Genomic DNA, 144,179 nt, shown 5'->3' on the forward strand with positions numbered 1-144,179 from the left:
AAATACTCTCAGGACACACTAGGTTTCACTTTCAGGTCAGCATCTCTACAGACAGGATTTGGGAGAATGCTGCATCACTCGAGGTCTTCAATGTAATTCCTAATTTGTTTACCAAGAATGTGACGTTTCGACTGCAATGAGTCTTTGTCAAGCAGAGTGGATTCAAAAAGACTCATTGCTATCAAAAATGTCGCATTCTTGGTGAAGAAATTAGGAATTGCATTGAAAACATGGTGTGCTGCAGTATTCCTCCATAATCCTTCATTATTAAGGCCTAAAACTTCTGGCACCATCACTTCATGAACTGTCCAATTTGGACCTAACGGTAGTGCTGTCTAATTTTGGATATTTTCCCTACAAAGAGCCCAAATCAGCAGTTCTTACAAGAGGACTGAGGATTGCTAACAGTGCCTCCTCGTTTAAAGGAACAAGAAACACAGAAAATGCACACACAAAAAATATCCCTTCATCTCTTACCTTCCCTTGGTTCTACAGTATATTGTCTCACATTATAGTTAAAACCAAGAAATAAAGAAAGAAAATTTATCTCCATGTCCTGGGAGGTCAGCCATGTTCCTCCTCCTACTTGCCGGACTGTGAGAAGCTGGCTGGAGCAGGAGCCTCCCTGCTGTGCCCTATTTGCAGTAGGACAAGAAGATCACTAAGCCAATCCTATTTGGCTTGGTCCGTCTCCAGTTGAAGATGGAGGAGATCATCAGGAGATTAACCCTTTTGTTCTACACAAAGATTTCTATTTGACTGCTTGTTTCAGGAACTCACAGAAAGTGCTTAGGCCTCTTTCACACGGGCGTTGCGGGAAAATGTGCGGGTGCATTGCGGGAACACCCGCGATTTTTCAGCGCGAGTGCAAAACATTGTAATGCGTTTTGCACTCGCGTGAGAAAAATCGCACATGTTTGGTACCCAAACCCGAACTTCTTCACAGAAGTTCGGGCTTGGGATCGGTGTCTTGTAGATTGTATTATTTCCCCTTATAACATGGTTATAAGGGAAAATAATAGCATTCTGAATACAGAATGCATAGTAAAACAGCGCTGGAGGGGTTAAAAAAAATCATTTAACTCACCTTAGTCCAACTGATCGCAGCCCGGCATCTCCTTCTGTCCCCTTTACTGAATAGGACCTGTGGTGAGCATTAATTATAGGTAAAGGACCTTTGATGACGTCACTCCGGTCATCACATGGTACGTCACATGATCCTTTACCATGGTGATTCACCATGGTAAAAGATCATGTGACGTACCATGTGATGACCAGAGTGACGTCATCAAAGGTCCTTGACCTATAATTAATGCTCACTACAGGTCCTATTCAGTAAAGGGGACAGAAGGAGATGCCGGCATCGCGATCAAGTGGATTAAGGTGAGTTAAAGGATTTTATTTTATTTTTTTAACCCCTCATGTATTCAGAATGCTATTATTTTCCCTTATAACCATGTTATAAAATAATAATGATTGGGTCTCCATCCCGATCGTCTCCTAGCAACCATGCGTGAAAATCGCACCCCATCCGCACTTGCTTGCGGATGCTTGCGATTTTCACGCAACCCCATTCATTTCTATGGGGCTTGCGTTACGTGAAAAACGCACAAAGAGGAGCATGCTGCGATTTTCACGCAACGCACAAGTGATGCGTGAAAATCACCGCTCATGTGAACAGCCCCATAGAAATGAATGGGTCAGGTTTCTGTGCGGATGCAATGCGTTCACCTCCTGCAACGCATCCGCGCGGAAAACTCGCTTGTGTGAAAGGGGCCTTAGTGTTCCTTTTAACTCTTTACAACGATCGTATGAATTCTTGATTTTTGTCTATATTTATCTCCTGACAGGTGAGTATCTACATACAGTATGGAGAACCTGGATTTCAGTGATAGTTCAGTTGTCTCAAAACCTTGTTAACATTTGTAATAAGAGACGAACTGTGTTTCCATATGGTCGTGTCTCTTATGAGAGATGTCTGTGGGAGATCTGGCTGCTTTGGTGACCGGCCGTGGTGAAGGCTTACGATATTATCGGGAACAATAACACTTTTCTTATAAGCTCTTAATACAGAGTGAACTGACACCTGAATGACTTCTCGTGGGTTGATTATCATCTTATGGTTGTTGAAGATATTTGGAATTTCTGGCTCATAGTATATCAGCTGAAGAATGTTGATTCCTGGTACATTTTGGGGGAAAGCCGTCTGGAAATTAGGAGTTGTGATGTTCTTTGGATAGAAGTAGTTTTTTACCAGGTATACAGCCGTATCTGGATAGGCTTTCTCCAACGTCTCCATCATTTCATCCCATGTTGTGCTATGTCTCGGCAGAATGATTTCGTCCACATCATTGAGGGTGACATATCGACTTTTGTACATGTTTCTGTACATACAATCATTCAGTGCTGAGAGCTGCCCATAATAACCAATTTGGCTTTCAGGGTTCATACTTTGATGCCAGTCAGCAGATGTTCTTAAAAATGTGTCTATTGGCCAAGGTACAATCTCTAGAAATCCTTCTGAGACATAGAAATCAAGCACTCGTCCCATGGCCTTACTGCAGCCATTCTTGTAGATGACCACCTTCTGGGCTCCTAGAAGACGATACATCTCTATGGCCTGGATATGCTGCAATATATTGTCCTGGTTTCCGAACATGGTAGAGATACACACTGTGAAGTTTGCAGAGAAAGGCTGGGGATTGCTGTTCTTTATCTCAAACACAGGAACATTATTTGTGTTTCTTATGTTGGACCAATGGATGGAGATATGTTGAGAAGAGCAGTTCAGAGGTTCAGGGCAGACCACATCTGCTGGCCCATAAGAAAACCCAAACCATTGGTTGTGGATCTCTATTGTTGCTTTTACGGAAACATATCCAGGGTCATTCATACAGTAAAACCAACAATATAGCTCCTTCACATCTTCTTTGTTGATAATAGTCAACACACGCACTTGGCTGGACTCTCTGCCATCATAATAAGCTGCTATGATGAAGGTTTTATTGTTCTCTAGAGGGGTGATCGTGTCCCTGGAAATGACAAAGGTTTTATTGTTATCTTAAGGAGTAATTGGAAATTACATTGTTTTATTGTTTTCTACATGGATGATTGTATACCTGGAAATGTCCGGGCCTTTTCCTCCGGCTCTTTCTTTAGTTAAAGCGTGATAATAAGAAATTAGGAAAATGATGTTTAGTATAAAGATCGCAAAACACAACTTCATAGTGACTGTGGACGAATGGCCAAAAATATTAAGAACGGTGGATATCTGCAAACAAAAGTGTACACTTTTAATATGGGAGAGCGGTGAGTGTGAAAAACTATTGGAAAGAAAAACTGGAGAAGTTGTTCATCTAATCACAGAGTAGCTTGGCCTCGGCCTGGTCGGGTTAGAAAAATAATTATTGACACATAGAATCATAGAAACATGACTGCAGTCAAAGACCAGGTGGTCCATTTAGTCTGTCCTTATGTTACTTCCATTCCATACAGTTTTTCCAAACAAATCTGCTCGAAGTTTGTGCCAAGAAAATACTGGTCTTTTATTAAAATAATACTGTCTGACATTGCTTTATGTCGCCCTTTCCCTTCTTTCCTTAAAGGGAACCTGTCACCGGGATTTTGTGTATAGAGCTGAGGACATGGGTTGCTAGATGGCCGCTAGCACATCCGCAATACCCAGTCCCTATAGCTCTGTGTGCTTTTATTGTGTCAAAAAAAGATTTGATACATATGCAAATTAACCTGAGATGAGTCCTGTCCCTGACTCATCTCACGTACAGGACTCATCTCAGGTTTATTTGCATATGTATCAAATCGGGTTTTTTTACACAATAAAAGCACAAAGAGCTATGGGGACTGGGTATTGCGGATGTGCTAGCGGCCATCTAGCAACCCATGTCCTCAGCTCTATACACAAAATCCCGGTGACAGGTTCCCTTTAAGGTTATATAAATTAACCACTTCCCATCTGGGCCATTTGCCCCCTTCCTGACCAGGCCTAATTTTGCAAATCTGACATATCTCACTTTATGTGGTAATAACTTTGGAACGCCTTTACTTATCCAAGTCATTCAGAGATTGTTTTCTCGTGACACATTGTACTTCATGATAGTCATAAATTTTAGTCAATATATTTCACCTTTATTTATGAAAAAATCCCAAATTTACCAAAAATTCGGAAAAATTCTCAATTTTCTAAATTTCAATTTCTCTGCTTTTAAAACAGAAAGTGATACCTCATAAAATATTTATTACTCAACATTCAACCATTTGTCTACTTTATGTTGGCATCATTTTGGAAATGTCATTTTATTTTTTTAGGACGTTAGAAGGCTTAGAATTTTAGAAGCAATTCTTAAAATTTTTAAGAAAATTGCCAAAACCCACTTTTTAAGGACCAGTTCAGGTCTGAAGTCACTTTGTGGGGCCTACATAGTGGATACCCCCATAAATGACCCCATTGTAGAAACTACACCCCTCAAGGTACTTAAAACCGATTTTACAAACTTTGTTAACCCTTTAGGCATTCCACAAGAATTAAAGGAAAATGGAGATCAAATTTTTTAATTTCACTTTTTTGGCAGATTTTCCAAATTAATCCAATTTTTTCTTTAACACATCGATGGTTAACAGCCAAACAAAACTCAATATTTATTACCCAGATTCTGCGGTTTACAGAAACACCCCACATGTGGTCATAAACTGCTGTATGGGCACACGGCAGGGCGCAGAAGAAAAGGAACTCCACATGGTTTTTAGATGCCATGTCCCATTTGAAGCCCCCTGATGCCCCCTTACAGTAGAAACTCCCAAGAAGTGACCCCATTTTGGAAACTAGGGGATAAGGTGCCAGTTTTATTAGTACTATTTTTGGGTACATAGGATTTTTTGATCATTCATTATAACACTTTATGGGGCAAGGTGACCAAAAAATTGGTTGTTTTAGCACAGTTTTTATTTATTTATTTTTACAGCGTTCACCTGAGGGGTTCAGTCAAGTGACATTTTTATAGAGCAGATTGTTACGGATGTGGCGATACCTAATATGTATACTTTTTCTTATTTATTTAAGTTTTACACAATAATAGCATTTTTGAAACAAAAAATATATGTTTTAATGTGTCCATGTTCTGAGAGCTATATTCTTTTTTATTTTTTGAGAGATTCTTTTATGTAGGGGCTCATTTTTTGCAGGATGAGGTGACGGTTTTATTGGTCCAATTTTGTGGGACATACGCCTTTTTGATCACTTGGTGTCGCCTTCATCCAACACTTTACATAGTTAAATAAGTCCAATAAGGTTTGATAGAGAAGATCTGCCTTCACTGAAACCATGCTGTTTTGGCTCCAACAAGTTGTTGGTTGTTAGGTGGTCCTCATTTTCAGGAGAGTTTCCCCAATTTTTACTACTAGAGATGTCAAACTAACTGGCCTGCAGTTACTGGCTTCTTCTCAAACTAACCTTATTATGGATATAAATACTATCATCAGGAAGATCATTTGCTGGAAGGGATTGGTTGACCAGATCAGTGATTGTTCTTTAACTGCTTCCGGACCACCTGTTGACTATAGACGTCAGGGCAGTCCAAGCTTATCTCTGCAAGGATGTTCCTGAACGTCCTTGCAGAGATCACAGCTGCATGCTAATCATGCAAGATCGGGTGTCCATTGTCAGTGACAGCTAGGTTCTCCAGAGAGAAGACAGGTACTTTTTTTTTACTGTAGTTGCCACTCAATCAGCCCTGTATATACAGATTAAAAAGCAGTAATGCAGCTGCTTCCTACTCTGGTCCTACCAATCTTGTGATCGCCACGGGTCGGATGTATGCACGAACTGCTGGGTCTTAGCAGACCCAGATCAGCTTTGCAAAGCCATTGGGGCTCCATTCCACTTGTAACTAGGACTAATATGTCAGTCACAGTTACAAGAGAGGTATCAGCAATAAAAAAAATGTAATGTTAAGATTGCAGTCGGGACACAAAGGTGGAGAGTTATCAAGATTTATCTCCCCTGCACTGCTGGAGGATACACCACACTTTTGACGAGTCGCAGGCATCGTCATAAATTAGGCTCATCCTCCTGCAGTCCATGCTCCTAAACAGAAATCTACAACAGCTCAGCCGTAGACTTTTTAATGCAACTTTTCTGGTGCAAGGGAGATGATAAATCTCCCCAAAATGTAAAACAAAACAAAAAAAACCAACGAGAAAGCCACCACTCACTACCCCACAGCTTCTAGCCCTGCCCCCATTGACATAACACATACAGTACATTCCCTCTATAAAAACAACTGTCTTGGGAAGGGGACATAATATAAAAATTGTGCTTTAGTTGCATTTTGTGCTAGTAAATTTTTTTTAAAGCAGACTGTTTCTATTTTTTTTTTACATTTTTACGGGTATAAAAAATAACAGAACAAAAAAATATACTAAAATAAAAATGACATAAATGCCCCATGTGCCATAATCGAATGGCAAAAAAGTTATGGCTTTAACAGACGAATAACATTATAAATAGGCTTGAGTGAATCAAGCTTCGGATCATAGATACGAATTTGATTCGTTAAAAAACGTTGTTTGTCATGCTGTTTCCATACAGCATCAAAATGTATGGGCTCCGTGTTGCAAAACTTTGTCCCGGCCGAAGTTGCGCGAGACTTCGATGAATGACTTTGGTATTCCTATCTGCGTATTTAAAAACATGTTAAAATAGGACTCGGAAGCCAGTACCAAAACTGACTTCGTATGAATTCTCGTTAGCGATGATCTGGCAGTGTAATACTGCCGCCGATTACCTGATGAACGAGCAAACGCTTGTTCATCTGGTAATTGGAGTCTTTCAACAAGTTTAAAAATAATCATTTGCTGGCGGCAGATCGTGCTGTGTAATCAGCAACCTCCTGCCGGTAAATTATGAGTCAGTATGGGGAAGAGCGATGGCATTAGCGATCGCTCATCCCCATACTGAGGAGGAGATTGCTGCTTGTAATAGCAGCGGTCACCTCCGCTAGCGAGCAGACAATTGCTGGGAAGGAACACTTCCCTCGTGACGATCACCTGCTTCGTCTGCCAGTGTTTTTGACCGCTTAGTAATTTAGAGATAAGATTTATTTGATGACCAGCACAAAGTGAAAGTACGATTCACACAGCTAGAAAAACAGTTAACCCTTTGTGACAGAGCGGCTCAGTATTTTTAATAAAGACCAACTGAAAAAAAGATTTTTAGCCCAAAATGAATAATAGGCAATCATAAAAATTGCCTCCAAAGGTGTACATAGCCTTTAAAACATGCAACTTCACCTAAAACATCAGCCTCCAAAAACACTAGAGAAGAGCCGTTATACCTGGGCCCATTTGTCACATATTGCTAGGATATGCCATGAATGTCAGATTTTTCTTTGGCCAAAACCCGACGCTCATGCCGTAAACCGGTCGGATCTCATTATAGTCAGTGGGTTTTGACGGTGAGTGCACTATCCAGTTAGGCCAGATGCGGTGAAATATGGTAGGCTGTTCCTTTGCCAGAACAGCCTGCCAAATACCTTTACCGCAGGTCCAATCAACACCAGGCATGTTGGAATAACCTATAATTATATATGATTTCCTTTGATTGCAAATTGAGTTCAACCAGCAGGTTATCATAATCCTTAATTTGCCCTGGAAGCTTATAAATCCAATTCTAATCCCTGTCCTTTCTTTAGTTTGCATGAAAACGCTGAGTTTCTTGCTCTTTGTGTGTATTGTGAATTACTGTCAGTTTCAGACTAACATCATCCACTACGTTTACCATTCCAGCAACTACCTCATTGTGGCAAAAATAATTTATAGAACCAGACGTAGGTCTAAGTAGAACATCTTCCAGTTTATTAGTTCCACAATTAAAATCCAGGAATACAGCCCATGACCCTTGGTCTGCACACTTTCGGACTATAAATAGTACTTTCTCATGACCCTGGACTAGGTATAGTCCAAAACCCGTAGGCCAACTGCTGATTATCTCTTGGGGTTCCTTGTTGTATCACTGTCTTTTAATTGTGAAACTAATCGGAAGAAGTTTTACTGAGACCAAAGCCTGTTGCTGGATAATATTTTATTTACCACTATTGGATTGCCTACTGAATCGTCCAAGCACAGAACAAGGTCCACACATTGCAGGAGCGGTGAGCTGATCATTGACTGTTGATACAACAGTATCTACCATCCTAACATCTATATCATCAACTACATCTAAAGTCCTAAGTTCCCAACAACATCATCAACTGTATCTACCATCCCAGCATTATCAACTGCATCTACCACCCCAACTATATCTACCATCCCAACATCTAAAGAAACTGCATCTACCATCCCAACTGTATTAAACGGGACCTTTCACCGCTTCTGACATGCCTGTTTTAATAGCTTCTTGCATTCCCCATGTAATAACAATTTAACTATATCTACTATCCGTAAAGCTACATTATTAATTGCCTCTACCACTGCAATTACATCAGCTACATCTACCATCCCAACAGTATTATCAACTGTATCTACCATCCCAACATCTACATCATCAACTGTATGTACCATCCCAACATTTACATCATCAACTGTATCTACCATCCCAACATCTACATCATCAACTGTATCTACCATCCCAACATCTACATCAGCAACTGTATCTACCATCCCAACATCTACATCAGCAACTGTATCTACCATCCCAACATCTACATCAGCAACTGTATCTACCATCCCAACATCTACATCATCAACTGTATCTACCATCCCAACATCTACATCATTAACTGTATCTACCATCCCAACATCTACATCATCAACTGTATCTACCATCCCAACATCTACATCAGCAACTGTATCTACCATCCCAACATCTACATCAGCAACTGTATCTACCATCCCAACATCTACATCAGCAACTGTATCTACCATCCCAACATCTACATCATCAACTGTATTTATCATCCGCACAACTACATTATCAATTGCATCTACCATTCCAATTACATCATCTACCATCCTAATAGCATTATCAACTGTATCTATCACCCCAACTACATCTAACATCCCAACATCTACAGTAACTCCATCTACCATCCCAACAGTATTATCAACTGCCTCACAAACTGTATCTACCATCCCAACAGTATTATCAACTGCCTCACAAACTGTATCTACCATCCCAACATCAACTGCATCTATCATCCCAAATACATTATCAAATGCATCTTCTATCCCAAAAAACGACTGCACCTCATCAACTGCATCTACTATTCGAACATCTACATCATCAACTCTAACTACCAACCCAACAATATCATATCATAACTGCATCTACCATAGCAGCAACATCATAAACTACAGCTACCCTTCCAACATCTACCATTCCAAGTACATTATCAACTGCATCTACCATACCAACAACTATATGATCAACTGCATCTATCATGTCAACAGCACACCTCTTTGTTCTAAGAGGTTAGGAACAGAAATCCTCCATAACATACATTTCTGCTCCCTTTATCTAATTTAAATACAGTATCTGTCTAGAAAACTTCGGAATTCCATACCAAGGACTTCTGTGCCACTAAGATACAAGGTGCCTTGTTTTTCTAATTATAGACAGGCAAAACCTCTGAAAAAGAGAATCAGTTACCGTATATTGCCAAGCTCCTGGCTGAAATTTTGGAAAGTACAGCTAGCTGCTCCAGTTTTTAAAACTACACTCTCATGAAGCGGGGCGTTCACAAGCAGTAAACTTACCAGAGATGCGGACAAGCTTTAATTATTTCCACGAGCTCTTTGTGTTTTTTAAATTGTACACTATTTAATCCACACCCTCCCTAATTTGTTCCTCAGCAGATTAGTTGACCCTAGTTTATGATGTTGGAGGTAACTACTAGTTAATTCATTCGCCCAGAAGCTGTTATTCCCAAGATTTCACGCTGTTTAATAAAACTAGTAAATTAAAATACAAAGCACACTAAAAAAACCTTCCCCCCAAAAAAGGAAAAAATTTTAATAGCTGGAGTGCAGTGATATAGTTATGTATGGGTTCCAAAAGTGTGTCGTTCCAGCTTCTTTTGGTCTTAGTTGTCAGGTGTTAACTGAGGAATAATTGATATGAACCTATGAATGCTTTGATTGTCTCCGAAACCAGTTCCTGACCACCCATCGACTACAAACGTCCTGGCAGTCGGGACTTATCTCTGAAACGTCCATTCAGAGGTCACAGCTGCACCCCAGCTGCACGTCCATTTAGAGGTCAATGACAGCATGGCACCCCATAGAGAAGGCAGGGACCGGTCCACAGTGTCCCTGCCCTCTGGATTGCTGTATACACAGCGCTAAACAAGTGCTATGTATACAGATCAGGAAGCGCTATGACTGCTGGGGCCGGGAGACTGCAGGAGCTGCTGGGTCTTACTTAGACCTTTCTCCATAGTGCCCCCATGTGTGCCAGTACATAAGATAGGGCTCCAGTAGATGCCCCCATGAGTGCCAGATAGGGCCCCTAGCAAAGTGTAAATTAAAAAAAATAAACACATATACTTATTACTTACCTCTTTGCTGCTTTCAGCGATGTGATGCAGGCCTCTTTCGGCCTGTGTCCCGCGCTGTACGGCTCATACAGCGCGATGATGTCATTGCACCGGCCTCTGATAGGTTATAGGCACTAGGCCTGCAACCTATGAGAGGACTGGGACACCTCTCCCCTGCCCCGCCGCAGCCCTTTAAGGCCTATTGCACACGACCATACGTATTTTACGGAACGCAAAAAACAGATCCGCAAAAAATACGGATGACATCCGTGTACATTTCGTATTTTGCAGAACGGAACAGCTGGCCCCTAACAGAACAGTCCTATCCTTGTCTGTAATGCGGACAATAATAGGACAAGTTCTATCTTTTAGCAGAAAGGATATACGGAAATACAGAAACGGAATTCACACGGAGTTGAAATGAATGGTTCCGTATAAGGTCCGCAAAAAAAAGGAACAGAAACGGAATGAAAATACGTTTGTGTGCAAGAGGCCTAAGACTGTACATTATTTGATTGCTACGTTTATGCGACATGTGGAAGAACGGGCCAATTTTCACTTTTGCGTTTTCATTTTTCCTCTCCACCTTCCAAGAGCCATAACTTTTTTTACCTTTCCATTCATAGTATAAGAGCTTTTTGTTTGCCAGGCAAGTTGTATCTTTAATGGCACCATTTAACTTACCTCATCTTGCACTGAAAAATTTGATAAAAATTCTTTCTGGGGTGAAAAAAACAAAACAAGAAAACATGGCATGACGACGATACCAAACATAGATAGGTTTTATTATATTTTATTACATTCACAAAAAATAAAAACTTAAAAAAAAATTTTTAAAACTTATTTTTCCATCGCTATATTCTGACGTCAATAACTTTTATAGATTTTTGTCTACAGAACTGTGTAGTGCTTGTTCTTTGTAGGGCGACTGATCATTTTTATTGGTACCTTTTTTTGTGTACAAACAACTTTTTTTTCCATTTTTTTTAAGGGCGCAAGGTGACCAAGGCGATGAGACCATTTTGATTTTCTTTTTAGCTACTATGTTCACCTTGCATGATGAACTATATTTTAATAGTGATGAAATTTTTGGATGCAGTGACACCAATTATGTTTATTTTTTTTATTGCTTATTTATTTTAATATGTGATATTGGAAAAGTGTGGGGGGGTAGCAGAGTGGCTCAGTGGTTAGTATTGGTGCCCTGCAGCGCAGGGTCTCTAGGTTTGAATCCAACCAAAAACAACATCGGCATGGAGTTTGTTTGTCCTCCCTCGGCCTGTGTTGGTTTTCTTCAGGTATTCGAATTTCCTCTCACAACACTCCAAAGATGTACTGATAGGGAACTTACATTGTGACAATGGGTGGGATAGATCAAAATTGGTTTAAAGGATTAAGGCGGTGGTTAAACTGGTTTAAACAGATATCAGATCAGATCCCACTATTTTTCAGAGCTCCTGTTGAAAATAGAAGGTGCGATCTAATTGGTATGTAAGTAAAATAAATAAATAAATAAAAAATTAATTATATATATATATACAGTACATACCCAAAGTTTGGACACACCTTCTCATTCAAAGAGTTTTCTTTATTTTCATGACTATGAAAATTGTAGATTCACACTGAAGGCATCAAAACTATGAATTTACACATGTGGAATTATATACATAACAAACAAGTGTGAAACAACTGAAAATATTTCATATTCTAGGTTCTTCAAAGTAGCCACCTTTTGCTTTAATTACTGCTTTGCACACTCTTGGCATTCTCTTGATGAGCTTCAAGAGGTAGACCCCTGAAATGGTTTTCACTTCACAGGTGTGCCCTGTCAGGTTTAATAAGTGGGATTTCTTGCCTTATAAATGGGGTTGGGACCATCAGTTGCGTTGAGGAGAAGACAGGTGGATACACAGCTGATAGTCCTACTGAATAGACTGTTAGAATTTGTATTATGGCAAGAAAAAAGCAGCTAAGTAAAGAAAAACAAGTGGCCATCATTACTTTAAGAAATGATGGTCAGTCAGTCAGCCGAAAAATTGGGAAAACTTTGAAAGTAAGGGCTATTTGACCATGAAGGAGAGTGATGGGGTGCTGCGCCAGATGACCTGGCCTCCACAGTCACCGGACCTGAACCCAATCGAGATGGTTTGGGGTGAGCTGGACCGCAGAGTGAAGGCAAAAGGGCCATCAAGTGCTAAGCATCTCTGGGAACTCCTTCAAGACTGTTGGAAGACCATTTCAGGGGACTACCTCTTGAAGCTCATCAAGAGAATGCCAAGAGTGTGCAAAGTAGTAATCAAAGCAAAAGGTGGCTACTTTGAAGAACCTAGCATATGACATATTTTCAGTTGTTTCACACTTGTTTGTTATGTATATAATTCCACATGTGTTCATTTATAGTTTTGATGCCTTCATAGTCATGAAAATAAAGAAAACTCTTTGAATGAGAAGGTGTGTTCAAATTTTTGGTCTGTACTGTATATATATATATATATATATATATATATATATATGGTAACAGTATTACAGTTTTTTGCAGAATCAAGCGTACCTGAGAAAACTACTGAAGAGATACTGCCGGTCATTCCAATACACACACTGCCCGATAACCTGCATCTCGGATCGCTCTATCTAAAGATTGAACAGCACGCCGCTGCTCCCGCCCACATGGGACGCCACGCAGCGGGCAGGTAGAGCTCAGCCGACAAGCATCCCATCTTCCCAACATCGGGACTGGTAACGTAACCAACAATCAGTTATCTGCACAAGCTATTTGCTCCGATTTATTAAATATATCTCCTTGCTCTTGGAGCGGCATACCACCTTTAATGTGGACATTAGATTTTTAACATACACGATAGCGCAAGTAACAACTTATCTAGTATAATACAACTGCAAGATAAAGAGCGCTTCTAACGTGGTATCGCCACCTAACAACAAGATAAATCGGTACATTTTCCATTTCTTCCCCGTTATAGGGAAATATATATAGTCACCATCCGGTTCAAAATAACCTTTCACAACTGAAAGTAGGCTCTCTGTTGTACTAAATATACACAGAGCCGCCGATACACCACAGGGGAGACTTTTACAACTTTACAACTGTGCATTGCCTCCTACTATTTATGAATGAATGAATCTGAATTACTAATAAATTTGATGTGATTGCTCTCCCTACTGGACACTAACAAGAACTATTCCTTGGATACTTTACCAACAGTGACCAATCTATATATTGTGACCTTATTATTTTTTATTTATTATTTATTAATTCTATTACCATTTTTTTTAACCCTTTTCTTCCTTTTTAGTACCATTTTTACACTTTTTTTGTGAATTTTAGCAGATCAACTTTAACATTTTTTAATCTTTTTTAAATATTTTCTATTAATTTTTTCATTAATAGAATCAATAAATTGGTAACAGTACTACATATATTGTGGTTATTATACACAACCCTAGGTAATTATGAGTGCCTCCCACATTTATAGAGAGGTAGAGCACCTAGCAATAGGTTTCCCAGTTTGGTGCAGCCACTGACCCAGCTTCATATATATATTTCTGTATATAAATATATATACTGTGGGGATTTGCTCTGGTAGTTAAGATAAGCGGGCGCAGTACAGAGGCGAAATACAAGTTCGCAATTCAAACTTTAGTGTTTATTCACACATGATGCCAAAAACAAAACATCACTTTTGCAGTGTTGGTGTTACTTCACACCCAATTACAAGTTAATATAACAAAGGTCACCTTGGTGGCAGTTCTGCCTCAGAAAGTTCAAATAGAGGCTTTAGACGGCCTGTTCCCTGACACACGGGTCTCCGCTCTCCAGCCCAGCACAGGCCTTAGATCCCAGTACACAGACCTCCTGAGCTCCACTGTCAGACGGAGGTAATCCTCTCCACCTGGCAGTGCTGGCTGGTTTTATGCCTGGCAAAACCTGGCCTGGAACATGGGGAGTAGTCACCCACCCAGCACTTTGACTAAGAGCCGTCCCGGATCAGCTATACAGCCATACTAAGTACCAAGGTGTCAAACAGCAACCGCTGCTGACACATAAAAACCGGCTCTTACCCCACCGAGGCCAGGAACCTCGGTGACACGTACCTATCATCCACGATGATTCCTTGTAATTTCTTACAATATATATATATATAGTGGGGATTCGCTCTATGAGATCCATAGTGATCCACTCGAATGGAACCTCAATAATCGGGAGAGGGACCAGGGGACTACTGAAATGTGGCTGGGGGCTGGTTATCTGGCAGATTGGGCAAGACTTGCAATACTCTTACACCTCGCTGAAAACACTGGGCCAGTAAAACCGCTGTAGAATCCGGTCCTAAATTTTCTGCTGGCCCAGGTGTCCCCCAAGAATATGTTGGTGGGTTAACTCTAACACAAGCTTGAGATACACCTTTGGCACCACCAACTGTTCAATATGCTCACCCTGTAGTTGATTTACCTGGTACAGCATCTCCTGTTGAACCACAAAACGGGGGAACATAGACTCGGCCCCCTGTTTTTGCGGCTCATCCTCAACTACTGCCACATTTTCCCAGGCCCGAGATAGAGTCGGGTTCTGGTGCTGTGCTGTACCAAAATGGTCTCCAGAGACGTTGAGGTCTGCCAACTCCGGGCCCGGCGGCAAATCCTCCACGTCTCCCACCATTACATTCAGTGGGCTTGGCTCCCCCCCTTCCACCACAGTGGCAGCCACCCCTACTGCTGGCCCTTCCGCCTCAGGTTCCCAGGGTTCCGGTTTCCCCCCTTAGCAAAGCCATTCTATTGGGGCTACTCCTGCCCCATGGGTATTGGTGACTCACGCCTCAGGTCACAGTGACGGGAAACCGGGGAAGTCTCTCCCAATTATTAGTTCATAATGTAACTTTGTGGCGACGGCCACCTCATGAGTCCACCTGCCGGCCACCGTGGATAGAGACACCAGGGCGGTGGGATAGTCCTTTAAGTCTCCATGGATGCACACGACACCGACTTTTCGGCCAGTATACTCGGTGGGCCGCACTAGGGCAGCTCTTACCAGGGACACCAGGCTCCCTGAGTCCAGCAGCGCCACCGCCAGGGTATCTCCCACTTGCACCTGGCAAAGGTTAATATTGTCTATTGTCTCGGGGGTACCGGTTGTACACAGCCTTATGGCATACATTGAGGGACAGTAGCCATAGTTAGTGTCCATGGGTTTATGTGACCAGTCTCTTGACACTGCCAACAGACCATCGGAGCTGGGACTGTAGGGAGTATATCCTGAGCAGGTTTTTCTGGCACTGGCCGCCTGGTCAAGGGTGTAGATTTCCGGGGTTTAACTGGCCTCCTCCCAAAAGAACCCTGTGGCTTCATAGCGCTCTACCAGGCATCTCTAGGGTATTACCAGGGGACACCTGGCCGATCCATTGCTGGAGAGGGTACGGCAAAGCCCTTCAGAACACATCAGCTAACAGACGGTCCAGCATAGCAGTGGGACTCAGTACGTCAGGCTGCAGCCATTTTTGCAACAGATGTAGCAGATCATAATACTGCGGTCTGGCGGGTTCAGCCGGGTTAAATTCCCACTGATACACCCGCTGGGCCCGGACCAATACATTCACTCCAAGTCTTGCCAGAATCTCACCCTTTACGGTCGGGTAGTCAGCCGCTTTACCAGCTGGTAAGTCGAAAAACACCTGCTGGGGTCCAGACGCAAGGAACGGAGCGACAACCTCAGCCTATTGGTCTCGGGGTAACTTCTCCCTCACGGCCACCTTTTTGAATACCGCCAGATACAGATACACAGTCACTGATAGCTGGACCCCTGCTGTATCGGCCGGCGCATTAACCCTCACACTGCTGCGGTCAACTCTGATCGCGGCACGTGCGGTATCCTACCGGATGCGGGATGGCCATCGGGTCCCCGCGCTGCTGTGATGGGGACCTGATGGCAGGGAAGGCAGCCCGATGCCTTCCTTAGGCATCGTGGCTGCCTTCCGTGACAGCCTGTGATGTCCAGCCCCCTTGATCTCACAGGAAGCAGGCTGTAAGTGTATTACAGTGTGTAATACACTTACAGCCAATGCATTACAATACAGAAGTATTGTGATGCATTGTAAATGGGATCAGACCCCCAACAGTTGAAATCACAGAGTGGGACAAAAAACGAATTGTAAAAAATAGGGAAAAAAATAAAAGTAGACACATTAGGTATCGTTGCGTCCGTATCGAAGTGGCTCTATAATATCACATGACCTAACCCCTCAGACGAACACCGTAAAAAAAAAAAATACTAAAATAACAATTTTTTTGTCACCTTACATCACTAAATGTGCAACCTCAAGCGCTCAAAAAGGTGCATGCCCCCCAAAATAGTATCAATCTAACCGTCACTACATCTCGCAAAAAATAAGCCCCTACCTAGACAATCGCCCAAAAAAAATAAAATATGGCTCTCAGACTATGAAGACACTAAAACATGATTTTTTTTGTTTCAAAAATGCTTTTATTGTGTTACATATAATTTTTTTTTTAAAAGTTGACATATTAGGTATCGCCACATCCATAACAACCTGCTCTAAATAAATACCACATGACCTAACCCCTCAAGTGAACACCGTAAAAAAGATAAAATAAAAATGGTGTCAAAAAATCCATTTTTTGTCACCTTACATCACAAAAAGTGTAATAGCAAGCGATCAAAAAGTCATATACACCCCAAAATAGTGCCAATTAAACCGTCATCTCATAACGAAAAAAAATGAGCCTTTACATTAGACAGTCGCCCAAAAAAAAAAAATATGGCTTTCAGAATATGGAGAATTTTTGTGTAAAACTGAAACAGCAACCAAAAAATATTTATATAGAAACATAGAAACATAGAATGTGTCGGCAGATAAGAACCATTTGGCCCATCTAGTCTGCCCAATATATCTGAATCCTATGAATAGCCCCCGGCCCTTATCTTATATGACGGACGGCCTTATGCCTATCCCATGCATGCTTAAACTCCTTCACTGTATTTGCAGCTACCACTTCTGCAGGAAGTCTATTCCATGCATCCACTACTCTCTCAGTAAAGTAATACTTCCTTATATTACTTTTAAACCTTTGCCCCTCTAATTTAAAACTGTGTCCTCTTGTGGTAGTTTTTCTTCTTTTAATATGCTCTCCTCCTTTACCGAGTTGATTCCCTTTATGTATTTAAAAGTTTCTATCATATTTGGTATTCTCGCGTCAGTCACAACCTGCTCTGTAAAAATACCACATGATATAACATGTCAGATAAACATTGTAAATAACATAAAATAAAAAGGTGCCAAAACAGCTATTTTTTGTTACCTTGCCTCACATAAAGTCTAATTGCTACAGGTAATGGGGAGGGGAAAACACCAGATAACACAGAGAAGGAAATAGACAGGAGTCTAGGCCTCAAAGCTAAGGGAGATGGATGGTGACCTCCTAGGAATCCCTAGACCTCTTCCTGACTCCTGACAATATGAGTAGACCCTGAAGGTGGAAATACTCATACACTGTAACCTTACCCCTGGAAACCCTGTAAAGCCCTAGGAGTGGTGGCAGGGAATGAGACTACTGGTTTCCAAGATGTCAGCAAAAAGTAAAGCACATCAGGGACCTGGACACTGTTGAAGTGGGAGATTGGAGAGGTAAGTATAATCTTGCTTAATTTTTTTTTTATTATTTGATGGTCATCTTATTTTGCACTGGAATACCCTTTCAAAAGCTGAGGGTGCAGTGTGTTGGTTATATCAGTGAACAACATCTAGCAGACTGATGAGGAGGGTGACGCTGGAGGTGTACCTTCACACATCAACAGTGGAAATACACCCTCTTACTGGGTCTGCTTTGAGGTTGGATGCAATAAATGAGACGCAAGAATGAACGTATTAAAAAAAGATATATTGTATCGTGTGGAAAATTGATATTACAGTATAATTTTTTTTTAATTTTTATAAATCTTTATTTAAGCAGCATATTCATAATGACAAGCACATAAAAGGAGAAAAAAAGGAGAGAGGAGGCAGCGCCTCGTGTGTAGAACCTTACAGTACTTGGTTTTAGAGAATACACTGATTATGCTTACCGAATGGGGTTGTGACGGGTCACAACACCTCCGAATCGTTTTGCTGGATAATTACCCGTCCAGCTCACGGGAGGAAAGACTGCGTCTGCTGCAACTGGTCTGTGTCCCTTGCCGTAACAACGGTTATCAGGATAGAGTGCATACAATAAAACAGAAAAATTCTAACCATTCTAGGTGGCGCTGATGCAGAAGAAGCTCATTACTCCAATAGAACCAATAAAAGGTAATCTTTTATTCAAGAAGGTCTACGCGTTTCAGGGGCAAAACATCCCCCTTCATCAGGACAATAATAAGGTAATCATTTTTATTGTCCTGATGAAGGGGGATGTTTTGCCCCTGAAACGCGTAGACCTTCTTGAATAAAAGATTACCTTTTAGTGGTACTATTGGAGTAATGAGCTTCTTCTGCATCAGCGCCACCTAGAATGGTTTGAATATTTCTGTTTTATTGTATGCATAATGACGAGCATGAACATATAATCATATATGAGAAACGTAATGAAACATTGAATAACAAAGAACAATGTCACGTGAAAATGAGGCATGGATACAAAGCGTACAAGTAAAGAGCATGTACATAAACTTGGATCCTATGAGACCATGTAGCATATTTCGCCAATGATCACTGGAGTGGTCCTGTATGCAAAATAATGTAAGGTTAAGAGTGAGTTTGATGTTGAGTCTTATCTGCCAGACAAATACGAAATCAGTGTGAGTAAGACGAGTACCACTTCAACCAAGGTGATAACAGAGAGGAATTTATCATGTGATAAGATTAATGGGGTTGGCCACTCTTTAAATACTCTCCACTACAGTGTGGCAGGCAGGGAAAAAATGAAGTCCCTAATATACTTCATTAAGCACATCTGCCTGCTTCTCTTCCCCTCAGCCCAGCTCTACCTTGCAGCTGAGTTCGTCCATGGCTGCACGCGACATGGAGGAGCTTGAGAGGAAGCTCGCCCATGCGCATGTGCAGTCTGCTCCTGTCAGTGGTCGGCTCCCTGCTGCCCGCTCCAACTGTGACAGGAATCAGCTGCTTGTTCCCTCTCTACAAACAGCTGATTCCTGTCAGAAGCTGGCTGTGATAAAGACCTTCAGAGTCCCTACTGCAGAAGCTACTTAGTCAATCCCCCCCCGCTGCACCACACAGCCGACCCGCTGCACGACACCCACCGGTTCCATTAGGCCACGCCCCCTGCAACCAACAGGGAAAGCAGGACATCTAGCCAGGAACTATGATTTTGTGTGTGTGTATATACATACACCGTCCACATGGGTGAATAATCTTTTTTCTATTTTCATCTAATGAGTGCTGTTGTTTTGCTTTATATATATATATACAGTACAGACCAAAAGTTTGGACACACCTTCTCATTCATAGAGTTTTCTTTATTTTCATAACTATTAAAATTGTAGATTCACACTGAAGGCATCAAAACTATGAATTAACACATGTGGAATTATATACATAACAAACAAGTGTGAAACAACTGAAAATATATCATATTCTAGGTTCTTCAAAGTAGCCACCTTTTGCTTTGATTACTACTTTGCACACTCTTGGCATTCTCTTGATGAGCTTCAAGAGGTAGTCCCCTGAAATGGTTTTCACTTCACAGGTGTGCCCTGTCAGGTTTAATAAGTGGGATTTCTTGCCTTATAAATGGGGTTGGGACCATCAGTGGCGTTGAGGAGAAGTCAGGTGGATACACAGCTGATAGTCCTACTGAATAGACTGTTAGAATTTGTATTATGGCAAGAAAAAAGCAGCTAAGTAAAGAAAAACGAGTGGCCATCATTACTTTAAGAAATGAAGGTCAGTCAGTCAGCCGAAAAATTGGGAAAACTTTGAAAGTAAGGGCTATTTGACCATGAAGGAGAGGGATGGGGTGCTGTGCCAGATGACCTGGCCTCCACAGTCACCGGACCTGAACCCAATCGAGATGGTTTGGGGTGAGCTGGACCGCAGAGTGAAGGCAAAAGGGCCAACAAGTGCTAAGCATCTCTGGGAACTCCTTCAAGACTGTTGGAAGACCATTTCAGGGGACTACCTCTTGAAGCTCATCAAGAAAATGCCAAGAGTGTGCAAAGCAGTAATCAAAGCAAAAGGTGGCTACTTTGAAGAACCTAGAATATGACATATTTTCAGTTGTTTCACACTTGTTTGTTATGTATATAATTCCACATGTGTTAATTCATAGTTTTGATGCCTTCATAGTCATGAAAATAAAGAAAACTCTTTGAATGAGAAGGTGTGTCCAAACTTTTGGTCTGTACTGTATATATATATATATATATATATATACAGGGCTTTTTTTTCTGGCGGAACGCACCGGAACGGCGTTCCGCCACCTTTTGACATCACAGCCTGCGATGTATCAGCGGGGAGGGACTGGGAGGAGGAGCTGGGGGCCGGTACGTTCAATGTGCTCCGGCCCCGCAGCTCCAGTAGAGACTTATAAAATGTGCAATTAAATGAATAATGATTCATGCTGCCCCCTTAGTAGTATAACTTTCAATATATTGTACTCACAGGGCTACTGTTATCGTAATGCAGGCCAGCCGGGCAGACGAGCGGCAGCGTCACTGACTGACGTCACGTGCCTGCGCCGCCTACTTCATTCATAAAGTAGGCGGTGCAGGCACGTGACGTCAGTCAGTGACGCTGCCGCTCGTCTGCCCGGCCGGCCTGCATTGCGATAACAGTAGCCCTGTGAGTACAATATATTGAAAGTTATACTACTGATGGGGCAGCATGAATCATTATTCATTTAATTACACATTTTATAACTGTACTGGAGCGGCAATGGGGGGTCTGTGGATGACACTGTTATGGGGTGGGGGGCTCTGTGGATGGCACTGTTATGGGGTGGGGGGGTCTGTGGATGGCACTGTTATGGGGTGGGGGGGTCTGTGGATAGCACTGTTATGGGGTGGGGGGGGGCTGTGGATGGCACTGTTATGGGGTGGGGGGGTCTGTGGATGGCACTGTTATGGGGTGGGGGGGTCTGTGGATGGCACTGTTATGGGGTGGGGGGGTCTGTGGATGGCACTGTTATGGGGTGGGGGGGTCTGTGGATGGCACTGTTATGGGGTGGGGGGGTCTGTGGATGGCACTGTTATGGGGTGGAGGGGGGTCTGTGGATGGCACTGTTATGGGGTGGGGGGTCTGTGGATGGCACTGTTATGAGGTGGGGGGGTCTGTGGATGGCACTGTTATGGGGTGGGGGGTCTGTGAATGGCACTGTTATAGGATGGGGGGGTCTGTGGATGGCACTGTTATGGGGTGAGGGGGTCTCTGGATGGCACTGTTATGGGGTGGGGGGGTCTGTGGATGGCACTGTTAAAGGATGGGGGATCTGTGGATGCCATCCCCAGATCCTCCATTAACAGTGCCATCCCCAGATCCCCCATTAACAGTGCCATCCCCATCTGGGGGGTTTCTTTGCTGGGCTGGACTTTTATAGCCCCCCCCCCCCCAAAATTTTACTTGCATCCCTGTTCTCTAAAGGGGTGGTTTTAGGGGTGTACTTAGGGGCGGGTAGGGCGGTCCTAGGGTTGAATAAGGGCGTGGCCAGGGGAGGAGGGGTGAGTTCCACCACCTTTTCTCTGAGAAAAAAAGCCCTGTATATATATATATATATATATATATATATATACACATACATATTTATTTATACACAAAATATAACACACGTGTTTAATATATTTATATGTGTATATACATTGCGGTCCGCAATGCATGGGCACTGACCGTATGTGTATATATATATGTATATATGTGTGTATGTATCTACAGTACAGACCAAAAGTTTGGACACACCTTCTCATTCAAAGAGTTTTCTTTATTTTCATGACTATGAAGGCATCAAAACTATGAATTAACACATGTGGAATTATATACATAACAAACAAGTGTGAAACAACTGAAAATATGTCATATTCTAGGTTCTTCAAAGTAGCCACCTTTTGCTTTGATTACTGCTTTGCACACTCTTGGCATTCTCTTGATGAGCTTCAAGAGGTAGTCCCCTGAAATGGTCTTCCAACAGTCTTGAAGGAGTTCCCAGAGATGCTTAGCACTTGTTGGCCCTTTTGCCTTCACTCTGCGGTCCAGCTCACCCCAAACCATCTCGATTGGGTTCAGGTCCGGTGACTGTGGAGGCCAGGTCATCTGGCGCAGCACCCCATCACTCTCCTTCATGGTCAAATAGCCCTTACTTTCAAAGTTTTCCCAATTTTTCGGCTGACTGACTGACCTTCATTTCTTAAAGTAATGATGGCCACTCGTTTTTCTTTACTTAGCTGCTTTTTTCTTGCCATAATACAAATTCTAACAGTCTATTCAGTAGGACTATCAGCTGTGTATCCACCTGACTTCTCCTCAACGCAACTGATGGTCCCAACCCCATTTATAAGGCAAGAAATCCCACTTATTAAACCTGACAGGGCACACCTGTGAAGTGAAAACCATTTCAGGGGACTACCTCTTGAAGCTCATTAAGAGAATGCCAAGAGTGTGCAAAGCAGTAATCAAAGCAAAATTTGGCTACTTTGAAGAACCTAGAATATGATATCTTTTCAGTTGTTTCACACTTGTTTGTTATGTATATAATTCCACATGTGTTAATTCATAGTTTTGATGCCTTCATAGTCATGAAAATAAAGAAAACTCTTTGAATGAGAAGGTGTGTCCAAACTTTGGGTCTGTACTGTATATGTATGTGTGTGTACGTATTTATGTCTAAGGGTCCATTCACGCATCCGTGTGTGTTTTGCGGATCCACGGACAGCGGCAATGTGCGTTCCGCATTTTGCGGACCGCACATTACCGGCACTAAGAGAATATGCCTATTCTTGGTCGCTAGTGCGGGTCCGCAATTCCGGATCGGGGCCGCACGTCGTGCGGCCCCATAGAAATGTATGGGTCCGCAATTCCGTTCCGCAAAATGCAGAATGGAATTGCGGATGTGTGAATGGAGCCTAAGTATGTGTACATATAAATATACACTCACCTAAAGAATTATTAGGAACACCATACTAATACGGTGTTGGACCCCCTTTTGCCTTCAGAACTGCCTTAATTCTACGTGGCATTGATTCAACAAGGTGCTGATAGCATTCTTTAGAAATGTTGGCCCATATTGATAGGAGAGCATCTTGCAGTTGATGGAGATTTGAGGGATGCACATCCAGGGCACGAAGCTCCCGTTCCACTACATCCCAAAGATGCTCTATTGGGTTGAGATCTGGTGACTGTGGGGGCCATTTTAGTACAGTGAACTCATTGTCATGTTCAAGAAACCAATTTGAAATGATTCGAGCTTTGTGACATGGTGCATTATCCTGCTGGAAGTAGCCATCAGAGGATGGGTACATGGTGGTCATGAAGGGATGGACATGGTCAGAAACAATGCTCAGGTAGCCCGTGGCATTTAAACGATGGCCAATTGGCACTAAGGGGCCTAAAGTGTGCCCAGAAAACATCCCCCCACACCATTACACCACCACCACCAGCCTGCACAGTGGTAACGAGGCATGATGGATACATGTTCTCATTCTGTTTACGCCAAATTCGGACTCTACCATTTGAATGTCTCAACAGAAATCGAGACTCATCAGACCAGGCAACATTTTTCCAGTCTTCAACAGTCCAATTTTGGTGAGCTCGTGCCAATTGTAGCCTCTTTTTCCTATTTGTAGTGGAGATGAGTGGTACCCGGTGGGGTCTTCTGCTGTTGTAGCCCATCCGCCTCAAGGTTGTGCGTGTTGTGGCTTCACAAATGCTTTGCTGCATACCTCGGTTGTAACGAGTGGTTATTTCAGTCAACGTTGCTCTTCTATCAGCTTGAATCAGTCGGCCCATTCTCCTCTGACCTCTAGCATCCACAAGGCATTTTCGCCCACAGGACGGCCGCATACTGGATGTTTTCCCCTTTTCACACCATTCTTTGTAAACCCTAGAAATCGTTGTGCGTGAATATCCCAGTAACTGAGCAGATTGTGAAATACTCAGACCGGCCCGTCTGGCACCAACAACCATGCCACGCTCAAAATTGCTTAAATCACCTTTCTTTCCCATTCTGACATTCAGTTTGGAGTTCAGGAGATTGTCTTGACCAGGAGCACCCCCCTAAATGCATTGAAGCAACTGCCATGTGATTGGTTGACTAGATAATTGCATTAATGAGAAATAGAACAGGTGTTCCTAATAATTCTTTAGGGGAGTGTACGAAGAGAGTCCCAAACAGATGGGAGATCCTCCGGTGCCCTAACAGTCAGCCTTTTGTTGCCATGGTTGATGAGGAGTACAAAAGGGAATAGCCACCTATATGGGATCCCCTCCGTTCTTAGCTTATCTGTAAGAGGCTTTAGGAGTCTCCTTTTCTGCAGAGTGGATGGTGCTAAATCTTGAAAAACTTGCACATTTGAGCCATCAAATTGGGTTTCACCAAGCTCTCTTGCTTTGCCTAATATGTCTGCAGTGTCGCAGAATGGCAAGAGGCCACAAATTATGTCCCTGGGTCACTCAGTGGGTGGAGGTTTAGAGCGCTGGACTCTATGAGCTCTTTTAATAATAATGTTAATAAGCTGAGGTGGCTCACTCGTAATTAGCTCTGGTATGGTGCACAAGCTCAAATAAAGGGGAACACCCAACCCTCTGTTTGAAAGTAATAAATATAGAAAAGATGAGCAAGCACTCGTGCATTTGGTCTCAAATTGAAGTATGCAGAAAATGTATTTAACAATACCTATGCATATACCCATAAACTATCAAAATAGCATATAATAGCATAAAAGGTTTGCTGTTAAAATGATTACCGTATATTAGCACAACCTATATTTAGTAACCTATATTTGGTATGCCACCGTTTCAAATTTGCTGTTGAAACTACATATAAAAGTTTCCTCTGTAGCTCTATCCAAGGATGGAAGATGAAATGTCACTTCAGGTGCACACGTTGCACTTATCACAAAATCGCAATATACTCATATATTATCCAATAAATTCGGGTAACACTGTACCTAAAGTCTCTCTTTAAATTTCCCTTTTGCCAATATACAAGTGAGATCTTTAATCGGTATTTGGCTTACCGTATAGTCCAGATATCTCCCGATCGCTTGGTACGGAGCTCAGAGTATTTGCCGGCGTGCTCGTTGCTCTCCTTGAGCCAAGCAAGTTCAAATCTCGCGGGAGTAGCTCAAAGGATTGCGGGAGCTCACACGCTCTACACCGCGAATATCTTTGAGTCCAAGAATCGGAAGAGGGTATATTTGTTCCTTTTTTCTTCAAGATTCTTTCTGTATGGCCATACAGTTTACAGGAGGACTTTTGTTGCAGGTACGTCCACTTGTTGCACCAGACGTTGTATATTTATATGTGAATAGTACATGTAAAATAGTATTATTGCTGTGTATGGAAACCTATGTAGCCACCATTATTATGAAAGAATTGGTGTTTCTGACCAGAAGCAACCATATATAACGTTTTTATGACATACAGTAGTATACTACATTGAGTGGAATGGTCAGGCAAAAAAAACACATATACTCCAAAAAAAAAAAAAAAACGCTGAAAAAACGCAAGGAGGATTATGAAGAAAAACGCACAGTAGGATTATCCCTTTACTAACTGAAAAAAGCTTGAACAGCAGGTGCCTGCGATTTCGATTTAATTAAAGAGAATATAAAAATGGAGGACAGGCGGGTAAACACTTGACCACTGAGGAAGGGAGAGTGAATCATCCCGAAACGCGTCTAGTGCAACAAGTGGACGTACCCGCAACAAAAGTCCTCCTGTAAACTGTATGGCCATACAGAAAGAATCTTGAAGAAAAAGGAAAAGGAACAAATATACCCTCTTCCGATTCTTGGACTCAAAGATATTCGCGGTGTAGAGCGTGTGAGCTCCCGTGATCGTTTGAGCTACTCCCGCGAGATTTGAACTTGCTTGGCTCGAGGAGAGCAACGAGCACGCCGGCAAATACTCTGAGCTCCGTACCAAGCGATCGGGAGATATCTGGACTATACGGTAAGCCAAATACCGATTAAAGATCTCACTTGTATATTGGTAAAAAAGAAATTTAAAGAGAGACTTTAGGTACAGTGTTACCCGAATTTATTGGATAATATATGAGTATATTGCGATTTTGTGATAAGTGCAACGTGTGCACCTGAAGGGACATTTCATCTTCCATCCTTGGATAGAGCTACAGAGGAAACTTTTATATGTAGTTTCAACAGCAAATTTGAAACGGTGGCATACCAAATATAGGTTACTAAATATAGGTTGTGCTAATATAATCATTTGAACAGCAAACCTTTTATGCTATTATATGCTATTTTGATAGTTTTATTGTTTTAGATATTTTATGGGTATATGCAGGGCTTTTTTTCTCAGAGAAAAGGTGGTGGAACTCACCCCCCCTTCCCTGGCCATGCCCCTACCCACCCCTAGGACCGCCCCCTAAAACCGCCCCTTTAGAGAACAGGGATGCAAGTAAAATTGCCAGTGACGGTCGTGACAGCCAGGCTGCCAGTGCCCGCGGCAGTGGCGACTCTAGGAACAATATATAGGGGGGGCACAAAGATACCACAGTCAAAAATGGGGGGGCAAAAACAAAATAAGTATATATAAATAAGATTACAAAATACGAGAGAATTGCGGTCTGCAGGGACACAGTTATAATGAAACAATTTACTTACAAAAGAAGCTATTCAGTCGTCTGCTGTGCCGTCCTCTGCTTGCTTCCGCGGATTCTTTCCCCTTCTTTCTGTCTCTCGTCAGTGCGCAGGCGTACTGTTATGGTGGATCTGTGGAAGACTCACTGTGGATGACACATTATGCCTCTCATTAGCCCTCATTATGCCTCTCATCACTCCCATATCAGCCCCCATGCCTCTCATTAGCCCCCATATCAGCCCTTATGCCTCATTAGCCCCCATTATAAGCAATTATGCCTCATTAGCCCACATTATGCCTCTTATTAGCCCCCATTATAAGCCATTATGCCTCATTAGCCCCCATTATGCCTTTTATTAGCCCCATTATAAGCCATTATGCCTCATTAGCCCACATTATGCCTCTTATTAGCCCCCATTATAAGTCATTATGCCTCATTAGCCCACATTATGCCTCTTATTAGTCCCCATATGCCTAATTAGCCCCCATTATGTCTCTAATTAGCCCCCATTATGCCTCATTAGCCCCCATATGCCTTATTAGCTCCCATATGCCTCATTAGCCCCCATATGCCTCTAATAGTCTAATTAGCCCCCATTGTATCTCTAATTAGCCCCATGATGCCTCTCATTAGCATCCATATGCCTCAGTAGCCCAAATATGCCTCCAGTTAGCCCCAATATGCCTCCAATTAGCCCCCATATGCCTCCAATTAGCCCCATAGCCCCCATATGCCTCCAATTATCCCCCATATGCCTCCAATTAGCCCCCATAGGCCTCCAATTAGCCCTCATATGCCTCCAATTAGCCCCCATAGCCCCCATATGCCTCCAATTAGCCCCCATATGCCTCAAATTAGCCCCCATAGCCCCCATATGCCTCCAATTAGCCCTCATATGCCTCCAATTAGCCCCATTATGCCCCCAGCAGCCACATTTTTTATAAAATAAAAAACCACTTACCTCTCCTGCTCCTAGACGGACGCCACCTGCAATTTTCTTTCTCCTCAGTCGACTGTGCTCTGATCTGGCGCGCACAGCGTGAGGTCACAGAGCGCCCTCATGCTGTGCGCAGCCTTGCACAGCTGACAGCCGAGGACCAGGAAGTGGTAAGTATAGAGCGTTCACCACTTCCTGGTCCTTCGGTACACTAATGAGCGCTAGTATTCACCTGGGAGAATCAGCGGGGGGGGCACCCAGGGGGGCAAAGAACAATTTAGCCCCCCTGGGTGCCCCCCCTCGCCCCCTCTAGCGACGCCACTAGCAGCGGGCCGGCTGGGCCCAGTAACTAAAGGGGGGCGGGGCGAGTCAGCAAAAATAGGTGGCGGAACGCCGTTCCGGCGCATTCCGCCAGAAAAAAAGGCGTGGGTCTGTATAGGTATTGTTAAATAAATTTTCTGCATACTTCAATTTGAGACCAAATGCACGAGTGCTCGCTCATCTTTTCTATATTTAATAATAATGGCGTCTGCTCTTTCTCCCCTTAATAATCCAGCGAATAATCGCCGCGCCACTGCAGCTGAGTCTTCTTTATCAGAGGCCTCAGGTATACCGCAGATTCTGACGTTTTTTCTGCGGCTTCTGTTCTCCTGGTCCTCTAATAGGAGCATGGATTCGTTGATGCGGGGTGAGTGTGCTTCTTAGATTATGTCACGGGAAGTACAGGGAAGGAAAGACAACCAAATGGAACCACAACTAAACAACAACAGACTAGGCCCCAAACCTAGGGTACGAAGAGGCCACCTCCTAGCAATCCCTGATACTCTCCCTAAGCTGATAACAACATGTGCAAATCTCAAAGGAAGAAATGCACATGCACAGGAACCTGATACTGCTGCAACACTGCACCAAACCCTCAGCTTAGGGAACAGGGAAAGAGGAAACCGGCTCCTTACAAACTGAAGGAGCTAGTGTCTCCCTGAGGCCTAGTCAGAACAGACACACCAAGAAAAGGGAAAAGGACTTAGCTTGAGGTGTAACTGGAACAGGAGAACCACCACACAAGCAGAGCACTCCATAGAAGAACTATCAGCCGGAGGCCAACAAGTGAGAGGCGGAACATATAAAGAGCCACCTGACTGATAATGAGCAGCATCTGCGAAGGGGTGGAAACCTGTCAGCAACAATGAAAACAAGAGAGATGTGTCAGATAGACTCCTGAGTCTTCCGTCTATCTGGACTTCTAAGATCTCTCCCAGGGCCGGCGGTGACACTTTAACTGCTATATCAAAGGCCACTAGGGCGTGATGAAAGTTTTCCAGGGTTTCAACCCTATCCCCCTTTCTACTGTCATAAATGCAGTGTAGGCCTCAAATGTACATTTTAGCGCAAAAGATGAGCATTTGTCACCCAACAATGTGAAATGTATTTCCCTGTCCACAATGTAGAGCAGGGGGATATCACTGGCAAAAATTGGTGAATTTCACCCGACAATGTAACAGACAAATTAGCGAAATGACTTAAAATAACATAAGATACTTAAAAATTAAAAATAATTATCTTGATCTAGGAGGTGGAGGTCTATATGGAGTAGGAGGCGGTGTATGTAGCGTTGTATGTGGAAGCGGCAGGGGAGGAGGACAAGGTAGCCAACACTGTTTTTTTATTTTAATTAATTTTTATTTTTTTTGTATAACCCCTTAAGGACATAGGACGTACCGGTACGTCCTGACTTAAAATCTGTACTCCGGCGCCCGAGGGGTTAAACGGAACGGGATTTCGGCTGAAATCCTTCAGCCGGCATCCTGTGACAACGCCAGGGGGGGTCATGTGACCCCCCCGTGTCGGCGATCGCAGCAAACCGCAGGTCAATTCAGACCTGCGGTTTGCTGCGCTTTTTGCAGTTTCTGATCCCCGCGGTCCCTGACCGCGGCGATCAGAAACTTTAGAGTGCATAAAATCTATATTTTTCACCCCCCCCTGCACCCCTGCATGATTTGATGCCGGCGGGTGGTGCGGGGGGGGTGTCGCATGCGGTGGGGGCGTTGCGGGAGGCGGGCGGTGCGGCAGGCGGGATCGCGATCCCCCGCCCGCCTCCCCATGAATGATCGTTGGTGTCTAGTGGGGATACCAGGGTGCCAGCACATTGCTGGCACCCTGGTATAAACGGCTGACATCTGTGCAGATGTCAGCCGTTTAACCCTTTCCATACCGCGGTCCGTACGGACCGCTGTATGGAAAAAGTTAACTGTCATCGTTTAGGGAGCTCCCTCCCTCTCCATCGGGGGGCTGCTGTGCCTTTGCAGCCCCCCGATGGAGAGGGAGAGAGCCCCCAGAGAGCCCCCCTTAGCCCCGTGCTTACCCTTCCCCGTCTGCGAAGTTCTGAGCAGACGGGGAGGGTTCCCATGGCAACAGGACGCCTGCTCAGGCGTCCTGCTGTCCATGGTGCTGAACAGATCTATGCTAAAAGCATAGATCTGTTCAGTGTAAGTAAAATACAGTACAGAACAATATATATTGTTCTGTACTGTATTATACAGACATCAGACCCACTGGATCTTCAAGAACCAAGTGGGTCTGGGTCAAAAAAATGTAAAAAAAAAGTGAAAAAAGTTAAGATAAAAAAAAAAAACATTTATCACTGAATAAAAATTAAAAAAATAAAATAAACTACACATATTAGGTATCGCCGCGTCCGTAACGACCTGATCTATAAAATGGTCATGTTACTTTCCCCGCACGGTGAACGCCATAAAAATAAAAAAATAAAAACTATGAGAAAATTGAAATTTTGCCCACCTTACTTCCCAAAAAAGGTAATAAAAGTGATCAAAAAAGTCGCATGTACGCCAAAATAGTACCAATCAAACCGTCATCTCATCCCGCAAAAAATGAGACCCTACTCAAGATAATCGCCCAAAAGCTGAAAAAACTATGGCTCTTAGACTATGGAAACACTAAAACATGATTTTTTTTTGTTTCAAAAATGAAATCATTGTGTAAAACTTACATAAATAAAAAAAAAGTATACATATTAGGTATCGCCGCGTCCGTATCGACCGGCTCTATAAAAATATCACATGACCTAACCCCTCAGATGACCACCGTAAAAAAATAAAAATAAAAACAGTGTAAAAAAAGCCATTTTTTGCCATCTTACATCACAAAAAGTTTAATAGCAAGCGATCAAAAAGTCATATGCACCCCAAAATAGTGCCAATCAAACCGTCATCTCATCCCGCAAAAAATGAGACCCTACTCAAGATAATCGCCCAAAAACTGAAAAAACTATGGCTCTTAGACTATGGAGACACTAAAACATTTTTTTTGTTTTAAAAATGAAGTTATTGTATAAAACTTACATAAATAAAAAAAATGGATACATATTAGGTATCGCCGCGTCCGTGACAACCTGCTCTATAAAATTACCACATGATCTAACCTGTCAGATGAATGTTGTAAATAACAAAAAAAAAAACGTGCCAAAAAAGCTATTTCTTGTTACCTTGCTGCACAAAAAGTGTAATATAGAGCAACCAAAAATCATATGTACCCTAAACTAGTACCAACAAAACTGCCACCCTATCCCGTAGTTTCACTTTTTTGGAGTTTCTACTCTAGGGGTGCATCAGGGGGGCTTCAAATGGGACATGGTGTCAAAAAAAACAGTCCAGCAAAATCTGCCTTCCAAAAACCGTATGGCATTCCTTTCCTTCTGCGGCCTGCCGTGTGCCCGTACAGCAGTTTACGACCACATATGGGGTGTTTCTGTAAACTACAGAATCAGGGCCATAAATATTGAGTTTTGTTTGGCTGTTAACCCTTGCTTTGTAACTGGAAAAAAAATATTAAAATGGAAAATCTGCCAAAAATTTGAATTTTTTAAATTGTGTCTCTATTTTCCATTAAATCTTGTGCAACACCTAAAGGGTTAACAACGTTTGTAAAATCAGTTTTGAATACCTTGAGGGGTGTAGTTTCTTAGATGGGGTCACTTTTATGGAATTTCTAATCTAGGGGTGCATCAGGGGGGCTTCAAATGGGACATGGTGTCAAAAAAACAGTCCAGCAAAACCTGCCTTCCAAAAACCAAACGGCGCACCTTTCACTCTACGCCCCGCTGTGTGGCCGTACAGTAGTTTACGGCCACATATGGGGTGTTTCTGTAAACGGCAGAGTCAGGGCAATAAAGATACAGTCTTGTTTGGCTGTTAACCCTTGCTTTGTTAGTGGAAAAAATGGGTTAAAATTGAAAATTAGGCAAAAAAATGAAATTCTCAAATTTCATCCCCATTTGCCAATAACTCTTGTGCAACACCTAAAGGGTTAACGACGTATGTAAAATCAGTTTTGAATACCTTGAGGGGTGTAGTTTCTTAGATGGGATCACTTTTATGGAGTTTCTCCTCTAGGCGTGCATCAGGGGGGCTTCAAATGGGACATGGTGTCAAAAAACCAGTCCATAAAAATCGGCCTTCCAAAAACCATACGGCGCACCTTTCCCTCTACGCCCCGCTGTGTGGCCGTACAGTAGTTTACGGCCACATATTGGGTGTTTCTGTAAACGGCAGAGTCAGGGCAATAAAGATACAGTCTTGTTTGGCTGTTAACCCTTGCTTTGTTAGTGGAAAAAATGGGTTAAAATGAAAAATTTGACAAAAAAATTAAATTCTCAAATTTCCTCCCCATTTGCCAATAACTCTTGTGCAACACCTAAAGGGTTAATAATGTATGCAAAATCAGTTTTGAATACCTTGAGGGGTGTAGTTTCTTAGATGGGATCATTTTTGGGTGGTTTCTATTATGTAAGCCTCGCAAATCTACTTCAGACCTGAACTGGTCCCTAAAAATTGAGTTTTTGTAAATTTCTGAAAAATTTCAAGATTTGCTTCTAAACTTCTAAGCCTTATAACATCCCCAAAAAATAAAATATCATTCCCAAAACAATTCAAACATGAAGTAGACATATGGGGAATGTAAAGTCATCACAATTTTTTGGGGTATTACTATGTATTACAGAAGTAGAGAAACTGAAACTTTGAAATTTGCTAATTTTTTAGGTATTTTTTTGTGCAAAAAAAATAATTTTTTTGACTTCATTTTACCAGTGTCATGAAGTACAATATGTGACGAAAAAACAATCTCAGAATGGCCTGGATAAGTCAAAGCGTTTTAAAGTTATGAGCACTTAAAGTGACACTGGTCAGATTTGCAAAAAATGGCCTGGTCCTTAAGGTGAAAATGAGCCCGGTCCTTAAGGGGTTAAAATAGGGTACACCCCAAAACATTGGGAAATATAAAAAATACAACAATGACAAAGTGCGCTGCAGTATAACAATGGCTGGGTAGTGCTGGTATACATGTCTATTCTGCACAAGGTACGGACAAGTCCTGTGGGATCCATTCCTGGTTCATTTTAATGAACGTGAGCTTGTCCACATTGGCTGTGGACAGGCGGCTGTGCTTGTCTGAGATGACGCCCCTGCCGTGCTAAACACACGTTCAGACAATACACCTCCAAGGCGTAAAGGGCAAGCTCAGGCCATGTGCCCAATTTGGAGACCCAGAAGTTGAAGGGGGCAGACCCGTCATTTAGTACGTGTAGGCGTGTGCACACATACTGCTCCACCATGTTGGTGAAATGCTGCCTCCTGCTAAGACATTTCATATCAGCTGTGGTGCTGGTTGTTGTGGCGTGCTGACAAAGCTTTTCCACATTTCGGCCATGCTAACCCTGCCTTCTGAGGTGCTGGCGGTGCCCCAGCTGTGTTGGCAACCTCTTCCTCCTCCTCTGCCTTCGGCTTGTGCTTCCACTGTGCTCCCGCTGTCAGATGGGAATGCCATCAGCAGCGCGTCTACTGAACTTGTACTAGCGCATCTTACAATCACGCTCCAGTGACGTAATTAAGGACGGTACATTGTCCTTGTAACGGGAATCCAGCAGCGTGGCCACCCAGTAATCAGCACAAGTTAGAATGTGGCCAACTCGGCGGTCTTTGCGGAGACACTGCAGCATGTAATCGCTCATGTGTGCCAGGTTGCCCAGAGGCAACGACAAGCTGTCCTCTGTGGGAGGTGTATCGTCTGTGTCCTCTGTATCCCCCCAGCCACGCACCAGTGATGCCCATGAGCTGGTTTGGGTGCCACCCTGCTGTGAACACGGTTCCTCCTCCTCCTCCTCCTCCTCCTCCACCTTGTCATCCTCCAGAACTGTTGCAATGAGCACAGGACCGTGGTACGGTTACACTGATGCCAAATTATGCAGTGGGCCAGGATATAGGTATAATAGTCTATAGTTTTGTTTGTGACGCCAATTGCAGCGTGCGCAGGGTACTGTGACAGGGCCCTTTAAAGGTGTTATAATGCATGTCCCAGTTTAGGAATGCCAGAGTGGTGTAATGTCTCTGTATGGTGGTGATAATGGTGTCAACGGTGTCTCCTACCTGGGTATGGCTGGACTCCTGGATCCTGGCTCACTTGCAATAAATTTAGCCAGTCTTAGGTCCCAGCAGGTATTGGCAATGGTTGGCAGGAATTTAACTTCTTCTCTATCAACCTGGAGCTTGCAGGAAAGGACGTCTGCTTTGTAGCTCTATACTGTGGCAGGAATTTGGCTTCTGCACTTTCTATCGTCTGCTGTATGGGGACTGACTAGCTGAGGAGGAATATGGCTTCTCCTGGGTCTCTGGACTTTACTCACAGTTATCGTCTCAGGGAATGCTTTCTTCCTGGAATTGGAGTTGTCTGCTTGCTTCATCCAGCCGAGGCTGTAGGGCTTAAGCTGGGGATGATGATCAAGGTCTCAGCCGAGACAAGATCCTGGTTTGGTTCCCTATATCTGGGAGCTCCTAACATGCACACCCTACCCCTATCAGGGGGTGCACTACACTACTCTAACTTCCTTCTCTCCCCATGCTGCAGGACGTGGGCACAGCCCACTCTGCTCACAGAGGGGGAGCTAAGCTGGAACGAACTATTCCAGCTTAGATGTAATAAACTGAACCTAAGTCCTTGGTGAACATGGAAATTACAGTAATATACATTTAGCATGGTTTATAATGCACAGTTGTGAGGATATAATGTAAAATTACATCAGATGACAAGGTTAAGGCTCTTAGGAAATTGTAGTGGGGTAAAAGAGTTTAGTAACACAACTCTGGGGTGTTACACTGTGCCCTGGCTGGACAATTGTGTATCTGGCGTATGTTGGTGCAGGAACTTACCCTCTGAGCCACTTGTGAATGATGGCCTGATTCCTCTTCCTTCTCCTCCTGTGCCACATCCTCTTCCATCATACCTCAAAGCGTTTTTTCAAGGAGGCATAGAAGTGGGATAGTAACGCTGAGAACGGAGTCATCGGCACTGGCCATGTTGGTGGAGTACTCGAAACAGCGCAACAAGGCACACAGGTCTCGCATGGAGGCCCACTCATTGGTGGTGAAGTGGTGCTGTTCCGCAAAGCGACTCACCTGTGCGTGCTGCAGCTGAAACTCCACTATCGCCTGCTGCTGCTCGCACAGTCTGGCCAGCATGTGCAAGGTGGAGTTCCACCTTGTGGGCACGTCGCATATGAGTCGGTGAGCGGGAAGGCCGAAGTTACGCTGCAGTGCTGACAGGCAAGCAGCAGCAGGGTGAGAACGTCAAAAGCGCAGACGGCCCGCACTTTCTGCAGCAGCTCTGACATATTGGGGTAATTTTTAAGGAATTTCTGCACCACCAAATTCAGCACATGCGCTAGGCAAGGAATGTGCGTCAAACCAGCTAGGCCCAGAGCTGCTACGACATTTCGCCCATTATCGCACACCACCAGGCCGAGCTTGAGGCTCACTGGCACCAACCACTCATCGGTCTGTTGTTCCATGCCCATCCACAGCTCCTGCGCGGTGTGGGGTTTGTCTCCAAACAGATAAGTTTTAAAACTGCCTGCTGTAGTTTACCCCTGGTTGTGCTGAAGTTGGTGGGGAAGGTGTTACACTGACCGGATGAAGAGGCGGTAGAGGATGAGGAAGCGGAGTAGGAGGAGGAAGCAACAGGAGGCAAAGAGAAACTCCCTGCAATCCTCGGTGGTGGAAGGAGATGCGCCAAACTGCTATCCGCCTCAGGCCCAGCCGCCACTGCATTTACCCAGTGTGCAGTTAGGGAGATATAACGCCCCTGACCATGCTTACTGGTCCATGTATCCGTAGTTAGGTGGACCTTGCCACAGATGACGTTGCGCAGTGCACACCTGATTTTGTCCCCCACTTGGTTGTGCAGGTGCAATGAGCAAGACCATGGTACGGTTACACGGATGCCAAATTATGCAGTGGGTCAGGATATGGGTATAATAGTCTATAGTTTTGTTCATGACGCCAATTGCAGTGTGCGCAGGGTACTGTCACAGGGCCCTCCAAGGTGTTATAACTCACGCCCCAGGTTAGGAATGCCAGAGTAGTGTAATGTCTCTGTATGGTGGTGATAATGGTGTCAACGGTGTCTCCTACCTGGGTACGGCTGGACTCCTGGATCCTGGCTCACATTGCAATAAATTGAGTGTAGTGCTAGTAGGAGTAATACAGGGATTTGCAGCAGTAATTGAGATCCAGACCTTTGGTAAAGTTCAAACTTGTCTTTACTGATGGTAACCTTCATCCAAGCAAGATACAGCTTTAGTCTTAGGTCCCAGCAGGTATTGGCAATGTTTGGCAGGAATTTATCTTCTGCTCTTTCATTTACCTGAAGCTTGCAGGAAAGACGTCTGCTTTGTAGCTCTATGCTGTGGCAGGAATTTGGCTTCTGCACTCTCTATCTTCTGCTGTCTGGGGACTGACTAGCTGAGGAGGAATATGGCTTCTCCTGGGTCTCTGGACTTTACTCACAGTTATCTTCCCAGGGTATGCTTTCTTCCTGGAATTCTGGAGTTGGCTGCTTGCTTCTACCAGCTGAGACTGCAGGGCTCAGGCTGGGGATGATGATCAATCTCTCAGCTGAGACAAGATCCTGGCTTGATTCCCTATATCTGGGAGCTCCTACACGCACAGCCTTCCCTAGCAGGGGTGGCTGGCACACTAACTCTAACTTCCTTCCCTCCCCATGCTGAAGGATATGGGCACAGCCCACTCTGCTCACAGAGGGGGGAGCTAAACTGGAATGAACTATTCCAGCCTAGATGTACTAAACTGAACTTAAAGGGAACCTGTCTCCTCTACTATGCTACCCTCACTGAGCGTTTCTAAATGCTCATTGTGTTACCCTAAACATATAAATGACACTTTTAATTTCATTTGCAGACGAATTCAATAAGTATTATGCATTTTTGTACTTCCCGCCTTTTATGCAAATTAACATAAAAGAGTCATATCTTACTTGTGTGACCAGAGAAGAGTCATATTTTCAAGCTCTGACTCATCTCAGGTTTATTTGCATATTTATGAAATAGTTTTTTTTACACAATAAAAGCACACAGAGCTATGGGGACTGGGTATTGAGGATGTGCTAGCGGCCATCTGCCAGAACATTGCTGCCACCTGCTGGTGAACATGGAAATTACAGCAATAAACATTTAATATGGTTTACAATGCACAGTTGTGGGGATATAATGTAAAATTACATTAGATGACAATGTTAATGCTCTTAGGAGATTGTAGCGGGGTAAAAGAGTTTAGTAACACAACTCTGGGGTGTTACACAGGGAAGCGATGGCTCGTCTGGAAAAGTAGTGGCGGCTTGGAACGACGTACTGTGGGACAGCCACCGCCATAAGGCTTTTAAAACTCTCTGTCTCCACCAGACGGAATGACAGCATTTGAAAGGCCAGTAATTTTGAAATGCTGGCATTCAGGGCCAGGGATCGCGGGTGGGTAAGGGGGGTACTTCCTCTTTCGCTCCAGTGTTTGGGAGATAGACAGCTGAACGCTTCCATGGGACATTGTGGAGATGATTGGTGACCCAAGTGGTGGCGTTGCTGGCACATCCTCTGTTTGCAGGGTGGCAGGTGCCACTGTCACTCCAGAGGGGGATGAAGAGGCCGAGACTGCAGCAGAAGAGGAAGCAGGAGGAGCCAGAGACCTTTCTTGGTTTTTGAGGTGTCTTCTCCACTGCAGCTCGTGCTTTGCACTTAAATGCCTGGTCATGCAGGTTGTGCTCAGGTTGAGAACGTTTATGCCTCACTTTAGGCTCTGATTGCACAGCGTGCAAACCACTTGTGTCTTGTCGTCAGCACATTGTCTGAAGAACTGCCATGCCAGGGAACTCCTTGGAGCTGGCTTTGGTGTGCTCGGTCCCTTGCTGCGGTGGGCAATAGCAGACGTACTGTCTAGGGGACGGCCGCTCCGCTTTTGCACCCTGCTCCCTCTTTTGCTGTACTGGCTGCTCTGTGCAACCACCGCCTCTTCCTCCGAACTAGATAGGTCACTCGCATGACCTTCATTCCATGTGGGGTTGAGGACCTCATCATCCCCCACATCATCTTCCACCCAGTCTTCACCCCTGCCCTCCTTGTCGGTCTGCACACTGCAGAAAGCCACAGCAGTTGTGTTTCGTCATCATCCGAGATGTGCTGCGGTGGTACTCGCATGTACTCATCCTGGAACATAAGTAGTTGGGTATCGGTGCACTCAATCTTTCCACTTCTGGGGCAGGGCTATGTGGATGGCCCTGGGAAACCCTGCTAGCAGAGTCATCAAAAAGCATAAGAGACTACTGCATGACTTGGGGCTCAGACTGCTTGGCTGATTTGCAAGGGCGTGAGGTGAAAGCAGGGCAGTTTCTAGGGAAATTTACCAACAGGGTGAACATCAAAAAAGTGTTACTGATACGAAGCAAATGAACAGTGGCACTCACCCATATGCGATCAAAAGCGGCAGCTTTATTCAAAGTGAAGTAAGGCAGGGGGCGGACAATTCAAGAGCACGCATCAAACAGCGGCGGCCGTTTCGCGCTACATGCGCTTCATCAGGCTGTGCGTCAATGCGTGCTTGCACCAGCACTCCTTTTAACCTCTGGTGCGGGCTGTCGTCATGGAAATAGACAAATCAGACCGCACCCGTGCCAAAGGAGGTGTGTTCAACATATAAAAACAATGAACAAGCAACCCATTAGGGACAAGTACAGATACAAAACACACATAAATAAACATGATTCTAGAAATCTATCACAGGAACGGGCTGAGGTCATTTCTGTCGTTTAATCCCAGCTCTCCTAGGACTTGTGAACGTGCAATCCACCTGGCTTCCCTCTGCAGGAGGAGGCGATGTCTATCCCCCCCCCTGCAGAGGAGCAGGCACGATTTCTAAACCGGAGAATGAAACACATTTGATGTCGCCACCGTGAACCTCTCTGACATGCTGAATAAATCTCGGACATCCCTTCCCTGTTCTGACCGAGTTCAAGTGCTCCCTAAATCTTTCAAAAAGACACCTTATGGTCTTACCGATATAGAATCGTATACCACATATGTGCTCCTGCAGTTGATAAAGGTGTTGACCCTATGCTGGATCCCTGCAAATTCAATGCATTTTTTAAGGGAGTTATGATGGCAAAATGAGCAACTACCACATCTAAAATTTCCTTTGGGTAAATTACTGTTGAGCCAGTTTTTGGCTGGGCTGAAACCTACTTCTGACAAGTCTGTCTTTTACGGTGTGGGCCCTCCTAAAGGAAATCAGTGGTTTCTGCTCAGTAAGCTCATTCAGGGTCGCATCCCTCCTCAATACGTCCCAATTCTTGAAAATAACAGAGCGAATGCGCTCTGCCATGGGACTGTATTTGAATGAGAATGCAAACCTGGTGGGTTTAACATCTACGTGACCCTGTTTATTCCTGCCGCTGCCACTCCTAAGTAAATTCTCCTGGGAGAAATCCTCTTCTACTCTCCTCATGTCTTCATTCAATGGTCCCTCAGGGTACCCCCTCTCCATTAGGCGTTTTTTTAGATCTTGGGCCTGGCTCCGATAGCTGCTATTTTTACTATTAATACGCCTCAATCTGATGAATTGTCCGTGGGGTACGGCTCTTTTGACGCTATGTGGGTGGAAGCTGTCGTGGTGGAGCAAGGAGTTGGTCGCCGTGGGCTTACGGAAGCCCTCTGTGACCAACCCGTCGCCTTCCACCACGACAGCCACATCCAGAAACTCCAATCTAGAGCCTCCAAAATTGAGGGTGAACGTCATACCCATGTCGTTTTTATTGAGGAATTTCACAAACTCGCTACATTCACTCTCAGTACCCTCCCAGACTATGAACACATCGTCCACAAAACGTAGATATGTTTTCAACTTGGACACATAAGGGTTCATAGTGGAATAAATGTTTTTATCCTCAAATCTGGCGAGGTACATATTGGCGAATGTACAGGAGACGGGGGGGTCCCCATGGCCGTACCCAGCCTTTGCTTGTACCAATCATCCCCAAACTGAAACACATTGTTGGTTAAGATGAACTCCAGTGCTTCACCAATGAAATTGCAATACATCTGACTTTTTCCCATATTGGCCACGATGTCAAGGACCGCCTCCACACCCGCATCATGTGGGATGCGGGTGTAGAGGCTTTCCACATCGAGGGATACCAATTGGTAGCCATCCTGCCAATGTAACTCTTTACGGGCTAACAGAAAATCATTGGTGTCCTTAAGATAGGCTGGGGCACTGGTAAGGGTAGGTCTCAGGAGCCACATATTTGGACAAGGGCTCTGTCACTGAGCCAATCCCCGTGACGATGGGACGTCCCGGGGGATGGCTCAGCGACTTATGCACTTTCGGAAGAAAGTACCAAGATGGTCTAGCTGGGGATGATGGGACAAGCTTGTCCAACATATTCCTGGGGAGGAAACCAGCCTCCACATATTTGGTGATAAAGGACTTAACCACCTCAGCCCCCATGGCTTAAACACCCTGAATGACCAGGCCACTTTTTACACTTCTGACCTACACTACTTTCACCGTTTATTGCTCGGTCATGCAACTTACCACCCAAATTAATTTTACCTCCTTTTCTTCTCACTAATAGAGCTTTCATTTGGTGGTATTTCATTGCTGCTGACATTTTTACTTTTTTTGTTATTAATCGAAATTTAACGATTTTTTTGCAAAAAAATGACATTTTTCACTTTCAGTTGTAAAATTTTGCAAAAAAAACGAGATCCATATATAAATTTTGCTCTAAATTTATTGTTCTACATGTCTTTGATAAAAAAAAAATGTTTGGGTAAAAAAAAAAAATGGTTTGGGTAAAAGTTATAGCATTTACATACTATGGTACAAAAATGTGAATTTCCGCTTTTTGAAGCAGCTCTGACTTTCTGAGCACCTGTCATGTTTCCTGAGGTTCTCCAATGGCCAGACAGTACAAACACCCCACAAATGACCCCATTTCGGAAAGTAGACACCCTAAGGTATTCGCTGATGGGCATAGTGAGTTCATAGAACTTTTTATTTTTTGTCACAAGTTAGCGGAAAATTATAATTTTTTTTTTTTTTTTTCTTACAAAGTCTCATATTCCACTAACTTGTGACAAAAAATAAAAAGTTCTATGAACTCACTATGCCCATCAGCGAATACCTTGGGGTCTCTTCTTTCCAAAATGGGGTCACTTGTGGGGTAGTTATACTGCCCTGGCATTCTAGGGGCCCAAATGTGTGGTAAGGAGTTTGAAATCAAATTCTGTAAAAAATGACCAGTGAAATCCGAAAGGTGCTCTTTGGAATATGGGCCCCTTTGCCCACATAGGCTGCAAAAAAGTGTCACACATCTGGTATCTCCGTATTCAGGAGAAGTTGGGGAATGTGTTTTGGGGTGTCTTTTTACATATACCCATGCTGGGTGAGATAAATATCTTGGTCAAATGCCAACTTTGTATAAAAAAATGGGAAAAGTTGTCTTTTGCCAAGATATTTCTCTCACCCAGCATGGGTATATGTAAAATGACACCCCAAAACACATTGCCCAACTTCTCCTGAATACGGAGATACCAGATGTGTGACACTTTTTTGGAGCCTAGGTGGGCAAAGGGGCCCATATTCCAAAGAGCACCTTTCGGATTTCACTGGTCATTTTTTACAGAATTTGATTTCAAACTCCTTACCACACATTTGGGCCCCTAGAATGCCAGGGCAGTCTAACTACCCCACAAGTGACCCCATTTTGGAAAGATGACACCCCAAGGTATTCGCTGATGGGCATAGTGAGTTCATGGAAGTTTTTATTTTTTGTCACAAGTTAGTGGAATATGAGACTTTGTATGAAAAAAAAAAAAAAAAAATCATCATTTTCCACTAACTTGTGACAAAAAATAAAAAATTCTAGGAACTTGCCATGCCCCTCACGGAATACCTTGGGGTGTCTTCGTTCCAAAATGGGGTCACTTGTGGGGTAGTTATACTGCCCTGGCATTTTCCAGGGGCCCTAATGTGTGGTAAGTAGGTAAATGACCTGTGAAATCCGAAAGGTGCTCTTTGGAATGTGGGCCCCTTTGCCCACCTAGGCTGCAAAAAAGTGTCACACATGTGGTATCTCCATATTCAGGAGAAGTTGGGGAATGTGTTTTACATATACCCATGCTGGGTGAGAGAAATATCTTGGCATAAGACAACTTTTCCCATTTTTTTATACAAAGTTGGCATTTGACCAAGATATTTATCTCACCCAGCATGGGTATATGTAAAATGACACCCCAAAACACATTCCCCAACTTCTCCTGAATACGGAGATACCACATGTGTGACACTTTTTTGCAGCCTAGGTGGGCAAAGGTGCCCAAATTCCTTTTAGGAGGGCATTTTTAGACATTTGGATACCAGACTTCTTCTCACGCTTTGGGGCCCCTAAAATGCCAGGGCAGTATAAATACCCCACATGTGACCCCATTTTGGAAAGAAGACACCCCAAGGAATTCAATGAGGAGCATGGCGAGTTCATAGAAAAAAAAATAATTTGCCACAAGTTAGCGGAAATTGATTTTTTTTATTTTTTTCTCACAAAGTCTCCCTTTCCGCTAACTTGGGACAAAAATTTTAATCTTTCATGGACTCAATATGCCCCTCAGCGAATACCTTGGGGTGTCTTCTTTCCAAAATGGTGTTATTTGTGGGGTGTTTGTACTGCCCTGGCATTTGAGGGTCTCCGCAATCATTACATGTATGCCCAGCATTAGGCGTTTCTGCTATTCTCCTTATATTGAGCATACGGGTAATGAGATTTTTTTTTCCGTTCAGCCTCTGGGCTGAAAGAAAAAAATGAACGGCACAGATTTCTTCATTCGCATCGATCAATGTGGATGAAAAAATCTCTGCCAAAAAAAGAATAAGGAGGGGAAAGGCGTCTGCCAGGACATAGGAGCTCCGCCCAACATCCATACCCACTTAGCTCGTATGCCCTGGCAAACCAGATTTCTCCATTCACATCAATCGATGTGGATGAATAAATCATTGCCGGGATTTTTTTTTTTATATATACAAAGTGTTTGCCAAAGTATATGAACACCGCCACCTCCTCAGCTCATATGCCTCGGCAAACGTATCTTTTACTGCAGAGGAGAAATCTCGTCTTGCAGCGCCGCATACAACGACTTGCATGTAATCTGACAGCAGCGCAATGCTTCTGTCAGAATGCACATCAGTGCTGCAGCTAGTCGATCGGTTGGTCCACCTGGAAGGTAAAAAAAACAAAACAAAAAAGAAAAAACCAGGCCGCAACGCAATCAATTTATTAACTTTTGAACAGAACATATAAACTTTTTTAACTTTTTTAACTGAACGTTAACTTTTTTACTTACCGGTATTTTTTTTTTGTTTAGTTTTTTTTACCTTTATAGAACAAACCTCTCCTTCCCCATGGGACAATGTGCAAAGCGCAAATCGCCCAAAGATGTGGCGAAGTACGTTATGCACTTTATCCCAGGTGAAAGGAGAGGTTTGCAGCAGCTGTGAGTAAAAGGGCCCTAATAGCCCTGTGTGCCTGTCCTGTGAGATGCAATCCCTATGCTAGGTGTACTTGTGTGTGGTACTTCCGGAAACACTCACCAAAGCATAGGGCAGGGTGGTCAGGACAGAAATAGCGGGTGTCACGCCTTATTCCACTCCTGCTACAGACACGACATCTTTTTCGGGGTGACAGTTGGGTTGAGGTACCAGGAACGACACTGGGGAAATGTCGCTCGTGTAGACGGCTAACTACACTGGTGGATGGGGCCACGGAACCTCCTGGATACAGGAGGTTCTCGATGATCTCTTCCTGGAATTTGAGGAAGGATCCTGTTCTCCCAGCCTTACTGTAGAGAACAAAACTATTATACAGCGCCAATTGAATTAAATATACAGACACCTTCTTATACCAGCGTCTGGTTCTGCGGGAAACTAAATACGGAGACAACATCTGGTCATTGAAGTCCACCCCTCCCATGAGCGCATTATAGTCGTGGACACAGAGGGGCTTTTCAATGACACGGGTTGCTCGCTCAATTTGTATTGTCGTGTCTGCGTGAATGGAGGAGAGCATGTAAACGTCACGCTTGTCTCTCCATTTCACCGCGAGCAGTTCTTCGTTACACAAGGCAGCCCTCTCCCCCCTTGCAAGACGGGTGGTAACGAGCCGTTGGGGGAAGCCCACGCGACTAGTTCGCGCGGTGCCACAGGCGCAAATCCGTTCTAGAAACAAATGCCTAAAGAGGGCCACACTTGTGTAGAAATTGTCCACATAAAGATGGTACCCCTTGCCGAATAAGGGTGACACCAAGTCCCAGACTGTCTTCCCACTGCTCCCCAGGTAGTCAGGGAAACCGACCGGCTCCAGGGTCTGATCTTTTCCCTCATAGATCCGAAATTTGTGGGTATAGCCTGTGGCCCTTTCACAGAGCTTATACAATTTGACCCCATACCGGGCACGCTTGCTTGGGATGTATTGTTTGAAGCCAAGGCGCCCGGTAAAATGTATTAGGGACTCGTCTACGCAGATGTTTTGCTCTGGGGTATACAAATCTGCAAATTTCTGGTTGAAGTGGTCTATGAGGGGCCGAATTTTGTGGAGCCGGTTAAAAGCTGGGTGGCCTCTGGGACGGGAGGTGGTGTTGTCGCTAAAATGCAGGAAACGGAGGATGGCCTCAAATCGTGCCCTGGACATAGCAGCAGAGAACATGGGCATGTGATGAATCGGGTTCGTGGACCAATATGACCGCAATTCATGCTTTTTAGTTAGACCCATGTTGAGGAGAAGGCCCAAAAAAAGCTTCCCGGGTTGGCGGATATAAATTGTGTGGCATACCGGTTTGTCTCTGCCACGACTAAGTCCAAGAGCTCCGCAGTCAAGAACAGCTCAAAAAATCCCAGGGCCGAACCGATTTGAGCCGTCTCAACCCGAACTCCAGACTGGGCGGTGAAAGGGGGAACTAATGGTGCGGCTGAAGTTGGTGACTGCCAATCAGGGTTTGCCAGCACCTCAGGGATTCTAGGGGCTCTACGGGCCTGTCTGTGCGGTGGCTGCGACGGGGTAACTACTGCATGTGCCACCGTACCAGCTTCAACTGCCCTTCTGGTGCTCGCCACGTCACCATGTTGTACGGCAGTGCTGGTACTAGGTCCAGGGAGGGCTGCGCTGCTGGTGTATGCCTCACCACGTGATCCGGCAGCGACAGCCCCACTCTGCTGCTCTTGAAGCGGATCCTGCACAACCTGTGGTCTAGCGACACGGGGCCGGGTACGCATGGTTCTATCAGGGACCTCCTCGTCCGAACTTTGGGTCAGAGAGCCACTGCTTTCCACAGGTTCATATTCTGACCCGCTAGATTCGTCAGATGAGGGTTCCCACTCCTCATCCGACTGGGTCAGAATCCTGTAGGCCTCTTCAGAAGAATACCCCCTGTTTGACATTTTGGACTACTAAATTTAGGGGTATTCCCTGAGACTACCCAAGAAAAAAAGCAAACCTGTCTTACAAAGGGGAGGCTAGCGAAGTACCGGAGGCTGCTGCGGTTGATAAAAAATATTAAAACTGATTTTTTTATCGCCGCAGTGCGTGTAAAATGAATGTGCAGTGATCAAAAAAATATATATTTTTTGTCACTGCGGTGGGGCGGGCGTGGGTGAACGCACGTGTGGGCGACTGATCAGGCCTGATCGGGCAAACACTGCGTTTTGGGTGGAGGGCGAGCTAAGGTGACACTAATACTATTATAGATCTGACCGTGATCAGTTTTGATCACTTACAGATACTATAAAAGTACAAATGCTGATTAGCGATACGCTAAACAGCGAATAAGTGACTGCGGTGCGGTGGGCTGGGCGCTAACTCGCGCTAAACTACCTAACCAAGGGGCCTAAACTATCCCTAAAACCTAACAGCCAATACTAGTGAAAAAAAAAAAGTGACAGTTTACACTGATCACTTTTTTTCCTTTCACTAGTAATTGACAGGGGCGATCAAAGGGTTAATTGGGGTGCAGGGGGGTGATCTGGGGCTACAGTGAAGTGTTTGGTGCTACTCACAGTTCAGTCTGCTCCTCTGCTGGATCCAACCGACGAAAAGGACCAGCAGAGGAGCAGAGAAGCCATATAACAGATCATATTTACTAATATGATCTGTTATATGGCTTGTGATTGGATTTTTTGAAAATCGCCAGCCTGCCAGCCAATGATCGTTGCTGGCAGGCTGGTGACGAACTTGTTCTTTAACTTTTGCCGGCCCGCGATGCGCATGCGCGGGCCGGCTTTGAGCGAAATCTCGCGTCTCGCGAGATGACGCGTATATGCGTGACTGTGCGCAGCGCTGCCACCTCCGGAACGCGAATCTGCGTTAGGCGGTCCGGAGGTGGTTAAGCAACTGCTGGATATTGGCCACGGGGTCCCCCCGTATCCTCTCATACACCTGGGAGTCTCCCAGTTGTCTGAGAGCTTCATTTAAATAATACTCCCTAGACATGAGAACTATGTTACCCCCCTTGTCCGCCGGTTTCACGACAATATTATCCTGGGAGTGGAGCCAAGACAAGGCTCTCTGTTCTTCCTGAGTAATATTAAGTTCAGCTGTTTAATATATAACTGCCCTGATATCTTTCATAACCTGGTGTTGAAATATATCGATACTACTACCAGCGGGCATGGGGGGACAAAAGGTGGATTTGACTCCACCTCTGAATGGATCCACGGAGGTATCAAAGGAGGACTCCTCAGTTGTATCCAATCCGGTGAGTAAATCGATACACTCTAATTCCTCTTTACTGAATTTTGTGGATATCTGGAAAGCTGCGGGATCAGGATGAAGTGGGGACTCTCCCTGTGTGGTCGCCAATTTAGTGGGAACATCTCTAAACATTTTGTGTAAATGCAGCTTGCGGGTAGCGCAAAAGTGTTCCCCCGATTGTGGGCGGATCTCTGCCGTACCCCATTGTATTTTTTTGGGGCGGCAGGCTTTCAGTCTGCAGTGCCGGATCCAGTGAATTCCGGCAGGCTGTTCTCAGCTGGAACAGCCTGCCAGAATACAGTAGCCTAATACAGTGATACATCCAGTGATGTCTCCTTTGATGTAGATGTTCTCTTTCTTTATCTTCTCCATTCAGACCGGACCGCCATGATGATTTCTTTCAGCCATCTCTTCTCTCTACAGAGTTTGACAGACATCTTAGTTTGCTACTTTTCCATCATCCTCCCACCTTCTCAGCATCCCATCATGCACCCCCAAAACTATACTGTATAAACTGATAAACCCCCTGAAAATACTACCGTAGTTACACACAGTTAGCGCCCCCTTCAATAATTATTGGAACACAATGCTCTAAAAAAAAAAATGCACACAGCAAATAGTGTCCCTGACACTAATAGTGTAACCATAATGTCCCCCAAAAATATCTGTGCTAAGCTGATACTGTGCCAGGGTGCCCCCACAGTAATGGTGCTCCCAAAAATCCCAACAATAGTGATAATTCTGTGCCAGAGTGCACTTAGTAGTAATAGTGCTCCTACAGTGCCCCCAACAGTAATTGTGTCCCAGAAGTACGGTAATAATGCTCCCATAGTCCCCCAGTTGTAATAAAGCACACCATAATGCCCCTGGTAGTAATAATTCTATTTATAGTGTGCGCCAGTGCAAAAAATGCCCAGTTGTGTGTCAGTAAACAAAGACAAAAAAACAACAACATCTTAGTGCCCCCCAGTAGAGCCAATGTCCCCAGAATGCCCTCATGTGTTCCAATGACCCGTACTGTGTGCCACTATCAAAAACACTTCGTAGCCCTAGTTGAGCTTAGGTGCCCATAGTGCCACTATAAATTGTGACAATATAAAATACTCCTATATAGTGCCCCCAGAAGATGCCCCACAGTGCTCCTCCCCTGTCCCCATAGTGTCCTCCATAATGTGCCAGTATAAAATGCCCCTACTGACTACCCCACATAGATGCCCCCATAATGCTCCTCTCCCCCTTCCCCATAGTGGCACCAAAATGGTTGCCAGTATTAAATGCCACAATATAATGCCCCCATAGTGCTCTTCTCCCCCACTTCTCCATAGTGCCCCCCATAATGCGTACCAGTAAATAGGGCCCCCAGTAAATGCCACCATAGTGCTCCTTTACCCCCACTTCTCCATAGAGCCCCCCATAATGAGTGCCAGTATATAGGGCCCCCAGTAGATGCGTCCCCTCTTCTCCATAGTGCCCCCCCCATATTGTGCCAGTATATTGGGCCCCCATAGTGCTTCACCTCTTCTCCATAGTGCCCCCCCATATTGTGCCAGTATATTGGCCCCCATAGTGCTTCCCCTTTTCTCCACAGTTCCCCCCCATATTGTGCCAGTATATAGGGCCCCCATAGTGCTTCCCCTCTTCTCCATAGTGCCCCCCCCATATTGTGCCAGTATATAGGGCCCCCATAGTGCTTCCCCTCTTCTCCATAGTGCCCCCCCATATTGTGCCAGTATATAGGGCCCCCAATAGTGCTTCCCCTCTTCTCCATAGTGCCCCCTCCATATTATGCCAGTATATAGAGCCCCATAGTGCTTTCCCTCTTCTCCATAGTGCCCCTCCATATTGTGCCAGTATATAGGGCCCCCAGAAGTGCTTCCCCTCTTCTCCATAGTGCCCCCCATATTGTGCCAGTATATAGGGCCCCCAGAAGTGCTTCCCCTCTTCTCCATAGTGCCCCCTCCATATTATGCCAGTATATAGAGCCCCATAGTGCTTCCCCTCTTCTCCATAGTGCCCCCCCATATTCTGCCAGTATATAGGGCCCCCAGAAGTGCTTCCCCTCTTCTCCATAGTGCCCCCCCATATTGTGCCAGTATATAGGGCCCCCAGAAGTGCTTCCCCTCTTCTCCATAGTGCCCCCTCCATATTATGCTAGTATATAGGGCCCCCAGAAGTGCTTCCCCTCTTCTCCATAGTGCCCCCTCCATATTATGCTAGTATATAGAGCCCCCATAGTGCTTCCCCTCTTCTCCATAGTGCCCCTCCATATTGTGCCAGTATATAGGGCCCCTTCTCCTCACCTACTCGCACCTGAGGAAGGTGTTTCACTTGTGCGTGTTCTGGCACAGATCAACCACGTAATGCCCAGGGCATTGTGGTTGATGGACCTGATGTACCAGATTTTATGATTATTTAAGGCGTGTCATTCAAGATTTTATTGCGATTATGATAAGAGAGTTTCGTTAATTCAGCTTTACGGGCCTTCGCTATGTACTCTAAACTTTGATTACGTAGGAAGGTTGCTTTGAGAAAAGGCTACTATCCGGTGGGACTCAGGTGTGCCGGTTGTGTCAAAGAAGACGCATACCTGGCAGCGCGACCACCTTTTGTATAAAGACTGATTCATTGTGATTTTACCTGCATCACACGGAGGTCAGTGAAGCCGATTTGACATCAAGAAACACAGTGGTGAACTTTTTATTTTTATTTTTGATTAATTACTTTTTATTTCTTCTTTTATTTTATTTTCTTTTTATTTTCTTTATATATTTTTTGATTGTAACAGCAATATTGACTGGTTGCATTGGACTGTCAGAAATGCAGCAAAGGTTGCAAATGTAGTATCTTGAACAAAATGGGTGTTTTTTTTAAAACCAGAATATAACAGCAGTATTTAACGCTTGTATTGGACTGTCACAAATGCAGCAAAGGCCCCAAATGTAGTATCTAGGACAAAATGGGTGTTTTTTTAATACCAGAAAATAACAGCAGTATTTAACGCTTGTATTGGACTGTCAGAAATGCAGCAAAGGCCCCAAATGTAGTATCTAGATCAAAATGGGTGTTTTTTTAATACCAGAATATTACAGCAGTATTTAATGCTTGTATTGGACTGTCAGAAGTGCTTGTTAACTCGGCGATCTACCTAGATTTAGTTTTGTGGGTGCAGTGCACAATCTTTTTACCCTACCCTGAACCCAGTGACCCCGAAAATTAACTTTTATCCGTCTGTTAGTTAGCTGGGCGGCGTCCATTTTATGCAAGTTCTGTGCAACAGCACAGCATATGTGCATTTGTGACAGTCAAATAGAAGCTTGAACTACTGCAATTATATTCTGGGTTTAAAAAAAAACACCCATTTTTAGCAAGACCCTACATCTGTGGCCTTTGCAGCATTTGTCAGTGTGCAATTTAAGCTAGAAATACAGCAATAATTCTCTGGGTTTTAAAAAACACCCTTTTTGGGCAAAATACTAAATTTTACAGCCCTTGCTGCATCTGTCAGTATGAAATTCAAGCGTTATATACTAATGTCATATTCTGTTAGTAAAAAAACACCCATTTTGGGCAAAGTACTTAATATTGCAGCCTATGCTGCATCTGTGATTGTTAAAAACAAGCTTGAAATACTTCAATAACTTTTGGGTTTTAACCACCTCCCGACCGCCTAACGCAGGGATGCGTCCTGCAGGCGGCCGGGTTATTCCTCCTAGACGCATCGGCGCGTCATCTCGCGAGACGCGAGATTTCCTGTGAACGCGCGCACACAGGAGCGCGAGTTCACAGGATCAGAAGGTGATCTACAGCCTGCCAGCGGCGATCATTCGCTGGCAGGCTGTAGATGCGATTTTTTTAACCCCTGAAAGGTATATCAGACGCTGTTTTGTTAACAGCGTCTGATATACCTGCTATCTGGTCCTCTGGTGGTCCCTTTTGCTTGGATCGACCACCGGAGGACACAGGCAGCTCAGTAAAGTAGCACCAATCACCACACTACACTACACCCCCCCGTGACTTATTAACCCCTGATCACCCCATATAGACTCCTGATCACCCCCCTGTCATTGATCACCCCCCTGTAAGGCTCCATTCAGATGTCCGTATGTGTTTTACGGATCCGCAAAACACGGACACCGGCAATGTGCTTTCCGCATTTTGCGGATGCGCACATTGCCAGAACTATATAGAAAATGCCTTTTCTTGTCCGCAATTGCGGACAAGAATAGGACATGATCTATAGGCTCTACAAAAAACGCAGTGTTCGCCCAATCAGGCCTGATCTTGTGAGCACACTTGCGTTCAGTCTGCCCCACCGCAGTGACATACATTTTTTTTTTCTGATCACTGCAAAAACACCGTAAAATCGCTGCGGCGCTATAAAGATCACTTTTGAGGGGCATGGCGAGTTCATAGAAGATTTATTTTTTTTTGTCACAAGTTAGCGGAAATTTTTTATTTTTTTTTGTTTTTTCTTACAAAGTCTCATATTCCACTAACTTGTGACAAAAAATAAAATCTCACATGAACTCACCATACCCCTCACGGAATCCAAATGCGTAAAAAAAATTTGACATTTATATTCCAGACTTCTTCTCACGCTTTAGGGCGTCACAAGTTAGTGGAATATGAGACTTTGTAAGAGAAAAAAAATAAATAAATAATAATTTTCCGCTAACTTGTGCCAAAAAAAAAATATTCTAGGAACTCTCCATGCCCCTCACGGAATACCTTGGGGTGTCTTCTTTCCAAAATGGGGTCACTTGTGGGTATTTATACTGCCCTGGCATTTTAGGGGACCTAAAGCGTGAGAAGTAGTTTGGAATCCAAATGCGTAAAAAATGCCCTGTGAAATCGTAAAGATTCTCATTGGAATTTGGGCCCCTTTGTGCACCTAGGCTGCAAAAAAGTGTCACACATGTGACATCACCGTACTCAGGAGAAGTAGGGCAATGTGTTTTGGTGTGTATTTTTACATATACCCATACTGTGTGAGATAAATATCTCTGTAAAAGGCAACTTTTCCCATTTTTTTTATACAAAGTTGTCATTTTACAGAGATATTTTCACCCAGTGCAGGCCACAAAGGTACTTTCTGGCAAAAAAAAAAAAACAACATGATTTTTTCACCCACAGTGAAAGAGATGGATTTACTGATTCTATTTCACTATCAGATTAGCAGTGGAGGCCGCAAAGGTACTTTATGGAAAAAAATATATGATTTTTTCACCCACAATTAACCCCTTAACACAGAACGCCGTGCATGTACGGCGGGGGATGCATTGCCAGAATGCATTCTGCCGTACATGCACGGCGGGATGATCGGGCGGGCACCAGAGCGGTGCATGCCCGATCACTGCAGGGGTCCGGCAGTCCCTGGTAGCCGGGCCCCTGCTGTATCCGCCTGGCATCGCTGTTTACATCAATGCCGGCGGATTAACCCCTTCTATGTCGTGCTATTTGGTATTGTCGCGTCCGTGACAACCTGCTCTATAAAAATACCACATGATCTAACCTGTCAGATGAATGTTGTAAATAACAAAAAATAAAAACTGTGCCAAAACAGCTATTTCTTGTTACCTTGTTTCAGAGAAAGTGTAATATAGAGCAACCAAAAATTATATGTTCCCTAAAATAGTACCAACAAAACTGTCACCCTATCCCGTAGATTCTAAAATGGGGTCACTTTTTTGGAGTTTCTACTCTAGGGGTGCATCAGGGGGGCTTCAAATGGGACATGGTGTCAAAAAAACAGTCCAGCAAAATCTGCCTTCCAAAAACCGTATGGCATTCCTTTCCTTCTGCGCTCTGCCGTGTGCCCGTACAGCAGTTTACGACCACATATGGGGTGTTTCTGTAAACTACAGAATCAGAGCCATAAATATAGAGTTTTGTTTGGCTGTTAACCCCAGCTTTGTAACTGGAAAAAATGGATTCAAATGGAAAATCTGCCAAAAAAGTGAAATTGTTAAATTTTATCTCTATATTCTATTAATTCTTGTGGAACACCTAAAGGGTTAACAAAGTTTGTAAAATCAGTTTTGAATACCTTGAGGGGTGTAGTTTGTAAAATGGGGTCATTTTTGGGTGGTTTCTATTATGTAAGCCTCGCAAAGTGACTTCAGACCTGAACTGGTCCTGAAAAAGATTTGCTTCTAAACTTCTAAGCCTTGTAACGTCCCCAAAAAATTAAATGGCATTCACAAAATGATCCAAACATGAAGTAAACATATGGGGAATGTAAATTAATAACTATTTTTGGAGTTATTACTATGTATTATAGAAGTAGAGAAATTGAAACTTGGAAATTAGCACATTTTTCTAAATTTTTGGTAAATTAGTTTTTTTTTTATAAATAAAAATTAAGTTTTTTTAATCCATTTTACCAGTGTCATGAAGTAAAATATGTGACGAAAAAAAAATCTCAGAATGGCCTGGATAAGTAAAAGTGTTTTCAAGTTATTCACACATAAAGTGACATTGGTCAGATTTGAAAAAAATGGCCTGGTCCTTAAGGTGAAAATGAGCCCGGTCCTTAAGGGGTTAAACAGATGAATTTAACAGATATTCTTTCACTATCACAAATGCAGTGCAGGGCGCAAATGTACTTTTTAGCAAAAAAAAATTAATTATTTGTCCCCACAGAATCTAACAGATGGATTTAGGCCTCATGCACACGACCGTTCCGTTTTTTTGCGGTCCGCAAACCGCGGATCCGCAAAAAACGGAAGCCGCCCGTGTGCCTTCCGCAATTTGCGGAACAGGCGGCCCATTGTAGAAATGCCTATTCTTGTCCGCAAAACGGACAAGAATAGGACATGTTATATTTTTTTTGCGGGGCTACGGAACGGAGCAACGGATGCGGACAGCACACGGAGTGCTGTTCGGAACTTTTGTGGCCCCATTGAAGTGAAGTGAATGGGTCCGCATCCGAGCCGCAAAAACTGCGGCTCGGATGCATGAGGCCTTACTTGGATTGTACTTTACAGAAAAAAATGTGAATATGTCACCCCCTGGGTCCCTGAACTCACAGACGGATTCCCTATATTATTTTCCTTTCTCCTGGCACATATGCAGGTGCACCTAAAAAATGGGAATATATTGCCCACTGAACTAAAAGAACAGGGTTAAATTAGGTTAAATTATTGTCCCTGGCACATATGCAGTGCTGGTGATGTGATATCAGATAGATTATTTTCTATTCTCTCCCTCACAGCAGCAGCATCCTATCCCTACACTAGTAAGAGCAGAGTTACGTGCAGCGCTACGTGACTCCAGCTTATATAGAGCCTGGGTCACATGCTGCACTGGCCAATCACAGCCATGCCATTAGTAGGCATGGCTGTGATGGCTTCTAAGGGCACACAAGTTAAACCCTTGTTGATTGGCTACCCTGCACCGAACCTAACACCGAACTCAAACCCGAAATTTTACTGAAATGTTCGGGTTCGGGTCCAGGGTCCAAAAATCCTAAAGTTTAGAACGAACCCGAACTTTATAGTTCGGATTCGCTCAACCCTATCCCCTAGCCATTCCCGAAGCAGCGGGGTTACCCTTGTAGTTGCTGGACCTGCCTGGGACTTACCACTTGTCTTACTTGTGCACCATGAGTAGGCCATTAGTATTCAGCGACCGCAGAGGAAGTCCGTTTAAAGAGAACAGAGCTGCAGGCGTGACCGGGCCTGGCACTCCAGGAGGCCTGGCCGCCTGTGGACCCCTGGCCCCTGCAGTAGTGCTGTACCCAAGGCAGCTGGGGCCCGCAGCCCCACCGCAAATGATTTTAAAAGTTTTAATAGTATATGGCCGGTCGGGCCCCGGCCTCTGTGCCTGGCCGGCGGTGCAGCACTGCGCACTCGCAGTTAGTACCTTACGCGGCGGCCCCTCCTCCACCCATCCAGGGCTGCTGCCAGTGCCTTGCTCCAGACCCGTGACCCTCACGCCAGGTCTCGCGGGATCACGCTGGTTGACGGGATGACGTGGCTGACGCACGCCAGAAGACGGGATTATGAACAAGACGGCGGGAGCAGAGCAGGTTCAGAGTAGGTAAGTTTTTTTTTTTTTGTATGTGGGAGCAGGGAGCATCTGTCAGTGCGGCAAATCATTCATAGGGGCCCGACCCGGGGGCAAATTTAATGAAATATTTGGCAAAATGCAAAAAATGACAAAAATTTAATATATACAGAGGGGGTAAAAAATGGAATACATACACAGTGGACAAATGGAATATATACAGAGGGGGCAAAATGGATAAATATATATATATATATATATATATATATATATATATACAGTACAGACCAAAAGTTTGGACACACCTTCTCATTCAAAGAGTTTTCTTTATTTTCATGACTATGAAAATTGTAGATTCACACTGAAGGCATCAAAACTATGAATTGACACATGTGGAATTATATACATAACAAACAAGTGTGAAACAATTGAAAATATGTCATATTCTAGGTTCTTCAAAGTAGCCACCTCTTGCTTTGATTACTGCTTTGCACACTCTTGGCATTCTCTTGATGAGCTTCAAGAGGTAGTCCCCTGAAATGGTTTTCACTTCACAGGTGTGCCCTGTCAGGTTTAATAAGTGGGATTTCTTGCCTTATAAATGGGGTTGGGACCATCATTGGCGTTGAGGAGAAGTCAGGTGGATACACAGCTGATAGTCCTACTAAATAGACTGTTAGAATTTGTATTATGGCAAGAAAAAAGCAGCTAAGTAAAGAAAAACAAGTGGCCATCATTACTTTAAGAAACGAAGGTCAGTCAGTCAGTCGAAAAATTGGGAAAACTTTGAAAGTAAGGGCTATTTGACCATGAAGGAGAGTGATGGGGTGCTGCGCCAGATGACCTGGCCTCCACAGTCACCGGACCTGAACCCAATCAAGATGGTTTGGGGTGAGCTGGACCGCAGAGTGAAGGCAAAAGGGCCAACAAGTGCTAAGCATCTCTGGGAACTCCTTGAAGTCTGTTGGAAGACCATTTCAGGGGACTACCTCTTGAAGCTCATCAAGAGAATGCCAAGAGTGTGCAAAGCAGTAATCATAGCAAAAGGTGGCTACTTTGAAGAACCTAGAATATGACATATTTTCAGTTGTTTCACACTTGTTTGTTATGTATATAATTCCACATGTGTTAATTCATAGTTTTGATGCCTTCATAGTCATGAAAATAAAGAAAACTCTTTGAATGAGAAGGTGTGTCCAAACTTTTGGTCTGTACTGTATATATATTTACACAGGGCCCCTGTATATATATCCATGTTGCCCCCTTTGTATATATTCCATTTTTTGCCTCCACTGTATATATATTCCATTTTGCCCCCTGTCCTAGGGGGACACATATCTAGCCATAACTACAGTGAGGGGGCACATATCTGGACATAACTACCGTAAGGGGGACACATATCTGGCCATAACTACTGTAAGGGGGGCACATATCTGGGCATAACTACTGTGAGGGGGACACATATCTGGGTATTACTACTGTGAGGGGTATACATCTGGCTATAACTACTGTAAGGGGGGCATATATCTGGCCATAACTACTGTGAGGGGCCACAAGGAGGACATAACTATTTTGAAGGGACCACAAGGTGGGCTTATTTACTGTGAGGGGCCACAAGGTGGGCATTAGTGTAGTGTCCCACTAGGTGAATGTGGGCACTACACAAGGGTCAATTGGGCCACGTCGTACTCCACCCCCTCTGGAACAGTGGCATTGTATTTCACAGTACATTTTAATGCATTTTAATATGTATTTATGTGTATTTTCCTGTGATATGTGTAGCAGGCCTTTGAGGGTGTAGTTCATCATCCTAGGCACTAGCGGAAGCTAGGGAACACCTAGTATATATATCTAGATCCAGACAGGGAGGAGTCAGTCTGTATTCTGTGAAGTCAGGATTCTGTGTAGAGACAGAAGAGAGTGTGCACCTTAGCCAGAGAGAAGCTGAGGGCCACATCCTGACATGCAGCTAGACAGCCCAGGCTTCTAGTTGACACCAGGAGGCTAGTGAGTGTGGATCAGCCTGCCTGAGGATATTGAGCCAGAGTTAGCTCAGAAGATTCGTCGCCAGGGGAAGAGTTGCCTCCTGAGAAGCCAAGTTCCCACAAGCAGAGCAGAGCCAGTGTTCCAGCTAGACAAGTAAGCTGAAGGGCAGAAGGATTTATACTTAAAGCAAGGATATATACGAGAGGAAGTTTTCTACCAAGGATAAAGCCAGCATTAGGGCATCCGGGACTTGGGATAAAGACAGACAGGAGTTCTGAGGAACAGTGTACAGTATTTCTGAGGAGAAGGTACAGCCTGATCTGTGATTGGGTTTAACCCTCTGAGTATCTTGCAAAGAACATTGTTGCCTGCCATTGATGTAAAAGCCTGCTTGTGATGTGACACTGCTATATGGAACTGAACTTACAAAAGTCTGTACAAAGTTAATTGTTTTCCAGTAAAGAAAGTTTGGTTCACCACAACAACGTGTTCCCTACTTATTACTACCACCAATCGATGTGCCACCGTTACAGGCACTGGCGTCACAAACCTTAAAGGGACCTTGCCCAAGGCACATTAAACATCGGCAACACCCAGGGCACCTCATCTACCATCCGGCCTGGTCCCTAAATACAGAGAGTGCCCCAGACTACTGTGCCAGCCTCTCCATCACTGCTGTACGCTGCCCAGGGTCATCCTACAAACTGTGAGTAACCCATAGCAACCCTCGTTTGCCTAAGTAACTGTGACCTCACATCGCAATACCCTGCAGGTCTGCGTACTGCATTAGTACTGTGTAGTAGCACTTAGGAGAAATGTATGCTATACATTGGCATGGCTCAGTGTTACAGGTCAGCACAGCGCCCCCTGATGGTGATTTGACAGGGTCCGTTATGTTTCCGCTCAAATTATGATTTTTAAGAGGAGACAAAAGTTGTGCATGCAGGACTTTTGTCTCCGGTTAAAAATCATCTTCTGAGCGGAAACATAACGGACCCCATTATAGTCTATGGGGTCCTAAGGGCTCCGTTTGACTCAGTTTGGCGTCAGTTATGTGCCTTTTCCGTCCTTTCCGTTCTCCTGCTCCTAAACGGAGCAGGAGAACGGAAAGGCTGAACAGTGATGTGAACGAAGCCTTAAGTGCAGTTTCACAAACAGTCTATAAATTCATATTGCGGCACCTAGAAAAGAATACAAACAATGGGCATATGATACTTGAACGTTGCTAAACCTGTAAACTTGAGTGCAAAAACATAGTGCAAAAATATCACAATAGAGATCACAAAGAGCTCAGGTACACGTTTGAGTCTTTTCTTTGGGTGCTGGCTTGTAACGTTGCATAACCTGTAAACATGTTGGGAAAAACAGTGCAAAAATATTATGCATGTATTAGTGCATTCAATATTCAATAATACGGTCAAATATGACTTGAGTCCTTTTTCTTTGAAGTGCTTTAAGATTGGAATCCTCTGGACAGAAGCAAAAGTCACTTGTAATCCACGGGAAACAATAGAGTTAATTGTAATCCAATAGGAGGTATATATGTAGTCCAAGGAGCAGTATAAAACAGTAGATAAAAGCACGTAAAATAGCAGTAAAAGTGAGAATCATAGTTCCATGAGGCTCTCAAGTAACCTGAGAAAGGGGATAAAACAATACGGAAACTTGGCACAAACTGGGGCGTAAATAGCTGTTGAAGATGATGGGAGTCCTGACAAACGTGGCCATCCAGCTGAGGCTGTAACTAACGGCAACGGAGTAAAACAAAATTGGCCAACAGTCTCTCAGTTTTCAGGACCAGTCCACACTGTGGCTCCCAGTAGTTCTTCTATTAAGAATAATGAGGCATTTAGAGAAGGACTTGCAGGTCCTCCTCACTGCTTGAGCTGCTGAAGCTCATTAGAGGGCGCTCCTGCCTTTGGTAACTCAGCTTTGCGGCTGTAGTGGTGCGCCACTGCCCTCTTGTGGTGTATTTTGGAATTGGCTGAGCAGTCAGCCTGGTGAACGCTGTTGTGACCTGCTGCAAGCCGGAATCCCTAGCCGGTGCAGAGGTGGGCAAAATTTCTGGCTGAAGAGGCTCTGGAAGGCAAACTGAGGGTAACTTTGGGAGCTTCCAGGGTTGTACATAGGTTTGTACTCTGGGGTTAAAAGTTAGTACTCAGTTATTTATCTGACCCACCCGTAATGTTGTGGGTGCTGCAAGGTCAGGGATGAGGGGCTCTGGCTCAGGTTGTGCCCGTTCCCTGAAACACAATTGGCCATCTGGGGTCTCTTGTAAGCATCAAACTCTCCCTGCAGAGCCTGAGTCTTTCTGCCAGGTCTCTGGGTTAGAATCAGGGGTTAATGGTTTGGCCAGAAGGGTCACTCCTGCCGCGAAGGGGCCTTGTACGGACCGCATCTGGGTGAATTCCACCTGATCTGCAACATATAAGTTGTGGCGGTCCTGCGAATACTTCGACTCCCGAATAATTATCCTGAAGGAAGACCACTCCCCTCTCCACTGAGAACCACAGCACTGTTCCGATGCGCCGGGCGAGTTTAGAATCGTCGGGCCAGGGGTCATCCAAGACTTGCTTAACCCACTCTTCAACTTTGCTTTGTGTCAATGTGATGCCAATGTTCCAGATTTGTTATTTCCCGAATTTTCTCAACTCCGTTGGCGACAAAGATATGGAATCTTCGAGCTTCGTTGTTTATGTATCCTAGGACAACTTGTGAGTCTGTCCAAAAATATTCTTCATCTATTTTCAATTCCAATTATTCTCTCAGAAGCTTGCTTACTGATGCTGAAACTACGGCTGCTGTCAGTTCAAGTCTTGGTATTGTCTGAATACTGGTAGGTGCAACTCTGGCCTTCCCCATAACCAGGGCACAGTGTATCTTTTCTTCTCCTATTACTCTGATGTAGGAGCACTGACCATATCCATAACTACTGGCATCTGAAAACTGATAAAGTTCTATTTTCTTGTACTTTCCGAAATCATGAAGGTATTCGAACTTCTCTCAAGTTTTGCAAGTGTCTTATCCAACTCTCCTACCTTTGCCTCAAATTTTCAGGTATGGGCTCATCCCATCCCAACTTCTGTCTGCATAATTATTGCAGTATTTATTTTGCTCTGAGGATTACTGGGGCCAAGAATCCCAATGGATGAAATATAGAGGCCACTGGGGAAAGAATGGTTTGTCTAGTTGCAACTTTCTCATCAATAGCTACTTCAAAGAAGAACTTTTCGTTCTCTAAATTCCATCCCAATCCAAGTACATTCTGAACTAGAAGATGATCATAATTGAGATCTACATTCTTCATTGTTGCTGCACGTTCAGAGTCAATGATGGATTCCAGTACCTCTCTGCTGTTTGAGATGAATTTGTGAAGGCGCAGGTTTCCTCTTGCGCATAACCCTTGGCTTTCTTTCACTAATTTGATTGCAGATTCTATAGACTCTAGACTTATGAGACCATCATCTACATAAAAGTTTTTTTTTCAGAAAATTTGCTGCTGATGGGCAATCCTTTTTATTCTGATTAGCCAGGTACTTCAAACCATAATTGGCGCAACCTGGAGATGATGCTGCTCCAAACAAGTGTACTTTCATTCTGTATTCTGCTGGCTCTGTATCTGTATCTCCGTCCTCCCACCATAGAAACCTCAGGAAGTCTCTATCTTCATTTTTCACATGAAACTGGTGGAACATCTTTTCAACGTCACACATGACCACTACGGGATACTTTCTGAATCTACAGAGTACTCCAGGCAGAGTGTTTGTAAGATCTGGTCCTGTTAGTAGATGATCAACACCATTGTACTTTTCTGAGCAATCAAATACCACTCTAATCTTATCTGATTTCTTTGAGTGGTAAACACCTTGATGTGGGATGTACAACACTTCTCCTTATTTAGGTTGGTTATTAACTTTCTCTGCATGTCCTTCTTCAAGGATGCCTTCCATGAATTTTAAATAATCCTGCTTGAATTTGGGATCTCTTCCCATCTTTATCTTTAAACATTTCAATCTTGCTAGGGCAAGATTTCTGTTATTTGGCAGACGAGGTCATTCTCTAAAAGGTAAGGGCATTTCAAGATGACATGGTTGATTCTGCTGAATATTTTCGGATTCAAGGATCTTGATTACTTTTTCTGGACTTACAGTTGGTAACTCTTGGACAGATATTCGATGACACAATCCTGTCACCTGTCTTGAGTTTGCGATCTACTGTTTTCCTCCAACAACACCCCATCCTAGATCAGTTTGAACAGCATAGGGTTCACCCTTTCCTCCTGTGATTACCTTTTGTGGTACCAAGGCTTCGGGACAATCGTAGCTTATCAACAGTCCAACACCAAACTCCAGCGGGGACATTTCATGAGATATGACAGATAGGTGCTCCCATTCATTGGCTGTTTCACAGGTAGGTATATGTCGATCTAGAGGTATATCATCTTTTGTATAAGCTGGAAGTAGATCTAATGTGCAGTTTGAATAAAGTACTCTAACTCTCAATACTTTCACCCTTTGACTGTTCACTAATGTGTCTCTCCCCGTCATTGTGGTGAGTTTGAGCTTCACTGGTTCTGTAGCCACTTATAATTTCTTGCAGATTTCTTGATCAATGAAGGTGACATCACTTTGGGCATCAAGTAGCGCATAGGCGTATACCTTCTTGTTCCTCCTTTTAGGATTTAATATGCACACTGGTACAACCATTGATTTTCCATTGCTTTCTCCTTCCCTCACTCTGCAAGAGAATACAGATACATTCTTTTCTTCCTCAGTATCTTTAAGTATTGAAGATTTATCTTTCTTTGGACGTTCTTCATGTAGTGGTGTAGGATGGCGTCCTTTGCAAACGCTGCATGTGGCCTTTTTCTTACACTCCTTAGTAACATGGCCTTTTCTTAGGCATCCGAAACACAGTTGGTTATCTAGTACAAATTTTTTATTTTCTTCTGGGGACTTCTCCTTCAATTGTTGGCACTTGAAGTGGTTCTCTCCACAGAACATACACTTTAAGGTAGTCTGAAGATTTGTTGGTTCTGTCTCTCTATTGTAGTGACTTTGAACTTGCTCTCGTAGGTATCTGGACTTTTAGCTACTGTGTTGTTTACAAAGCTAGTTGCTCTTGCACGTCTTATCTCTCTTGCAGGCCTTTCTTCTAAGGATTTTAAGACATAAGATGATGTTAATGGATTACATGCTATCTGTGCTTTCTCATTGACAAACTCAGAGAACTCTTTAAAACTTGGGAAGTTCTTACCTAGATCTAACTGTTTAGTCACATAGCTATTCCATCTAGAAGCCACTTCTTCAGGTAGCTTAGTTAGCATCCTGTGGTTTTCTAGAAAGTCGTTCAGTACTTCCAGTCCTTGAACATGTGGGATGGCATTGCTGCATGCTTGCAGGAAGTCACCATACTTTTGGAGTCTAAAGTGTTCTTTAGGACCTATTTTAGGCCAGTTATTCAGTTTCTCTCTAAAGGCTCTTTGTACTAAGAAAGGATGACCATATCTTGCATTTTATTTTTCCCAAGCTTGCTTGTAGGCTTCTTTGTCTTTTCTATAGAAGTTACCTTTAAGAACTTCCTTGGCTTCTCCACCAACATATCTCTGAAGGTAGAATAACTTGTCAACTGGACTGAAGCAATGATGCTCAATGATCATTTCAAAACTTGCCTTCCACTCTATGAACTTCAGTACGTCTCCTGAAAATACAGTGGGTTCCGGAACGGGAAGTCTAGCTAGGACTGTTCTCTGTGGTCTTGCTAGGACAATGGTTGTAACACTCTCCTGAGCATTACCGTGACATCTAGGAATAGAATCACCCGGTTCTATTTTCTCACTTAGTTTTGAATTAGGTAAGTCCTTTTCTTCATCTTTTCCGATAGAGATAGAGGGTAAATTCACACACCTTTTTCCTAAAACGGGACTAGGCCTCTCTTTGTTTTTATGTGCAGGGATGGAAGGATAATGACTTATTTCTTCACTACATGCTGGAGATTTCCTTCCATTCTCCTGGGCATATGAAGGAAAGTAGGAGTCTTTTTCTTCACTTAGTACAGATTTGAACCTATGACTACTCTGACTCATATCCTCCTCATGTACTCTGAGTCTGGCTTCTATGATCTTAACTTCTTTCTGCCATTCCAGACTTTTCAATTCAGCTTCCATTTGATGGTTCTGGGCCTCCATTTCAGATTTCATCTGATGGAGCTGTGACTCCATTTCAGCTTCCCTCTGATGGTGTTGTGCATCTATTTCAGCTTCCATCTGATGGTATTGTGCATCCTTTTCAGCTTGCTTTTCAGCCATCAGTTGACGCTGCGCTTCGATGGCAGCTTCCATCTCAATTTCTGCTTTCTTGACAGCAAGTTGTTCAGCTAATTCCTTTCTTTTGGCTGAAGTATTTGAGGACTCTGATATGTGGGTGGCACTTCTGCTAGCGAAGGAAGTCACACTTGAGATTGTGGTTCCCCCTAAGGACCTAGCATAGTCTCTCATAAAAAGCTTGTTCATTCTACTTCTTGCTTTAACTTCATCATAGTTTGCTGCAGATGATAGTTCTCTCATGAGCTTTACTAAATCTTTAGTGACCGCAGTACATGTGTCCATGTTCCTTAGTAATCCTTACAATATCCTAGGTTGACATATGCTGCCATAAGCTCTGATTCAGATTCTTCTACCGTCTCTACCATATCACTCAAGTTCCCTTTTATACTTTTTTGCTTTAGCTCTCTACGAATGTCTTTAATGTATGATTTCCACCTATCATACATCCTGGCGAACTTTTTTCCTTTTAATGCTGCCTCTTGCTCCAAATTTTCCAGCAACTTTGGGGTCGGTTTTCTGGCACGTGATAAACGTCTTAGTTCATCTGTTTGGGCTATATTTGTTTGAGGCAAGACTAATGCTGCATCAGACTCTTCTACCTCAGACAGGTTCTGTTGCTCTGCCCCCTTTACTCTATCTATCTTTGTATCCTCTAACAGTGGCATGGTAATACTAGGTTCAGACATTTTACTTTAAATGCTATAACAATCAATACGAATATTAAGAGTCCTTTCACCTTAAATGCAATACGGACAAATGCAGAAATAAATTACTTTCACTTTAAATACAACAGCGATAAATTCAGGCAATAAATGACTTTCACTTTAAATGCTTTAGATTCCGTGTACTACAAACTGTCCTTTGTTTTATTTAAAGTCTCTTATTTCTGAACACAAAAAATGTTTCTTTATGCCAAAGCCTATATGCAATGATAAGTAATAAAAGGAAAGCTCTGACCTTATTTTGAAAAGCAGGAATAAATGTCAATCTTAAGGGAGATGTGTCTTTTCTTGATATTATGCGATGCTTGCACTGACTTGCGATGCTCTGTGATAACTTGCGATGCTCTGTGCAGACTTGCAATGCTTTGTGCAGACTTGCAATGCTTTGTGCAGACTTGCAATGCTCTGTGATGACTTGCGATGCTCTGTGCAGACTTTCGATGCGCTGGCTTGGATACGCTCCTGCAGGCTTTGGGCCTAGTGGCAGGAAACTAGCTGGCTGCAGTACGTGGTCTCTCCGTGGATAGCAGTGCAGGCACTTTAGCTCTGCACTTTGACCTCCCACCATGCGTCTCTTTCTCTCTCTAAGGATCGCAGGAGGGTTGGCGCTCATTCTCTGACTATTTTGCCTTTGCTGTTCTGCCACTTTAAGACTCAGCTGCAGTTTGACTAATGCACACGTTCTATGGCCTTTATGGTAGCTCTGCTGAGATGTCTTTGCTTGTTCACTCAGGGAACAGTTGCTGCATGGCGGTATAAGCTGGCGCTCTACTGCTCTAATGCGCTCTTTACTGTGCAAGTTGAGGAGCGCTATTACTTTGCCTTCTGAGGGTTATAGTTCCACTGTGGCAGGCGCAGCACTATAAAGTGCCTTTTGCGCTGTAGCATTAGATACATTTTGATATCTCTGTCTATTACTCTGTAATTCCTCTAGCGCCATTCTATGGAAACAGTAGGTTTAAAGAGCACACCAAATGCTTCAAATAACTTCTTTATTAACTTCAACTTTTCTTCATATATAACACTGCCGCCTCCGCAGCAGATAGTCCATGTACAATACACGTGTTGAAAAGATATCACAAAATGGCGGTATGCATAAGATGGTGGTTCAACTGTTCAATCTTGTCATTCAACATAAAATGGTGGATATATTTTCTCTCTTCAGTATCTGTACTGTCACTTTAAGTTATTTAAGCACTTTATGATCTCTCTGAGAGGTACATCTGAGATTTAACAGTTCTACTGGCTAAACTTGGTCGTAATTTGCATCATGAAGTTAGCAGTAACTATTTTCAAATTGGTTGAGTATGATCTAGTATGGTTGTATGCAATTTGGATTGCAATATAGAATTTGAATTGTAAACTTTGTAGTTTGCAATTGTATGCAATTTGCAATTGTATGCTTGCAGTTTGAATTTGCAATTGAATTTGGTGGAACTGTAAGTAAACACACATATAACTGGTTCAGTATACAGTTCTGATCACAATACTAACAATATGAACATTATATAACTGTTCTAAATACCTATATTGACCTCTTGTTCTCATAAAACTCAGCTCTCAATGGAGTGAATGCCTCTTCAGCTCCTGTCTCTGGTGAATAATGATTCTAGCAGCAGATGCTGGGGGAATTCCCAGACAGGCTGTGTGTGAGGCTGGCTGTGATTTGTGAAAACTCTTGCTGTGTGAGAAGCTGGCTGTGATTGGTCTAGACTTCTCGCCAGCAACAACAGATTAACACTATACTTTATGTTGTTTCTGCTGTGTCACTGAGCTTACCTTACATTACAGAATGACTTTTAAAGGCATATTATCTTTTTCTGCTTCTGTGAGCACAAAATATAAAAGTTATATGACATCCAAAACATGATGTCACAATAAAAAACTCTGCTTTTGTCTTTAACACATAAATATAGGAACTGTATTAAGGCTATTGGCAGGTCTAGCTGTATACACATTTAAGCTATACTAGCAACCTAGGACAGGTCTTAGCTAGCCAGCTACACAGCTCTCCTTACAAGCTGGGAGACCCGGATCTCTGGTGGTTGAGTCGCATTGACTGGTTCTCCTCGCACAGACATTTGATCCCAATTGGGCTTTGGGAGCGCCATCTTCCTTGGCTCCTCAGTCAGGATGAATGCAGGAATCGAGGGTGGAGCCCATGGGGAGGAGTCTTCACTCCCTCGGCTCACATTGCAACGTTCTTGGTGGGCAGGTTTTAGTTTTCCCGCTTCTAGGAGGGCGTAGTCATCATTTTCACGCTCTTGAAGGCCATGAAGACACTGCACCATTAGGGAAAAATGGCAGATTAACCCTTGGAGTGCTGATGCGCACAATGTAGAGTTTTCTGGTCCTGCAACAAAAGTGATAAAGTCTATTTTTCGGGATTTTAACACAATTCTTGTAGGCCTTGTAGTAGTGTTAGACACACAATTCGATCCTGTTGTAGCAGTGATAGGCACACAATCCGATCCTGTTCGTGACACCACTTTATGCAATGGCCAGGATGCGGGTTGTTAATGTTCTGTATTTGTCGTGACGCCAATTGCAGCGTGCGCAGGGTACCACCCCAGGGCCCTTCCAAGGTGTTATAATGCACGTCCCAGACTAGGAATGCCAGAGTGGTGTAATGGCCTATAATGTCTCTGTAGAGTAGTGATAATTGTGTCAACGGTGTCTCCTACCTGGGTACGGCTGGACTCCTGGCTCCTAACTCACTTGCAATAAATTTTAGTGTAGTAATAGTAGGAGTAATAGAGGAATTTTGCAGCAGAAATTCTGTCCAGACCTTTAGATATAGTTCAAACGTTTCTTTACTTGACATAACTTGTATCCAAGCAGTATACAGCTTTGGTCTCTGGTCCCAGCAGGTTTTAGCAAGGATTAGCTGCTTTAAATTTGGAGCTTGCAGGATAAGTTGTCTGCTTGGTAGCTCTGTAATTGTGGCAGAAATTAATCTTCTGCACTTTTCTGTAACTTCTGCTTTGTGGGGACAGACTACCTGAGGAGGAATGTCTTCTCCTAGGTCTCTGGACTTAACTCACAGAAGGATTCTTTTCTTCCTGGAACTCTGGAGATTGTCTGTAGTTTCTGCTTCTTCCTCTAGCTGAGGCTGAAGGTGCTCAGACTGGGAATATGCTAGCTGAGGCTGAAGGTGCCGAGACAAGATCCTTGCTGTCTTCCCTATGCAGGGGATCTCCTCACACACACACACCCTATCCCTAGCAGGGGGTGTGCTACACTGACTCTAACTTCCTTCTCCACCCATGCTGCAGGATGTGGGAACAGCCCACTTCTCTTACAGAGGGGGAGCTAAGCTGGAATAATCCATTCCAGCCTAGATACTAAACTAAGACTTGTACCTTGCCAAAGAGTTTATCCCACCTGCTAGTGCACCTGAAAAATTACAGGAACAATTGTTTTTAACATGGTTTTAGATGCACTTTTGTGAAGACATAATATAAATGACATCAGATGACAATAAAACGGCTCTTAGAAGATAGTAGCGGGGTAGAGGCATGTAGTAACACAACTCTGGTGTGTTACAAATCTATTCTTATGCACTCCAGCCTCACTAGCTGGTCTTAAGGATATAGATACTTGAAGCTCTGCTTATCTATTCCTCCTAGTTATAAAGATTACACATGCCACTTGCCTTAGACTTCTGGAGACATAAGATGTCTCCTTACTGCAGCTCTGTCCCTCATGGTCTGACTCACTGTGTTTACAAAACAAACCTTGTACTGAATATCTGGGGTTTCTGAAGCAAAGAAACACGGGCAAAGAGGCTAGATACACTACATCTCAGCAGTATTAGCAGTTCCCTACAAAAGTTTAGTTACTCTTTAACATGTCCGCAAATGGGTCCGCATCAGTTCCGCAATTTTGCGGAACGGGTGCGGACCCATTCATTCTCTATAGGGACAGAAAAGATGTGGACAGCACACAGTGTGCTGTCCACATCAGTTTTTCCGTGTTGCGGCACCGAACTTCCGGGCTTCTGGCCCCGAACTTCCAGGTCGCAGCTCTGCAGTTCTATGGGGGGTGCTGTCCGGGTGTATTGCGGATCCGCAATAAACTACGGACGTGTGAATGGACCCTTACTGTGTATCTGCTGCTGGTTGTGCCTAAACTTCATAGCTGAAGGACCTGTGATGACATCATAGTCATGTTATATTTTCAACACTGGAAGTGGTGGTAGGACCTGTGAAGAGGTTACCATCATGTGATCGGTACAGAAAAAGGCAGCGTTTAGCAGTGGAGACCTGTGATGCCATGGAATTAATGCAATTGCCAGAGACATGCTGGGAGATGTGGTTCTCCTAATTACACCTCCTCCCTGCTTAGTGGGAGGGAAATATGTTATGTAACTGGGACTGTATGTTAGAGGGGCTGAAGGGAGGAGAGGGTGTTATTTACATGGGACTGTATGTTAGAGGGGTTGAAGGAGGGGTGTTAGTTACATGGGACTGTATGTTACAGAAGATTGGGGGGAGATGACTGGTGTTATTTACATGGGATTGAATATTATAGAGGATGGAGTAATGTTATTTAGATGGGACTATGTGTTGGAGGGGGCTGAACAAGGGGATTTAAGTTATTTACATAGGACTGTATGTTATAGAAGACTGTAAGAAAGAGATGTTATTTACATGGGACTGGAAGGAGAGGACTGGTGTTATTTACATGGGACTGCGTGATATAGAAGACTGGAGGGAGAGGAGTGAAGTTATTTACATTGGACTGCATGGTATAGAAGACTGGATGTAGACAAGTGAAGTTATTTACATGGGACTGTATGTTATAGAATACTAGAGGAAGGAAGAGAGGTCATTTACATTGGACTGTATCATATAGAAGACTGGTGGGAGAGAACTGGTGTTATTTACATGGGACTGCATGGTATAGAAGACTGTAGGAGAGGACAAGAGGACAGGCATGATAATTTATGGAGGCACTACAGAGATTATAATTCCAGAGGGTACAGCAGGAGGCATTATAATTACAGGGGGCACTGCAGGGAACATTATAAATACTGTGGGCAGTGGTGGGGGGGCATTACTACTACTGGGGGCTCCATAGGAGTGCCTTATAGATTGGCCTTATATCTATAATAGGTGCCCTATAGGAGGGCTTTATTAGTACTAAGGGCACTGTAGGGAGCCTTATTACAACTGGGGGTACTATGGGGGGGCTTCCGCCTAGCAGTGAGCCCGGTGATGTCACCGGCAGTAATGGACGGGCTTTAGCGCTGCCCTAGCCTGTAAAGCCGCACATCAGTGCCGGTGACGTCACCATCTATTGTCTGGCACCAAGGTATAAATCCTAGAAGCAAAATTGGTCATCATGGGCAGCTCTCAGCTCTGAATGATTGTATGTATAGTAATATGTACAAAAGTCAATATGTCACCTTCAATGATGTGGTCAGCATCCTCCAGCCAAGATGTTATAAAACCTGGGATGAAGTGATGGATATGCTGGAGAAAATCTATCCAGATATGGCTGTATACCAGTTAGAAAACCTTTGCTACCCAAAGAATATCACTGTTTCTAATTTTCTAACAGCTTTCCCCAAAAATGTACCAGGAACCAAGCTGATATACTATGAGCCAGAAAATCCAAATAGATTCTACAACCATAAGATGATCCCGAATGACTTCCGGTTCCGGCGCTAGTATGTGAGGACGTGTGGCAGCTGGCTCGTCACCGCTAACAATTATCAGCCCCGCTCTGCACTCTCATCCTCCCAAAACTACGGGAGATTACCAGACACTCACCGGCTCCCTCACTTGTATGGAGCGCTATCTTCTCTGGAGCGGGCAGAAGACTTCTTCCTCCGGCCGCAACTCCTCCACAGACGGCCGTGTGCAATCAAATATGGCGCTGACCCCCTCTCCAACAGCGGCGCACGAGGCACAAGAGAGGCAGGAAAGCGCGTCTGCTGACACACAAGCGGACCTGTTCGAATCTACTGGAGGTACTGTGGACATTAAACTATTGGCCATAGAAGTGGCCCGAGGACCCAAATACACTGCATTAAGGGGAGGGATGGGACTGGGGAGCACAGACCACAGGAAATAACTGACCTTGTAGGAGATTATTTGATTGCTTTTAACAGAGGAGAGAGGGAGATTTGGGAAGGGGCAAGGCGTTCTTAGAAGCTTTATCCCTCCCAAAATTTTTGGAACAACAACTCACATATGAACATAGCTCTGATTACCCTAATTCACAAAAAAGGGAAGGATCCGGAGGACCCTTCCTCTTACAGACCGATCTCTCTGATCAACCATGATATGAAATTGTTTAGCCAAAATTTTGGCTAATAGGCTGGCGGTTGTCCTCCCTTCTTTAATTTCACCCCAACAAGTGGGATTTATCAAGGGGAGGTCTGCGGTCATTAATATAAGAAAGGTCTTTTTGGCACTTTCTTTAGCTGGATCCCCGAAATATACTGGGAAAAACCCAGCTATTGTCACGCTGGATACAGAAAAAGCGTTTGACAGTATAGGTTGGCTTTGGTTAGATCAGGTCCTTGATGTTATGGACTTCAAGGGCCTCTTTCGCTCGGTCTTATCGGGGATATACACAAACCCCAATGCCAGGGTCTCTGTGGCAGGATTCTTGTCAAACAGCTTTACTTTACAGAGAGGAACTAGGCAGGGATGCCCCTTGTCCCCCCTCCTTTTTGATCTAGCGCCATGTATGAAGGCTTGGCAATGATGGGCCCTCACAATATGCGCTTGGCCTTACTTGCGGATGACATTGTCCTGTTTATGGCGGATCCTATTGCTGATTTAGCTAGAGTAATGCAGACGCTCTCAGCTTTTGGCTCATTCTCTGGATTGCAAATAAATTATACCAAAAGTGAAATTCTCTTCTTACGAAGTGTTGGTTCAGGAGGAGGGGAGAAGGTAGTGGAGAATATACCAGTCGCCAAGTCATTTATCAAGTATCTTGGCATCAAGATAGGCAAACCCCTGGAATCCATCTACAGGCTAAATTATGTCCCTTTAATAAATAATATTATAAGTGAGCTACGACAATGGCATAACCTTCCTTTGTCATTGATGGGCCGTAATCATCTCCTTAAAATGATGTCAATGTCTAAACTATTATATCCCCTACAAACTATCCCTATTATTTTGAAGCATGCTAATATAAATAGGTTAAACAAAGCTTTCACACCTTTCCTCTGGTTTGGCAAGAGCCCAAGAATTAGTTTGCCCAAGCTAACGCCCAGATGTGAGAGGTTATAATTTAGCTTGCATGACAAGACACATTGCTGATTGGATAAATGGCACTGGCTTTTATTCTGCCCTGCCCTTCGAGACTGGTTTCTGTGCTCCCTGGTCCCTAGTGGCTCTATTGCAGGCGAGATTGATTAGCATTCCCGCTTGGATTAAAAACTCTGTCCTCATCAAGGATACCATTGCAACTTGGAGAATTCTGAGGAGAACGTTTTGGTTACCGTACAGGATATCAAAACACCTTCCATTATGGAATAACCCTGAGTTTTCACAAGCTCATACAAATAGTCTATTCAAAGAATGGAAATTAAAAGGAATCTCACAGGTCAAACATTTGTTGCATCCTGTGGAGCCCAGGTGGCTTCGGGAGTCGGAAGTAGTTGATAAACTCTCTCTGACTCCTTTTCAAACTATACAATTTGCTCAAGTAAAGGCAGCCATACATTCAAATTTACTACTAGTCCATAAGGAAATAAAGCAAAATATATTGGATAAAATATTTGAGCTGGGAGGACCTCACTCTCCCATTTATACTACAGATCTACAGATTGCGAACTGAAGAACTATTAAATGACAGAGGAGGAGGTTTTCAGAAGTGGGAAGAGCAGTTGGGATTAGTAAACATTACCCAAATGATGTATAAGGGTTGGTTGCGAGTTAGGAAGCATATTGTAAATGAGGTATGGAGGCACATTTTTGGTTTTAATATACCTTCTCACCCGACCGTATAACACACTGTCCTAAATGTCATATGGGCCATACGGATCTTTTACATGGACTTTGGACGTGTCCCAGAAGTAGTCAGCTCTGGTCTGAGGTGGGTGATATGGTGGAGGAACTATGGGGGAGAAACTTGAGTTTGACCCCAATACTGTTCCTATTTCACTATGAAGGGGAAGAAATTGATGGAGGAAGCCTTCCTGATCTTTTCCACTCAATCTGCATGGTTGTTGAACGCTGTATCTTACAGCAATGGCTGCAATCAGAAACTCCCACATTTTACACTATTATAACTCAACTAAAGCAGTTGTTTCATCTAGAACGATTGGCGACCTTTCAGTCAAATGAACGATCCACTCACAAATTGTTCAAAAAATGGAAACATTTTATCCTCAAATACATGTCGGGCAATGAGATTCAATTCATAATGAAACAATTTTCCTTAACAGAATGGTACTTATTAGAACAACTGAAAGGAAGATTGGGCAGGTTACAGATTCGGGACACGAACACAGTGGGCTAGGTGGGATGCTGAACATGAACCTCTTTGGCCTTTAGTTTACCGCTACCCATATAATATTAAAATTGGACAGGCTGTACTATTGCAATTTCACACATGACATGTATTAAGGCATTTGCCTGGATTTGTGGGAGGGGCTGAGGTCCGCCTCCAGCCTATTTAGGACACCCCCCTTACCTGGCTCCTGCACCGTCTGAGGTCTGAGCTTTGTGAGAGGAAGTCGCTTGTTGGAGTTCTGAGGAATTTACCTGCGAGCCGCTGATTTTCTGAGAGCTTTTTTCGTCGCCGTCTGGTTCTGGTTTTGGAGCATTGCTGTTCTTTTCCCAGCTTCACTCGGTTCACTGTGGGTCGCGTTTGCCCGTCAAACTGTGAGTTATTTCGTACGGGTCAGCAGGGCCTCACGGTTGCCCCAGTACCGGTTCATCTCATTTCATCAAGGCGCACCAATGTCACGGTTTCATACAAGTCACCAGCATTCATTTCTGTCACACCTGTTCATGCGTTCTCATTTACGATCCGCACCACCATTCCGGTCATACACTCTGGCGGCATGCGGTAATGGTTCCTGGTTAAACCCCCCTTTTTCTGTTGTTCTTTTCACACACGCTGCACCCATGTCACGGCTGCTCGCAGCAGTCACCAGCAGCTCATTTCTCAGGCCTTCTGACGTCTCCCCACAGGACCGTCACGCCGGTCAGCTCCCCGATGGTCCCAGCCCCATTCCCCGGTTTGGTTTTCACCCCTAAAAAACATTCATCATGTACACAGCACAGGGGCAGCTGCGGTACACCCCCCCATTCATTTCACACTTCACTGGGCTTGCGGTCATCCCCCCCGTCGCCTCCTGCCTGTTGCCGCTCCTCCTGCCGCGCAGCCGATGGCGCCCGGCCGCGTCCTGGGGCCTGGTCTGCGCATGCGCGGCGATTTCGTCGGCGCATGTGCAGTGTCCCGGCGGCGTGGGGGGGGACTCCGGACGCATGGGTTCACAATAAATGGATTTCTTTTCACAGGCTCCACATGTCACTCCTTACAGTCACAAACATCCAAGTGTGTTCCACATGACTAACTTTCACTTCACCAACTCGCGTTCGTGGCCCCCCCCCCGGTCATTTACGTGCGTAGTCACGGGGGCCAGCGGCGGTGCAACCTGCACACCCCCCATTCATTTACCTGCACTGGGCTCACCACGGCCGTAACATCCCCTCCCCACCACCTCCTGCCTAGTTACCGCTCCTCCTGCCGCTCGGCCGATGGCGCCCGGCCGCGTCCTGGTGCCTGGTCTGCGCATGCGCGGCCGGGGTTCTGCGCATGCGCGGCGATTCCGTCGGCGCATGCGCGGTGTCCCGGCGGCCGTGCGTGCCGCATCTGTGTTCGGGGGGCCGCCGTCGGACGGCAGGAGAGCCTCCCAGTACGCCCCTCTAGTCACACACTCCCCAGCAGCCACAATAAAAAACAGGGAAACGCATCAACACCCATGAAATAAACAGGAAGATCATGAGCAGGCCCTCTTGTCCAAAATCATGTATGATCTTGCCAATGCTCTTCTGGCTGGAAGGGCATAGACTTCCCATCCGCACTCAGCTACAAGTGACTGTCTCCAAAGGGGTCTTCACCTTTTTCACAACTATGTTCCACCCTGGGGATAGGTCATCGAAAAAATAAAAATAAAAGATACAATAATAATTAAATAAATAAACATCATAATGGAGGCACTGGGGGGAGGAGGTATCATGAAAAAAATAAAAAATAAAATACATTATAATTTGTTGCATCGTAATCAATGAATGGGTGGGAATTGCGGGGGCACGGTCCAGAAATGTTCCATCAAATTGCAGGCGCGCACTTTCCGCCTGGGCATGGCCACACGGCACGCACTGGTCTCTTTCACACCAGGCGCAAGCTATCATTTCATGTATAACCGCCATGATCCTCCCGGTCATGCATATGTACCACATGCATTTACACTTTTCATCACACTATGTTATGTCTACCCTCCCCCTTATTTTTTAGGCGGTCAACCTATACTGTTTTACACTACCGTGTATCCGGAGAATTTTTCTTGGTACCAGGTACGTTCACCTGCTCATTTACCAAAAATCTTCCTTACATTTCGGATGGTCCCGTTAGGGTCAGCGTGCTGGCTTTAGGGGCACTATCATCCCACTAGGTACCCCCCCCCCTTCTTTGGCTTTGCCGGCAGTTAGTGGTCCCGCGAGGCCGACACCCCGCCTCAAACGTACGGAGGCACCTGCCCAACGCGCCACCTCGTTAGTAAGCCGCCTCGCATGTTGCATAGAGAGGGCCTCACCTGTCACTCCCTTCCCCTAGTCCTGTCTTACAGTCACCGAGAGGCCAACGCTCCTGCCGCTACCACGAGTGGCCTCATTACCCCCTCGCGCCAAATCATAGGTAGAGCCTCTCAAAGCCGCTTGGCAATTAGCAGGGCCTCATCTGTCACCATGCAAGTGTAATTTTTTCGCCATTGGCCTAGCTAGCCAGCACGATCCTGCGTGGCCTCAATTAATCAACTTTTTTATTGTAGTATGTCGCTGGATGGGTTGGAAAACTTCTCCCTACCTGGCACCCCTGCTAGATCTGTCACTGCTACTTCGGGAGACGATCTAGCCAGTCCAGCGTCCATCCGGTCCTGGACAATTCCACGCATCACGGCGGAGTTGAGGAAACGGCATGTTCCCTTCCCCGCCACGGCAAGGAAAGCGGAGCTGTTCCGGCTGCTACGCGCATCAACCAATACTAGTGATGCGGGGGAAGGACCCAGCCAGTCCGGCATCGGGGACATCCATGCCATGCTGGCCTCTCTGATGACATCCATGTCAACGGTCAACGCCAGGCTGGAGAGGCTAGAAACGGTCACCACGACCCTCTCCTTGGCTGGTCCACCACCGGCGGCATCACCGGCACCGGTCGGTTTGCCGGTGATCACACCGTCCACTAGCGTGGAGGACCAGGAAGTCAACCCGGCGCATATGATTCCTGAGCACTTGAAACGGGATATCCTGGAAGGTAAGGATGTAAACCTGGCCTCCCTTCTGATTGCCTCCCAGGACGTGGTTGAAAACACGACGTACGCCTATGACGAGGTGTCAGTTGTGGTCAAGTCCAGGGATGCCCGGCTCAATAGGAAATTAACCATTCCCGAATTCGTGTTGGCCTTCGGAATCTACAGAGAGGTCATCTGTGCGGTCTACCCCAACAGAAGGGAGGAATTCGACCTCTACTTACACAAACTGGTGGATTTGGGCAACAAATACGGAGGGTCAGCGTTTTATGACTATCACAGGTCTTTTTCGGCAAAGGTGGCGGGGGCTTTCTCCCAGTACGGAGTCCGCTCCAACTGGGCGAGGATCGACACGGTCATTTTTTGTCGCCACTTCGCAGGCCTTAGGACCCCAGCCTGTGCACACTGCTCCTCCACGGCCCACACCACCAATTTCTGCCCGAACACGTCGGTCAGACAGGGCCGCTCCCAGGCAGCTGGTCCCTCCGGGGTCCCGGAAAGACTGGCCCGGGACAAACTGGGTCGGCCGATCAAATTTCTAGGCAAATCCATGATTTGCAATAATTTGAATGAGGGGTCCTGTAATTATAACGGATGTAAATTGTTACATATATGCACCAAATGTTTCCGGGCACATGCCAAGTCCATGTGTCCAAATAAAATGTTTACAAAACCGTATCTAACAACCATCAACATGCCAGTTTTTACCGCGCTCATGTTGCAACACCCCTCCAGGCATCTCTCAGATTTCCTCGTTTCAGGGTTGACAGAAGGATTTCACACGGGCATCCTGTATATGCCAACAGGCACCCTGGAATGTCCCAATCTTTTATCCGCTCTACACAACCCCACCGCCATTGACGCCCTCATAGCCCAAGAGGTAACAGAGGGTTTTGTGCTAGGTCCTTTCAAGACTCCCCCATTCGCCACATGGCGCACCAACCCCATTGGCGTCGTCACTGGGAAATCTTCCCAGAAACAGAGGCTCATCATCGACCTATCGGCACCTCACGGGACGGGCAACCCCAGTCTCAACTCCCTCATTCCCTCGGAGGAATTCTCTCTGCAGTATACCACCATAGATCACGCCATCACGGCCATCAGTCAAGCAGGGGTGGGGGCGTGGCTCAGCAAAACCGACATCGCCAACGCCTTCAAATTACTACCGATTCACCCCACACTGTGGCAACTGCATGGCATCAAGTGGTCTGGGGATTATTATTTTTTCCCCCGATTGACCTTCGGGTCCAAAAGCAGCCCGGCCATCTTCAACGTGTTTGCGGAAGCGTTATGCTGGTTGCTATTGAATATAGCAAGGTGCCCGCTGGTTTTACATTACCTTGATGACTTCCTATTGGTGGAAGAAAACACTTCCCCTCCTTCCAGCCTCAGAGCCACCATCAAGCTGTTCAAGGAACTGGGGGTCCCCCTCTCCACCAAGAAGACAGAGGGGCCGGACACGATCATCACCTTCCTGGGTATCCAGTTGGATTCAGCTTCAATGCAAGCCAGTTTGCCGTCCGGGAAGATCCAGGACATCCTCACCCACATAGACGGCTATCTTCAACTCTGCACCTGCAACCGCAGAGAACTACAGTCCCTGCTGGGCTCCCTGAACTTTGCCATGCGCATCATACCCCAGGGTCGCTCGTTTATTTCACGGCTTCTGCACCTCTTCCCCTTGTTCCTACACGACTCGCACAGATTGTCCCTGGATGCCCACGCTGCGGCGGATCTGGGAATGTGGAGGAGATTTCTGTCCACCTGGAATGGCAGGAGCTTGTTTCTCCCTCAGCTGTTGGACTCTTCCCCCTCTATCTGGTCAGATGCGGCATCTACCACAGGCTTTGCGGCCATATTTGGGGACGATTGGCTGTGGGGCAGCTGGCCTCCTGAGGTCCAGGGTCTGGAAGGATTCTCCACTACCTCAGCGCTTTTTGAGATCTATCCCATCGTAGCGGCTGCCGTGGCGTGGGGTCATTTATGGGCAAATCTGGCGGTCCGCTGCTACTCGGACAACCAAGCAACCTGCCAGATCATAAACAAAGGTCGTTCTAAATCCCTCACAATCATGAGGTTCCTGCGAAGACTTACTTGGCTGGCCGCCTGCAATAATTTTTTCTTGCATTGTTTCCATGTCCCGGGGGTGTGCAATTCGGCTGCTGACAATTTGTCTCGCTTCAAATTTCAGGCATTTCATCAGGATCTCCCATCAGCATCACCCACTGCCTCCAGCACCCCGTCATTTCAGCAACTCATTCTGGACTAGAGGCCATCATGCGGCATAGCCAGTCTTTGTCCCACTTTTCACTATCAGTCAATACACATAGAGCATACAACAGAGCGTTCACGCTATTCAACAGATTCCTGGTAGAACACAACATCACGCACCCTTTCATCATGACGTCTGTTTTGGGATTTGCTTCTTTCTGCCACCTCAAACTAAAAATGTCATACAACACCATCAAACTATATCTTACTGGCATTCAACATCATATGCTAATCTTGCACCCTAACCACACCAGCTTCATGGCCTCCCACCAAATCAAAACAATACTCAGAGGCATTCAGAAGACGGAACCCGCACGTCCAGCCCAAAGGCTGCCCATCAACAGTCATGTTTTCAAGGCATTATCCGACCTGCTGGACGCTACGCCTTTTGATACAAATACCAACGCGGTCATCAAAACTGCTATTTACTTAGCCTTCTACGGGTTCCTGAGGCCCGGGGAATTCACTACCACCTCTACATCCCAAACCTCATCTTGTCTCCTTGTCTCCCACTTATCTAAACACCTGGATCACTACATCCTGACCTTACCTCACTCCAAGCGTAGTCAGCATTCACCCGTCAACATCTCATATTACCCCACGCACAACAAATGGTGTCCGGTGAGGGTGCTGGACACCTACCGTCAGCTTCACAGGTTCCTACCCTCTCAACCGCTACTTCAACTTCATGGATCGGTGCTCACCACGACCACCTTCATGATCCATGTCAGATCATTTCTCACCCAACTGGGCCTTAACGCTGCCAACTACTCGGGGCACTCCTTTCGCATCGGAGCTGCATCCACGGCCTCCAGTGCCAACATCCCTGCCCATGTTATCAAGAAATTGGGACGCTGGAAGTCGTCCGCTTACGCACGATACATTCCCAATCCAGCGCAAGAGTTAAGAGTGGCTTTCCAAAGCATGTCGGGTTGAGTTGTTTACGTGTTTTATTGGTTACAAATAAACTGGTTTATTTCCATTTTTGCCCTCTTCTTTCTTAGGCCTACCTCATCCTCGGTTTCGGCACACCACAACCGACTGCATTTCTTTCCCTGCATCCCAGGGCTCTTCTCTGTACTACCGTAAGCACCTAACACAAGTATTAAGGCATTTGCCTGGATTTGTGGGAGGGGCTGAGGTCCGCCTCCAGCCTATTTAGGGCACCCCCCTTACCTGGCTCCTGCACCGTCTGAGGTCTGAGCTTTGTCCCTCCCACCACTCCACTCATTTACAACTCTTTTCTTTTATGTTTTTCCTTGGGTGGGCCCTCTTCTTTCTTAGGCCTACCTCATCCTCGGTTTCGGCACACCACAACCGACTGCATTTCTTTCCCTGCATCCCAGGGCTCTTCTCTGTACTACCGTAATCACCTAACACAAATTATATTTCTCTCACTTGTTGATCCTTTGCGAGTGATGTTCTAAGGATGTGATTTTATTAGAGATTTGTTCTGGATCTCTTTGTTCTCTATATATTGTGTAATTGGGTCTGCGTACCCATAGTGTATTTGCTATATAATTCAATACCTCTATTTGCCTACTATTACATCCAATGGGCGACTGTCACAGTCGTTACCTCTGGCTGTGACCTTCTGTCTATGCTCTCGCTGCAGTTCTGTTCCTGTGTGTTGTTTGTTATTCTTTATGGTTTAACTCCCCTGTGTTCCTATCTGGAGTTAATCCTCTCTGTCTGCTCCATGGGTGTGGCCTCTCTGCTGCACCCATGGAACCTGTATATAAGGCTGAGATTTCCTCAGTTCTGTGTCAGCTCTCCTGGTGTATGTTGTCTTGTCCTGCTCCTAGTTTGTACTCACTCTCCCATGCTGCTGACCCATGGGATCCGTGTCTGTCTGTGCTCTGTGGGTTTCCTACTTGTTCATTCCCGTCCTCTTTCCTGTGTTTTATCTGTTCTGCCAGTTATGTTTGAGTCACCTTGTGTGTATTTATATGTCTCTGTTCAGCAAGCCCTTGCTGCTGCGTGCCTTGCTGCAGAGTGCTATGGGCAAGGCCACGCAGTATACCACTGGTGGAGCTAGTCCTTCTCTGCTCATTGCCACTCCTGTTCCCTTGCGTGAACTCCTGCTTGTGTTTTTAGTTGCCTGCTGCTTGTATTTGCCTGTTTGTTATGTTTGCCTATGTACCGTCGGTACCTTCTGGTACCTGTTATCCGTTTGCTCCTGTTGTCACTGTCTAGTTCACGCTCCAGAGTGGACCCTGGCAACTCCCTGCGGCAAAGCCTAACCCTACCATCTGGGGCCCTAGTGAATACCAGGAGTTGCTTAGTCACGCCCCTCTGGAGTATTACTAGACAGTGGCGCAGTGGGGGTTTTCCTCCCACTGTGCGGACGGTACATAGAGCTCTCAATTTCCCTGTGTTTCCCTCCTTGGATTCTGTTTGTGCAATAAACTCTGTTGTGACTGTACCGTATTGCTGTATGTTTTTGCTTGACGACGCGGAGGTCTCTCCTGGGACCTCCAACTCGTGACAGCGACATGCCCTATTTGTCTGTTTTGAAAAAGATTTTAAAAAAAAAAAGATGATCCAGTTCACTCTGTATTAAGAGCTTATAAGGGAAGTGCTTGTGTTCCCAATGATATTGTAAGCCTTCACCATGGCTGGTCACCAAAGCAGCCAAATCTCCCAGTGACATCTCTCATAAGAGACACGACCATATGTTTGTGAGCTTTGTCACTTTTCAATCATCCTTCCCACCCTGGTGCCCCAACATTGTGATCCTGCGGCTACCACCCTTATACTGTGCCCGCTCTGCTTCCCTAGTGTGCCCCAAATGTCCAGGAGAAAAAAAACATTTGGCTGTCTTTAGAGCCAGTCACATGCCACTAGGGCCTATTTCTTTAAATTACAACCATAATATATATAATTTTATAACCTAACCCTGCTTTACACTTATTCCTGACCTGTCTGGTGTGTTCCTTGGTTCTCATGATGCTGTTTGATCACTAATGTTCTCTCTTGACAGAACAACTGTAGTTATACTGAGAATAAATTATACACGGGTGGACTCTATTTACCAATTAGGTGACTTCTGAAAGCAGTTGGTCACACTGGATTTTATTTAGGGGTATCAGAGTACAGCAGGCTGAATACAAATGCACACCACACTTTCCAGAGATCTGGAACGTAATTCATACTAAGGAAGAACAGGTGTTCAGTGATGCCTGTATAGTCACCATATAGATCAATGGTCAGGTCTCCATTGAAGTCTAAGGAAATTACGAACAGAAACAAGCCCTGCAATTAAGCCAACACATCTGAACATGGCCCACATAGTTGCATAGGTCAAAAATACACAGATCCATGTTTCTCAGATCATTTTTACCTCATTAATAGCTAGCTTAATTAGCTTAATAGCTCCTCAATGCATCTAGTCCTGTCTTGAAATGTGGACATAGCAGACGTCATTAGGTGTTCACTGAGTACTTACCCTGTGAATTGGCTAGCTAGACTTTATTACAGAATATTATAATATGAGTGACTTAGAGGGGTATTCCCATCATAGCTAGAATATTCCCCCATTGTCTGATAGATGCGGGTCCCACCTCTGGGACCCGCACCTACAATGAGAACGGAGTGGAGAAATGAACGGAGGGCGCACTGCGCATGCGCAACTGCCCTTCATTTATTTCTATGGGGCCGCCAAAAATAGCTGTTTACAGAAACACCCAAAAGTGGTCGTAAACTGCTGTATGGGCACATGACAGGGCTCAGAAGGCAGGGAGCTCCATATGGTTTTTGGAGGGCAGATTTTGCTGGAATGGTCTTTGGGAGCCATCTTGTATTTGAAGAGATCCTGAGGTTCCCCCACAGTGGAAATCCCCAAAAAGTGACAACATTTTAGAAACTACACAAGCCAAAGAATTTTTTTTACGGGTGCAGTGAGCACTTTGACCCAACAGGCATTTCATAGAATTTATAACACTTGGCTGTGAATTTTTTTTTACAAGAAAATGGTGCTTTAGACCCAAACTTTATTTTTCATCTCTTATATATATAAAAATGAGTTTCTGTCTGGACGTTCTTTATGAGCCACCAAACGACTCGACCAATCTTCCCCAAATTTGGCACACAGGTACATCAGGTGTCCGGGAAGGGTTTAGACCGGGTCTCAGCTCTCTAGCACGTACCGTTCCGGAGATATCCCCCCAAAAAATTACCAGCATTAGCCAATAGAAGCCAGCAAGCCTTTCACATAAATCCAAACTGCCATTTACACGGTCACATGTCCCTTATCAGCCAATAGAAGCTCGCAGGTCCTACTCCAGGTTGCCATAACAACTGATCACAGGTTTTAGTAGTTTGCAGGTCCTTAAATATTCAGTCATATGACGTATGACGGCACAACTACACTGCTACATGCATGGGGGGCAGGGGCCACTATTAAACGGCCGAGCGCTGTGGAGTTCACTGTTAAAGGGGCGGGCACTGAGGAGGTCACTTTTAAAGGGGAGGGCACTGTGGAGGTCACTGTTAAAGGGGCGGGCACTGTGGAGGTCACTGTTAAAGGGGCGGGCACTGTGGACATCACTGTTAAAAGGGCGGGCACTGTAGAGGTCATCATTAAAGGGGTGTGCACTGTAGAGGTCACTGTTAAATGGTCAGGTGCTGTGGACGTCACTGTTAAAGGGATGGGCACTGTGGAGGTCTTTGTTAAAATGGCAGGCACTGTGGATGTTACTGTTAAAGGGGCAGAGCGCTGTGGAGGTCACTGTTAAGGGGCAGGGACCACTATTGAAGGGGCAACTGCTGTGAGGTCACTGTTAAGGCAGCGGGGTACTGTGGAGGTCACTGTTAAGGAGGCAGGCCCCTGAGGAGGTCACTGTCAAGGGTGCTATGAAACTCACTGATAAAGGGGCTGGCTGCTGTGAAGGTCAAAATTAAGGTGATGGGCTGCTGTGGAGGCTCCATTTTATAGTGGCGGGCACTGGGGGGGTCAGTTTTAAGGGGTGGGGAAGTGTGGAGTTCACTGTTAAAGGGGAGGGGTGCTGTAGGGGTCACTGTTATGGGGGATACTGTCGATATCTTTTATCGACACACTAAATTTAATCGACACATTAAATGAAATAGATGAAATATACCTGTGCGAAGCCGGTCCTTCTGCTAGTAAGTGATAAAAGGATAAAATATCATCCCCCCATTTTCTCCTGAATACAGAAACACTCCATTTGTGGTCGGAAACTGCTGTTTGGGGATACGCCAGGGCTCAAAAGGGAAGGAGCGGCATCTGGATTTTCTAACATGGAATTTGCTGAAATCAATTTTAAGGGCCATAACTTTTTAAATTTTTTGTTGACTGAGCTGTGCGAGGGCTCATTTTTGCGTGGGACAAGCTTTATTTTCATAAAACACTTTCTTAATTTTTTACATTTGTTTTTGTATTTTACATTTTGTGTCCTCCATAAGATCATACAAGACCTTTGAGGGACATTTAACATTACTTTTTTTATTGCTAATTTCTCCTATAACTGAAGCTGACATATGAGCTTCAGATACAGGGGTAATACAGCCCCTCAAAGGGTAGTACAGCACTATACAATGCTGTACATCCTCACTGCAGGTCTGATCAAGGTTTAAGTAAGACCCAGCCGCCCCTGCAGTCTCCGGGCCCCAGCAGTCATAGCGCTTCCTGATCTGTATACATAGCACTTGTTTAGCGCTGTGTATACAGCAATCCAGAGGGCAGGGACACTTTGGACCGGTCCCTGCCTTCTCTATGAGGTGCCATGCTGTCATTGACAGTGGGTACGCAGCTCAGCAGCTCAGAAGCTGGAACGACACACTTTTATAACCCATACATAACTATATCACTGCACTCCAGCTATTAAAATGTTATCCTTTTTGGGGGAGGGGGGGGGGGAAGGTTTTGGTGTGCTTTGTATTTTAATTTACTAGGAAAAATAAAGTGAAGTTTTATTAAACAGTGTGAAATCTTGGGAATAACCGCCTCTGGGCGAATTAATTAACTAGTAGTTACATCCAATATCATATGATACTAATCTGCTGTACTCTCCCGAATGAAACAATTAGGGAGGGTGTAACTGAATTCCTAACGAGCTGTGGATTAAATAGTGTACAATTTAAAATACAGAAAGAGCTGGTGGAACTACTTAAAGCTTGTCTGCATCTCTGGTAAGTTTACTGCTTGTGAATGCCCCGCGTCATGAGAGTGTAGTTTTAAAAACTGCGGTAGCTAGCTGTACTTTCCAAAGTTTCAGCCAGGAGCTTGGCAATATAACTGATTCTCTTACATTTTCAGAGGTTTTGCCTGTCTATAATCAGAAAAACAAGGCACCTTGTATCTTAGTGGTTTAGAAACTGAAGGTTTTGGATGTTTTAGTAGATGGAGGGAGCAGAAATGTATGTTATAGATGATTTCTGTTCCTAAACATGGTAGATGTTGGAAGGATAGCTGCATTCCATGATGTTGCTAGGATAGTAGATGCAGTTATGATATGATATTGTTGGGTTGGTAGTTAGAGTTGATGAGGTAGATGTTCAGATAGTAGATGCCGTTGATAAGGTGCAGTCGTTTTTTGGGATAGAAGATGCATTTGATAATGTAGTTGGGATGGTAGATGCAGTTTGTGAGGCAGTTGATAATACTGTTGGGATAGTAGATGCAGTTATGATATGATATTGTTGGGTTGGTAGTTAGAGTTGATGATGTAGATGTTCGAATAGTAGATGCAGTTGATGAGGTGCAGTCGTTTTTTGGGATAGAAGATGCATTTGATAATGTAGTTGGGATGATAGATGCAGTTGATGTTGGGATGGTAGATGCAGTTTGTGAGGCAGTTGATAATACTGTTGGGATGGTAGATGCAGTTACTGTAGATGTTGGGATGGTAGATGTAGTTACTGTAGATGTTGGGATGGTAGATGTAGTTACTGTAGATGTTGGGATGGTAGATGTAGTTACTGTAGATGTTGGGATGGTAGATGTAGTTACTGTAGATGTTGGGATGGTAGATGTAGTTGGGGTGATAGATACAGTTGATAATGCTGTTAGGATGGTAGATGTAGCTGATGTAATTGGAATGGTAGATACAGTTGATAATGTAGTTGTGCGAATGGTAGATACAGTTGATAATACTGTTGGGATGGTAGATGTAGCTGATGTAATTGGAGTGGTAGATGCAATTGATAGTGTAGCTTTACAGATAGTAGATATAGTTGATGTAGTTGGGACAGAAGGTGTGGCTGATGTAGTTGGAATGGTAGATGCAGTGGATGATGTATTTTGGACAGTATATGTAGCTGATGTAGTTTGAATGGTGGATGCAGTTGATGAGTTAGTTGTTGGGATGGCAGATATAGTTAAAGATATAGATGTTGGAATAGTATTGCAGAAAAGACCGGCACTCGCTGTAGATCAATCTTGTATTTATTCAGTCACATATACAGGGAATAAGTGACGCGTTTCGGTGCTACCGCACCTTCATCAGACTTATCATCATACAAGGAACATTTCATGTTTAAATAGACCGCCCAAACACAGGGAAATGACATCACACAGAAAACCACCAATCAGTGTTAAATCAAAACATGTGAACAAAATGAAAACACGCTTTGTAGTAGCATTTCTTTGGATTCAATCTATATTAGTGTTTCCTTCCTTATTTGTGTTCTTCTTTTCTTAGGTCCGCTATAAAAAATATAAGAAAAAAAGAATTTTTTATAAAAAAAATAATAAGAAATTAGTATTTATTTTCTCAAAAAAATTTGGGGGAGTTTTTATCAAGAAAAAAAAGGAGAGTTGTGTTTTTTAGTGTTTTTAGTAAGGTAATCTAACAAAGGAAGCTTTGTATGTTGTATTCACGATTGAGTCCACGGGGCTCAATCGTTTGTAGTTGGTGTATCCAATAAGCCTCCCTTTAAAGCAATAATTTATTTCTATCTCCACCTCGGCGTGGGAGGGGTACACTTTCAATAATCTGATACCGCAACTGTGCCACTGTGTGTCTATGTTCGTGAAAGTGAAATGGTACAGGAAATAATAAATTTTGCTTTCTAATGGTAGATTTGTGATTGCTTAATCTATCTTTCATCCTTGTGGAAGTTTCTCCCACGTACAATAGACCACAAGGGCACTTCAAAATGTACACAACGAAGCGGCTATCGCATGTAAAAAAGCCTTTGATAGATATACAGTACAGACCAAAAGTTTGGACACACCTTCTCATTCAAAGAGTTTTCTTTATTTTCATGACTATGAAAATTGTAGATTCACACTGAAGGCATCAAAACTATGAATTAACACATGTGGAATTATATACATAACAAACAAGTGTGAAACAACTGAAAATATGTCATATTCTAGGTTCTTCAAAGTAGCCACCTTTTGCTTTGATTACTGCTTTGCACACTCTTGGCATTCTCTTGATGAGCTTCAAGAGGTAGTCCCCTGAAATGGTTTTCACTTCACAGGTGTGCCCTGTCAGGTTTAATAAGTGGGATTTCTTGCCTTATAAATGGGGTTGGGACCATCAGTTGCGTTGAGGAGAAGTCAGGTGGATACACAGCTGATAGTCCTACTGAATAGACTGTTAGAATTGGTATTATGGCAAGAAAAAAGCAGCTAAGTAAAGAAAAATGAGTGGCCATCATTACTTTAAGAAATGAAGGTCAGTCAGTCAGCCGAAAAATTGGGAAAACTTTGAAAGTAAGGGCTATTTGACCATGAAGGAGAGTGATGGGGTGCTGCGCCAGATGACCTGGCCTCCACAGTCACCGGACCTGAACCCAATCGAGAAGGTTTGGGGTGAGCTGGACCGCAGAGTGAAGGCAAAAGGGCCAACAAGTGCCAAGCATCTCTGGGAACTCCTTCAAGACTGTTGGAAGACTATTTCAGAACTAAATTAACTAATGCCACCAAAGGCAATGAAACCTATCTTGACCCAGGTATTACTTAAAACTTCACTTTTATTTTTAGTGTACTAAAACCTACATCACAATAGGTAAATGAAAAAGGAGGGGGTAACTTTATTAGTTTTCTACTATTCAAAAAATCCTAAAGTTAAAATTACAGTCTCAACTCACAGGACCGGACTTTATAAATGAGAGGGACCAGGAGAGTGCACTATCTCACACTGGTAGGTAACAGTGTCACCGTCTGCAGGACTGATAATGGCTCGATACTGCTGTCCGTGGCAGTGTAAAGCAGAGGGGACTGAAGTGACGTCAACCCTCTATAACGGGAGAAAGGAGACTCCCATACACACAGCTAATCAGCTAAGAGTAAACTATTAGCCAAAGCTCCACAGTTCCGGCTACACTGTAAACAATATCAAAACTACTTGATGGATTGATAACTGTGCTAGTGTGCTAGTCCATTCGGACAGTCACAGTTCAAACACTATGAGGAAAGAGACCGCACATTAAAACAGAAAGAAACTGCCCCCTGTACACTAAAAATAAAAGTGAAGTTTTAAGTAATACCTGGGTCAAGATAGGTTTCATTGCCTTTGGTGGCATTAGTTAATTTAGTTATTAAATACCTTACCCAGGTTCTGTCCTAAATTTATTTCTTATAAGACTATTTCAGGGGACTACCTCTTGAAGCTCATCAAGAGAATGCCAAGAGTGTGCAAAGCAGTAATCAAAGCAAAAGGTGGCTACTTTGAAGAACCTACAATATGACATATTTTCAGTTGTTTGACACTTGTTTGTTATGTATATAATTCCACATGTGTTAATTCATAGTTTTGATGCCTTCATAGTCATGAAAATAAAGAAAACTCTTTGAATGAGAAGGTGTGTCCAAACTTTTGGTCTGTACTGTACGTTCACCCGATTGTGGGTGGGTGAAATGTTTACCCTTGATTACGCTGGAACAGTGTACACAATTCAAACAGGGAAAAGTTGCCATTTTGGGGGTAGCCAATACTCTCTGTATAGGTCCAGTTCTATTGCTGCCAATATCTGCCCGCACTATCCTGTCACGTATGTTGCTAGCTCTACACATCATGGGTGGTTGTCTAAATTTCCCCACTTGTGGGTAGGATTTTGATATCACATGCCAGTCTTTGTTTATTATCCCTCTCAATCTCTGGGTCCATGGATGATACTTGACTACAAGTGGAATCCGTGGTTGTTTCAAAGGTTTATCCTGCTGTATTTCCTCAACTCTGTTCCTTTGTTCCTGTAGTAAATGATCAGATGAAATGCTGAATGTAAAAATAAATTCCCCATTAAAATTGTCCTGTCTGACCCAGGAAGAAGTACACCGGCGTCTTAAAAAGATTAAAATAGACAAATCGCCAGGACCAGATGGCATACACCCCCGTATCCTAAGGGAATTAAGTAATGTCATTGCCAGACCCTTATTTCTAATACTGACAGGGAGTGTTCTACAGGATTGGAGCATAGCAAATGTGGTGCCATTATTCAAAAAGGGTCCAAAAAAAGAGCCTGGAAACTATAGGCCGGTAAGTTTAACATCTGTTGTGGGAAAACTGTTTGAAGGTTTTCTAAGAGATGCTATCTTAGAGCATCTCAACGGAAATAAGCAAATAACGCCATATCAGCATGGCTTCATGAGGGATAGGTCATGTCATACTAATTTAATCAGTTTCTATGAGGAGGTAAGTTCTAGACTTGACAGCAGCGAATCAATGGATGTCGTATATCTGGACTTCTCCAAAGCATTTGACACTGTACCACATAAAAGGTTAGTATATAAAATGAGAAAATATCTGTATGTGGGTAAGTAACTGGTGGAGTGATAGAAAACAGACGGTGGTTATTAACGGTACACACTCAGATTGGGTCACTGTCACTAGTGGAGTACCTCAGGGGTCAGTATTGGGCCCTATTCTCTTCAATATATTTATTAATGATCTTGTAGAAGGCTTGCATAGTAAAGTATCAATTTTCGCAGATGACACTAAACTGTGTAAAGTAATTAACACTGAAGAGGACAGTATACTGTATATATATACACTACAGGGGACAGTATACTGTATATATATATATACTACAGAGGGCAGTATACTGCTACAGATGGATCTGGATAGATTGGAGGCTTGGGCAGAGAAGTGGCAGATGAGGTTTAACACTGACAAATGTAAAGTTATGCACATGGGAAGGAATAATGCAAGTCACCCGTACATACTAAATGGTAAAACACTCGGTAACACTGACATGGAAAAGGATCTAGGAATTTTAATAAACAGCAAACTAAGGTGCAAAAACCAGTGTCAGGCAGCTGCTGCCAAGGCCAATAAGATAATGGGTTGCATCAAAAGGGGCATAGATGCCCGTGATAAGAACATAGTCCTACAACTTTACACATCACTGGTCAGACCACACATGGAGTACTGTGTGCAGTTCTGGGCTCCTGTGAACAAGGCAGACATAGCAGAGCTGGAGAGGGTCCAGAGGAGGGCAACTAAAGTAATAACTGGAATGGGGCAACTACAGTACCCTGAAAGATTATCAAAATTAGGGTTATTCACTTTAGAAAAAAGACGACTGAGGGGAGATCTAATTACCATGTATAAATATATCAGGGGGCAGTACAGAGATCTCTCCCATCATCTATTTATCCCCAGGACTGTGACTGTGACGAGGGGACATCCTCTGCGTCTGGAGGAAAGAAGGTTTGTACACAAACATAGAAGAGGATTCTTTACGGTAAGAGCAGTGAGACTATGGAGCTCTCTGCCTGAGGAGGTGGTGATGGTGAGTACAATAAAGGAATTCAAGAGGGGCCTGGATGTATTTCTGGAGTGTAATAATATTACAGGCTATAGCTACTAAAGAGGGGTCGTTGATCCAGGGAGTTATTCTGATGCCTGATTGGAGTCGGGAAGGAATTTTTTATTCCCCTAAAGTGGGGAAAATTGGCTTCTACCTCACAGTTTTTTTTTTTGCCTTCCTCTGGATCAACTTGCAGGATGACAGGCCGAACTGGACGGACAGATGGCTTTTTTCGGCCTTATGTACTATGTTACTATGTAACACTACACATTCTATTCCAAATCGAAACATCAAGAAAAATATATCAAATTTGTGTTATTCCTCTAAAAAAAAAAGAAGAAATAGCAGTGTTTGTATTCTTCTTTACAAACTCAAACATTCACTATATAAACTGGAAAATGTTTGAAGATTTTGCTTTTCTTTGAATCACGTCACTAATATTCAGTTGTATAACCGTTGTTTCTGAGAACTGCTGGACGTCTGTGTTGCTCGGAGTCAACCAACTTCTGCCCCTGTGAACAGGTATTCCAGCCCAGGATGATTGGACTACATTCCACAGTTCTTCTCTATTTCTTGGTTTTGCCTCAGAAACTGCATTTTTTATGTCACCCCACAAGTTTTCTATTGGATTAAGATCCGGGGATCGGGCCGGCCGCTCCATAACGTCAATCTTGTTGGTCTGGAACCAAGATGTTGCCCATTTACTGGTGTGTTTGGGGTCATTGTCTTGTTGGAACACCCATTTCAAGGGCTTTTCCTCTTCAGCATAAGGCAGCATGACCACTTCAAGTATTCTGATCTAGTCAAACTGATCCATAATCCCTGGTCTGCGATAAATAGGCCCAACACCGTAGTATGAGAAACATCCCCATATCATGATGCTTGCGCCACCATGCTTCACTGTCTTCACAGTGTACTGTGGCTGGAATTCAGTGTTTGGGGGTCGTCTGACAAACTGTCTCCGGCCACTAGACCCAAAAAGAGCAATCTTACTTTCATCAGTCCACAGAATGTCTCTTTAGGCCGTCAATGTGCTCTTTGGCAAATTGTTTGGCTTCACATAGGAGTCTTCTAATTGTAACAGGACTCACAGGTAACTTTACACCTTCTTTAATCTTCCTAGAGCTGATTGTAGCCATTTTGGCTATTCTTCTATCCATTCGAATGGTAGTTTTTTCGCTTTCTTCCACAGAGAATCAGCAGCATGCATGTCATGACTGTTGGGTCTCTCAATGAACCCAAAAAACTCATTATTATCAAAGCTGAATATTTTTGGAAGTAGTTTTTAGTTTGTTTTTAGTTTTAGCTATTTTAGGGGGATATCTGTGTGTGCAGGTGACTATTACTGTGCAGAATTATTAGGCAACTTAACAAAAAACAAATATATACCCATTTCAATTATTTATTTTTACCAGTGAAACCAATATAACATCTCAACATTCACAAATATACATTTCTGAAATTCAAAAACAAAACAAAAACAAATCAGTGACCAATATAGCCACCTTTCTTTGCAAGGACACTCAAAAGCCTGCCATCTATGGATTCTGTCAGTGTTTTGATCTGTTCACCATCAACATTGCGTGCAGCAGCAACCACAGCCTCCCAGACACTGTTCAGAGAGGTGTACTGTTTTCCCTCCTTGTAAATCTCACATTTGATGATGGACCACAGGTTCTCAATGGGGTTCAGATCAGGTGAACAAGGAGGCCATGTCATTAGATTTTCTTCTTTTATACCTTTTCTTGCCAGCCACGCTGTGGAGTACTTGGACGCGTGTGATGGAGCATTGTCCTGCATGAAAATCATGTTTTTCTTGAAGGATGCAGACTTCTTCCTGTACCACTGCTTGAAGAAGGTGTCTTCCAGAAACTGGCAGTAGGACTGGGAATTGAGCTTGACTCCATCCTCAACCCGAAAAGGCCCCACAAGCTCATCTTTGATGATACCAGCCCAAACCAGTACTCCACCTCCACCTTGCTGGCGTCCGAGTCGGACTGGAGCTCTCTGCCCTTTACCAATCCAGCCACGGGCCCATCCATCTGGCCCATCAAGACTCACTCTCATTTCATCAGTCCATAAAACCTTAGAAAAATCAGTCTTGAGATATTTCTTGGCCCAGTCTTGACGTTTCAGCTTGTGTGTCTTGTTCAGTGGTGGTCGTCTTTCAGCCTTTCTTACCTTGGCCATGTCTCTGAGTATTGCACACCTTGTGCTTTTGGGCACTCCAGTGATGTTGCAGCTCTGAAATATGGCCAAACTGGTGGCAAGTGGCATCTTGGCAGCTGCACGCTTGACTTTTCTCAGTTCATGGGCAGTTATTTTGCGCCTTGGTTTTTCCACACGCTTCTTGCGACCCTGTTGACTATTTTGAATGAAACGCTTGATTGTTCGATGATCACGCTTCAGAAGCTTTGCAATTTTAAGAGTGCTGCATCCCTCTGCAAGATATCTCACTATTTTTGACTTTTCTGATCCTGTCAAGTCCTTCTTTTGACCCATTTTGCCAAAGGAAAGGAAGTTGCCTAATAATTATGCACACCTAATATAGGGTGTTGATGTCATTAGACCACACCCCTTCTCATTACAGAGATGCACATCACCTAATATGCTTAATTGGTAGTAGGCTTTCGAGCCTATACAGCTTGGAGTAAGACAACATGCATAAAGAGGATGATGTGGTCAAAATACTCATTTGCCTAATAATTCTGCACGCAATGTACATTTGAGTTGATTAATTGAATGAATCTTGCAGTGAGACGACAACACTATTAGCCAAAAGGTCTTATTTAATTGCTTATTTATTTGGAGTACTCCAGCTGTATGGGTTTGTGCGTGAGCTCCGCACTTTATTTATATCTATACACACATGTATGCTGAAATGTGGACACTAAACCAAGTTTTATCTAATTTTTAGTGAGTTAATAAATTTGTTTATGCAAAAATACTGTGAGCCAGCCTAAATTATTATTAAGGATTATGATAACCTGCTGGTTGAACTCAATATGTAATAAAAGGAAATCATATATAATTATAGGATATTTCAACATGCCTGATTGGACCTGCAGTATAGGTATTTGGCAGGCTGTTCTGGCAAAGGAACAGCCTACGAGATTTCACCGCATCTGGCCTAACTGGATAGTGCACTCACCGTCAAAACACACTGACTATAACCTACTGACAGTTTACGGCATGAGCGTCGGGTTTGGCCAAACAAAAATCTGACATTCGTGGCATATCCTAGCAATATGTGACAAATGGGCCCAGGTATAATGGTTCTTCTCCAGGGTTTTTGGAGGCTGATGTTTTAGGTGAACTTGCATGTTTTAAAGACTATGTACACCTTTGGAGGCAATTTTTATGATTGCCTATTATTCATTTTGGGCTAAAAATAATTTTTTTCAGTTGGTCTTTATTAAAAAATATTGAGCCCCTCTGTCACAAAGGGTTAACTGTTTTTCTAGCTGTGTGAATCGTACTTTCACTTTGTGCTGGTCATCTAATAAATCTTCTCTCTAAATTGCTAAGAGGTCAAAAACACTGGCAGACGAAGCAGATGATCGTCGGGAGGGAAGTGTTCCTTCCCGGCAATTGTCTGCTCGCTAGCGGAGGTGACCGCTGCTATTACAAGCAGCAATCTCCTCCTCAGTATGGGGATGAGCGATGGCTAATGCCATCGCTCTTCCCCATACTGACTCATTATTTACCGGCAGGAGGTCGCTGATTGCACAGCACGATCTGCTGACGGCAAATGATTATTTTTAAACATGTTGAAAGACTCCAATTACCAGATGAACAAGCGTTTGCTCATTCATCAGGCAATCGGCGGCAGTATTACACTGCCAGATCATCGCTAACGAGCATTCATACGAAGTCAGTTTTGGTACTGGCTTCCGAGTCCTATTTTAAAATGTTTTTAAATACGCAGATAGGAATACCAAAGTCATTCATCGAAGTCTCGCGCAACTTCGGCCGGGACAAAGTTTTGCAACACGGAGCCCATACATTTTAATGCTGTATGGAAACAGCATGACAAACAACGTTTTTTTAACAAATCGACTTCGTATCTATGATCCGAAGCTTGATTCGCTCAAGTCTATTTATAATGTCATTCGTCTGTTAAAGCCATACCTTTTTTCCATTTGATTATGGCACATGGGGCATTTATGTCTTTTTTTTTTTTTGTTTTGATTATTTTTTATACCCGTGAAAATATAAAAAAATAAAAACATTGTCTGTTTTTAATTTTTTTACTAGCACAAAGTGCAACTAAAACACAATTTTTACATTATGTCCCCTTTCCAAGACAATTGTTTTCATATAAAGAATGTATGGTGGCTTTTCTTAAATAATTGTTTTTATTTTGTAGTTTTTTTTATGTTTTTATTTTTATTTTACATTTTGGGGAGATTTATTATCTCCCTTGCAAAAGTTGCTTTAAGTCTACGGCAGAGCTGTTGTAGATTTCTGTTTAGGAGCATGGACTGCAGGAGGATGAGCCTAATTTATGACGATGCCTGCGACTCGTCAAAAGTGTTGGGCATCCTCCAGCAGTGCAAGGGATATCAAGACTGGCACAGAAAGCACCTGTCTTGATAAATCTCCACCGTTGTGCCCCCACTGCCATTTTAACATTCCAATTTTTTAATTGCTGATACCTCCTGTAACTGGGACTGACATATTAGTTCCAGTTACAAGGGGAATGGAGCCCCAATGGCGTTACAATGTTGTAAAGCCTCACTGCAAAGCTGATCTGGGTCTGCTAAGACCCAGCAGTTCGTGCATACATCCGAGCCCTGGCGATCACAAGATTGGTAGGACCAGAGTAGGAAGCAGCTGCATTACTGCTTTTTAATCTGTATATACAGGGCTGATTGAGTGGCAACTACAGTAAAAAAAAAAAGAACCTGTCTTCTCTCTGGAGAACCTAGCTGTCACTGACAATGGACACCCGATCTCGCATGATTAGCATGCAGCTGTGATCTCTGCAAGGACGTTCAAGAACATCCTTGCAAAGATAATCATGGACTGCCCTGACGTCTATAGTCAACAGGTGGTCCGGAAGCAGTTAAAGAACAATCACTGATCTGGTCAACCAATCCCTTCCAGCAAATGATCTTCCTGATGATAGTATTTATATCCTCAATAAGGGTAGCTTGAGAAGACGCCAGTAACTGCAGGCCAGTTAGTTTGACATCTCTAGTAGTAAAAATAGTGTAAACTATCCTGAAAATGAGGACCACCTAACAACCAACAACTTGTTGGACCCAAAACAGCATGGTTTCATTGAAGGCAGATCTTCTCTATCAAACCTTATTGGACTAATTTCACTATGTAAAGTGTTGGATGAAGGCGGTACCGTGGACATCACTTATCTGGATTTCAGCAAAGCCTTTAAAACAGTGCTGATAAAGAGCTGATTTATTAGCTGAACATTAATGAAAATTGGACTTAATCCCTGGAAAGTTCAGTGGATTATGGAAACTGGTTTTAAAGTGATGGATCCATCCCAGACATTGATGGCATATCTCTAGGACATGCCATCAATGTCAGATAGAAGTGAGTCCCAAAGGTGGGACCAGAACTCATCTCCAAAACAGGGTCCCCGAAGTGAAGGAGAACGCAACTCTCATGCACAGAGTGCTCTCCATTCACTGCGCTCTGCTATTTTGTGAAGCACCATAGCTGTGAAAGAAGAGTGTCCATCGCATGCCCGGCCTCCTCTCCATTCACTGCTATAGAATTCCTGGCAAAAGCCGAGCCAGCTGTTGGCTATTTTCAGAACTCCTATAGCGACACACAGAGAGGGGCCGCGCTTGCGCTGTGCTGTCCTTCACTTTTGGGGGTGCCAGTACTGGAAATAGGAGCAGGTTCTAGAGGTGGGACTCGCACCTAACTGACATTGATGGCATGTCCTAGCAATATGCCATCAGTGTCTGAGATGGGAATAAACTTTTAACAGCTTGATAGTTCCGTGGATTTGTAGTTGGCTCAAGGATACATATCAGAGATTTGTGGTCAATGTGTCACGACCTATGGTGTGCACTGTGACATTTTCCCTTCACTTGTGGTTGCCTGCGGCAACGTGTTGTTTGTGTGCATGTGGTGGCAGTGTCTCGGCCTTCTGGCTGATTCCCAGGACATGGTTGCCACGCATGCCGTTGCCGGCGGTAACAGGTGGAGTGTGATGTTTATGGGTGTTTTTCCCTTTAAGTGGTTTCCGTTCCTTGCCTGGTGTAGGAAGGGTTAACTCCCTTCTTTGGGTGTGAACACTGGGTGTGTCTGTGTGGGTGTGGCTACTTGGGCTATTTAGCCTCTGCTGGATGCCTGTAGCTGAGGGGTACTTCAGCCATGCCTTGCTGGAGTCATCCTCCTGCTCTTATATACCATCTGTCCAGTGAGGGCCACCCTTGTGGTCATAAACTATATGTCTGATGTTAGAAGATGTCTTTATGGTCTATCTGTTTATTGCAGCTATGGATGTCCTGGTTACCTGTGTGATATGTGTTGTGTGCTGTGTCCTTTAGTGTTATGTGGACATCAGTAGTCATGCACGGGTTCCAGTCAGCGTGTCTGTGGCAGGTAGGTTTGAAACTGCTTTAGTTCACCTGCCATATCCATATGTTGTATTTGTTCCCCTTTCCTTGCAGCTTGGCCAGTGAGACTCCTGTTCGTCCGCATCTAGGAGGAACAGGTCGTCTTACCCTGCTCCTAGTCCAGGGCTACCCTGAGGGCTAGTAGGGACCCTAGGTTCCGGAGTATGAGCCCTCCTACCATCAGGGTTGGCTCATACAGCTAGGAGTCAGGGTCAGAATTAGGGATGTGATAGGAGGTGACCAGCTTCCTGATTCCTGTCCTGGCCTAGCAGCGACCATTATCTTCTGTCATCGCATGGCTGAGGATTTCCCCCATCCTCAGTCGTGACACAATGGTGCGCATTCTGGAGAGATGATAGTTGCATGTGGTGTACCACAAGGGTCTGTTCTTTTTAATATGTGACATAGGAGAAGGTTTGGTACCAGGTAAGATTTCTCTGTTTGCTGATGACACAAAAGTGTGTTGACATTACAGGAAGTACGCATAGGTGCATGTCCCACCTTCAGGGGCGGACTGGGAACTAAAAGTGGCCCCATGTTGCAGGTATGTTCAAATTGACAGAAGATGGGGCAGCATAATTAGCCAGGGACAACAGAAGTAGGCAGAGCAATATACTGCCCCAGCTGAACCAAATACCACAGTGCAGCACAACATACTGCCACCTGCACCACAGTATTCAACTGTATTGCTGTCCTGTGGATGTTGATACAGTAGAATTTAGGAGGGCACCTGTGGCTTCTGGACAGGTACGTAAGAGATAATCGTATCATTATGTACCTGGCTGGCGGCCATGTGAAGGGCTTGGGTGGCCCTCCTAGGCATCGGCCCAATGGGAAATTTCCCTGTAGGGTCTATGGCCAATCCGCCCATGCCCACCTTTGAAACCTATATCCACAATGTGGTCCCTGAAAGAGAAGGAAAGCACAAGAGCAGCCCCCGTCCATTCACCTATATGAGAGTTCTGAAAATAGGCTGACACTGGCCCGACTATTTCTGGTAGACCAATAATGGTGAATGGAGGTGGCCGTGCATGCTAGGTGCTCCTTCCATTCATCGCTATGGAACTTCTGAAAATAACCAAGCGAGCTCGGTCAGCTATTTTCGGAACTCGCATATGAGTGAATGGAGAGCACGCTGGGCATGCTCACCTTCACTTCAAGGGCCTCATTTTGGGAAAAGGAGAGAGGTGGGACCTGCACCTGCTTGACATTGATGGCCTATCCTAGCGATAAGCCATCAATGTCTGAGACAGACCAACCCTGGAGAGACTATAGAAGAAAACAAGAAAGACTATAAGAATTTAATTTATATAACCTTAAGGAAAGAAGGGAAAAGGCGACATAAAGCAATGTCAGACAATATTATTTTACTGAAAGACCAGTATTTTCTTGGCACAAACTTCTAGCAGATTTATTTGTAAAAACTGTATGGAATGGAAGTAATATAAGGACAGATTGAATGGACCACTTGGTCTTTGTCTGCAGTCATGTTTCTATGATTCTATGTGTCAACAATTCTTTTTCTAACCCGACCAGGCCGAGGCCAAGCTACACTGTGATTAGGTGAACAACTTCTCCAGTTTTCTTTCCAATAGTTTTTCACACTCACCGCTCTCCCATATTAAAAGTGTACACTTTTGTTTGCAGATATCCACCGTTCTTATTATTTTTGGGCATTCGTCCACAGTCACTATGAAGCTGTGTTTTGCGATCTTGATACTGAACATCATTTTCCTAATTTCTTATTTTAACGCTTTAACTAATGAAAGAGCCAGACGAAAAGGCCCGGACATTTCCAGGTATACAATCATCCATGTAGAAAACAATAAAACAATGTAATTTCCAATTACTGCTTAAGATAACAATAAAACCTTTGTCATTTCCAGGGACACGATCACCCCTCTAGAGAACAATAAAACCTTTGTCATTTCCAGGGACACGATCACCCCTCTAGAGAACAATAAAACCTTCATCATAGCAGCTTATTATGATGGCAGAGAGTCCAGCCAAGTGCGTGTGTTGACCATTATCAAGAAAGAAGATGTGAAGGAGCTATATTGTTGGTTTTACTGTATGAATGACCCTGGATATGTTTCCGTAAAAGCAACCATAGAGATCTACTACCATTGGTTTGGGTTTTCTTATGGTCCAGCAGATGTGGTCTGCCCTGAACCTCTGAACTGCTCTTCTCAACATATCTCCATCCATTGGTCCAACATAAGAAACACAAATAATGTTCCTGTGTTTGAGATAAAGAACCGCAATCCCCAGCCTATCTCTGCAAACTTCACAGTGTGTATCTCTACCATGTTCGGAAACCAGGACAATATATTGCAGTTTATCCAGGCCATAGAGATGTATCGTCTTCTAGGAGCCCAGAAGGTGGTCATCTACAAGAATGGCTGCAGTAAGGCCATGGGACGAGTGCTTGATTACTATGTCTCAGAAGGATTTCTAGAGATTGTACCTTGGCCAATAGACACATTTTTAAGAACATCTGCTGACTGGCATCAAAGTATGAACCCTAAAAGCCAAATTGGTTATTACGGGCAGCTCTCAGCACTGAATGATTGTATGTACAGAAACATGTACAAAAGTCGATATGTCACCCTCAATGATGTGGACGAAATCATTCTGCCGAGACATAGCACAACATGGGATGAAATGATGAAAGCCCTAGAGAAAGCCTATCCAGATACAGCTGTATACCAGGTAAAAAACTACATATATCCAAAGAAAATCACTGCTCCTAATTTTCAGACGGCTTTCCCCAAAAATGTACCAGGAATCAACATTCTTCAGCTGATATACTATGAGCCAGGAATTCCAAATGGCTCCAACAACCGTAAGATGATAGTCAACCCACGAGAAGTCATTCAGGTGTCAGTTCACGTTGTATTAAGAGCTTATAAGAAAAGTGTTTATGTTCCCGATAATATCGTAAGCCTTCACCACGGCCGGTCACCAATGCAGCCAGATCTCCCACAGACATCTCTCATAAGAGACACGACCATATGGAAATACAGTTCTTCTCTTATTACAAATGTTAACAAGGTTTTGAGACAACTGAACTATCACTGAAATCCAGGTTCTCCATACTGTATGTAGATACTCACCTGTCAGGAGATAAATATAGACAAAAATCAAGAATTCATACGATCGTTGTAAAGAGTTAAAGGAACACTAAGCACTTTCTGTGAGTTCCTGAAACAAGCAGTCGAATAGAAATCTTTGTGTAGAACAAAAGGATTAATCTCCCGATGATCTCCTCCATCTTCAGCTGGAGACGGACCAAGCCGAATAGGATTGGCTTAGGCTATTTTCACACTTGATCCGGCGGGCAGTTCCACCGATCTGCATGAGACTGAAAGCATTTGTGAGATGCATCCGTATGCGGATCCGTCCCACAAATGCATTGCAAGAACGGATCCGTCTCTGCGCTTGTCATGCAGACATTTTTACTGGTACAGACCGGAAGGACGGATCCGGCATTCCGGTATTTTGAATGCTGGATCTGGCACTAATACATTCCTACGGGGGAAAATGCCGGATCCGGCATTTCGGCAAGTCTTCAGTTTTTTGTCGCCGGAGATAAAACCGTAGCATGCTACGGTTTTATCTTTTGACTGATCAGTCAAAACGACTGAACTGAAGACGTCCTGAACGGATTACTCTCCATTCAGAATGCATAGGGATATGCCTGATCAGTTCTTTTCCGGTATAGAGCCCCTGTGACGGAACTCTATGCCGGAAAAGAAAAACGCTAGTGTGAAAGTACTATTAGTGATCTTCTTGTCCTACTGCAGATGGAGCCTCCCTGCTGTGCCCTTGCTCCAGCCAGCTTCTCACAGTCCTGTGAGGAGGAGGAGGAGGAACATGGCTGACCTCCCAGGACATGGAGAGAAATTTTCTTTATTTTATTTCTTGGTTTTAACTATAATGTGAAACAATATAGAACCAAGGGAAGGTAAGAGATGAAGGGATATTTTTTGTGTGTGCATTTTCTGTGTTTTTTGTTCTTTTAAACGAGGAGGCACTGTTAGCAATCCTCAGTCCTCTAGTAAGAACTGCTGATTTGGGCTCTTTGTAGGGAAAATATCCAAAATTAAGCAGCACTACCGTTAGGTCCAAATTGGACAGTTCATGAAGTGATGGTGCCAGCAGTGTTAGGCCTTTATAATGAAGGATTATGGAGGAATACTGCAGCACACAATGTTTTCAATGCAATTCCTAATTTCTTCACCAAGAATGCGACAATTTGATTGCAATGAGTCTTTTTGAAGCCACTCTGCTTGACAAATACTCATTGTGTAACACCCCAGAGTTGTGTTATGAAACTCTTTTACCCCGCTACAATCTGTTAAAAGCATTTACCTTGTCATCTCATGTAATTTTACATTATGTCTTCACAAATGTGCATGAAACCCTGTTAAATCTAATATTGCTGTAATTTCCATGTTCACCAGCAGGTGGCAGCAATGCGTTGGTAAGGACTTAGCTATAGTTTAGTACATCTAAGCTGGAATAGTTCATTCCAGTTTAGCTCCCCCCTCTGTGAGCAGAGTGGGCTGTGCCCATATCCAGCAGCATGGGAAGAGAAGGAAGTTAGAGTGAGTGTAGCCCGCCTTCTGCTAGGGGTAGGGTGTGCATGTTAGGAGCTCCCCGAGATAGAGAAGAAAACCGGGATCTTGTCTCAGCTGAGACATTGATCATTATCCCCAGCCTGAGCCCTGCCACCTCGGCTGGATGAAGCAAGCAGACAAACTCCAGAATTCCAGGAAGAAAGCATACACTGTGAAGAGAACTGTGAGTAAAGTCCAGAGACCCAGGAGAAGCCATATTCCTCCTCAGCTAGTCAGTCCCCAGACAGCAGAAGATAGAGAGTGCAGAAGCCAAATTCCTGCCACAGTATAGAGCTAACAAGCAGACGTCCTTTTCTGCAAGCTCCAGGTACATGAGAGAGCAGAAGATAAATTCCTGCCAACCATTGCCAATACCTGCTGGGACCTAAGACTAATGCTGTACCTTGCTTGGATGAAAGCTCCAATCAGTAACGACAAGTTTGAACTTTACCAAGGGTCTGGATCTCAATTACTGCTGCAAAATCCCTCTATTATTCCTACTAGCACTACACTCAATTTATTGCAAGTGAGCCAGGATCCAGGAGTCACCGTTGACACCATTATCACCACCATACAGAGACATTACACCACTCTGGCATTCCTAACCTGGGGCGTGAGTTACAATACCTTGGAGGGCCCTGTGACAGTACCCTGCGCACGCTGCAATTGGCGTCACAAACAAAACTATAGACTATCGCCTACACCTGACCCAGCCATTGCAGAATTTAGCATCAGAGTGCAAACCCCGGTCCAGCTCATTGCATTTTCAGTCCAAACGTCACATTCTTGGTGAAGAAATTAGGAATTGCATTGAAGACCTCGAGTGATGCAGTATTCTCCCGAATCCTGTCTGTAGAGATGCCAACTTGAAAGTGAAGCCTAGTGTGTCCTGAGAGTATTTCCACTGTTGATGTGTGAAGGTACACCTCCAGCGTCACCCTCCTCATCTGTCTGCTAGATGTTGTTCACTGATATAACCAACACACTGCACCCTCAGTTTTTTTCTAAATATGAGCTTTGGAAAGGGTATTCTAGTGCAAAATAAGATGTCGGCTGACCATCAAATAATAAAATAAAAAGTAAGCAAGCTTATACTCACCTCTCCAATCCCCCACTTCAACAGTGTCCAGGTCCCTGATGTGCTTTACTTTTTGCTGACATCTCGACACGGGAATACCACCAATCCCTGCAGAGGGGGGTCAACGCTACAACCACTGATTGGCTGAGCAGGCATTTTCTGCTGTGATGAGACAGGAGCAAGACGTGGCATATAAAGGGGACTTCGGCGCGGTAAGAACATCAGCAGGGATCGGCAACGTTAGCATAAGTTAGTTTATTTCTTTTTTAACCATTTGATGGCTCTCTTTTTTTTTTTGTTTACTAAAACAAAAATGAGTCCGGTATGGAAATTGATGATTTTTGAGTTGCACCTGCAAAAACCTGTAGTGGTGTTCTCATTAAAGTTAAATATATATATGAGCAATCTTCCGATACCAAATATACCATGAATTGGCAATCCATATTTAAAATTCTGAAACTTCCTTTAAACTGGTTCAGGTGCCGCTGATTTGAGAATATCCTGGAACATATTTAATATTTATAGATTCTATATTTTGTAATCTTCACCTTCTCAGCACAGGCAACAAACAGATGAAGAACATACATGAAAGGAAATGCATTGCACACATACATGGGAAGTCAGCAAGGTGAGCAAGTGGAGTACAGAGCCGCCTCCAGCGGTGGGTGACGGCTTTGTAATACAGCCGACCGGCAAATACTGGCATCGGAAATAACTCTGATCCTGGTTATTTAACCCTTAACAACCCCAACATCTGAGAGGTTATTCAGATGGAGGGGGCTCTCCCTGACCTACAGTTGGACCCCCATAGGGAAATCACAGGATTCGGATCTGTTGCTCTGGCGGCCTGGTGCCTTTTTAAGGCTCCCTAATGGAGAATCCCCATAATAGACAGTACTGAAAATCCCCATACACTGCAATAGTAAACAATTACAGTCTATGTTATAAGTGATCGAATGATGTTCAAGCCCCCTTGGAGGACTAATAAAAAAATCAATAAAAAAAAAAAAAAAGAAACAAGTTTTAAAATACAGTTGCAAGAAAAAGTATGTGAACCCTTTGGAATGATATGGATTTCTGCACAAATTGGTCATAAAATGTGATCTGATCTTCATCTAAGTTACAACAATAGACAATCACATGAAAGTAAGTTGCGGTTCCAGCTCATCTTATGCATGAATACTCGGCGTGCACGGAAGGACCAGGGAATCCAAGATGTAATGATGAAAAACAAATCCGGCACAATGGATGCTTTGCAATAAAATCTTCCATTTATTTCAGCAACATAACTCCGTGGTATGCCAATTGACACGTTTCGGACAGAGTCCTTAGTCGTAACTTATGACTAAGGGCTCTGTCCGAAATGCGTCAACTGGCATTCAGCTTGTGTCTGCACTGTCTGGACGTGGAGTTATGTTGCTGAAATAAACGGAAGATTTTACTGCAAAGCATCCATTGTGCCGGATTTGTTTTTCATCAATAGACAATCACAGTCTGCTTAAACTAATAACACACAAAGAATTAATTGTTACCATGTTTTTATTGAACACACCATGTAAACATTCACAGTGCAGGTGGAAAAAGTATGTGAACCCCTAGACTAACGACATCACCAAGAGCTAATTGGAGTGAGGTGTCAGCCAACTGGAGTCCAATCAATGAGATGAGATTGGAGGTGTTGGTTACAGCACCCTGCCCTATAAAAAACACACACCAGTTCTGGGTTTGCTTTTCACAAGAAGCATTGCCTGATGTGAATGAAGCCTCGCACAAAAGAGCTCTCAGAAGACCTACGATTAAGAATTGTTGACTTGCATAAAGCTGGAAATGGTTATAAAAGTATCTCCAAAAGCCTTGCTGTTCATCAGTCCACGGTAGGACAAATTGTCTATAAATGGAGAAAGTTCAGCACTGCTGCTACTCTGCCTAGGAGTGGCCGTCCTGTAAAGATGACTGCAAGAGCACAGCGCAGACTACTCAATGAGGTGAAGAAGAATCCTAGAGTGTCAGCTAAAGACTTACAAAAGTCTCTGGCATATGCTAACATCCCTGTTAGCGAATCTACGATACGTAAAACACTAAACAAGAATGGATTTCATGGGAGGATACCACAGAGGAAGCCACTGCTCTCCAAAATAAACATTGCTGCACGTTTACAGTTTGCACAAGAGCACCTGGATGTTCCTCAAAAGTACTGGCAAAATATTCTGTGGACAGATGAAAACAAAGTTGAGTTGTTTGGAAGAAACACACAACACTATGTGTGGAGAAAAAGAGGCACAGCACACCATTAAAACCTCATCCCAACTGTGAAGTATGGTGGTGGGGGCATCATGGTTTGGGGCTGCTTTGCTGCGTCAGGGCCTGGACGGATTGCTATCATCAAAGGAAAAATGAATTCCCAAATTTATCAAGACATTTTGCAGGAGAACTTAAGGCCATCTGTCCACCAGCTGAAGCTCAACAGAAGATGGTTGTTGCAACAGGACAACGACCCAAAGCATAGAAGTAAATCAACAACAAAATGGCTTAAACAGAAGAAAATACGTCTTCTGGAGTGGCCAAGTCAGAGTCCTGACCTCAACCCGATTGAGATGCTGTGGCATGACCTCAAGAAAGCGATTCACACCAGACATCCCAAGAATATTGCTGAACTAAAACAGTTCTGTAAAGAGGAATGGTCAAGAATGACTCCTGACCGTTGTGCACGTCTGATCTGCAACTACAGGAAACGTTTGGTTGAAGTTATTGCTGCCAAAGGAGGTTCAACCAGTTATTAAATCCAAGGGTTCACATACCTTTTCCACCTGCACTGTGAATGTTTACATGGTGTGTTCAATAAAAACATGGTAACAATTAATTCTTTGTGAGTTATTAGTTTAAGCAGACTATGATTGTCTATTGTTGTGACTTAGATGAAGATCAGATCACATTTTATGACCAATTTGTCCAGAAATCCATATCATTCCAAAGGGTTCACATACTTTTTCTTGCAACTGTATATATAATATAAATGTATAAACGTATATATATATACACAAAAAAGCAAAAATAGTCAGCAGCACTCTATAAGATGCCGGGTGCAAATCCACAAGCGCTCCTGGACAAGGAACAGTGTAATAGAGATGATGAAAAATGGGCAGCACTCCAGTCTTGTGAAAATTCAATGATGTTTATTCACACCCCAACGCAATGCAGCATTTCAGCCCTCTCAATGGAGCCTTTGTCAAGCTTGACAAAGGCTCCATTGAGAGGGCTGAAATGCTGCATTGCATTGGGGTGTGAATAAACATCATTGAATTTTCACAAGACCGGAGTGCTGCCCATTTTTCATCATCTCTCTCTCTATATATATATATATATACAGTACAGACCAAAAGTTTGGACACACCTTCTCATTCAAAGAGTTTTCTTTATTTTCATGACTATGAAGGCATCAAAACTATGAATCAACACATGTGGAATTATATACATAACAAACAAGTGTGAAACAACTGAAAATATGTCATATTCTAGGTTCTTCAAAGTAGCCACCTTTTGCTTTGATTACTGCTTTGCCCACTCTTGGCATTCTCTTGATGAGCTTCAAGAGGTAGTCCCCTGAAATGGTCTTCCAACAGTCTTGAAGGAGTTCCCAGAGATGCTTAGCACTTGTTGGCCCTTTTGCCTTCACTCTGCGGTCCAGCTCACCCCAAACCATCTCGATTGGGTTCAGGTCCGGTGACTGTGGAGGCCAGGTCATCTGGCGCAGCACCCCATCACTCTCCTTCATGGTCAAATAGCCCTTACTTTCAAAGTTTTCCCAATTTTTCGGCTGACTGACTGACCTTCATTTCTTAAAGTAATGATGGCCACTCGTTTTTCTTTACTTAGCTGCTTTTTTCTTGCCAAATACCAATTCTAACAGTCTATTCAGTAGGACTATCAGCTGTGTATCCACCTGACTTCTCCTCAACGCCACTGATGGTCCCAACCCCATTTATAAGGCAAGAAATCCCACTTATTAAACCTGACAGGGCACACCTGTGAAGTGAAAACCATTTCAGGGGACTACCTCTTGAAGCTCATCAAGAGAATGCCAAGAGTGTGCAAAGCAGTAACCAAAGCAAGAGGTGGCTACTTTGAAGAACCTAGAATATGACATATTTTCAGTTGTTTCACACTTGTTTGTTATGTATATAATTCCACATGTGTTAATTCATAGTTTTGATGCCTTCAGTGTGAATCTACAATTTTCATAGTCATGAAAATAAAGAAAACTCTTTGAATGAGAAGGTGTGTCCAAACTTTTGGTCTGTACTGTATATTTGTTATTTTTATTTATTTTACTTACCAATTAGATTGCACCTTCCATTTTTAACAGGAGCTCTGAAAATGGTGGGATAAGATACTTTAAACCAGTTTACCTAACGCCTTAGGCTACTTTCACACTTGTGGCAGAGTGATCCGGCAATCTGCATGCAAACGGACAGCATTTGTAGACAGATCCGGATCCGTCTCACAAATGCATTGCAAGAACAGATCAATCTCTCCGTTTGTCATATGGACAAACGGATCCGTTTAAATATTTTTTTTCACATTTTTAATGGTCTGCGGAAGGACGGATCCGGCATTCCAGTATTTTGAATGCCGGATCCAGCACTAATACACTTCAATGAAAATGAATGCCGAAAATGAATGCTGCGGTATTTCCTCCATCCAAAACGCCGTTCAGTGACTGAACTGAAGACGTCCTGATGCATCCTGAACGGATTTCTCTCCATTCAGAATGCATGGGGATGAAACTGATCAGTTCTTTTCCGGTATAGAGCCCCTGTGACGGAACTCAGTGCCAGAATAGAAAAGCGCTAGTGTGAAAGTACCCTTAATCCTTTAAACCAGTTTTGATCTATCCTGCACCACATTAGATGCAACCCTGCGCTGGAGGTGCATTAGGTGACCAGGGTGACGTACAAAGTGGGGGCCACACACAAAGTGGACAGAGCACCCCCAAAAGGATCAGGGCTCTGTACATAGGAGAAATGTCCTCACCCATAATAGGTCACCTGTAGAGTTTTTAAAAGCAGAGTTTTTTAGGGTCTGTTCAGACTTTCCTTTATAATGTAAACTACGAGGGCAGTGACGGATCCATCACACAAGAGACACCCACTTGAAACAAGAATGCGACCCTTATTGGGGCCTTTTGGGCGTCCGTCGTTCAGACGGGGGGGAAAGTGTTGCATGCTGCACAATTCTTCCTGACGGTAGGTAATATGCGCCCAACTTAGGCAGCGTTAAACAAAAAAAACGGATCCTGTATTTTAGGCATCCGTTAGGCTCAGTTATACACATTTTAGCCATTTCCGTCTGCGATTTGTTATTAAAGTCCTACAGTAAGTTTTTTAACGGATAACGGATCTCAGACAGAAATGGCTAAAACGGATGCAAAATGTGCACGACTGAGGATAACGGATGCTTAAAATACAGGATCCGATTTTTATTATTATTTTTTTTTCTGTTCTTCTGACACATCAGAAGAATGCAAGACTAAATGGGGATGAGAACCTGGGCTTAAAAATAGAGGCAAAAATGTTACATTAAATGTCCACCAGAGGGGGCTATTAACCAGCAAATGTTCACCAGACGAGACCAGTAGTGCAACATAGAGTGGATCTGTGTGATGTGCCTCAGGCAAAGCATTGACCGCTGGAGAGCGGGGACTAGACAAGGACTATGGATCAGGGTATGCATGGTAATATAGACGTACTGCATATTGGCTCCTTTGCTGGCTGGATTCATATTTCCATTACATTATATGCTGCTCATTTCCAGAGGTTACGACCACCGCCGCAGCGCAGATACGAGGTGGCCGGAAAGGGAGCTGCTGCGCATGCGTGCCTAGGACCTGCAGGGTATAGCAAAGTGAGGTCACGGTTATGGGCAAGCGAGGGTTGCTCACTGTATTGGAGAACCCTGGGCAGGCATGCGGCAGTGAAGGAGAGGTAGACACAGTTCCTCTGGGGCACACTCGGTATGTAGGGACCAGGCCTGATGGTGGATGAGGTGCCCTGGATGTTACAGGTATTTTGAGTGCCTGGGGGCAAGGTCCCTGTTGGATTCATGACGCCAGTGCCTGTAACGGTGGCACACCGATTTATGGTTGGAATAATTGAGGTACACAGGTGGTATAGTGAACCAAACGTTGCTTTACTTAATAGTCCAACTTTGTACATACAGATGGTAACACAGTCCTTTAGATCACAGCTTTACAAGCAGGCTTACTCCACAAGATGGCAGGTATTAATTATGCAAGATACTCAGAGGGTAAATCCACAATGCACTCAGAATCAGGTTGTACCTTTCTTCAGAAATAGCGTACACTGTCCTTTCTAGAACTCCTGTCTAGTTTCAATCCCAAGGCCCGGATGCCTAAATGGTGGCTTAAATCCTTGGTATATATATATCTTCCTCTCGTATTAAATCCTTGCTTTGCTTCCTATATAGCATCTGCCCATCAGTGTTACTTATCTTTGCTGGTAAGATCCTGACTGGTCTTGATAATGACTGTGGGTTTCTCCCAGGAGGTTCTGTCCTGCAACTGGGGTGTCTCTACTGAGCTAATCCTAGCCTCATGAGCTTCAGGTGGACGAAGTAACTCCTCTAGTCCCCTGGAATGAACTACCACTCCCCTGTCTGGGCCTTCCTATATATATCTAGGGCTCTCTAGCTCCCTCTAACGTCTGGGAGGCTAAACTACACCCTGACAGGCCTGACACCCAGCTAACACAGGGAAATGCATACATAACATTAAAGGTAATAAAGACACATTAACCCCTTTTGTGCAGTGCCCACCTTTATCTAGTGGGACACTACATACCACCACGCTATAACGTTGCCCATCCTCGGCGCAACATGGAGGGGCCCTGCCCGGCTGGATACTGCAGCCTGAAAGACAAAATAGAGAACCGGCATGCATGGCAATCATCACAGCAACAATACAAAGATTAACAAACAATATAACTGCAGGGAATGGTGAAAAGGGGCGTCGTTCTCTTCTCTCAGGATAATGGAAGGGAACAGGGGCGCTGACCTGGTGCAGCGTATCAATAACCAGGATAGTCCATAAAAACATAAATAAACGTAAGTCCTTGGAGGCTCAAAGGAACACATGAGTCCGTACCCAGGCTTGCAACAGGGTTAAACAGGGGTTTCCCGTGAGGGGCTACCTGGGCCCATGATGTAGTCCTCAAACCTCACAGGTGGGTGTCCCCTGGTAGAACGTGTAGACCTCCTTAGTGGCAGAGATTCTTCCTGCCTGGACTCAGGAAGGTCAAGGGAGCTCACCGCCTCTGGAACTTCTTCAGGAGCTCTCGGAGGTGAAGTCTCCTGAGACGGGAGACCAACAGGAACAGGAGCAGGAACCAGCAAATTCAGCCAAGGCGTGAGGGCCCAGTGGAGTGGCTCTTTATCGTGGATCAAGTTCTCCACAGCCTGCATAGGGTCCATAGGTGGAGACGGCAATTCTTCCTCAGAAGGCTCAGGCTCCATCTCCTCTGCCGCTGGTTCTCCTTCTATACAGGACTTGAGACGGTTCCTGTGAACGACTTGGGGACCTTTTCCTTCTCTGGAGACCTGGTAAATGTGGGCTGCAGCATTGGGTATGGCAGTAATAAGGTAGGGAATCCTTTCCCACTTGCTGTCCAACTTGCTGGTCCGGTGGTTGTTTCTCAACCATACCTTGTCTCCCAGAGCCAGGGGTCCCGCATGGGCAGTCTGGTCGTAGTCCTTCTGCTGCCTTTCACGAACAATCTCCATCCGTTCTTGGACAATCTCCTTAGCATTGAGGAGACGCCTTTGATGCTCCACTACCCAATCGGTCCTGGGCAGTGGGTTGATTACATCCGGTACCTGGACACCCAGGGAGTGATCCGCAGGCCATCTCCCTTGTCGGCCAAACATCAAATAGAACGGGGTGTAACCAGTGGAACAATGGATGGTGTTGTTGTAAGTATACATGAGCTGCGGCAACAGAGTAGGCCAATCACCCCTCGTCTCAGGGGGTACTGCTCTCAACATTTCAATGAGAGTCTTATTCATTTTTTCGCAGAGTCCGTTACCTTGCGGATGATAGGCGGTGGTCCGGACTTTCTGGCAGTTGTGCAGCAGACACATCTCCTGGAACAGCTATGACTCAAACGCAGACCCTTGGTCCGTGAGGATCCTCTCTGGGCAGCCGTAGGGCAACAGGAAATGCTTCCAGAACGCCTCCGCTGTGGTCTTGGCTGTCAGGTCTTTCACAGGCACTGCTACGACAAACTTGGTGAAGTGATCAATTATAGTCATGGCATAAGTATACCCAGAGCGACTCGGCTCCAACTTCACATGATCAATCGCGACAAGTTCTAGAGGAGCTGTACTTACAATAGCATGGAGAGGCGCCCTCTGGTCATGGCGTTCAGTCCGTCCCACAGCACAGGCAGTGCATTCTCGGCACCATTTTTCGATATCCTCTCTCATCCCAATCCAATAGAATCTCCTCCGTATGGTAGCCTCAGTCTTTTGCACACCGAAGTGTCTTGACTGGTTGTGGTACATGTCCAGTACCAGGCTGGCATCCCGACGTGGCAGGAGAATTTGGTAAACTCTATCACAGGACACTGGATCCAGACTCCTTCTGAGCAACAGACCTCTTTGAAGGAATAATTGGTGGCGATGTCTCCACAGTCTCACTAGTTCTGGGTCTGCACTCTTCCTGTGGATTCTCTCAGGGATTTTCCCACTGGTAAGGAAGTCGAGCAGTTCACCGAGGACTCTACTTTCGGACTGGAGCTTAATCCATCTTTCTTGATCGCCTCTGGACTCAGGATCATCTGAGGAGGGAGGATCAGCAGCAGGGAGATTTTCAGTACGGATATTGTCCTGCTGGGCAAATTTATTGTAGAACGCAGGCATTTCCACTTCTTCCCAGGCATCTTTAAGCTCATCTGGGGCCTCTGTAGTGGGAAGCCGCGACAGGGAATCAGCATTATCATTGGAGCGGCCTGCCCGGTACTTCACAGTAAAGTCATAGTTGGCAAGGCGGGAGGCCCACCTTTGCTCCAGTGCCCCTAACTTGGCCGTGTTCAGATGCGCCAGGGGATTATTGTCCGTGAAGGCAACAAACGGTGTGGCAGCAAGATAGTCTTTGAACTTTTCAGTCACAGCCCACACTAAGACAAGAAACTCCAGCTTGAAAGAACTGTAATTCTGGTCATTCTTTTCAGCTCCCTTCAGGGATCTGCTGGCGTAGACAATTACCCTTTCTTTGTTGTCTTGCACCTGAGCCAACACGGCCCCCAGGCCTCTTTTACTGGCATCCGTGTAGAGGAGGAATGGCTTCTGATAATCTGGGTAACCCAGAACAGGGGGTTCAGTCAACTTCTTCTTTAGGAGTTGAAAGGCAATTTCTCGTTCTTGGTTCCATTCAACAGGAATAGGAGTTTTCGGGCTCTTCTTTGGATGCCCCCTCAACAGTTCCTGGATGGGATCCGCAATTTGTGCGAAATGCGGGATGAAACGCCTGTAGTACCCTGCAAAACTGAGAAAGCTTCTCACCTCTTTCACGGTCGTTGGACTAGGCCAGTTGCGAACAGCAGCAAGTTTATCAGGATCAGGCTGTATTCCTTCGGCACTGACCACGTGCCCAAGGTATTTGACCGCTGGTTTCAGTAGGTGGCACTTGGATGGCTTGATTTTGAGGCCATATTTAGCAAGAATTTGAAACACCTCACCCAGGTGCTTTAAATGGTCCTCATACGTCTTGGAGTATACAATGACGTCATCCAGATATAAGAGTACAGTCTCAAAATTCCTATGGCCTAAACAACGTTCCATCAGCCTCTGGAACGTTCCTGGAGCGTTACACAGTCCAAACGGCATATAATTGAATTCAAACAGGCCCATAGGTGTAGTGAAAGCAGTCTTTTCTCGATCTTCTGGGGCCATGGGTACTTGCCAGTACCCACTGGTTAAGTCCAAGGTAGAGAAATAGGCTGATGACCCCAGGGCAGTCAAGGACTCTTCAATGCGTGGCAGTGGATATGCATCATTATGTGTGATTTGATTAATTTTTCTGTAATCCACGCAGAACCTTATGCTGCCATCTTTTTTTCGGACAAGAACTAGAGGCGCAGCCCAGGGACTATGGCTGTCCCGGATTATATTAGAGTCTTTCATTTCTTTTATCATCTCTTTCACAGACTGATAGGTAGTAGGCGGTATGGGTCTGTGCCTCTCCTTAATAGGAGGATGAGAGCCAGTGGGTATGGTGTGTTTGATTACACTGACCTCTCTGTAGTCCGTGGAGTGCTTGCTAAAAGCCTGGGGGTGCTCCTTCACCAGCTTCAGGACTCCCTCTATCTGCTCCTTTGGGGTAGATTCGTCCCCCACATGTAGTTCTTCCCACCAGGATGTCGTAGGGGTGCTGCTGCTCTGTGTGGTCTGGAACGCCTATGTGGCAGGCAGACGGATTACATCCTGGAAAGACACCTGGAAAAGCTGAGCAACGGGGCAATGTTTAAGGAGAGTAACGGGATGATCACCAAAGTTAATTAAGCGGACAGGCACTTTACCTTGAGACACAGTCACCATGCTCTTGGCTGTCCGTATGAAGGGATGATTTTCAAAGGGAATAGGTTCCACTAGGGCTTGATAGTCCTGGCCCTGGATCCCTAACACAGCACGGCACCACAGGATGATCTGGGAGTTTGGAGGCAGAATTACCGGTCGGTTATCCCGGATCCGGACAGTGCAAATTTCTCCTTTCTTGTTGGCAAACTTTTGTTGAGCACACAGCACACTAATAGTCTTTTGGATAACTCTTCTGGAAGCAGGTGAGGCTGAAGATATAGTTTGATTTAATGCGTCAAGCACTTCAGAGTAGCAATTTTTCAGAACGTTAGTCCCTAAGATCACAGGGTGTCCTCCTTTATCTCCTGCTTGTACCACAATCACGCCTTGCTGTGGCAGGGTGGCTTCTCCCACCTGAAGGGTAGGTTCCCAATACCCATGCACTTTCACTGGCTTACCGTTGCTGGCAATGATATCTAGCCAGGACTCTGGTGGCTGGGTGAGAAGACTTGGATCCCAGTACTTGTCAAAGGCAGGCCATTGAATGGTGGTGACCTGTGACCCAGTGTCCAAGAGGGCTTCAAAGGGTATCCCGTTGATACATATATTAATTTTTGGACGAGATCCTACATACTTAGGCATCCAGCTTGGATCCTTTGGACCTACTGTTCTACCTCCCGAGGGGCGGTCCTCTGCCTCAGGGGTTGCCCGTTTAACTGCCAACACATTGATTCAGTATGTCCATATTTCTTGCAGTGGTAGCAGACAGGCTGTTTCCTACTTCTGGGCCGGTACCTTGGTCGCCCATCAGGCTCTTTTGGGTATACGTCTCCATATGCAGGTGGGAGCCTTGGAGGAAAAGGACCTTCATCTTCTAGTAACAATGGTCTTGTCACGACCGCTATCCCAGCAGCGGTCGTGTCGCACCAGACAGAGGGGAAGGGGGACCCTTATCTATGGATGGGAAATAGAATGGCCACCCCTGACTAACCCTCAGCTGGCACCTGTCTGCCCTGATACCCTAGACGGGGTGTGAACCCGTGCGGCGAGCAGGATACCTAAAACCCTCAGTCGCCCTAACTAGACTGGACTGAGGAAAGGCCGATGGGAGCGCTAGTCACCATCACTCACGTCTAGGGAAACAACAGGGGAAGACAGCAACAAACAATCTATGGCAGTGATAGACTTATCCAGTCCCGAGCAGAGAAGGTGATCCCAAACACGACAGTCCAGGCCGGACAAGAGCTCCACAGCAACACCATAAAACGATCTCCTTCCAAGGTCAGAGTAGCACTGGTAGTAAGGACTATATCTGGCAATGACTGAAAGTGAAAGTGAAACTAATATAGTAGCTGGGAGTGGCAGACAGGACTCACCTGAGGAGGATGCCTACAAACTCCCAGTCAGGACAAAAAGGTTCACAAGGCAAAACCCAGATGACATACCCTGAACCACGGAGCAAACTCACAAGCTATCGCGAGTAGCAAGTCGCTGCGACCTTCTCCTCCCAGACCTGTCTGGATCAGTCACAGTCGTGACAGTACCCCCCTTTCTACGAGGGGCCCCTGGACCCTCAAGACCAGGCCTCTCCGGATGGGAGCTATGAAAAGCCCGAATGAGTCTGTCCGCTTTTATCTCTGATGCTGGAACCCACATTCTCTCTTCGGAACCATAACCTTTCCAGTGCACCAGGTACTGAAGAGAGCGGCGAACATATCGTGAGTCCACAATCTTTTCTACCTGAAACTCAAGACTGCCATCAACAACCACCGGTGGAGGCGGTAGTGGCAATGGTTCAGGAGGTTCTACATATCTCTTAAGCAGAGATCTGTGGAAGACGTTATGGATCCTTAGAGTCTGAGGTAGCTCCAGACGAAAAGCCACCGGGTTAATGATCTTAATTACCCTATAAGGACCAATAAATCTCGGACCTAATTTCCACGAGGGAACCTTCAACTTGATATTTCTGGTAGACAACCACACCAAGTCATTCACCCCAAGGTCCGGACCTTCAGAGCGCTTCTTATCAGCCGCACGTTTGTATCTACCACCAATTCTCTTCAAACTTTCTTGCACACTCTGCCACACTGAAGAAAGTGAAGACGCAAATCGTTCCTCCTCGGGAATCCCAGACGGCCCCCCCTCACTAAACGTACAAAACTGAGGATGGAAACCATATGCACCAAAAAAGGGTGACTTATCGGTGGATTCTTGACGACGATTATTAATGGCAAACTCGGCTAACGGTAAATAAGATGACCATTCCTCCTGATTTTCGGAAACAAAGCATCTCAAATATGTCTCTAGGTTTTGATTGGTACGTTCAGTCTGACCGTTGGACTGTGGATGGAAAGATGAAGAAAACGACAGATGAACCCCTAAACGAGAACAAAAAGCTTTCCAAAATTTAGAAACGAATTGGGTGCCACGATCCGAAACAATATCGGAAGGGACCCCGTGAAGCTTCACGATGTGGTCAATAAAAACCTGAGCCAGTGTGTTAGCATTAGGCAATGCGGCAAGAGCAATAAAGTGCACCATTTTGCTGAATCTGTCAACAACTACAAGAATAACAGTCTTCCCCGCTGATACTGGTAGATCCGTAATGAAATCCATTGACAGGTGCGTCCAAGGCCTGTTGGGGATGGCCAGAGGTAACAGACGCCCTGCCGGACGAGTATGATTTACCTTAGAACGAGCACAGGTAGCACATGCAGACACAAAATTCAACACCTCCTGGCGCCATTTAGGCCACCAGAACCGACGAGACACTAACTCAGAGGTTGCCCTACTACCTGGGTGTCCTGCCAGTGTGGAGTTATGGTGTTCTTTTAGTATCTCCAGTCGTAAATTTTCTGGCACAAACAGTTTCCCCGAGGGGCAGGAGGCCGGGGCGTCCCCCTGAGCTTCCAACACCCTCCCCTCCAAACCTGAGTGTAATGCAGAGACCACCACCCCCTTTTGCAAAATGGGCTCTGGTACCTCAACATCACCCCCTCCAGGAAAACTTCGAGACAATGCATCCGCCTTAGTATTTTTTGCCCCCGGGCGATAGGTTATTACAAAATTAAACCTAGTAAAAAATAACGACCACCGAGCCTGTCTAGGGGTGAGACGTTTAGCAGACTCCAGATACAATAAGTTTTTGTGATCAGTAATCACCGTGACGGGATGAACCGCCCCCTCCAAAAAATGACGCCACTCCTCAAAAGCCAACTTAATAGCCAAGAGTTCCCTGTTGCCAATATCATAGTTCCTTTCAGCAGTAGACAATTTCTTCGAAAAGAAAGCACACGGACGCCATTCACCAGGGGACGGGCCCTGAGATAGTACCGCTCCCACCCCCACCTCTGATGCGTCAACCTCTACAATAAAAGGAAGCGAGACATCTGGCTGTACGAGAATAGGGGCCGAGGTGAATCTCTCCTTCAGAGATGCAAAGGCAGTTTTGGCTGCATGTGACCATTTGGAAAAATCGGATCCCTTTCGGGTCATGTCCGTCAGTGGTTTGACCACCAAGGAATAGTTCTTTATAAACTTCCTATAAAAATTGGCAAACCCCAGGAAACGTTGCAATGCCTTCAGGTTCTCAGGCAGATCCCAGTCTATAATCGCCCGGACTTTCTCTGGATCCATGCGGAAACCTGAATCTGACAACACATACCCCAGAAATGGCAGTTCTTTTACGGCGAACACACATTTTTCTAACTTAGCAAACAATTTGTTGGCCCTTAATATCTGCAGCACTTGTCTCACATGGACCTTATGTGTATCCAGATCCGGGGAATAGACCAGGATGTCATCAAGATATATCACAACAAATCTCCCGATAAGGTGACTAAAAATATCGTTGACAAAATGTTGGAATACCGCAGGCGCATTAGTAAGACCAAATGGCATGACCAGATTTTCATAATGCCCTTCCGGAGTATTAAAAGCCGTCTTCCACTCATCCCCCTCTTTGATGCGAACCAGGTTATAGGCTCCTCTGAGATCCATTTTGGAGAACCATTTAGCACCAGCAACCTGATTAAAGAGGTCGGGAATGAGAGGAAGAGGATAGGGATCTCGGATAGTTATCCGGTTTAATTCCCGGAAATCCAGGCAAGGACGTAGGCCCCCATCTTTCTTTTTAACGAAAAAGAACCCTGCAGCCACAGGTGAAGAAGAGGGTCTGATGTGTCCCTTAGCCAAACTCTCCGAAATATAATCTTTCATAGCCTTCCTCTCCGGGCCGGAAAGATTATATAACCGGGTTTTAGGTAGTTTTGCCCCAGGTAATAGATTAATCGGGCAATCATATGGACGATGAGGTGGTAACCCCTGACAACCCTTCTCAGAGAACACATCCATAAAATCTGACAGAAAGGCAGGTAAAGATGTTACAGAGAGTGTAGAGCACCTACTACTCAAGCAGTTGTCCTTACAATGTTCACTCCACTCCACAATCTCCCCGGCCTGCCAATCCACCACTGGATTGTGAGTCACCAGCCAAGGAAGCCCCAATACCATAGGAGCCGGAAGACCGTCCAGGACATAACACGAGATATGCTCTTTATGGAGGTCCCCTACCTGCAGATGGATATTATGGATGATCTGAGTTAACTCTCTCTGAGTAAGAGGGGAGGAGTCGATGGCAAACACAGGAATATTTCTGCATACCGGTTCCGGAGTTAAACCCAGAGCCTGAGCAAACCGTGAATCCACCAAGTTGACCCCCGCCCCACTGTCCAAAAAGACGGAACAGATCTCAGTCTTATTGCCCGCCTCAACGGTAGCGGACAACAAAAACTGAGATATGCGTATGGAGGAAACGAATACGCCCAGACTGTTCTCCTCCGCACAATCTGGGGACTCTAGTTTTCCGGCGGCTCCTTAGTTTGTGGTCTCTTGGGTTCCGAGGGACAAACCTTTACAAAATGACCCCTCCCCCCACAACGAAAACAAACCTCTGACCTACGGCGGAACTTAGGAGGATTCACCCGTCTAGTGGCGCCCCCTATTTGCATTGGTTCGACTGGACCATAACAGACCGATCCCTGCCCTATAGAGGCCTCCGTAAAATTAAATAGTCTCTCCCTGAGTCGTCTGTCGATTCTTATGGACAGAGACATAGCAGCCTCAAGAGACCCAGGGACCTCGTATACCGCCAGCGCGTCTTTTAATTTTTCAGACAACCCCTGGCAGAACTGACTCCTAAGGGCCGAGTCGTTCCATAAGGTATCAGTAGCCCACCTACGGAATTCGGAACAATATAGTTCAGCAGACCGGTTCTCCTGCCGAAGTCCACGTAGCTTAGACTCAGCCAGTGAGACCCTGTCCGGGTCATCATATACGAGACCCAGGGCTTCAAAAAACTCCTCCACTGATCGTAAGGCCGGGGAGTCTGATGGTAGGGAGAAAGCCCAAGCCTGCGGATCTCCTTGCAGGAGAGAAATTACAATGCCCACCCGTTGTTCCTCACCGCCGGAGGATCTAGGGCGTAACCTGAAGAATAACTTGCAAGCTTCTCTGAAGGTTACAAATTGGTCTCTCCCTCCTGAGAACCTATCAGGTAAAGCCACTTTTGGCTCAGGAGTACCTTGGTTACCCGTAGCAACGGTGGAACCCAAGGATTGCTGCTGCAGCACTGTTGCTTTTAATCCTGCCACTTCAAGGGATAACCCCTGTAATTGTTTCGCCAAAACCGAAACCGGATCCATAGTGGAACAGACAAAATACAAAGCAAGACAGCAAGCAGAGAGAAAAAAAAAAAAAAAAAAAAAAGAAATGTCACTTTTTTTTTTTTTTTTTTTTTTTTTAAAAGGCCAGATATACTGTCACGACCGCTATCCCAGCAGCGGTCGTGTCGCACCAGACAGAGGGGAAGGGGGACCCTTATCTATGGATGGGAAATAGAATGGCCACCCCTGACTAACCCTCAGCTGGCACCTGTCTGCCCTGATACCCTAGACGGGGTGTGAACCCGTGCGGCGAGCAGGATACCTAAAACCCTCAGTCGCCCTAACTAGACTGGACTGAGGAAAGGCCGATGGGAGCGCTAGTCACCATCACTCACGTCTAGGGAAACAACAGGGGAAGACAGCAACAAACAATCTATGGCAGTGATAGACTTATCCAGTCCCGAGCAGAGAAGGTGATCCCAAACACGACAGTCCAGGCCGGACAAGAGCTCCACAGCAACACCATAAAACGATCTCCTTCCAAGGTCAGAGTAGCACTGGTAGTAAGGACTATATCTGGCAATGACTGAAAGTGAAAGTGAAACTAATATAGTAGCTGGGAGTGGCAGACAGGACTCACCTGAGGAGGATGCCTACAAACTCCCAGTCAGGACAAAAAGGTTCACAAGGCAAAACCCAGATGACATACCCTGAACCACGGAGCAAACTCACAAGCTATCGCGAGTAGCAAGTCGCTGCGACCTTCTCCTCCCAGACCTGTCTGGATCAGTCACAGTCGTGACAGGTCTCTCCCATTCCTCTATCTTCTTGCACACCTTCTCCAGACTTAGAGTAAGATGGTTCACTTGCTCCATGAGGGCTGCCACTACATCTGTGACTGGAGCTTGGGTGGCCTGACTGACCCCTGCAGACCCCACATTAACAGTCTTTGGCTGACAAGCCTGGGGTTCATAGGAGGCTGCTGGCCCTGGAGCAGGGTTCTGGCCTAATATACTGATGGCCAATTCCTTAAAGTCCAGAAATGCACAGTGGGGGTGTTGAGCTGACAACATGCGTAGCTGGCCCTTTAAATGCTCATTACTTACGCCTGCAATGAATTGCTCTCTAAGAGTCCGGTCCTGGTCCTCAGCTTCTTTGGGATCCACTTGGACTACAGCTCTCAGTGTCTCTTGTAAGGACAGGGCAAAATCACGGAGCGACTCTCCAGGCTGCTGCTTTCTGCTGAAGAAACGCATTTTAACTTCTGACACCATTCTGGCCTCAAATGTGGTGCCCAAGCGATCAAAAATCTGTTCCAGGCTACTTTTCTCAGAGCGGGGCCACGACATGACTTCCCTGCGGGCGGCCCCTTCCAACTGAGCCAGGAGGATCTCCATTTGCTGTTCAGCAGTTATGGGATAAAGCCGGAACAAGGCCAGTATCTGCTCCCTAAAGTCCTTTAACTTATGGGCTTCCCCTGAATAACGTGGGAACCAGGGGGCCCCAAAATAGTACGGCATAGTTAGCGGCATCAGACTTGGCGGTGCCGCGGCGGCAGGGGCCCTAGGGTCGGCTGGGGATACTCCAGAAGACACGACTGGGGCCACCTGTCCGATTTCCTCCGGTGTAGACATGGTGTTGCTAGGTGGGTATGGCCCTTTAAATGTAGCGGAGCAGACCGCAGCGGCAATGGTAATAATAATTTTTTTTTTTTTTTTTTAGAAAAGTCTTTGGCTACTAACGGGAGTCCCTCCGGTACCCTGGCAGGGGTCGGGAAGATTCCGGTAAGGTGATCGGGGGAGCCAGCAAAAGTTTTAAGTCGGTACTCACTCCGGTGGTGCTCGCTCCAAGTCTCGCGAGATGCGTGGCTACGGGCGTCGGACGTCCTGCGTACAGCGTCAGCAGGTGGGCGCGGCCTCTGGTAGCTCCAGGACTCAGGTAGGCGGCACCTTTTGCTCCAGACAGGGCGGCGTTCTTCCTCCTCGCCGGCTGGGTGATGGCTCCGCCTGGTTCTTTTCGCGCCAAAGTCCTCTTTTTCGCGCCAAATAGTTCACCGGGCGCACTTGCAATCCACCTCAGGTTTAAGTGGCAAAATGGCTGTCTATTCACTGACAGCAAGCGGTGGCTCAAACAAGCAGCAAACAGTCCAGAAAACGTTATCTTCACACCGCTAATTCTTTTCAGTTCTTTGGCCCAGCAATTGTCCTTTCTAGAACTCCTGTCTGGTTTCAATCCCAAGGCCCGGATGCCTAAATGGTGGCTTAAATCCTTGGTATATATATATATCTTCCTCTCGTATTAAATCCTTGCTTTGCTTCCTATATAGCATCTGCCCATCAGTGTTACTTATCTTTGCTGGTAAGATCCTGACTGGTCTTGATAATGACTGTAGGTTTCTCCCAGGAGGTTCTGTCCTGCAACTGGGGTGTCTCTACTGAGCTAATCCTAGCCTCATGAGCTTCAGGTGGACGAAGTAACTCCTCTAGTCCCCTGGAATGAACTACCACTCCCCTGTCTGGGCCTTCCTATATATATCTAGTGCTCTCTAGCTCCCTCTAACGTCTGGGAGGCTAAACTACACCCTGACAGGCCTGACACCCAGCTAACACAGGGAAATGCATACATAACATTAAAGGTAATAAAGACACATTAACCCCTTTTGTGCAGTGCCCACCTTTATCTAGTGGGACACTACAATAACCCCTGGAAATGAGCAGCACATAATGTAATGGAAAAATTAATGAAGTCAACAAAGGAGGCAATATGGACAATCACAATACATTAGTAAGTGCCTTGTATTAACCTTCTCTACATGATAAATGCCATTTGCTGAAGCGAGACGACCCCTTTAATAGTTTCTTAAAGTCCCCAAGACTCAAAATGTACACAAAGGGTTAAGTACCAACTATAGCACACAAACTCATCTTAAAAATTAGTTGTTGGTTCCCCTGGAACAGCTAAAGCAGCCCTTTATTTGGATGTACTGGGCAAACAGGGCCATAGATCTCAGCTTCCTGTACCTCTTCTGTCTAGTGCTGTGCTATAGGAGAAACATTAGTGGTACCATAGCAGCAATGAATGATTTTCAAGTCCACGCTAGACCATATATGTGCAGGAAGTTGTCACGCAGATGCTTCCACCGTTTGAGGTTCTTTTGCTGTACAGTCCCTGAAAAAATGGGAACATGAACATTCAATATCATCAGTTTTATTATTCAATGCATACACCTTCGTAAAATACATTGTGCAAGGGTGGACTGAAGGGTCGTGGCCACATAAAGATAGTGGACCATGAAGTGGACCTCAGGGTGGCATCACTGACAGCTTTTGATGGTCAGCCCCTTAATCAACTATGGGTCTGTCAGCAGTTTCGATCCTTCAAAACTGCTGACAGTGCTGTACAGATAATTGTTACGGACGTTCCCGCGACAGGTGGCAGCAGATCGGTGAGACTGGCAACACGTGGTTTGATCTGACATGTTTTCCGTTTGGATCATATGACGTCTGTGTTGTTTCTGGTGCTTGCCTCACCTTCTTTCCCCAGGTGTGACTATTAGGGTCATTTAACCTTCTCTATTTATAGTTGTTTCTCCCACTATGCTGTGCGGTTTATAGCTTCTGTTGGAGTTGTGGATAGCTGGTGTGTGGATCTCGGCTGAGTTCCTGGTGCTGCCATAGACACTTGAAGTTAAGTGTTTTCTTTCCCTTTTGTATTTTGTTTGGGTTATTTTGTGTGTTGCATTTCCCTGTCATTTATATTAAGGCCTGAGGGAGACTCCTGTTCGTCCTTTCTTTTGGAGGAACAGGTTGTCTCAGTCCTGACATTAGTACCAGGGTTCTATAGGGCGAGTTAGGACACTAGGTATTCCAGTGTATGAACTCACCTACCTCTGGGGTCTGTTCATACTGGTAGTTAGTCAGGACTTTGATTAGGGTTTTACTAGGAGGTGTCCATCTCCTTTCCCTAGTTTCCAGGCCTTATTCCCTCACTCCTTTCCCTCCTATGTTTGGTGTGGTGTTTCCCTCCTACACCCGAACGTAACAGTAATGGAGTAAGAAGCGTGAGAATACCTGGTTGCATGACCAAGAAATCCAACCTTTATTCCCCCTACATTGCGATCACAAGGGCCAAGGAGGTGGACGCTTCATGCTCCTTGCTCTCAGCTCTCTGCACTAAACCCTTCCCCGACCCTCTCCACAAAGGGACCACCTCGATGGCACCTGAGATCACAACGTCCAGGTGATTAAAAGTTGGATTTTAGTCAAGCACCCTACATGACCTTCACCCCACGTATGCCGACACTGCTTCTCATCACCATCATCATCATAAAACTGTCAGCACTTTTGGGCACTCAAAACTGCTGACAGATGCCCTTTAAGTGACCAAGCACTCAGGGACTTCACCCTCGCCATTATGTATCTAGCTTAAAAAAAAAATCTGTATTATTTCCCACTTAGGTCAGTCTTGTAAAAATTCCAAATTTATATCAAGTGTACGGCTACATGGCGACAGCCAGTCAAAGAAAAGTCACGCGACACAAAAGGATATGACTAGGGATCAGCGAACCCGAACTGTATAGTTCGGGTTCGTACCGAATTTTGGGGTGTCCGTGACACGGATCCGAACCCGAACATTTTCGTAAAAGTCCGGGTTCGGGTTCGGTGTTCGGTGCTTTCTTGGCGCTTTTTGAAAGGCTGCAAAGCAGCCAATCAACAAGCGTCATACTACTTGCCCCAAGAGGCCATCACAGCCTTGCCTACTATTGGCATGGCTGTGATTGGCCAGTGCAGCATGTGACCCAGCCTCTATTTAAGCTTGGGTCACGTAGCGCTGCACGTCACTCTGCTGATTCAAGCATAGGGAGAGGTTGCAGCTGCGACGTTAGGGCGAGATTAGGCAGATTAACTCCTCCAAAAGACTTCATTCTGTGATCGATCTGCAGCTGTGGATCATTGAAGTGCTAATATCGACTTGCTCACTTTTTTGAGGCTGCCCAGAGCGTTTTTAGATCACTTTTTTCTGGGGTGATCGGCGGCCATTTTGTGACTTGTGGTGCGGCAGCACAAGCCATCACCGAGTGTATTTAACCATCAATAGTGTGGTTATTTTGTGCTATATCCTACATCAGCTGCAGGCTGAGCCTGTGTCATCGAAGTGCATTTAACCATCAACAGTCTGGTTATTTTTTGGCCATATACTACATCAGCTGCAGGCTGAGCCTGTGTCACCGAAGTGCATTTAACCATCAACAGTCTGGTTATTTTTTGGCCATATACTACATCTGGTGCAGGCTGAGCCTGTGTCACCCAAGTGCATTTAACCATCAATAGTGTCGTTATTTTTTGGCCATATACTAAATCAGGGGCAAGTTGAGCCTGTCACCCAGCGCCAAAAAAATAGACCTGACATTTCTATTCAACCAAATTTGTACTGTTATAGCTGGTCAAGTTATTTGTAGTGACCGTAAAAGCACATTTTTTGTTCTGGGCTGAAAAACTATTCCCAAATTTGCCATTCTCAAAATAACTAGTTTCTGCTATATGAGGCCTACTTGAAATCTATCCCAAAAAGGATATCTTACATTGAAGGTGCTGATAGTGTCATTCAGAAAAACCTAAGACACACGCTACCGTGCAGATAGAAGTCTGATTCTGTGATTAAACCTTAACCTGTCACACAGCGCAAAAAAAAACAGGCCTCACATTTCTATTCAACCAAATCTGTACTGTTTTAGCTGGTCAAGTTATTTGTAGTGACCGTAAAAGCACACTTTTTGTTCTGGGTTGAAAAACTATTCCCAAATTTGCCATTCTCAAAATTGTGGTGAACGGGAACAATGAGGAAAACATCTAATAAGGGACGCGGACGTGGACATGGTCGTGGTGGTGTTAGTGGACCCTCTGGTGCTGGGAGAGGACGTGGCCGTTCTGCCACAGCCACACGTCCTAGTGAACCAACTACCTCAGGTCCCAGTAGCCAGCAGAATTTACAGTGATATTTTGTGGGGCCCAATGCCGTTTTAAGGATGGTAAGGCCTGAGCAGGTACAGGCATTAGTCAATTGGGTGGCCGACAGTGGATCCAGCACGTTCACATTATCTCCCACCCAGTCTTCTGCAGAAAGCGCACAGATGGCGCATGAAAACCAAGCCCATCGGTCTGTCACATCACCCCCATGCATATCAGGGAAACTGTCTGAGCCTCAAGTTATGCAGCAGTCTCTTATGCTGTTTGAAGACTCTGCTGCCAGGGTTTCCCAAGGGCATCCACCTAGCCCTTCCCCAGGGCTGGAAGAGATAGAATGCACTAACGCACAACCACTTATTTTTCCTGATGATGAGGACATGGGAATACCACCTCAGCACGTCTCTGATGATGACGAAACACAGGTGCCTACTGCTGGGTCTTTCTGCAGTGTGCAGACTGAACAGGAGGTCAGGGATCAAGACTGGGTGGAAGACGATGCAGGGGACGATGAGGTCCTAGACCCCACATGGAATGAAGGTCGTGCCACTGACTTTCAGAGTTCGGAGGAAGAGGCAGTGGTGAGACCGAGCCAACAGCGTAGCAAAAGAGGGAGCAGTGGGCAAAATCAGAACACCCGCCGCCAAGAGACTCCGCCTGCTACTGACCGCCGCCATCTGGGACCGAGCACCCCAAAGGCAGCTTCAAGGAGTTCCCTGGCATGGCACTTCTTCAAACAATGTGCTGACGACAAGACCCGAGTGGTTTGCACGCTGTGCCATCAGAGCCTGAAGCGAGGCATTAACGTTCTGAACCTTAGCACAACCTGCATGACCAGGCACCTGCATGCAAAGCATGAACTGCAGTGGAGTAAACACCTTAAAAACAAGGAAGTCACTCAGGCTCCCCCTGCTACCTCTTCTGCTGCTGCCGCCTCGGCCTCTTCTGCTGCTGCTGCTGCTGCCGCCGCCTCGGCCTCTTCCTCTGCCTCTGGAGGAACGTTGGCACCTGCTGCCCAGCAAACATGGGATGTACCACCAACACCACCACCTGCGTCACCAAGCATCTCAACCATGTCATACGGCAGCGTTCAGCTCTCCATCTCACAAACATTTGAGAGAAAGCGTAAATTCCCACCTAGCCACCCTCGATCCCTGGCCCTGAATGCCAGCATTTCTAAACTACTGGCCTATGAAATGCTGTCATTTAGGCTGGTGGAGACAGACAGCTTCAAACAGCTCATGTCACTTGCTGTCCCACAGTATGTTGTTTCCAGCTGCCACTACTTCTCCAAGAGAGCCGTGCCTTCCTTCACAAACAAGTGTCCGATAAAATCAAGTGTGCACTGCGCAACGCCATCTGTGGCAAGGTCCACCTAACCACAGATACGTGGACCAGTAAGCACGGCCAGGGACGCTATATCTCCCTAACTGCACACTGGGTAAATGTAGTGGCGGCTGGGCCCCAGGCGGAGAGCTGTTTGGCGCACGTCCTTCCGCCGCCAAGGATCGCAGGGCAACATTCTTTGCCTCCTGTCTCCTCCTCCTCCTACTCAGCTTCCTCCTCCTCTTCTTCCACCTGCTCATCCAGTCAGCCACACACCTTCACCACCAACTTCAGCACAGCCCGGGGTAAACGTCAGCAGGCCATTCTGAAACTCATATGTTTGGGGGACAGGCCCCACACCGCACAGGAGTTGTGGCGGGGTATAGAACAACAGACCGACTGCGCTACAGCGTAACTTTGGCCTTCCCGCTCACCGCCTCATATGCGACGTACCCACCAGGTGGAACTCCACCTTGCATATGCTGGACAGACTGTGCGAGCAGCAGCAGGCCATAGTGGAGTTTCAGCTGCAGCACGCACGGGTCAGTCGCACTGCGGATCAGACACACTTCACCACCAATGACTGGGCCTCCATGCGAGACCTGTGTGCCCTGTTGCATTGTTTCAAGTACTCCACCAACATGGCCAGTGGCGATGATGCCGTTATCAGCGTTACAATACCACTTCTATGTCTCCTTGAGAAAACACTTAGGGCGATGATGGAAGAGGAGGTGGCCCAGGAGGAAGAGGAGGAAGAGGGGTCATTTTTAGCACTTTCAGGCCAGTCTCTTCGAAGTGACTCAGAGGGAGGTTTTTTGCAACACCAGAGGCCAGGTACAAATGTGGCCAGACAGGGCCCACTACTGGAGGACGAGGAGGACGAGGATGAGGAGGAGGTGGAGGAGGATGAGGATGAAGCATGTTCACAGCGGGGTGGCACCCAAAGCAGCTCGGGCCCATCACTGGTGCGTGGCTGGGGGGAAACACAGGACGATGACAATACGCCTCCCACAGAGGACAGCTTGTCCTTACCTCTGGGCAGCCTGGCACACATGAGCGACTACATGCTGCAGTGCCTGCGCAACGACAGCAGAGTTGCCCACATTTTAACGTGTGAGGACTACTGGGTTGCCACCCTGCTGGATCCCCGGTACAAAGACAATGTGCCCACCTTACTTCCTACACTGGAGCGTGATAGGAAGATGCGCGAGTACAAGCGCACGTTGGTAGACGCGCTACTGAGAGCATTCCCAAATGTCACAGGGGAACCAGTGGAAGCCCAAGGCGAAGGCAGAGGAGGAGCAAGAGGTCGCCAACGCAGCTGTGTCACGGCCAGCTCCTCTGAGGGCAGGGTTAGCATGGCAGAGATGTGGAAAAGTTTTGTCACCACGCCACAGCTAACTGCACCACCACCTGATACGGAACGTGTTAGCAGGAGGCAACATTTCACTAACATGGTGGAACAGTACCTGTGCACACCCCTCCACGTACTGACTGATGGTTTGGCCCCATTCAACTTCTGGGTCTCCAAATTGTCCACGTGGCCAGAGCTAGCCTTTTATGCCTTTGAGGTGCTGGCCTGCCCAGCGGCCAGCGTTTTGTCTGAACGTGTATTCAGCACGGCAGGGGGCGTCATTACAGACAAACGCAGCCGCCTGTCTACAGCCAATGTGGACAAGCTGACGTTCATAAAAATGAACCAGGCATGGATCCCACAGGACCTGTCCATCCCTTGTGCAGATTAGATATTAACTACCTCCCCTTAACAATATATTATTCTACTCCAGGGCACTTCCTCATTCAATACTATTTTTAATTTCATTTTACCATTATATTGCAGGGCAACCCAAAGTTGAATGAACCTCTCCTCTGCCTGGGTGCCTGGGCCTAAATATGTGACAGTGGCCTGTTCCAGTGGTGGGTGACGTGAAGCCTGATTCTCTGCTATGACATGAAGACTGATTCTGCGCTGACATAAGGCCAGATTCTCTGTTACGGGACCTATCTCCTCTGCCTGGGTACCTGGGCCTAAATGTGTGACAGTGGCCTGTTCCAGTGGTGGGTGACGTGAAGCCTGATTCTCTGCTATGACATGAAGACAGATTCTGTGCTGACATAAGGCCAGATTCTCTGTTACGGGACCTCTCTCCTCTGCCTGGGTGCCTGGGCCTAAATATGTGACAGTGGCCTGTTCCAGTGGTGGGTGACGTGAAGCCTGATTCTCTGCTATGACATGAAGACTGATTCTGCGCTGACATAAGGCCAGATTCTCTGTTACGGGACCTCTCTCCTCTGCCTGGGTGCCTGGGCCTAAATGTGTGACAGTGGCCTGTTCCAGTGGTGGGTGACTTGAAGCCTGATTCTCTGCTATGACATGAAGACAGATTCTGTGCTGACATAAGGCCAGATTCTCTGTTACGGGACCTCTCTCCTCTGCCTGGGTGCCTGGGCCTAAATATGTGACAGTGGCCTGTTCCAGTGGTGGGTGACGTGAAGCCTGATTCTCTGCTATGACATGAAGACTGATTCTGCACTGACATAAGGCCAGATACTCTGTTACGGGACCTCTCTCCTCTGCCTGGGTGCCTGGGCCTAAATGTGTGACAGTGGCCTGTTCCAGTGGTGGGTGACGTGAAGCCTGATTCTCTGCTATGACATGAAGACAGATTCTGTGCTGACATAAGGCCAGATTCTCTGTTACGGGACCTCTCTCCTCTGTCTGGGTGCCGGGGCCTAAATATGTGACAGTGGCCTGTTCCAGTGGTGGGTGACGTGAAGCCTGATTCTCTGCTATGACAAGAAGACTGATTCTGCGCTGACATAAGGCCAGATTCTCTGTTACGGGACCTCTCTCCTCTGCCTGGGTGCCTGGGCCTAAATGTGTGACAGTGGCCTGTTCCAGTGGTGGGTGACGTGAAGCCAGATTCTCTGCTATGACATGAAGACAGATTCTGTGATGACATAAGGCCAGATTCTCTGTTACGGGACCTCTCTCCTCTGCCTGGGTGCCTGGGCCTAAATATGTGACAGTGGCCTGTTCCAGTGGTGGGTGACGTGAAGCCTGATTCTCTGCTATGACATGAAGACAGATTCTGCACTGACATAAGGCCAGATTCTCTGTTACGGGACCTCTCTCCTCTGCCTGGGTGCCTGGGCCTAAATATGTGACAGTGGCCTGTTCCAGTGGTGGTTGACGTGAAGCCTGATTCTCTGCTATGACATGAAGACTGATTCTGTGCTGACATAAGGCCAGATTCTCTGTTACGGGACCTCTCTCCTCTGTCTGGGTGCCTGGGCCTAAATATTTGACAGTGGCCTGTTCCAGTGGTGGGTGACGTGAAGCCTGATTCTCTGCAATGACATGAAGACTGATTCTGCGCTGACATAAGGCCAGATTCTCTGTTACAAGACCTCTCTCCTCTGCCTGGGTGCCTGGGCCTAAATGTGTGACAGTGGCCTGTTCCAGTGGTGGGTGACTTGAAGCCTGATTCTCTGCTATGACATGAAGACAGATTCTGTGCTGACATAAGGCCAGATTCTCTGTTACGGGACCTCTCTCCTCTGCCTGGGTGCCTGGGCCTAAATATGTGACAGTGGCCTGTTCCAGTGGTGGGTGACGTGAAGCCTGATTCTCTGCTATGACATGAAGACTGATTCTGCGCTGACATAAGGCCAGATTCTCTGTTACGGGACCTCTCTCCTCTGCCTGGGTGCCTGGGCCTAAATGTGTGACAGTGGCCTGTTCCAGTGGTGGGTGACGTGAAGCCTGATTCTCTGCTATGACATGAAGACAGATTCTGTGCTGACATAAGGCCAGATTCTCTGTTACGGGACCTCTCTTCTCTGCCTGGGTGCCTGGGCCTAAATATGTGACAGTGGCCTGTTCCAGTGGTGGGTGACGTGAAGCCTGATTCTCTGCTATGACATGAAGACTGATTCTGCGCTGACATAAGGCCAGATTCTCTGTTACGGGACCTCTCTCCTCTGCCTGGGTGCCTGGGCCTAAATGTGTGACAGTGGCCTGTTCCAGTGGTGGGTGACGTGAAGCCAGATTCTCTGCTATGACATGAAGACAGATTCTGTGATGACATAAGGCCAGATTCTCTGTTACGGGACCTCTCTCCTCTGCCTGGGTGCCTGGGCCTAAATATGTGACAGTGGCCTGTTCCAGTGGTGGGTGACGTGAAGCCTGATTCTCTGCTATGACATGAAGACAGATTCTGCACTGACATAAGGCCAGATTCTCTGTTACGGGACCTCTCTCCTCTGCCTGGGTGCCTGGGCCTAAATATGTGACAGTGGCCTGTTCCAGTGGTGGTTGACGTGAAGCCTAATTCTCTGCTATGACATGAAGACTGATTCTGTGCTGACATAAGGCCAGATTCTCTGTTACGGGACCTCTCTGCTCTGTCTGGGTGCCTGGGCCTAAATATGTGACAGTGGCCTGTTCCAGTGGTGGGTGACGTGAAGCCTGATTCTCTGCAATGACATGAAGACTGATTCTGCGCTGACATAAGGCCAGATTCTCTGTTACAAGACCTCTCTCCTCTGCCTGGGTGCCTGGGCCTAAATGTGTGACAGTGGCCTGTTCCAGTGGTGGGTGACTTGAAGCCTGATTCTCTGCTATGACATGAAGACAGATTCTGTGCTGACATAAGGCCAGATTCTCTGTTACGGGACCTCTCTCCTCTGCCTGGGTGCCTGGGCCTAAATGTGTGACAGTGGCCTGTTCCAGTGGTGGGTGACGTGAAGCCTGATTCTCTGCTATGACATGAAGACAGATTCTGTGCTGACATAAGGCCAGATTCTCTGTTACGGGACCTCTCTCCTCTGCCTGGGTGCCTGGGCCTAAATATGTGACAGTGGCCTGTTCCAGTGGTGGGTGACGTGAAGCCAGAATAAAAATTAGATGTGAACATAAAGTCCCCGATTCAGGATCAATAAATTCTCTTACAATATGGCTGGAAGTTATCTCGTGAATATTGTCTGTCTTGGCTTAGGCAGCACTTAGGAAATGCATTAAGATTGTTTTATTCCCTTGTAATACAGTAATTATTAAATAATCAATATCCACAGTTCATCCTTGCTGTGCAGACAGCGTAGAATACAGTCCTATCGTTTCAGTGCAAAGGAGAAGAAAAGCCGCAATTCCTCCATTGTCCTGGCTTTCTAAGGGTACAGTATGGTCGGCCCGTTATAGTCACTGGCCAACCATGTGGCTTGTGAAGAAAGTTGAGCGGAGCCAACAGGAGGCAAATTGGCACTACGCCTACACAGCGACACTGACACTTCATTCTAGCGAGCAGAGGGGGTCTAGCCAATCAATTATTGGTGGCATGTACCAAAGAGATGTCCCCAACGTCTATCCCTAGACAACCCGTTTTCTCATTCTGAATGTGATGTCCATCATACCTCAGATTTCTTATTCTTTCTATCTCTTGAGCTAATGGTTACCCCCTGGAAGTAATATGCTTCCATGAAAAGTTGAGAAAACTCATTTCTGGACTAGAAAGATGGTCGTAACTAAAGTCCATTCAGCCACTTCCCTGACAAACTGTCAGCTGCTAAATGATTGCACCTAAGGATCTGGCCTGACTGAAGGCTCCTTTTTTATGTAGTCAACCTTATTCAATACCCTGTTAACTTTTTCTATCAAACTGGCTTCATATTTTGCTAAAATGTTGTCTTCAATCAGGAAACTCTGGTCGAGCTCTTTTTGCTTGGGTTCTCGGTAATGGCAAAGTTTGGCAATGTCACTGGGAACTTTGTACTCACTACCTGTATACTCAAGTGGAACATGGACCGATACTTGCACAATGCTCCTGGGATTTACGATCATCTTCGTAGGATTGATCTCGTGAGGTCGGTTGGGTTCCCGGTATATATGGTGGAGGATGTTAACTCCTGGGACAGAGATCCAGTCTTCTGGTGTTTTCTGGTTAGTCTTATCTTGAGAAGTGGTCGGAAAGAGATGGTTTTCGAAGATAAACACGTTGAAGGTAGGGTCGATACTGAGAAGATAGTCCAACATTTCTGGCCAGTCTTTGTGGACTATTGGGATGATCAGCTCATCAATGTCATTAAGAGCTATATACTTACTCCTGTACATGTTGCGATAAATGCAGTCGTTCAAAGCTGCGGTCTGACCAAAGTAATGGAGATCTCCGGGATGATCTGGGTAGTGCCAACCCTTGGAAACATTTATGAAAGAGGTAATGGGCCAAGGAATAAGTTCTACAAAGTTCAAGTCTCCTCCTCCTGAGGAAGCAAACTATACGCGAAACGCGCGTTGAGGAGCGCCATTGCCCTGGTACCTGTCCCTGCTCTGTTGGTATGTAGCCCCATACACCTGCTTTACCTTATATTTTTGGATCTTGTGTCTGCCATTTTGGTATTCATGCACTCCGGTGTATTGAGGCAAGCGCACCCTTGCTATAGATTCTCCGTGCTCCTGGTATTATATCCTTTGGGATAATAGATTATTTATATATTACATACATGGAGATCTATTTACGTCCGTCCAATGGATGGGGCAGGTAGCAGTGTGATGCAGGATTGTGGTGGTCCCTGCTCATTTATTGTCTTATAATATGTATCATGTATGTCTTTTACGGATATTTAATAAAATTGATTTGTATTTTCTCATACCGGTGTGTCAAGCACTCTTTTTCTTTATTGTGGTATCATGTAATTGCAGGAGTGTACCGTTTATTTTCAAGACCGCAGGTGATTTAAAGTTCAAGTCTATGTAATAAGACAGAATTTTCTGCATATGTAGACTAGATTCAGTGTGGTAAATGATCACTTTTTGGGCACCCAACATGCGGTACATCTCCATTGACTGAATAAACTGAAGTTCATTGCTGTAGGCACCAAACATGGCTGAGATGCAAATAATAAAGTTATACTGGAAATCAGGCTCTAATACATTAAACTGTTCATCAATGTTTTGTATTTTAAGGAATACAGGTTCAGGGTTGTCCTTTGGGTACAGAGATACGTATTCAGGGGCTACGTTGCCCTGAACGTTGCATAGAAGATCTGTTGTACCATAAGGAAAATCAAAATGGTCAGTGTGGACTTGATGCTCTGCCAAAATGCAGATATTTGTGTAAATTTGACAAAAGTCACACAGCAAAGAATCGGGTTCATTTCGATAGGTTATGCCCAAAATTCGGACAATCCTGCTAGAACGAAAGTCCAAGTAGGCCGATACAAGGAAGGTTTTACTGTTTTTGACTTTGACAATGGTATCTTGTATTACGTTGGGCTTACATACTGGATATTTTGACGTTGTTGATTTGAGGAGGGTGAAGGTGAAGGAACCATTAGGCAAACCAACTTTTACAAACACGATAATGTATATCAAGTAGACCAGGGAGAAAGTCGCAAAAATGACAGAAAAGACTTTACAGAGTTTCTTGAACGATGCACATAGCTTCATTCCGGATAGGCGATCAAGATCCAATGTTTTATCTTCTGTTCTTAATTTCTGCCATTGAAGAGTTATAGTCTATAAAAAAAATTAAAAAAAATGGGTAAGTTTCAAAATTCATATGTTATGATCTATCATTAAACCCCTAGTATCAATATTAGAACCGTTCTCTGCCATACAAATCCCTTTTTGGTAGAAGGATCCTCAGATAAGTCATTTACAGAATGTACCAGTCCTGGGATCACCAATGATTGGTAAAGGAACCTCGCATCAAGTGTTCAATTTCCCTGTAGTGCCACCACTGGGGAAATGAGGCATTACACCATCCCTATTGACATCAATGGGTTCTCCATATCATGCACAGATGAGTTGGGTCCTCCAGAAGAAGAGTTTCTCTTTGTACTCTCCATTCTGGATAATAAATGAAGGTGCTGAACAGGGGACTCCATTCTGTATATCTATTCTTCATTTTTAAATATATTATTTGAAAATGGGTGTTTTAGACCACACAACCGCTGTAACTTGCACCTATGGGAAACAGGGTCATGGTTGACTCTTTTGTCTACTTAAATTGTAGTACCATCTTAAAGGGTTGGTCTCAGGACGACAACCCATGTTCATATGAGCATCACAAAGGAGATGCCCCAATCTGAACTAGAGTGAATCAGTTCTAAAATGCAGGAATTTGATTTAAAAAAATCCAAAAAGTTCAGATTCAACAGAATTTGAATTTTTGTGTGATTTGTTTAAAAAACAATAGGAAAAACAGACAGAAGAGACAGAGAGGAGAAGAATTTAAGTATAGACAGAAGACAGAGAGAGGAGAGAAAGCGAGATAGAGAGAGATGGATTTCCAGGCAATCAGGGCACTTTATTTGGACCCGAGTACAATTGGATCACCAATTTCGGCAATTTGGAGCTGAATTGAATTTTAAGAAATTCACTCATCACTGCTCAGAATCCATCGTTTGGCACCTGAAGATACAGCTGATTACTACACCACTTCATTTTACAAAGGGGTTGTCAATATTACGCAACCCCTCTAAAGAAATATAATATTTTGGCATGCAAGATAGAGGGAGCCTCCATGATCAGATGCTATTTCTGTGGCTGGACACTATTATGTAAGAACACAACATAAAGCATTTCATTAAGGGACCCTCCTTGACAGCTCAACATGCCTCAAAGGGTTTGTCCAGCACTTAATTACTGATGATCTATCCTCAGTACAGCTCATCAATATCTAACTGCAAGAGTCCAAATCACGACGACCCCGCCGGTCAGCTGTTGATATCACTTGCCTCGGTCACAAGGCCATTCTGCAGCTCAGTCCCATGCAAGTGGATGGTATCCAAAAAAGCAGAAATCCAGCTTCCAATAAAACCGTGGCAGCTTTTATTAAAATAGTGCATTAAAAACCAATGTTGGATTCCATGTCTACGCGTTTCAGATCATTTAATACTGATCCTTACTCATGACATGCAAGTGGATGGAACTGAGCTGCAATACCAAACACATCCACTATACATTGTATGGCGCTGTGCTTGGTACAGCTTTCAAATAGCTGTTCGACAGGTGGATGCCAGGAGTCAAGTCCTCAGATATTGATGACACCCTGTGGATAGTACATGAGAAAACCCCTTTATTAGCATTTAGGAGACAGACCCTTTTAATTGCATTGCATTCATTAAACATCAATCTAGTTGCCTAACAGTGGGCTGAATGAGGATGGACGTACAAGTTAATGACCAATTCAACTCCACTGCCTATTTATTTTTTTTTTTATTTTTTTAACAAAAAAGGGGTTTTGCAATCATGACTTTATGCGATGACATGTGATGTTGTAATTGTGACCCGGCTTCATTACACATTGCTGCTAAACTTCCCAAAAGTCAGAGGAACTCCGTTCGGTTCAACCCTGTGTCAAGGTTATGGTCTGATTTTCAGCTAACAGCAAGCTCAGACTATAACAGAACATTTTTATTACATGTGCACCATATAGAGAAGCCTCTAGACACTATAAAACTGTAGGCAGACAACTGCCCACCCAAACAACTGGAGCCACTAGATGGACCAAGGATCTGGCACAAGAAAGGAAGCCTCTAAGGAGATTCATGGCAAATCCTATGGATATTATAGGCTACGGCCACCATTTGTATCATTGCATTTGACCAATTTTGGGCTAAAAATCATGTTTAAAATTAGTCTTTATTGTTCATAGCTTTTGTCAGTAGATCCCTCCATAATTGGTCAGATCTGGAGCAACAGGAGTTGACGTTCTTGCGGGGTAGGAACTCTGTGTAGATAGGCCGGTGAACACTAGCATTGCCCCCTTCCCCAATCAGGGCCTACTAGGGACAGTGGTTCCCTGCACCAGTCTACATGTTTCCTTCTGCGTCCTGCCATTTGCCCATACAGCATTTTACGACCACATATGGGGTGTTTCTGTAAACTACATAATCAGAGCAATAAATATAGAATTTTGTTTGGCTGTTAACCCCAGCTTTGTAACTGGAAAAAATGGATTAAAATAGAAAATCTGCCAAAAAAAGTGACATTTTTAAATTTTATTTCTATATTCCATTAATTCTTGTGGAACACCTAAAGAGTTAACAAAGTTTGTAAAATCAGTTCTGAATACCTTGAGGGGTGTAGTTTGTAAAATGGGGTCATTTTTGGGTGGTTTCTATTATGTAAGCCTCGCAAAGTGACTTCAGACCTGAACTGGTCCTGAAAAAGATTTGCTTCTAAACTTCTAAGCCTTGTAACGTCCCCAAAAAATAAAATGGCATTCACAAAATGATCCAAACATGAAGTAGACATATGGGGAATGTAAATTAATAACTATTTTTGGAGTTATTACTATGTATTATAGAAGTAGAGAAATTTGGTATTTTTTTATAAATAAAAATTACGTTTTTTTAATCCATTTTACCAGTGTCATGAAGTAAAATATGTGACGAAAAAACTATCTCAGAATTGCCTGGATAAGTAAAAGTGTTTTCAAGTTATTCACACATAAAGTGACACTGGTCAGATTTGCAAAAAATGGCCTGGTCCTTAAAGAGGACCTTTCACCGATTCTTACCCTATGAACTAACTATACAGACATGTGGAGCGGCGCCCGGGGATCTCACTGCACTTACTATTATCCCCGGGCGCCGCTCCGTTCTCCCGTTATGCCCTCCGGTATCTCCGCTCACTAAGTTATAGTAGGTGGAGATTCCAGTCCCTAAGTTATGGTAGGCGGAGTCTGCTCTAGCGCTGGCCAATCGCAGCGCAGAGCTCACAGCCTGGGAGGGTATTTTCTCCCAGGCTGTGAGCTCTGCAATGCGATTGGCCAGCGCTACAGAAGAACAAGGGCAGACTCTGCCTACCATAACTTAGGGAACGGAGATACCGGAGGGCATAGCAGGAGAACGGAGCGGCGCCCGGGGATAATAGTAAGTGCAGTGAGATCCCCGGGTGCCGCTCCACATGTCTGTATAGTTAGTTCATAGGGTAAGAATCGGTGAAAGGTCCTCTTTAAGGTGAAAATGAGCCCGGTCCTTAAGGGGTTAAACAGATGATGCAGCTGATAACATCAGATCAGCTGCCCCAGAGGCGCCCCTCTTCAAAGAATCTGTGGGGTCCTCCTTCCTTTAGGACCATCAATGTCCCTTTCTTTTCAATCCTAGTGATCCACTGATCTAAGGATTACTTTTGCACATTTTGGATCTCTTCCCCTGATGATTTATCACTTGAAACGTGACACGTTGGGAACCATCCTGTAGGGCAAAAATAGGGATACCCGCCTAATCTAGGGTAAGGTATCCGGACAGGGCCACCCCTTGCGGGGTAGGAACTCTGTGTAGATAGGCCGGTGAACACTAGCATTGCCCCCTTCCCCAATCAGGGCCTACTAGGGACAGTGGTTCCCTGCACCAGTCTACATCTTGCAATTACCTACGACTACATCTAACCCTCGGCCCAGACGCGGTATTATTTCCACCACGCTAGGCTGATCCCTACCAGGGGGCGTCTGAATGGTAAGACTGTTCCATAAATTTTAGCCATATCTCAAGCATCTGTTTGTGGCGCTATATATTTTATATAAACTAATAGTAAAAGTTATATTTTAAGCTCTCCCAAATTCTCTATTGTTTATTAAATTGTTAGTGGGAGCGCCGATATCTATAAATCCTAACTACCTTACATAGAATTTTTCGGTTAAACAGATGAATTTAACAGATTTTCTTTCACTATCACAAATGCAGTGCAGGGCGCAAATGTACTTTTTAGCAAAAAAAACGGAAGCAGCCCGTGTGCCTTCCACAATTTGCGGAACAGGCGGCCCATTGTAGAAATGCCTATTCTTGTCCGCAAAACGGACAAGAATAGGACATGTTATATTTTTTTGCGGGGCTACGGAACGGAACAACGGATGCGGACAGCACACGGAGTGCTGTTCGCATCTTTTGTGGCCCTATTGAAGTGAAGTGAATGGGTCCGCATCCGAGCCGCAAAAACTGCGGCTCGGATGCATGAGGCCTTACTTGGATTGTACTTTACATAAAAAAAATGTGAATATGTCACCCCCTGGGTCCCTGAACTCACAGACGGATTCCCTATATTATTTTCCATTCTCCTGGCACATATGCAGGTGCAGGTGCACCTAAAAAATGGGAATATATTGCCCACTGAACTAAAAGAACAGGGTTAAATTAGGTTAAATTATTGTCCCTGGCACATATGCAGTGCTGGTGCACTGAACTTGCACAAAATGGCCGCCGACACCCACCTAACTAACAGACGTATAAAACTTATTTTTTTGTGTCACTGGGCTCAGGGCAGGGTACAAAATTGTTGCACTGCACCCACAAAACAGAATCGCTGTAGATCGCAGCGTTAATAACAACAAGTTGTGATGTGATATCAGATAGATTATTTTCTATTCTCTCCCTCACAGCAGCAGCATCCTCTCCCTACACTAGTAAGAGCAGAGTTACGTGCAGCGCAGCGTTAATAACAACAAGTTGTGATGTGATATCAGATAGATTATTTTCTATTCTCTCCCTCACAGCAGCAGCATCCTCTCCCTACACTAGTAAGAGCAGAGTTACGTGCAGCGCTACGTGACTCCAGCTTATATAGAGGCTGGGTCACATGCTGCACTGGCCAATCACAGCCATGCCATTAGTAGGCATGGCTGTGATGGATTCTAAGGGCACACGAGTTAAACCCTTGTTGATTGGCTACCCTGCACCGAACCTAACACCGAATTCGAACCCGAAATTTTACTGAAATGTTCGGGTTCGGGTCCAGGGTCCAAAAATCCTAAAGTTTGGTACGAACCCGAACTTTACAGTTCGGGTTCGCTCAACCCTAGCCATTCCCGAAGCAGCGGGGTTACCCTTGTAGTTGCTGGACCTGCCTGGGAGTTACCACTTGTCTTACTCGTGCACCATGAGTAGGCCATTAGTATTCAGCGACCGCAGAGGCAGTCCGTTTATAGAGAACAGAGCTGCAGGCGCGTACATACAGGGGTCGCAGCGGTCGCAGTTGCGACCGGGCCTGGCACTCCAGGGGTCCCGGCCGCCTGTGGACCCCTGGCCCCTGCAGTAGTGCTGTACCCAAGGCAGCTGGGGCCCGCAGCCCCACCGCAAATGATTTTAAAAGTTTTAATAGTATATGGCCGGTCGGGCCCCGGCCTCTGTGCCTGGCCGGCGGTGCAGCACTGCGCACTCGCAGTTAGTACCTTACGCGGCGGCCCCTCCTCCACCCATCCAGGGCTGCTGCCAGTGCCTTGCTCCAGACCCATGACCCTCACGTCAGGTCTCGCAGGATCACGCTGGTTGATGGGATGACGCGGCCGACGCACGCCAGAAGACGGGATTATGAACAAGACGGCGGGAGCAGAGCAGGTTCAGAGTAGGTAAGTTTTTTTTCTTTTTTTTGTATGTGCCGGCTCATAACACAGGGAGCTTCTGTCAGTGCGGCAAATCCTTCATAGGGGCCCGACCCGGGGCAAATTTAATGAAATATTTGGCAAAATACAAAAAATGACAAAAATGTAATATATACAGAGGGGGTAAAAAATGGAATACATACACAGGGGACAAATGGAATATATACAGAGGGGGCAAAATGGATAAATAAATATATATATATATATATATATATATATATACAGGGCCCCTGTATATATATATATGCATGTTGCCCCCTTTGTATATATTCCATTTGTCCCCTGTGTATATATTCCATTTTTTGCCTCCGCTGTATATATATTCCATATTGCCCCCTGTCCTAGGGGGAACATATCTAGCCATAACTACAGTGAGGGGCACATATCTGGACATAACTACTGTAAGGGGGACACATATCTGGACATAACTACTGTGAGGGGGACACATATCTGGGCATAACTACTGTGAGGGGGACACATATCTGGGCATAACTACTGTGAGGGGGCACATATCTAGCCATAACTACAGTGAGGGGCACATATCTGGACATAACTACTGTAAGGGGGACACATATCTGGACATAACTACTGTGAGGGGGATACATATCTGGGCATAACTACTGTGAGGGGGACACATATCTGGGCATAACTACTGTGAGGGGGACACATATCTGGACATAACTACTGTGAGGGGGACACATATCTGGGCATAACTACTGTGAGGGGGATACATATCTGGGCATTACTACTGTGAGGGGGATACATCTGGCCATAACTACTGTAAGGGGGGCATATATCTGGCCATAACTACTGTGAGGGGCCACAAGGAGGACATAACTATTTTGAAGGGACCACAAGGTGGGCTTATTTACTGTGAGGGGCCACAAGGTGGGCATTAGTGTAGTGTCCCACTAGGTGAATGTGGGCACTACACAAGGGTCAATTGGGCCACGTCGTACTCCACCTCCTGTGGAACAGTGGCATTGTATTTCACAGTACATTTTAATGCATTTTAATATGTATTTATGTGTATTTTCCTGTGATATGTGTAGCAGGCCTTTGAGGGTGCAGTTCATCGTCCTAGGCACTAGAGGGAGCTAGGTAACACCTAGTATAGATATCTAGACCGAGACAGGGAGGAGTCAATCTGTAGTCTGTGAAGTCAGGAGTCTGTGTAGAGACAGAAGAGAGTGTGCACCTTAGCCAGAGAGAAGCTGAGGGCCACATCCTGACATGCAGCTAGACAGCCCAGGCTTCTAGTTGACACCAGGAGGCTAGTGAGTGTGGATCAGCCTGCCTGAGGATATTGAGCCAGAGTTAGCTCAGAAGATTCGTCGCCAGGGGAAGAGTTGCCTCCTGAGAAGCCAAGTTCCCACAAGCAGAGCAGAGCCAGTGTTCCAGCTAGACAAGTAAGCTGAAGGGCAGAAGGATTTATACTTAAAGCAAGGATATATACGAGAGGAAGTTTTCTACCAAGGATAAAGCCAGCATTAGGGCATCCGGGCCTTGGGATAAAGACAGACAGGAGTTCTGAGGAACAGTGTACAGTATTTCTGAGGAGAAGGTGCAGCCTGATCTGTGATTGTGTTTAACCCTCTGAGTATCTTGCAAAGAACATTGTTGCCTGCCATTGATGTAAAAGCCTGCTTGTGATGTGACACTGCTATATGGAACTGAACTTACAAAAGTCTGTACAAAGTTAACCGTTTTCCAGTAAAGAAAGTTTGGTTCACCACAACAACGTGTTCCCTACTTATTACTACCACCAATCGGTGTGCCACCGTTACGGGCACTGGCGTCACGAACCTTAAAGGGACCTTGCCCTAGGCACATTAAACATCTGCAACACCCAGGGCACCTCATCTACCATCAGGCCTGGTCCCTATATACAGAGAGTGCCCCAGAGGACTACTGTGCCAGCCTCTCCATCACTGCTGTACGCTGCCCAGGGTCATCCTACAAACTGTGAGTAACCCATAGCAACCCTCGTTTGCCTAAGTAACCGTGACCTCACATCGCAATACCCTGCAGGTCTGCGTACTGCATTAGTATTGTGTAGTAGCACTTAGGAGAAATGTATGCTATACATTGGCATGGCTCAGTGTTACAGGCCAGCACAGCATCCCCCTGCTGGTGATTTGACAAGGGCAGTCACCATCCCTTCCTTATGTGATTATTCTTTTTTTCTCTAACACCACAGGGACCTTGTTCTGGATCCAGCAGACATCACGCCGACGCCAGCGACACCCTGGATGAGGTGGGACCAGATTTTATTCGTTAGGACTGGGTGAGTGTAGTCATGCATTGGGCTCAGGGCTCTTTCACACGAGCGGATCCTGTGCGGGTAACCCGCTGCGTGAAAGACAGCCAAGCCCCGTACTGGACAGCGGAGAAACAGAGCATTAACATGATTAATAATGCTCCGTGCCTCTCTGTGATCTATTTGCTACAAAATCACGGTGACAACTTTATCTCACTGTGATTTTGTAGTAAAAAGGTCACAGAGAGGCACGGAGCATTATTAATCCCAATCCAGGGGGCCCAAGTAAATTCTTGCGACGGGTTGGGGGGGCGACAGGGAGGGGGCTTCATGGATCAGTTTCGCACCGGGGCCCCATGGATTTTGTGTACACCACTGCAGAGCTGTAAAGCAAGGCACACAGAAGTAAGGTGCTACTGATCTGGCTAAGTGCAAAAGTAAGGCTTCGTTCACATCACCGTTCAGCCTTTCCGTTCTCCTGCTCCGTTTAGGAGCAGGAGAACAGAACGGACGGAAAAGGCACATAACTGACGCCAAACTGAGTCAAACGGAGCCCTTAGGACCCCATAGACTATAATGGGGTCCGTTATGTTTCCGTTATGGGGTCCGTTATGTTTTCTCAAGTAACCTGAGAAAGGGGATAAAACAATACACAAACTTGGCACAAACTGTGGCGTAAACAGTTGTTGAAGATGAGGGGAGTCCTGACAAACGTGGCCATCCAGCTGAGGCTGTAACTAACGGCAACGGAGTAAAACAAAACTGGCCAACAGTCTCTCAGTTTTCAGGATCAGTCCACACTGTGGCTCCCAGTAGTTCTTCTATTAAGAATAATGAGGCATTTAGAGAAGGACTTGCAGGTCCTCCTCACTGCTTGAGCTGCTGAAGCTCATTAGAGGGCGCTCCTGCCTTTGGTAACTCAGCTTTGCGGCTATAGTGGTGCGCCACTGCCCTCTTGTGGTGTATTTTGGAATTGGCTGAGCAGTCAGCCTGGTGAACGCTGTTGTGACCTGCTGCAAGCCGGAATCCCTAGCCGGTGCAGAGGTGGGCAAAACTTCTGGCTGAAGAGGCTCTGGAAGGCAAACTGAGGGTAACTTTGGGAGCTTCCAGGGTTGTACATAGGTTTGTACTCTGGGGTTAAAAGTTAGTACTGAGTTATTTATCTGACCCACCCGTAATGTTGTGGGTGCTGCAAGGTCAGGGATGAGGGGCTCTGGCTCCGGTTGTGCACATTCCCTGAAACGCAATTGGCCATCTGGGGTCTCTTGTAAGCATCGGACTCTCCCTGCAGAGCCTGAGTCTTTCTGCCAGGTCTCTGGGTTAGAATCAGGGGTTAATGGTTTGGCCAGAAGGGTCACTCCTGCCGCAAAGGGGCCTTGTACGGACCGCATCTGGGTGAATTCCACCTGATCTGCGACATATAAGTTGTGGCAGGCCTGCGGCAGATAGGTCCGCTTAACAGAGCGGCGGCCCACGAATACTTCTACTCCCGAATAATTATCCTGAAGGAAGACCGATGCGCCGGGCGAGTTTAGGATCGCCGGGCCAGGGGTCATCCAAGACTTGCTTAACCCACTCTTCAACTTTGCTTTGTGTCAATGTGATGCCAATGTTACGGATTTATTATTTCCGGAATTTTCTCATCTCTGTTGGCGACAAACATATGGAGATATCGAGCTTCGTTGTTTATGTATCCTAGGACAACTTGTGAGTCTATCCAAAAATATTCTTCATCTATTTTCAATTCCAATTATTCTCTCAGAAACTTGCTTACTGATGCTGAAACTGCAACTGCTGTCAGTTCAAGTCTTGGTATTGTCTGAATACTGGTAGGTGCAACTCTGGCCTTCCCCATAACCAGGGCACAGTGTATCTTTTCTTCTCCTATTACTCTGATGTAGGAGCACTGACCATATCCATAACTACTGGCATCTGAAAAGTGATAAAGTTCTATTTTCTTGTACTTTCCGAAATCATGAGGGTATTTGAACTTCTCTGAAGTTTTGCAAGTGTCTTATCCAACTCTCCCACCTTGGCCTCAAATTTTCAGGTATGGGCTCATCCCATCCCAACTTCTGTCTGCATAATTATTGCAGTATTTCTTTTGTTCTGAGGATTACTGGGGCCAAGAATCCCAATGGATGAAATATAGAGGCCACTGCGGAAAGAATGGTACGTCTAGTTGCAACTTTCTCATCAATAGCTACTTCAAAGAAGAACTTGTCGTTCTCTAAATTCCATCCAAATCCAAGTACGTTCTGAACTGGAAGATGATCATAATTGAGATCTATATTCTTCATTGTTACTGCACGTTCAGAGTCAATGATGGATTCCAGTACCTTTCTGCTGTTTGAGATGAATTTGTGAAGGCGCAGGTTTCCTCTTGCGCATAACCCTTGGCTTTCTTTCACTAATTTGATTGCAGATTCTATAGACTCTAGACTTATGAGACCATTATCTACATAAAAGTTTTTTTTCAGAAAATTTGCTGCTGATGGGCAATCATTTTTATTCTGATTAGCCAGGTACTTCAAACCATAATTGGCACAACCTGGAGATGATGCTACTCCAAACAAGTGTACAGTCGTGGCCAAAAGTTTTGAGAATGACAAAAATATTAGTTTTCACAAAGTTTGCTGCTAAACTGCTTTTAGATCTTTGTTTCAGTTGTTTTTATGTGGTGTAGTAAAATATAATTACACGCACTTCATACGTTTCAAAGGCTTTTATCGACAATTACATGACATTTATGCAA

General features: G+C 45.0%; 3 protein-coding genes across 8 annotated transcripts; 1 reads left to right on the forward strand and 2 right to left on the reverse strand.

Moving 5' to 3' along the window:
* Positions 1–1,784: 1,784 nt before the first annotated feature.
* On the reverse strand, positions 1,785–9,783 carry LOC120977322 (glycosyltransferase family 92 protein F13G3.3-like). Its single transcript, XM_040405225.1, has 3 exons — positions 9,769–9,783; positions 3,120–3,271; positions 1,785–3,032 (listed from the first exon to the last, which is right to left on the reverse strand). The coding sequence occupies exons 2-3, from the start codon at positions 3,224–3,226 to the stop codon at positions 1,886–1,888; spliced, it is 1,254 nt and encodes a 417-aa protein (XP_040261159.1). The 5' UTR covers positions 3,227–3,271; positions 9,769–9,783; the 3' UTR covers positions 1,785–1,885.
* An 8,361-nt stretch (positions 9,784–18,144) lies between these two features.
* On the forward strand, positions 18,145–99,763 carry LOC120977320 (glycosyltransferase family 92 protein F13G3.3-like). 6 transcript variants are annotated; one of them, XM_040405220.1, is made up of 3 exons: positions 18,145–18,202; positions 98,191–98,342; positions 98,430–99,763. In XM_040405220.1, exons 2-3 carry the CDS (start codon positions 98,236–98,238, stop codon positions 99,622–99,624), a joined length of 1,302 nt encoding a protein of 433 aa, XP_040261154.1. In that variant the 5' UTR covers positions 18,145–18,202; positions 98,191–98,235; the 3' UTR covers positions 99,625–99,763. The 6 variants fall into 6 exon arrangements, with proteins under 6 accessions (XP_040261154.1, XP_040261152.1, XP_040261158.1 ...); XM_040405218.1 differs by lacking the exon at positions 18,145–18,202 and adding an exon at positions 49,967–50,097; XM_040405224.1 differs by lacking the exon at positions 18,145–18,202 and adding an exon at positions 49,967–50,097 and having other exon boundaries at positions 98,478–99,763.
* A 32,674-nt stretch (positions 99,764–132,437) lies between these two features.
* Positions 132,438–133,367, reverse strand: LOC120977608. The gene has a single exon (XM_040405614.1). It carries the CDS (start codon positions 133,224–133,226, stop codon positions 132,438–132,440), a length of 789 nt encoding a protein of 262 aa, XP_040261548.1. The 5' UTR covers positions 133,227–133,367.
* Positions 133,368–144,179: the final 10,812 nt, after the last annotated feature.

This window comes from Bufo bufo, chromosome 8, assembly GCF_905171765.1.
Source record: "Bufo bufo chromosome 8, aBufBuf1.1, whole genome shotgun sequence".
Classification (NCBI taxonomy): Eukaryota; Metazoa; Chordata; class Amphibia; order Anura; family Bufonidae; genus Bufo; species Bufo bufo.

What these genes read in the sequence shown, in the direction of transcription:
- LOC120977608 (XM_040405614.1), bottom strand. Translation starts at nt 133,226, where the DNA reads ATGAAGCTATGTGCATCGTTCAAGAAACTCTGTAAAGTCTTTTCTGTC.
- LOC120977320 (XM_040405220.1), top strand. Translation starts at nt 98,236, where the DNA reads ATGAAGCTGTGTTTTGCGATCTTGATACTGAACATCATTTTCCTAATT. An exon ending in AAAGGCCCGGACATTTCCAG is followed by an intron (nt 98,343 to 98,429) that starts GTATACAATCAT and finishes TGTCATTTCCAG; the next exon opens with GGACACGATCACCCCTCTAG.
- LOC120977322 (XM_040405225.1), bottom strand. Translation starts at nt 3,226, where the DNA reads ATGAAGTTGTGTTTTGCGATCTTTATACTAAACATCATTTTCCTAATT. An exon ending in AAAGGCCCGGACATTTCCAG is followed by an intron (nt 3,033 to 3,119) that starts GTATACAATCAT and finishes TGTCATTTCCAG; the next exon opens with GGACACGATCACCCCTCTAG.